A 140,269-nucleotide genomic window follows, 5' to 3' on the forward strand; every position below is an offset into this window, starting at 1 on the left:
TCACTAAATCCATCCTTGAATCCATTGTCCCACATTTCCCTGCAGTCTCAGAGGAAATAGTCTTTTTCCTGTAAAGTGAATCTATTCATCTGTACACTTGTTTATTCATGGAGAAAACATTTATGTGATCCTAAAATGTCTTGCCAGTGTTGAGGTACAAAGATTAAGCATGATAGAACTTTTTTCTTCATGGAATACACAATCTAGTGGAGTAGGTAGAAAGTAACTGCCTATTGAAAACAATATATTAAAGGTTATAAAAAGGGGTGGAAGGCCTCAAGGAAGAGTAGTTAGAAGTGCAGGGAAGACAAGACATTTCAGGTTGATGAACTAATGTGGCCCACTTAGGGAACTAAGAATAGTTCTGTATGTTTAGGAGACAGATGTAGAAGCAGAGAAGGCTAGAGAAGAAGGCCAGAGCCAGATCCTAATGGGCTAACAACATGTTTGTTCTCTAGCCGATAGACCGGTGGTTCTTAACAGCAGTGGTACTGCTTCTGGAGGGGCTTTTGGACATTTGCGGGGCATTTTTGATTGCTATAGTGATGGGAGGTGGAATTTATTGGTATTTTAGTAGTTGAGGGCCACAGATGCTGGACTCTGCAATGTGAAAAAAGGACCACATAATTAAGAATATATTGTTTTAAAATGGGTTATTGCCATGACCGGTGTAGCTCAGTTGGTTAGGTGTTGTTCCACAAAGCAAATGGCCCCTGGTTGGATCCTTGGTCATGGTACAGGCCTGAGTTGCGGGTTTGGTCCCCAGTTGGGACAGATAGGACAGAATGTTTCTCTCTCACATTGACGTGTCTCTCCCCCTCTTTCTCCCTCTCTTCCGCTCTCTCTAAAAATAAATAAATACAATCTTTAAAAGCAGTATTTACTTTTTTACTTATCCCACTAGGTCGTGTATTCCATGAGAGAAGAAATTTTATCTTGTTAATCTTTGTACTTCTGAACTGGCCATACATTTTGGATGTCAAATAAAAGTCCTGAATTCTATATGATTTAGAGATCCGAAGTTCTGCATAATTTTTGAATATTCCACCAAACTTTTTAAAAGTATATTTTATTGATTATGTTACAGTAGTCCCAATATTTTTCGCGTTGCTCCCCTCCACCCAGTCCCCCTCTTCCCTCCAGCAATCCCACCCCACTTAGTTCATGTCCATGGGTCGTGCATATAAGTTCTTTGGCTTCACCCTTTCCTATATTATTCTTGACTTCCCCCTGTCTATTTTGTACCAACTGATTATGCTTCTTAATCCCTGCACCATTTCCCCATTTCTCCCGCTCCCCCCTCCCAGCTGATAACCCTCCAAATCATTCCTATACCTATAATTCTGTTCCCACTCTGGTTTGCTTAGTTGAATTTTGTTTTTATTTTTTAGAGTCAGTTGTTGATAGTTGTGAGTTTGTTGTCATTTTAATGTTCATAGTTTTGACCTTCTTTTTCTTAAGTAAGTCCCTTTGACATTTCATATAATAATGGCTTGGTGATGATGAACTTTTTTTAGCTTTACCTTGTCTGGGAAGCACTTCATTTGCCCTTGCATTCTAAATGATAGCTTTGCTGGATAGAGTAATCTTGGTTGTAGGTCCTTGCTTTTCATCACATTGAATACTTCTTGCCAGTAAAGTTTCTTTTGAGAAATCAGCTGATAGTCTTATAGGCACCCCTTTGTAGGTAACTCTCTGCCTTTCTCTTGCTGCTTTTAAGATTCTCTCTTTATCTATCACCCTTGGCATTTTAATTATGATGTGTCTTGGTGTGGTCCTCCTTCGGCTTAGCTTGTTTGGGACTCTCTGTGCTTCCTGAACTTGTATGTCTATTCCTTTTGCCAAATTAGGGAAGTTTCCCTTCATTATTTTTTCAGATAAGTGTTCAATTTCTTGCTCTTCCCCTTCTCCTTCTGGCACCATTATAATTCTGATGTTGGTATGTTTAAAGTTTTCCCAGAGGTTCCTAAGCCTATCCTTGTTTTTTTCAATTCTTGTTTCCTCATTTTTTTCTTCCTTATGTTCCAAATCATTGATTTGAACCCCGGTTTCCTTCCCTTCACCATTGGTTTTGTGTGGATTTCCCTTTGTTTCACTTAGCATAGCCTTCACTTCTTCCCTTATGCGTTTGCCATACTTAAACATATTGTCAAGTCTGTGAGCAGCTTTATCACCAATGTTTTGAATTCTGCATCTGTTAGGTTTTCTGTCTCCTCATCTGTTAGGGTGGCTATCTTCTCGTCATGTAGTCCTCCCACTGAAACCTTGATCCATTTCACCTTTTGGGCCACACTTCTCTGTTTCCTCATTCTGACAGGCTCCTGTGTTTGTTTGCCTGTGTCTTAGGTACAGCTGTTGCACCTGTTATGTTGTAAGGCGTGGAGGCTTAGGTATTCATCAGTCCAGGGCGACCAGTTTCACCACGTTGTGGCGCTGTGTGTGGGGGAGGGGTCTGAGAGAGAACCATGCTGCTTGCTCAGCACTCGCCCCTTTTCCAGGCACTTCTCCCACTTCCGTATGGGACTGGCGCCTCTCTAGCTGTTGCCCTGGCCATCATTCTCAGAGTGGGTGGGTCTGCAGATGTTCTAGGACTGTGCGGGACCTTTAAACAAGTGGACTCTGCTGAGAGACCGGCAGTTTCTGCCTCCACTCCAACCCCCACTGGTTTGCACAGTCAGAAGCAATGAGGTTTTATTTATATAACTGGTTTTATTTTCACCAGCGCTGGGACCATGAGCTGTGCATTCTGATCTGGTGCTGGGAGCGCTCCCCAGGTATCCCTCCCTACTTTTTAAAATGTGTGACTGCATTTTCCACTGGCCTGCTGCTGCTGCCACTGCTCCCACCACCACACTGCATCCTCTCTGCCCCGGTTCCATCCCTTCTGCCTGTCTGGATGAATATTTCTTCTTTGTATCTTTGTTTGTTGGACTTCCATGCAGCTAGATTTTCTGGAACTTCTGGTTGTCTCTAGTTTTGAGGTAGTTGTAGTCCTTAGTTGTGGAGGGAGATTCAGCGTGTCTGTCTAAGCCTCCATCTTGTCCTGAAGTCCTGTTCCACCAAACTTTTGTGTAGGGTGTTATATATAAGTAAATCTGGTTTATTATTACTTCTCCTAACACTATTGTTTAATCTAGCAGGTTTTTTTTAAAAAAAATGTAATGGCTTCTGATGTTACTTTGTTTAAATTCTAGCTTACTCATTTCTTACAGTTAGGTACAAGCATCTGCATGCTTCTTTAACTCTCTTGTTCAACAATTTATGTATTGAAATACCTATGATTATTATGTTATTGTCTTTTATTCCTTTTTTATATTACATCTAGAGCACTTGTGGTGTTTTGCAATTATGTGTATAGATAGGTCATGTTATTTATGAATTTTTATTTTAGACCAGGGGAACCTGACATGCAACTCAGTCATGTTCCCTGAATGGGAATCAAACCAGCGACACTTGGATCGCAGGCCAGCGCTCAATCCACTGAGCCACAGCAGCCAGGGCTTGTATTTGAATTTTTTGATGGCTGAAAAACTTTCTAGTTGTACTTTTTAAAATTTAAATCAGGTTATTGAAGTATAATTCATATACAGTACAATTCAATTATTTTAGTGCACTCCAGTTACTTCTAAAAGAAAATATGTCACTAATATATTCTCCTTTGGCTATGCTGATTGGAGAGAATCCACCCCATTTCCAATGCCAAGTTTTACCCTTAGCAGAAGTATGTATGTGGTAGGAAAAGGCAGGAAGACCCCATTAGTTTAAGGTACCTTGATTAATCTTTAAGTTTCCATAGACCAATATCTTTATTTATATATCCCTTTGCTTGATGCCCTTGCAGTTTTTCTACCCTAGAAGAGCTCATCCTAAGATTTGGCATGGGCAGGGGCCCATGGGAGAAGGACTGTGTGAGCACAGACAGGCTCATTCCTGGGCAGATCAGTTTTAGGGAAGAGAACATATAGAAGATGAGGATGTGGAAATGAATTCCCTTGAAACTACCTGTGCATACACACCCCTTGGAAGGTCTTTCTGTGCTCCCCTGTTTGAAGGGTACCATCCAGAGATGCAGGGGCTCAGAGGGTGCGGAGGGCAGGGGCTTCGTTTCTGGGTCCACCACTGCTACTTCAGCTGCAGCAGCTGGGCTTCTTTTCGTTTCATGCTTAAAGTTTTGTTTGAAGGAAGGGTTTTGCTGCTAAAAATAACAATTTGAAAATCAGAGTTTTCACAGGGAACCATTTAAGGATTTTCAGCAGGGAAGTGACATAATTAGGTTTTTGTTTCAAAAGGTCACTTTGGCATCTGAACACATTGTGGAGGATGAATTGGAGGGAGGTGAGACCGGAGGCCCAGAGAGTTGTCACAGAGGCTGTTGAAAGAATCCAAAGGAAAAAAATGTGAGAAATGGCAACTCTGGGCTCCATCCCAGAGTGGCGGCATCCGCTTACGATGGAGCAGGGGCTTCATGGTTTGCAACTCTTCACCCAGCTAATTCTCACATTTACATTTTCTGCCTGGCCTTTGCCTCTGTGACCCCTGTCTTGGAGTAATCTTTCCTCTTTATCCAGCAGATCCAGACTGCCACCAAGTCCTGCTGTTTCTCTCCTTTGTTTCTCTCTCTCCATTACTAGTCCATCATCTTAGACCAGGCACCTAGCATTTCATGGTTAGATTTCTCTGGGAGCCTCTTAACTGGTCTTCCTGCTTTTGGTCTGTCTGCCACCGATAACTACCTCTTTTTGTTTGCACTAACATGTTGCAGCCATGCAAAGGAGTACAGTTTTTTCAAATCTTGCTTCAAATTTCTCCTCCTCTTCCAGTCTTTGGCTTCTCTAGAAAATCCAAAGCAGAGCAGAATGAAATAGTGATGAATACATTTCTGTTGTGATCATACTTCCTTTGCTTCTTTTTATGAGAGAGATTTGTATATTGAGCAGGACTTAAAAGGTGAGGGAACACCTGCCACTTTTTCTCAGTGAAAGATTTTGTAAAGTCAGTAGAACTTTAAGTGGAGAAGAGATGGAACTATAACAGAGAACATTATATTTGAGACTCTGTGCTATCAGACACTCCTCAGGAGTGGTAAGTAATTACTGGGGTTGGTAATAATGGTGAAGGGTGGTAAAAGGAATATAGGGAAGCAGTGTATGTATCTGGGGAAACAGGCCATTTGTGGAAGAGCTGTGGAAGCCACTGGGAACTTCCTGGACACTCACAGAGGTGCTGGCCAAGCTTGGATGGAATAGATGGGTAAAAAAATAGGTTTTCCTGGAGCTTGAATCATTTCAAAGATAAATTCTCCTGATAATTCTGAAATTCCCTTTTAGGAATCATTGAAGGATTTTCCATAGAAAAACTACTCTTCTGTACAGTCTTTTCACAATACTGATATTTCTGGCCCTTAGAGTGTGGTACAAGTTCAACTTTTAGAATACATATCTTGACAGGTAAGTTAGAAGCTGAGATCTGATTTGAAAATATTTTAAATTTAAAAACTTTTTAACTCATAAAAGAAAGCAATGTGTGAATTCAGATTAAAAACCCTTGACCCTTTAAACAATAACAGCAGCTCTTTAAGGATATTGAGTATTATGAGACCGTGAACTGGACCTAAGGTCCAGACTTAGACTGTGTACTGCTGTATGGAGAGAGGGAAGTGAGTTGGGGGAAGCGGGCCACATGAGCAATAATGGGGGTTTGACCTATTTTCAGGATTCTATCTGTTCATTGCTGTGGCAAAAAGAAATAATGCAGAATTTTAGTGAAGTCTTTCTTTGTCTTCAAAAATCTTACTGTTTTCCTTTTTGCACTGCTTCCTCCTCTCCCTTATCGAAATGCTGCATTTGAAATGTATTTTATCTGCGTCATTTTACCTTATTTTCCATGGCTGTTCTCTGCCTTCTGTTGACAGGTTCTCTTGGACCTGTCTGTCTTGTGTGCAGGAGACAGTCACATGTAATCAAAGCCTTGTTCTGCAAGTCGCGTTAGTCAAGCAGAGAGAAGACTGTAAGGTGTTTTGCTTCTTTGGAATGTTATAGACCCGGAGGCATGGTCTGGTGTGGAGCAAACCCAAGGTTCCAGAGTTAGCTGTGAAATCAGGTAAGTTATATAACTGCTCAGTGCTGAACAGGAAGTCAGTTTGTGGCGCCAAGGCTTGTCATGCAGATCAGTGGGAGCCTGAATCCCATGGTGGTTCTAGGTCTGAACAGGAGTCTTGAGGTTCCTTTGGCTTATGTGTGACTGAAGTCAGGATTTCTTGCCACTAGGGAATGGGGCAGGATGGAAACCACAGAAACTGCTAGCAACTAGCTGATCTGATGCTCGACAGTTTAGTTCTGGATCAGAAATGAGGTGCTTGGACTGGCTCTGTCCCAGAAGGAATTATAGATGGTGTCTGCGAAGGAGGCATTTTGAACCCTACAGAGAGAAAGTTGGATCCTAACTGGGTGCTGCGTAGGCCAGCGGGATCTTTAGATTTTCCAGGCTTTGCCTGAGTTGCAGTGGAGTCACCACATATAACCAAAATCTTACGGTCCACATCAATGAGAACAGTGATCGGGTAATTGGAACTTACAGGTAACTAATGTTCTCATTTACCTTACATGTTCAACCCCCTCTCCCCAAATGGAAAACACAACAAAAACCCTTCACTGCCTTTCACATATTAAGCGATGAACTTTTAAAAGAAAAAACGTATTTATTTATTCGTAGAGAGAGGGGAAAGGAGAAAGAGAGGGAGAGAAACATCACTGTGTGGTTGTCTCTCACTAGTGCCCCCAACTGGGGACTTGACGTGCAACCTAGTCACGTGCCCTGACTGGGAATCGAACCAGCAACACTTAGTTCACAGGCCAACGCTCAACCCACTGAGCCACAGCAGCCAGGGAGTGATAAACTTTTAATTCTCTGCCCTTTTCCACCTTCTAGTATTAGTGGCCAGCTGGAAGGATGAGGAAGGGGGAAAGATGCTTGAAATGGCATATCACACACTTGAACTTGTTTGGGAGTCTGGGCAACAGTGGTGGGTCTGCAGGTGTTCCAGAGAGACGTGTCTGGGTCTTTGGTGACCATTACCCTGTAAGCATAGCTTCATATGATGAATTCCATGAGTGAGCAGAAGAGCCACATCTTAAAAGACCAGCAAACTTGATTCTAGTTTCCGCTCTGCAATGAAAAGTCAAGTAAGGTTGTGGGAAGAAGTTATGTGACTTCCCCCTTCGGGACTCCATTTCAGTGATCTTTAAATGAAGGGATTGAGCAATATATTTGTAAGATTTCTCCTAGTCCCGAAAGTTTGTGATTCTGACAGAGACTGGGTCATTCTGGATTTGCTTCTCTCATTAAGCTTGTGTGTAGTTGATTGAAAGTATTATTTACTTGACTTGGTCTGAAGTTAGAGCCATGTCTTTTTTTAGGTTTCCCATCACCCTTTTGACTATTCTATCCTTCTTTTCCTTGCTCAGATAAAACGAAATTCCTTTTCACTACCAGTGTTGGAAGCTGGAACTGGAGTTACCATCCCTCCTTGTTAAAAAAGGAACTGTCTTACTTCCATTTCTACTGGTCTTGGGGCAATAGACAGTTGTTGGGGGGGCTTGCCTTTGGTCTCGGACCCTCAAGGATTCAATTATGTGCTCCTCAAAGGTAAGGGCTGTATCATTCAGCTTTTTTTTTTTTTAATTCACCCCTACCGCTTGTGCAAGGCAGCCAGTGTTCAATAAAGAAACATCGACCTAAGAATAAAGTAACTTTGTCCTTAAATTCCCCCCCAAAACCACTAGGTGTCGCCTTCATCTCAGAGAAACTACGCCCCCTCCTCCCTCTCTCTCTCTCTCTCTCTCTCTCTCTCTCTCTCACTCTCTCCGCACCCCTCCCCCCGCAGTCTCCACCCCACTCCACACACACTACTATCCAGGAGCTCTCTCAGCTTCTTGGCACTGTGATATCTGCAGCATGGCGTGAAGGGGGAGACAAACCGTGGCTCTTGACAGTGGGGAGAATGGGTTTATATGCATCTCCTTTATGACCGTCGAGAAAAACTCCCCAAGGTCCCATAGCAGTCCCTCCCAGCAACCATGATATCATCCCTGACAAGCTGTTCCTCGGAATCAGATCAGCACTCCAGATATGGGGTATCTGGGGTGAGCCTTTTAGTTTGGAAGCTTGGGAGTGGGCGGAACCCAAGGGGATACCATGGACTTCTGTTGCAGGGGGAATGTCCTGCTTAGTCAGTCCCTGAGCTTTATCAGGTGCTAGCCTGTGCTGTGGGAGACAAAGGAGACAGGAGGCTGTTCCGGGCTCCTGCCCTGGAGCAGATGGCGTGGTGGAAGCCAGTGGGCTGCGGGGGGTCTCCGAGGACCTAGGAGGGCACTCAGGGGGCATGGGGGCGGGAAGAGGGAGATGGGAGGGTTGCGTCCTAAGGAAGGAGGAGACTCATGGGCATTGTAAGGACCCAGGAAGAACCGATCGTGCGCGACCCTGGGTCCTGGAGGGGCCGGTCTTCCAGCAAGCAGGCACGTCTCGCCGGTGCGGGAGTGAGAGGTTCCTGGCAAGGAGCATGTGTTATGGTTTACTAGGTGGAGGACTAGTGAAGATTCCAAATATTTGGGGGTTTCTGACTGCTTCCTGGAGACTGGAGTATTTACAGGACTCAGCGGAATTAAGAGAGGGGACCCTAACAAGAGAGGGACACGTGAGGGGTGGGGAGAGAGGCTCTGGGCTGATCGGAGAGTGTGAGATGGAGAGAGAGCCCCGGGGCGTGGGGGAGACAGGGGTAGGCCCTTAAAGTGAAGGGGTGCCCGGAAACCTCGCCAGCCTGAGAGGCCCTGCACGGAGCCCCCGAGCTGTCACCGGGTGGGCTCGGGACCAGGGAGGTCCCCGGGCGCCCGGTTGGGGGGTTGGAGGCGGGGAGACAGCAGGCGCCGGAGGGTGGGGCCGGAGCGGGGGAGGAGGCAGGGCCGCGGGCGGGGGCGGGGCGGGCGCGGGCGGCCTGCCCGGGGAGCCACACTCGGCCGCCGCCGCCGCCGGCGCAGCGAGCGGAGACGGGCCGGGCCGCGGCGACCTGACCTGGACGAGTGGCGCGCCCGGGGGCCCAGGCGGGGGGCGGGAGGAAGCGCCCGGCAGCGCCAGCCGCCCGGGCCCAGGAGGAGCGGAGCGGAGAGGAGCTGGGACACGGGTGGGGCCGCCGCAGCTCCGGATGGGACCAGCGCCCTGGGCCCGTTAGTCCAAGCTGGAGCTTCAGGAGAAGCCTTCACAGGGAGATTTGTCCCTGCCTTCCCCTCCCCTCCGGCCCAGGCCTTGCTTCGCTCGCGCCTGCCCATGGTCCCAGTCCTTCCGCGGTGCGGGCCCCTTCCCACCTTACCCCCTTGGTCCTCCTGTTTGTCGCTCTCTGCCCTCCTAGCCCCTTCAGCTCAGAGGTCCCCCCAGGCCTTTTCTTTGTACCAGCCTCCCCCCCAACCCCCACCCCATCCCAGCCTCGGAGCCCCTCTTCCTTCTTAACTTTAGATTCATTAACCTACTTCACCTCTCACTGTGCCCGTCCCAGTCGAGCCCCCTGGGACCCTCCTTCCTCCTGCCACCCTGCTTAGTCCTCAGTCCTTGCCCTAGGCAGGCAGACCCACTCCTTACCCACCTCCTGGGCCTTCCTCCACCTCCTCCTCTCCCACCCTACCACTTTTGGTCCCTGCGTCTCTAACTTATCCTGATTTCTCTTCCTGGCCATCTTCCCCAGGTTCCAGGCTGGGTGGTGCGTGTGCCTCCAGGGTAGGCCAGAGTGGCCCCAGGTTCTGGGGGTGGTGGGGCTGCTGCTTTCTCCCCATGGCACTGCCATCACTCCTGCTGTTGGTGGCAGCCCTGGCAGGTGGGGTGCGTCCTCCTTTGGCGCGGAACCTGACGCTGGCGGTGGTGCTGCCAGAACACAACCTGAGCTATGCCTGGGCCTGGCCACGGGTGGGTCCTGCTGTGGCACTAGCTGTGGAGGCGCTGGGCAGGGCACTGCCTGTGGACTTGCGGTTTGTCAGCTCTGAACTAGATGGCGCCTGCTCTGAGTACCTGGCACCACTCCGGGCTGTGGACCTCAAGCTGTACCATGACCCTGACCTTCTGTTGGGCCCTGGTTGCGTGTACCCTGCTGCCTCTGTGGCCCGCTTTGCCTCACATTGGCGCCTTCCCTTGCTGACTGCGGGTGCTGTGGCCTCTGGTTTTGCGGCTAAGAATGAGCATTATCGTACCCTGGTACGCACTGGCCCCTCGGCTCCCAAGCTGGGTGAGTTTGTAGTGACATTACATGGGCACTTCAATTGGACTACTCGTGCTGCCTTGCTGTATCTGGATGCTCGCACAGATGACCGGCCTCACTACTTCACCATCGAGGGCGTCTTTGAGGCCCTGCAGGGCAGCAACCTCAGTGTGCAGCACCACGTGTATGCCCGTGAGCCAGGGGGCCCTGAGCAGGCCACCCACTTCATCCGGTCCAACGGGCGCAGTGAGTGTGGCCCAGGCTATTGTAGGGTCAGGGGAGGAGGGTCGCTGTATTCTTGGAGTTCAGCACTGGGAAATCATAGATGGAAACGGTAGAGGAGGGTCTGTGTGTGGTGGCTGGGATCAGGAGGCACATGTGGACAGGGCACCTGTGTGAGGGCTAAGGCATTATATTGGGAGAGCTTGCCGACGTCATAGGTAGATGTAAACAAGGAATAAGCTAGTATGAGGGGTGAAGTTTGTGAGGAATGAATGAGGTGGATGGCCACTTCCAAATTTATGACTGAGCAGAGACTTCTCAGTCTGGGGTACCAACACCCCTTCTAGAGTGGGTCTATGGTAAATCACTAAAATAGTAATGACTTTATAAACAGGTTTTGGGGTTCAGCAGATTGGGTTGGGAAAGAGAGATAAAGCTCACACTGAGAAATTCTGAGCAGCCATTGCCTTCGAGCCTAGGGAAAGGCCGGGCAGAGTTGGCGAGTGAGGATGGCTGGATGGGAGCAGCAGGCAGGGGTCTGGGAAGGGGTGGGGCTTCAGTCTGATAGCTCTCTTCCTCTGGGGGCTGGAGTCAGTCTCTGACCTCTGCCAGATGGTCCATACAGCCCCAGGGTACTTATGACCTAGACTCCAGGAGGAGGCATGGAGAGCATCTGTTGGGTGGTTAATAGGTTAGGGCACTCTCTTCCTTGCTAAAGATGGAAATGAAGATGGTTTCAGAGAGGGGGCTGTTTGGGAACCTGGATGCATTCTCAGGGTGCCCCTCTGTTCCATACCCGCTCCCAGTTGTATATATCTGCGGCCCTCTGGAGATGCTGCATGAGATCCTGCTTCAGGCCCAGAGGGAGAACCTGACCAATGGGGATTATGTCTTCTTTTACCTGGATGTCTTTGGAGAGAGTCTCCGTGCAAGCCCCACACGCTCTACAGGTCGGCCCTGGCAGGACAATCGCACCTGGGAACAGGCCCAGGCCCTCAGAGAGGCCTTTCAGGTATCATTTAAGCCAAACTTGAAGGAGGTAGGGGAAGTGGAGCTTCTTTGGAGATCCTCTGTCTCTTGCAAGACCCCACAGAAACTCCAGGAACAGGGCAGAATTGTGACGTGCAGGAGTGATGTGAACAGAGGCTTTTCTAGTGTAGTATCGTTCTCTCTTACTCCCCCACCACTGTGACTTTTTTAGTGTGTCTGCCAAGGCAGCCTCCCAAGATCCCAGAACACTGACTTTTCTAAGCACCAGTAGTAGACTGTAGTGTGGGGAAGAAATGTTCAGGAAAATGTCTGGTCCCAGTGGGTAGGAGGAATTCCACCCTTTCTGGAGAGGTGAGGAATGATGTAATACAATTTGATACAAATGCGAGAAAGGCTATGGTTATGTGTCCTGGAACAGACAGTAAGAACTTTAAAGGGGACTAAGGGGTAATGGAAAAAAGAATACAGTAAAGATTAAATAAATAAAAATTTTTTAAAAAGAAAGAACTTGAGTGGTTCAGAGGAGGGCGACTCAGTGTGGCTGAGGTTAGGGATGCCTTTTATAAAGGAAGTGAAGCTCTATTGTGAGTTTAAAGATAGATGTTATATTCCTAGGGTGTGAGTGAGGATCCAGGCAGCCTAAGCAAAGAAAAAGATTGGAATGGGCATTTTGGGGGAACTAAGAAGATACTGGCATGACAAGAAAGAAGGGTTCACTTGAAGTGGGTACAGGAAATTAAGTTGCTAAGGTATAATCAGATTAAGCAGAGCTCTGAATCTAAGATTAAGGCACTTGGATTTGAATGTGGGGTCCTTGAGATTTTTTGTGAAGAGAAATACAGTGACAGAATTCAGGCTGGACTGCAAGAAGAGGAGGTTAGAAGCAGTGAAACCACTCAGAATGGAGTGAGGTCGTATGACCTTGAACTAGGGTGATAAGAGCAGGAATGGAAAGAAATAGATTTGAGAAACAATTTGTAGGGAGAATTGACATGATTCTGTTCATTTCACTCCTCTTATGAAAACTTTCAGTGACTTATTTCCTACAGAATTAAGTTCCAACTCATTATTATTTCATTTAAGACCTTCTATAGTCTGTCCTCCACCTGCTTTTTCAGTCTTATCTCCTAATGCCCTTCATGCCAAGTACTCCAGCCCCTGACCCCTGGACATCCCCGCCTGCCCCCATCTTTGTGCTCTTTGATTCTTTTGTCTGGAATATTCTTCCTTCCCTTCACTCAATTCTTCGCCTCGTAAGATCATACCCATGAATTGTTCCCTGATTCTTCCACACATTTTTCACCAACTTATGTACATAAGCATTTCTTATTTATTTATCCATATTCCTCCTTTTCCCAAAAAGGATGTAAGATGGTATGTGGGATAACCTTAAGGTCCGTTCAGCCTGGAGATTCTTTGACTCTAAGGGCTAGACTTAAGTGGCCATCTTCTCCTATGAGTAAGATTTATGTATGTGATTGAGACTGACTAGTGTATGTCTGACTGTGAATGCCATTATCTGTTTGCCTGCCTGAGTATGAGTTGGTGACTGTCACACTTGAACATAGGCAGTAGCAGGACAGGTTTTGTTTATTTCATTACTCTTGTTCCTCTGAATAATGCTTGCATATTCTTCAAGACTCAGACCGATTCTCTTCTCTTTTAAGAAACAATTCCTGAATCCCCAGGTTAGACTGAGTTTCCTACTTTTGTGCTTAACTCTGTCTACTATAGAACTTATGCATTATACAGTTAGTGTTTGATTCATTTGAAGACTGACTTATGTTATTAGTGTTTATTGAATACCTACTGTGGCCTAGTCACTGTGCTAGGTACTGGTTTTCAGTGGAGAACATAACAGATGTAGTCCCTGCCTTTTTGGAGCTTACATTTAGTAGGATAGACAGACATTAAGCAAATAAATACAAATATAGAATAAATTGTGATGTGTTACTAAAAAAAAAAGGGAGAGAGGGAGAGAGAGAATAGATTGGTATAAGAAGAAAATAACAAGGGGATTATATTTTAGCTAGTGTGGTCAAGGAAGGCCCCTTTGACCCTCCTGGGTGGGAGGATTCCATAGCCTTAGTGATGCATGTTTTCTCTGGGAGGAATACCTCTGTTTCTTGTGTGAGAATTTCTACCAACCAAGGGGCCCCAGCACTTAAAGTAGGGGAGGAGGTATCTAGTCAGCTAACAATCAGTTATATAAATTAATTCTCAGTTCTTCTACTCATTGTAGGTATTATTCAGGCAGAAAAACAAAGAGGGAGAGTTTGCTACAACAGCAGAAGGGGAAGCAGGCAGTCAAGAATATGCCGAAGGGAAAAATCAAGGCTTTGGGGTGGAGCGGGGGTGAAGGGTGGTAAGGTGTCCTTTTCCAAAGCTGAAGCAGCGCAGGGGTGAGGGAAGTTGGATGGTCGGTGCCGGCCAAGGGTTAAAGAGCAGAGTGCCCTATCCCAGAGATACCTGGCCCACTGGCATCCAAAACTAGGCCGGTCTGAAAAACGTGGCAGTAAAAGTGAGGGTCCTTGATGTAGATGCTCAGAGCTCTTCCAGGAGGGTCGCAGGCTCAAGGAAAGGTCCCAGCTCAAAAAGGATAGGTTGCTTGAGGGCAGGGATCATGCTCATCTTTGTAGTCCATGTGCCGAGCACATATTTGTTGAATTAAGGTGTATGTTGGGGAGAGCACGGAGAGGGCTAAGGATTCGTCTAGGCAGGAGTAGAGCTGGCAGGTACTGTATGTGAAGATGGTCAACCAGAATAGGGAAGAATAAGCAGATCCAGTGGAACTAAATATGCAAATGACCAGACTCTAAGGATCCAGAGGCCTCGGCTGAGTATTTGAGGACTACAGGGTCAGAAACCCCAACCTAGGTGACCAGGATGATATTGGGTTACAGATGGGGGACCATCAGCACTAAACCAAGGGCTGTGTGTAAGGCTGAACCTCTTCAGGAGACTATCCTTTGTCTTTGTAGGCCACAGTTAATAGGGCCTCCTGTGGCTGCTGGAGCAGGTTGCAGTATGGTGGGACCCCGGGCAGAGGCAGGCGTCGCGTCTGCTGCCCTTGCATATTTCTTAGGTGCACTCTTGGCTTTCACCTACTACTAAAGCCAATTTGGCAGCCTTTGCTTGTTTTTTCCCTCTGAGGTCCACTGTGAAATGGGACACAATTACTTACCTTCACTTTTTTCTCTTTAACACCTGCACAAGCACAGAAACTTTGGAGGTTCCTTCCTTCCTTCCTTCCTTCCTTCCTTCCTTCCTTCCTTCCTTCCTTCTTTTCTTTGTTTCTTTCTTCTCTCTCTCTCTCTCTCTCTCTCTCTCTCTCTCTCTTTTGTAGCTCGTAGCCACAGCAAAACGGAGTCTAGCATAGCAGTTTTCAAAGTGTGGTCTTGGGATCCTAGGGGCCCCTGAAATCCTTTGAGGGAACCATGAAGTCAAAACTATTTTAAAAATCATACTAAGATGTTATTTGCCTCTGTCACTCTCATTATTCCATGACTGTACAGTGGAGTTTCCCAGAAGCTACATGACATGTGATGATGTCATCACTCTAGTAGCTATGGGAAGCGTGCATGTGTTTTAAAAATTTGTCAGTTTTAATTTCTAGTATTTTAAGTATGATAGATATAATACAAATACACAGAAGCTCTTTGGTGTCCACAGTAATTTTTAGTAGTGTAAAGGAATCATGAGACCAAAAAGTTTGAGAACTGCTAATCTAGCAAACAAACAAACATCTCTAAGTTTACTGTTTAAAAAGCATTAAAAACCTGTCATCAGCCTTTATGTTGAAACAAATTGTGTTCAACCTGATATTTTCCAGCTCTTTTACTGACTTTTTACATTGTCAATATCCTACCCTTCTATTTATCTTTTATTCTTAGAACAGGTGTTACTGAATGAACTCTTCCAACCCCATGCTCAGTCCCCCTCTCCTTTTTAATTTTGCCCGAGAATGGGAGAATATTAGAAGTGTGTGATCAAGCATCCAAATGATCCAGTAAGAATAATTACATCATAAAGCAAACTCCAGTGTAATAAAATGAATGTATATTAGAAATTGACTTCAGCCCTGGCTGATGCATCTCAGTGGATTGAGTGCTGACCTGCGAACTGAAAGGTCGTTGGTTCAATTCTCAGTCAGGGCACATGCCTGGGTTGTGGGCCAGGTTCCCAGTTGGAGGCATGCGAGAGACAATCGATCAATGTTTCTCTTCTTCTCTTTCTCTCTCTCTTCCTCTCTCTCTAAAAATAAATAAATAAAAAGTTTCTATAGTAATCCAGGGGAAGACAATGTAGTCCTGATGGACAACAGAAGCTGTAAAACAGAAGGAAAAAAAAAGGAAAAGAAATTGATGTCATTATTTCTTACCTGAAATCAATTGATATATAATAGATCATATGTGACATTTCTAGTATCTTTATGATCTATATGTGCTTTCTGTGGCACGAATTAACAAAACTGATACAGATGACTAGATTTAAACCTGTCATTTCACAAAGTCACGTTTCATAGTATATATTGGTCTGAAGTCTTTCCCTGAAGTTGTGGAGTCGGTTTTCTGTCCAAGGCAGAGGCTGGTCTCAGTGATTGTGCAAGTCTGGGGTGGAGGTGGAGGCCAGTATGTCCATCAGCTTAGAAAGGGGAAAGGTGAGAGGCCCGTGGGAGCCAGGCAGACACCCCAGTGAGAGACAGAGACACACTGACTTGTGGCCAGTGAGATGTGTGTGTGGCTGAGACCGAATGTGTCATTAGCTTATCTATGAAATGTGTGTAGGCGTGTGACTGTGTTTTCTCTGTGACACATGTCTATTACCTAGTGACGTGTGGGGCCATGTCAGTACACAGGACTGTGCTGCTATGGTAGGTGTTTCACACACGTTAAATGAATGGGCTAATGGCTTTTCACAGATGGAATCACTGTCTCAAAGTATTTCCCCCAGTTGTCATAGGACCTGAAATCTCTTTGATTCACTGGGTAGAGACGCTTTTCAGATGTCCCAAATGGAAATGTAAACATTTTCCTGATAACATGAGCAGTAATTAACGCCTCAGAGAGGAGCTGTTGGTCCGAGGCACCCTTGATAGTGAGCAGGTGCCCAGAAAGGATGGGGCAGATGTGAGTGCTGTGGCAGCTCTGCAGGGAGCAGCTGGGTTTGGGGGACAGAGTTGGCTTCATCTGTTTCCCAGGCTCCACTCTCCCAGAACAATCCTCTATACCTTTTTATTGAGGCATGCCACTCCCTCTCCCCAAATTTGTTAAAAACACACCACACATCACCCCCCCCCCCCACAAACAGGCACACAGCACAGAGTGTAGTATCCTCTTACCCTTCAGACTCATCCATGTATATCTTATGTCATGTGTATTTCACTAAGTTTCCCTATCCCGCTTCCTCTCTTCCCGTAATGCCCATCTTGAATGTCCTGTTCATTTTTCCCCATGTGTTGTGGGCACAGACGGTATTGGTCATCACATATCGAGAACCCCCAAATCCTGAGTATCAGGAATTCCAGAATCGTCTGCTGATAAGAGCCCGGGAAGATTTTGGTGTGGAGCTGGCCCCCTCCCTGGTAAGTTGATCTGTCTTTCCTGAGCATCAGGCCAGGCTTCAAGGGAAGGCTCTTCCCCCAAACTCAGCATTAGGGCATGACCTAATCCACTTCCATCCAGGACTTTCCTTCTGCCCAGTGTCCAGTGAGGTGGGGGTGGCACCTTAGGAATGAGAGGAAGGGAGAAAGCAAACCACAAGAGAGAAAAGGCGGAAGGAGATCCCTGCTGGGAAAGGGTTCTGGGGATGGGGGTCTGGCAAGGCATTTGGAGACCACTGCCACAATTACCGCCCCAGATGAACCTCATCGCTGGCTGCTTCTATGATGGGATCCTGCTATATGCTGAAGTCCTGAACGAGACAATACAGGAAGGAGGCACCCGGGAGGATGGACTTCGAATTGTGGAAAAAATGCAGGGACGGAGATACCACGGTAACAGAGCGGTCAGATGGAGGCCAGAGGGCTGCCGTCGGGCTTGGGAGTGGAGCGGGCAGAAGAAAATACAGATACTGGGGTGGGGAAGAGAATGAGTGGGATCAGAGAACATGGCAGAGGTGCACACATAATAAAAATGGGGTCAGGGACAGACCCTGAGGTAATGGAAGGACTGTGGAGATAGGAGAGGGGCCTAGAGTAGATCTCAAAGTAAAGGCTACGTTTTTCTATCTTAGGTGTCACTGGACTGGTTGTTATGGACAAGAACAATGACCGGGAGACTGACTTTGTCCTGTGGGCCATGGGAGACCTGAATTCTGGGGATTTTCAGGTGATGGGGGAGGAGGCAAGGAGGAGCATGTGGGCCCTGCAAGTCTGTCTAGCTTTCCAGGGTTCAGTGGGGGTGAAATCAAAGGCACTAGAGGCAGGGACTTATTTTCTCTGCTGGGGCTGCATCCTGGGTGGGTAGGAGGTTAGGGAGAAAAGCATTCAGATAACTGGGGTCCAAGGGAGGAGGCTGGTGGGAGCAGGCACGTGGGCCCAGCTCTCTCCTTCCTCACAGCCTGCAGCCCACTACTCAGGAGCCGAGAAGCAGATCTGGTGGACAGGACGGCCTATCCCGTGGGTGAAAGGGGTGCCCCCCTTGGACAATCCCCCCTGTGCCTTTGACTTGGACGACCCATCCTGTGATAAAAGTGGGTGTGTGCAGGGACTGGGAGCAATCCTTCCTCCCGTTACTTTCCATCCTTCTTCCTCCCCTCAGTTGATCCCCACCTTAGCTCTACTTTTACCTCTGCTTCTATACCCCCTCCTTCCTTCTTTCCCTCAAGAAATCTGTCTACTCCCACAGCCTGAGCATCACCCTTCCTGTTCTTACAACTCCACACAGTCTTTCTCAGGGTCCCCCTCTCCCCTTTAGCTCCACTTTCAACTCTGGCCATTGTGGCGCTGGGCACAGGAATCACCTTCATCATGTTTGGTGTTTCCAGCTTTCTCATTTTCCGGTGAGTTCTGGGCTTTCCACTGACTTCCTCCCTCCCTCCCTGTCGCCACACAGCCACACAGCCTTCTGGCTGTGGCCAGGTGGTCCCTATAATGTGGGGGTGGGGTAGGCCTCTTAATTTGGTGGTTGTCTCTTAGACCTAATGTCTTCCTCGCTAGCCTTTTACTTTAGTTGTCTTTTTTAGCTTCGGTGTTGTTTTCCCACTTTTGGTTTGAGACTGCATATACTAACTAGTGATTTTGAGTCGGGTCTTAGAAGGGCAAAGATGAATCTTCCATATGCTGCCAGTTTAAGAAAAAACTTTTGCCTTTGGCCTGTGTGTTTCTAAATGAGCACAGGACAGGCAACCTCCTCTCTCAGTCCTGTGTCTTGGGTGTACCAACTGCAGCCTCAGGAGCGGCAGGGAAGCCCCTACAACCCCACTGCTGGGTGACGGGGTGGTAGGATTGGGCTTGCCAGTCAACTGAGGTGTGCAGTCCTTACAGAAAACTGATGCTGGAGAAGGAGCTGGCCAGCATGCTGTGGCGCATCCGCTGGGAAGAGCTGCAGTTCGGCAGCTCAGAACGATATCACAAAGGCGCAGGCAGTCGCCTCACACTGTCACTGGTGAGCCCTGGTCTCAGCTGCCCCTCTGCTTTCCTTGGAGTTCCTGTCCTTTCTTGCCCTGGACCTTTCCCAGCACATTGGCCTGTAATGACAGCCCCTGCGCTACCACCGCCATCTAATGTTCCTTTCATCCTTCCGCCTCCATGTTGCCCTTGGCCCCAGCGGGGATCCAGTTACGGCTCGCTTATGACAGCCCATGGGAAATACCAGATCTTTGCCAACACCGGTCACTTCAAGGTGAACAGTCATCCGCTTGCTCTGGTCCCCACCATTTCATCCTGTCTCATCCCCATCTGTCACCTCTCCCCATAAACCTCTGCCCCACATAATCCTCCTCTCTATGTCCAGCTGAGCTCCTAGATGCTCCCACAGTTCTGCAGTGCTCCTATCACCCAGAAACAACTTCGGATATTAATTTTTTCTTTTCCCCTTTTCTCCCACTATCAGGGAAATGTTGTTGCCATCAAACATGTGAACAAGAAGCGTATTGAGCTGACCCGGCAGGTTCTGTTTGAACTCAAACATGTACGTAAAGGTGTATGGGTTGAGGGCAAGGTGTAAATAGGGCTGGAGGAGAGAAAGGGGAGGACTATGGAACAGCGAAATTGGCTACAAGAGAAATGGGTTCATTTATAAATGACTTCAAATTGTAGATACAATTAAGAGAAAGGTCCTCTCTTGTAGTGGCAGATTTCTCTAATTTATAGCTCTTTCAATTCTCTTTTACTTCTTTTTTTTTCCTAGATGAGAGATGTTCAGTTCAACCATCTCACTCGCTTTATTGGTGCTTGCATAGACCCTCCCAACATTTGCATCGTCACTGAATATTGTACTCGTGGGAGTTTACAGGTGAGGGACAGGTGGGGATTACAGGGGTGGGGAGATAGGCCCCAAGTTACATTGACTCTGTGCTACTGGGATTATGTTAGTCACATAATGTATTTCATGTCACTTGCCAGGATATTCTGGAAAATGACAGCATCAACTTGGACTGGATGTTTCGTTATTCACTGATTAATGACCTTGTTAAGGTGAGTCTTCTCTACGCCTCTTTAAGAGTTCATCCACCTTACAATGCCTCCATCTTTCTATCTTTGCTTATGATTTTTCCTTCTAGTCCTCTAAAAGTCCCATACTCTCCATATCCCCTATTCTTGTTGTTGGGAATAATGGATAAACAAAGGGGCTGGGGCTTTTAATTGAGGGGAATGAGTTTTATCTGCCACAAATAGTCCTGTACATGTAGAGAGATCTCAAATCTCTTTCCATGTTTTTTTTCTCCCTCTCCAAGAGCTCGTATTAAAATCCCTGAGCAGGGAAAAGATGAATGGGGCTTCCAGAAATACTTGTCTCTTTTTTTCATCATTTACTCTCTGACCAGTGGTTGGTATATCTCTTTTGTTCAGAAAAATTGAAATGTAAAATATATTTACTAATAAAACTAAGAGAAACTAAGGAAAATTATACTAAACCTTTGGTATCCTCTGATATACTAGGTTTCAGCTCTATTCCGGTGACCCAGAGGTCCATGGATTTGCAAGGGTATAAATTTGAATCTTGCATGGGTTGGGCAGGTATTTAGAAGCAAGTGCCATAGCCAGTAAGCTAGCCTAGTGGATCATTTATACCACAGTTGAAGCTGGCTTTGATTTTTCTGCTTAATTCTCATAAGGTTATTTAAAGTGTATGTGTGAGTGAGTGTGTGTGTGTGTGTGTGTGTGTGTGTGTATGAAAGCTTGCCATCAAATGAAAGTTAAAACATTGATATGGTGCCCAAATGGAGGTGTGATGATAAATATAAGAAAAACATGACTCTTGAGAGAACAATGATTTGGTGGAAAAGTGATCTAGAACAAAGTCAAAAGCCTAATCATGTCTGTATTCACAAATTTGGAGATTCCCAACAGTTTTGTTGATATCAAAAGGAATAAAAAGGAAGAGTTCCCAGAGACTAGAGTTATGAATTGTTTCGGTCCAGAGCTAAACATTTAGGCAGAGGTGTTTTGGTTAGCATACAAAACATTGTATTCTTTTTTCCGTGCCACCTGAACTGACATGGATGGGTCCCAGGGTTTCATTTGGGGATGCACCATTCTGCCTTCTTAGGACCTGCCTTGTAGTCCCTCACAGGCAAAGGGTCTCTCCTCTTGGCACCATGGGGCCGGAAGTTTCAGGCTTCTGCCCTGGCTTGGCAGCTGTCTCCTACTTTTATCCACTTTCCAGGTTTTTTTTTCTTCCAGATTTTTCTAATTTACTATTTTCTACACTTTCTCTCTGGCCCAGGATCCCCTCTGGTAGATCGCTTTCCTCCTTTATCCTGACTTGCCTGCCTACACATGGCTATACATTAAAGTGTATAACTAGTTACTTTTCCTTGATGCATCTATTTACTCTTGATACTTGGGTCTCAAGCCATGTCTTACTAAGTAGTAACTATTCATCTGAGGTCACCATGGGTATCATATCATTTTTGGAGTTCACCCTCATAGTTCTGTGCCCTTCGTTACTCAGAAGACTGACAGCCCTATCCAGGCTACAACTGATAGCTACCCTTGTCCCTCCGCTTAAGCACTTCTTCTATCCCTGGTATCTGGGTACCAGTAGATTGCATTTGGTACAAGGGATGCCTCTCCTATTTTGCCTGCTTCCTTGGGTGGGAACTGTGCACAGGAGGTCTTCCACAATTAACTTACTGTTTTTATGGTCCCAAGATCTTTAGACAGTTAGCTAATGCCCATCTCATGGAGAGGGGTTATCCTAAGCCAGAAACGATCCAATCCCATGACTTGATCTGTATCCTGCAGGGCATGGCCTTTCTCCATAACAGCATTATTGCATCCCATGGGAGTCTCAAGTCCTCCAACTGTGTGGTGGATAGTCGTTTTGTGCTCAAAATCACAGACTATGGCCTGGCCAGCTTCCGATCAACTGCTGAACCTGAAGACAGCCACGCCCTCTATGCCAGTGAGGCCTCCCCCAAGCCCACTTTTATTTTGCACCTCTAGCCCTGGTCATTTCCACCTAGGGAGGGTAGGAGAGGGAGATGGAGTGACAGTAATATGGGGAGCATTATGGGAATGAGCCCAGGTGGTCTTGGGAATACCCTTTTTGAGGACTTGGCCAGCCTGTTCCCTCTTTTCAGAGAAGCTGTGGACTGCCCCAGAACTGCTCAGTGGCAACCCCTTGCCAACCACAGGCATGCAGAAGGCTGATGTCTATAGCTTTGGGATCATCTTACAGGAGATAGCACTTCGCAGTGGTCCTTTCTACGTGGAGGGCCTGGACCTCAGCCCCAAAGGTGAGAGTCAATCTATTACCTACAGCATCCTCTACTTGAGGGGCCCTGTTCTTCATCCAAACCCTTTATCACCTTCAGAGATTGTTCAGAAGGTCAGGAATGGTCAGCGGCCCTATTTCCGGCCTAGTATTGACCGGACACAACTGAATGAAGAACTAGTTTTGCTGATGGAGCGATGTTGGGCCCAGGACCCAGCTGAGCGGCCAGACTTTGGACAGATTAAGGCCTTCATTCGCCGCTTTAACAAGTGAGAGGGCACTGGGTGGGGAGGCGTCCCCTAGGGATAGAAGCCTCATTAGGCTTAGTGGATGAGATGGGGCTGGTTGGGGCCAATAGGGTGGGTTGGTTTGAAAGTCCTGGGAGTCTTGAGGATCTTGGAGCAGTTACCATATTCTGGCCGCCTCCTGTCACCCCAGGGAGGGCGGCACCAGTATATTGGACAACCTCCTGTTGCGCATGGAGCAGTACGCCAATAACCTGGAGAAACTGGTGGAGGAACGCACACAGGCCTACCTGGAGGAAAAACGCAAGGCTGAGGCTCTGCTCTACCAAATTCTACCCCAGTGAGACTTTGGTCCCCCTTCCTGACTTTTCCTTTGATATTCTGCTCTGTTGGATTGTGCCTCATCATCAGTCTCCTGAGAACTCACCTCCCAAGTCTTAGAACTCTGATTTGTTACATCTGGCCACAGTTAGCCTTTCTGGCTAGAGACTGTTTTCATTCTGTCTCCAAATGAGCTGTGTGCTGCCTTCTTCTTAGGACATTGGTCTACCATGCCTTTGTTCCAGCTAGTGTATGTAGAATAATTCCAACTTGAGACATAGAGTCCCCAACCCCAGGAAGCCCATTCCAATCCCCCATCACCTCTACAGCTTACCTTGAGCTAGACTGTACTGCCTTCCTGGCCACCTTCCTTCTCCTCCACTAGGCTCAGTTTTCATGCTACAACTAACTCATTTCTTTTCTCCCTGTCTCATCTTCTTTCTAAATTTGGCTCAAACTGCACCATTATTTTCTAGCTCAGTGGCAGAGCAGTTGAAACGGGGAGAGACTGTACAGGCCGAGGCCTTTGACAGTGTTACCATCTACTTCAGTGACATCGTTGGTTTCACAGCTTTGTCAGCAGAGAGTACCCCGATGCAGGTGAGAGCCATGGCTGAGATTAGGGGGTGGGATAGGGACCTGAGGGAGCTTCACTGGGGCATAGGGATTCTTGATAATAGGAAAGATTAGCTTGTTCTGGAGTTCCCGTATCTTGTCATGGCCCTTGGGCTAAGAAATCTTAGAAAGTTGGACACAAGCCTCAGGGCCTCAACTTTCCCATCCATTAGGTGGTGACACTTCTTAATGACCTGTATACCTGCTTTGATGCCATAATTGACAACTTTGACGTCTACAAGGTGAGAACTGGGACTACCCTCCTACTGAGACCCCTTTAAAACCCAGTCTCCCTGCATCCCACATACCTTACCTGCCCCACGGTCAGTTTTCCCTCCTGAGCCTCCAGCAACCTAGTGCTGGAGGGCCCTTTGTAGACAAATGAGGCTCTGGCACTCTAACTACATTCCAGTCTAATTCCTTGTGAATCTTTAGGCTTCCCTAGGTGGAACCATCACAGGATTGAGCCCCTATCTGCTACATTTTCCTAGGGGCATAAAAACAGCCTATCCAGCCTTTCTGTTCTCTCAGTCCCCTCCAAACATGGAGGAATCATACAGGATGTGGGTACAGAATGATTTATTGGGGTGAGGGACAAAGTAGGTTGTAAAAGGTTTTTGTTGAATCCATTGAGTTAGCACAGGGTGGGCTTTATTGTGCTTGGGAGTAAAAATTATTTGGATTTGAATATTGGCTTTGTGACTAATTGTGTGGCCATGGGCAAGTAACAGGAGGAGCTCCCTGTGCCTCATGTTTTATTTGTAATATGTAGATTAACTGTGGAAAGTGCTTAACATTGTGTAGATAATAAATATTCATTCCTGTCTCTTCCTTTTGGATTTACTCTACCATCTGTTATAACTGTAACGAAGGCCTCCCATAAACCCTTTACTCAGAATCACCAATTTTTTATATTTTCCCCATTTGCTTCCTTTAAAAGAAATCTATCTACCTATTTTCTGAACCATCTGAGAGTAAGTTTTAGACGTAGTGCCCCTTTATTCTGAACAATTGAGGGTCTAGTTTCTAAAAACAGGGACATTCTCTTGCACAGCTTCAGTACAACCGACAAAGCCAAGCACCTGCTTCCTTGCCTTGGCTAGTTGAGGCTGTCTGAGGCCTCCTCTAGCCTCTGCGCTCTTCGGGTCAGTCCTGTTTTCTCGCTTCCCATTTGCTGACAGCAGAGCCTATTTGTCCATGTCCTGTTGCACATAGGGTGTTCATTCATTCAGCAAATGTTCTCTGGGTATTCACTAGTGCTGGGGTGGAGCAGGAAGATTGAAAGATTCCCTCGATTCCCCTTCCTATCATATTCTCAGGCCCATGACACTTATTTTTCTAGTCCATGCCTGGCCTCCCAGGCTGTCAGGATAACTCATAGTGGTTTCCTTCTACTCTTCCCCATTCCCACTGACACAGATAGAAGTGACATTTTAGTCCCCCTCTCTATCAGGTAGAGACGATTGGAGATGCCTACATGGTGGTATCTGGTCTCCCAGGCCGAAATGGTCAGCGCCATGCCCCGGAAATTGCCCGTATGGCCCTAGCGTTACTGGACGCAGTTTCTTCCTTCCGCATTCGCCACCGACCCCATGACCAGCTGAGGCTACGCATTGGGGTCCACACAGGTAAGGCTAACTCTCTCTCCAGCCCCAGTATCCACTTTCCCCAGGCTCTCCCAATCTGTTTCTTCTCATAGGACCCGTCTGTGCTGGGGTCGTTGGCCTGAAGATGCCCCGCTATTGCCTTTTTGGAGACACGGTGAACACTGCTTCCCGAATGGAGTCTAACGGTCAAGGTGAGACATTAGTCCTCAATCCCAGCTTCAGTCTCCATCTGTGTTGCTTTTTTCTTCTTTTCAGAGTTCCTCCAAATCTATCAATCTGAGACCACAGTTCCTGACTGCCCCATCCTTGGACGTTTTTAGGTTCTGGTGCATGGGCACTGGGAAGACTGAGAGCCTCCTGAGGGGTGGTGGTTGGGTAAAGCTCTTTCTGACACCACCCATTCTTCTGTTACCTTTTTTCTTCTTCTTTCCACCCCCCCGCCCACCAGCCCTGAAGATCCATGTCTCCTCTACCACCAAGGATGCCCTGGATGAGCTAGGATGCTTCCAACTAGAGCTTCGGGGGGATGTGGAGATGAAGGTGATGGCAGGCCTTGGGGAGGGGGTCGTGGAAAGGGAGGAGGAAAGTGATTAGGGGGTTCCTGGGGGAAGAGAGGGAGATAAAGGGAATAACACAGAAGAATCTGAATTATATCCACTCCTCCACTCCCAGGGAAAAGGAAAGATGCGAACGTACTGGCTTCTAGGAGAGAGGAAAGGACCTGCTGGACTTCTGTAAACCCCAGTTCTTTTCAAGTCAGATAATCTCCTGCTGCTGGTACCTGGGTGGGCAGTCGCTATCATCTCTCCATACACCAGAAACGGACATTGTCATATGAAATGGAAACCAACCTTATATGAAAGTTGTTGACCTTTGTAGCTCAGCCTTGTACATATACCTGCCCCTCTCTGGCCTGGTCCCCTTCTTCCCTACCTTCTGTAAATATCTGTATCTAAACCAGAATATTTTGGCCAATTATAAAACAACAACAACAAAACCCATGATGTCATAGTCTGGGTTAAGGGCAACTCCAATGAGAAGTTACAGGGGTATGAACACAGAAACTCAGGGAATCACTGAATTAGCAGACTCAGGATCGGAAAGAACGCTTTATGTAAAGCCCCTTACCAAGTACAAACAGAATTCACTTCCTCCCCAGCTCTCCAGTACAGATAGAAATAGATTCCATATTTCACATCTCACTTCCCTCCTCAACCCTTAGAAAGTTCTACCCCCTCTGCCACACTGCCCTCTTCCCTGACAGCCAAGGGAAGAGATTTCTCCCAACTGGTGAGGATAATTCTCAGGTTCATAGGGCAAAGGCTGCCCCATGGACAAAGGCACTGGTGTTGAGAAGCTGCAGTTCTTCCGGAATGGTGTGTCCAGTGTCTTGATGTTACTGACACCCTATAGGAATTTCAGAATGAGGACAGAGCCTAGTCTGCCAAGGCAGAACAGAACCTCTTCCCCTCCTTCCCCCACCCTCCCAGCACCTAGTAACACACCGATATCCGTGGTGCCCTCTGTAACCAGAAAGTTTCAGGCTGCTCCTTACGGTAGTCGTGAGGCTGTGAAGGAGAAATAACTGAATAACTCTTGGCCTGAAGCTCCCTCTCCCAACCTCTGAGTCTACTGCTTTCCCACAGCCCCCAAGCCCAGCTGTACATGCAAGGTGCGATGGGTTCTCACCTTTGTTGGGGCAGGAGGCCCTGCCTGCACCAGCTCCTTTTGGTAGTCATGGTGTGTCACAGACTCGGCCTCAAAGCGCTTCCTTGTGGGTTCCTGCTCTGCCTGCACCTCTTTACTATACAGTCACGGGGGTGTCAAGGCCATTCTTCCCTGGTTTTTGTCCTCCCCCTCCCCTTTCCCCTTAACCCAGCCTCTCACCAGATCTGGTGGCACAGGAGCATCTCCAGCATGGCTTCACGCTTCCCTGTGGGAGGGCAGGGAGTGGACAGAGTGGGGGAGTCTGGTTAAGAAGCAGACCCAGAAGAAACAAAGTTGAGAAAAGGAAGGAAAATCATGGGGTTTTGCCCTTATACCCATTGGACAACCCATGGTCCCACCACAAATTCCTTCCTCTTTTCTTTTCTCAGATTATTAGAGTCATTCTTGCCCATTCCCTCATGCTTCACACCTCTAATTGGCTGATAGCGGTTTCCTGGGGGCTGGTATGAGTCTTTCTGGGTGGTGCTGAGGGGCATGGGTGACTGCAGCTGCAGGGTGAGCAGTCCCTGGTGTCCATGTCGAAAATAGAAACTCTCGGAGCCATCTTGCATGCTTGGGACTTGATCCAGGTGGTTGGTGGCTCTCTGTGGGCCCCAAGTTGAGTGATCATGAATATCTTTTCTAGTCCCCACACTCATCATACACTACTGCCTCCCCCAGGAAACTAGGGGCGGCCTTTAAGAAAAGGGAGTAGGTCAAAACCTTAATACCTCTTCCTCCCAGTTGTAGAGAAGGCACTGGCCCCGTGGCAATGTTTTGCTGAGAACCTTACGCTTCCCTTCAACCTCAACCTCGGGGTGTTTCTGTAGCCCTCCGGCAGCAGGTTCTGAGACTCGCAAAGATTTCCAGGGCTGTCTCTTAGGTTCCCTGGGTCCGTAGTGATTCCAGGAGGCATAATTAGGGACCAGGTCTGCCCCAGGATTTCTGAAGCTTGTAAGAGTGTCAGGGCTGCGCTCAGGGCCATTGCCACAGCCTGGACTAGGCCTAGAGTCACAGGCAGGACCACAGCCAGAATCAGGACCAGTGCCTTGACCAGAGACACAGCCAGGACCAGAGCCATGTCCAGGGTGAGAGTCATGGCCAGGACCAGAGTCACAGTCAGTACCTGAACTGGAGGCAGGAACAGGGCCAGAGCTACAGCTAAGGTCATTTGTAGTGCAGGGATCCCAAGCAATACCGTAAACAGAGAGAGGCTTAAAGCCTATTCTCCCATGGTCTATCTTGTGGGTAAAGTTGGGTCCAGCACAGGACTTCCCAAGAAGACTGTCAGAGGAGGAATCCATGAGAAGGCTTCCATCAGAATACGGAGCTTGGGACTTTGCAGATAATACAGATGCTTTGGCGGTGGAGGCCGCTGCAGCGGCTGTAGCAGCGGCTGCAGCTGCTGCAGTTGCGGCCGCCAGGGCCGACCTAGGACCACCATCCAAAGAAGGAAACGATTCCGAAGAGGACCCCAGTCCATGAGAGCTGGAGTGTACGTGTAAAGATCTGAAAGAAAGCGAATGCGTCCAAAGTCGTCAAAAGCTCAGCGGAGAAAGTCCGCTGACTTTTCTTGTCGCCTAACGCCTGCAGCCAGAGCTGCTGCTCTCACCGCGACCGCGATCCTTCGGTAGAATCAGAGGTCTCCATCTTCAGACACCAGCTACCCGGTTGCCGTAGAGACGGCAAACAATTCCAGGAGACTGCGCAGAACTAGAGCTGGGCGGGCGTGGAGGATGGGGGTGGAGTCAGGTTCCATGCGGGGCGGAAATCTTAAACCTCATGCCATGTGGGAAGCCTGTTTTTCCGTCCGGGCTCCATTCAGTCTCATCCCAAGCTTTTAAGGTTCCGCTGGTCTAAGGCCTCCCCTTCATACCTAAGCATGATTCTTTGAGGCTTTCTAAAGGTGGTTGTGTTGGAGTTAGGTACAGGGCTGTGGAATCAGACAAAAGCCTACTTAGTGTGTTTACGTAGGGGGTAACAGTAACTTCCCTTTAGCTCATTCTCAAAAGCATGGGGAGTGTTTTCAAACATTTCAATGATGAAAATACATCAGACAACAGCTTAAAGGCAAAATGGTGAGACTCAGGGATTAGTCAAAGGGTGGCAGCTTTGGGGTGTGTGTGATTACTTTGTCTCCAATAAAAGGCCCTCACACTGACCACCCTCTTTTCAGATCCTCTTATAACTAGGAGTGGCAGCTGGATAAGGGCCAGGATTGAGCACATATCACTCCTGGGATTCAGTCTCTTCATACTCAGGCATATTCCTACTGCTATTCATCTGGAAGCTTGCTCAGGTGGCCCACTAAACCATTAGGACTTAAGAGATCTATAGGCAAGTGCTCCTTTAACTACAATATGGGCCTCATTAATGTCTCTCACTCAAACCATATCCAAAAGGGACCATACCCTTGAATCAGTTTTCTTTCCTACTTGTGGTATAAACCTATCTACATATTTAAGACAGGGATCCAAACTCGAGGGAGAGCAAGTTTATTAGCATCACAGAGTCCTTTTCCCCCCACCCCATCCAAGCATCCAGGTCTGGGGTCCTTGGTCAGTTGGTTGGTTCAACCTGGAGGCCACTGGAGCTGTCGGCCCCCAAGTACGTGAATGTGCAGGTGATACACAGATTGTGCTCCCAGCTTCCCATCATTGATCACTGAAATGGAGCTTGGGGTTAGTGAGTTAAGATCATGGGAAAGGTCAAAGAATGAAGATCATATTGAGAAATAGATATGAGAATTCATTGGTGAGGGGCTTAAGGGCCAAATCACTCACCAAGTCGGTATCCATCTCCCAGCCCCTCAGCCTTTGCTGTCTTCTTGGCCACAAGGAGAAGGTGTCCTAGAAGCTACAGGTAAAGGGGAGGGCGACAGGTGGATTTATTCACAAGGAGCAAAACCTCTAGGTGAATCCAAGATTCCCTCTAGCCAAATCCTAGACCTATTCTTCCCACCTGTTGGTCTTCTTCTTCAGCCTGGCTAATCCGAGGAATGGGCTTCTTGGGAATGACCAGGAAGTGCACAGGAGCCTGGGGGGCCACATCACGGAATACTAGACACTGGGAACAGTGACAGGCCAGAGACCACTGTTATTTTCACAGGCTGGATGGTATCTGAAATTCCTATGGGGATGGATCCTAAGGGCACCCCACCTGCTGGTCCTCATATAGAATGTCAGCTGGGAGGCTTCGATCCAGGATCCTGGAGAAGATGGTTGGTGCTGTTCCCCCAGGAGCTGCCTGCTGGGCCTTGGCCACTTCATTCCCATCATTCACACCTGCAGCTCCTCGGACCTGAAGGTGGGTCAGACACACCCAAGGAAGAGTTGGAAATATCTCTCCTATGTACTCAGTTGGGGCTGGCAGAGCCTGGGCTCTGATTGTCATTAACTTCACCCTATTAGTAGTTCCCACCCAAAGGAAAAGTTCTTAAATTTCAGAGCATCAGCAGCAGAGAGTAGGGCCAGAGTTCTGGGCCTGGTTAGATAACAGGCAGTACCGCGATGCAGGATTTAGGATTTCAGTTGATTTCTTCTTCTACAGTATCTAGGAAATCTAGCACTGTTGAGGGGAAAGAATCCAGAATGAGAACCTGGAGACTTAGTTCCCACTTCCTATTTACCAGTGATTTACTTTAGATAAATCCTTTCTCTTGGCTGCAAATGTAAAGGAAGCAGTTTGTATCATCTCTTAATACCATTTGGAGCTCTTTCTATACACTTTCACCTAGTTAATGTTTCCACTTATTTCCATTACTTGTTTTCTGATCTTTAAGCCATGTTACTTGTTTTATTCAGGTTTTAATACAATTGTCTTTTGACACAAGGGCGTTTGGGTGTCACATTTGACCTCTTCCTGTGAATTTTAACTCCAGTCCCTTGAATCAGTGGAAGAGTTCAGTTAAGTGAACTCAGCCCAAGGGGATTGAGGGTAGGAAAGTCCCAGTTTCTCAGAGACTCAGAAAGGCTGAAGTCAGTGCTGTCACACTGTGGGAGAAAAGGGCAAGATGAATTTAACCCCTCCAGACGCTCTGGCGAAGCGAGGAAGATGACAGGTTAACACTAGTACTCAGCAGAAGGCCAGGAGCCTGCAGGCGGAGCATAAGACTGGCTCCGATAGGAGGAAAATCACTCCCTGCAGGGGCTCCCCAGGGGGCTGCCTGGAGGAGGCGTTCGGTCAGCAGGGCTTCTGGCAAGTTTAGAAAGCAGCAGCTGCTGCATGGACCCTGTCCCGACCTCGGCGCCCAGGCCTGTGCAGGGCGTCAGTCGTTGCCAGTTTGCTTCTCCCGCGTCGAGGCTTTCGGAGAGAATGCCGCGACCACCAGTCCGACTTCACCGCGCAGCTCCGGAGCTTGCACCTCCGCGAGGCCGCAGGGCTGCGCACATTTGGGGGAGCCGAGGAGGAACGCGGCCCCCGGCCCTCGAGGACATCGGAGCCCGCTGGACCCCCTCCTCGCCCCCACGGCCACTTCTCACCTGCGCCCCCCGCGGCCCCGCGACCGCCACAACCCTGCGCGCCACGCGCAGCCCGGCGGCCAGCACCACGGCCGCCGCCATCTTCCCCTCGGCCGCGGGAACCGGTCACCCGGGCCAGTACTCAGGCTCCGCGGCTGGCCCGCGGTGGGCGTGCCTGGGAGCGAGTGAGCGAGTTGCGGCCATTGGGTCCGCCAGCCGCGGGGAGGGAGTTCTGCCATCCCATTGGGTTGCGTTCCTGGCCCTGCAAGCTGCTCTTTGGCCCAGAGGCGTGGCGGAGTCTTTTCATCCCATTGGCGGCTTCTGCCAACGCGACGATTTTTTTTCCTCCTCCGTTGGCTTGTCTTCTCTTTAGCGTGAAAGTCCCCTTTCCACCGGATCCCCTAACTAGTTTTGCTATGAGATAGTTCCCCTCAACACTGGAAGGAAAAAGAGACCAAAAGGTGGGATTTCCCCTCTAATTGGCTCCGATTCACTCAGTGGGCAGCGTTTGGTTGCACCGCTCGAGTGGGTGGGGCTTTTCCTATCAGGTCCGGCCCCTACTGCTGGCTGGCCTGGGAGGAAGAGGGCGGGCTCCTGTCATCTGCCCCAAAGCCTCTAAGATTGTAGGTCACCGATTTTCCACCTTTTTATCTCATGGCACATATAAAGTAATTACTAATTCTGCAGCACACCGAAAAATATATTTTTAGCGATCTGGTCAAAAATGGTATAATTTTGATTCATTCACACCAGACGGCTATTGTATTTGCTGTCATTTTTTGAATTTGACAATTGAAGGGAAGAGGTCAGTGTCCCTAACTATATAGTCAGGCATTGAATGTTTTAAAAAATTCTTGCGGCACACCAGTTGAAAATCGCTTGTTGTAGACCCTTCATTGCGTTGGCCTGGAGGAGGGCAAATTTCTGAAGGCACTTAGGGCTTATTGGCTCCAGGAACCATGCTAACCCCAGGAGCCCAAGGCCTTAGGTTTCTGAGAAAAAGAGGCGGATGGAGAACACCAGGTGGGTGGGGTTGAAGGTGAACTGGGATAGGGTCCATTTTTTTACTGGTGGGATAGATATATTCCCCACAAGGAGTTTCAGACCCTTGAACATTTCAAAGATTTTAATTTACTCGTCTTAGACAGCAAAGCTTGCCAACCTTTTTCATCTCATGGCACATATAATTACTAAAATTTTGTGGCACATCAAATAACATTTTATTTCTTGCAAACCTGACAAAAAGTAGGTATAATTTTGATTCATTTACATCAGGTGGCTATTGTTATGTTGGCTGATTTCATTTTTTTTTTAATTTGTCAAGCTAAAGGGAAAGAGGTCAGTGCCCCTGACTAAATAGTGAAGTATTGAATGTTTTAAAAATTCTTGTGGGACACTGGTTGAAAATTGCTGATGTAAGGGCAATTCCTCCTTAGTTTTTGTTCTTGTTAATATATTCACTCCAAGATTAAAGATTCTGTAGTTTTAAGGATGGTTTTTGCATTTTTCTTTTTAATGGTCAGGGCTGGAGGTATGTAATGGAGCTTGGCGTTAGTGAGTTAAGATCATTAGTCCTGTGGCCACAGGACTAATAAGCAAATGTTCTTCCCTAAGTAGAAAAGGTAGGTGATGGTTAGCTCTGTGCCTGGTATTTTCAGTGAATGGAGTTAGAAGGACAAGGGATCTGTGTAATGACTAGGTCTGAGGTATATTTCATTCTGCTGAAATACATATTTTTGATATAAGAAGCACGGGGGTCACAAGCCTGGCTGGGTCATCATCCTGATATGCCAAAGTTGAGGGTTCCGTCTCCAGTCAGAGCACATACAAGAAGCAATCAATGAAAGCATAAATAAGTGGAACAACAAATTGATGTTTCTCTTTCTCTCTCTCAAATCAATTTAAAAAAATATGGGGGTCACGAAATGCTAATATACTCATACCAGATAAGTTTTAGTCTGACATTTAACACATAGGACAAAAGTCACCACAGTATTTTTAGGCTTTCTTTTTTTTTTGCACATGGCCTGACACATAATTATTTGTAGAATAAATAATATTTGGTGTTTCCATTACTTTTATAGTATAATATATGTGTATTGTAGGTTTTATTCTTCCACTTACAATTAATTTTTCATATTATTACATAGTCTATGTAAATATATTTTATAAGGACTGCATAATACTTCCTTGAATGTGTTTATCATAGTCGTCGTCGTCGTCGGCAGCCGTCCGTCTCGAGAGACGATGGCGTAGCTTCTTGAGAGTCTATCTGCACCGCCGAGAATGGCTGTGCAGTCCGACTCGGGAGTGACAATCCCTGCCGCACTTGTTACAGGTGAAGGCAGATGGCCGTTGTTGCTGCTGTTGACGCTGCTTCCGCCTCGATCTTTTCTGGACCGCCTCCTCGTTGCGCGCAGCCTCTGCACGTGACGTACCTTGCCTGACCGCGAGCCTCCAGGCTAGGCGGTCGTCTGCTTGAACTTCCCATGTGTTGAGATTGATGGAGCATTGTGTCATGTCCTTGTTGACTCTTAACTGAATTAGTTTTAGTGAATAGTCACCATAGTGCTAATTGCTTATAACCAGTAATGAGGAACTCTTTACTTCTGGAGATAGTAATGATCTCTTTCATATAGCTATATTATTATTGTTAGGAAGTCCTTTCTTCTCCAAATGACAGATATTTGATCCTGTGATTTTCCCCCAAAGTTCTGGCAGTCCAGGTTGCAAATCTTCCCTTGGAAGGATAGACAGCCTCCCCAAATATGAGGAAATGTAGATGGGCCTTTTCTCAGTGCCTTAGAGGCTGCAGGTCTCAGTTGGTGCCTACTGACCCCCAAAAGGAATATACCTGCCGGAAGGACTCCTTATGGCTAATTGAGCTCAAATTCACGAGAGTCCAGCAGCTATTGCTGATAGGGGCTCCTAATGCATTCTGCATTTCAGGGGAAAGCCACCTACAAAACTTCCAGCTGAGTCTCATAAAGGAGTTCCTGGAATCAACTTTCAACCAATGGGCTGAGACCTATCCTGTCCAATTGGAACTGCACAGCTATATCCTTATTTTCAGCTTCACTGGCCAATCAGAGCAACTCTATAATGACCAATCAGAATGAACAATTCTGACCAATCAGGATAATGCAAATTTGGATTCCTCAGCTGCATAAAAATGGACCAATCAGGGATGGGGTAGGAACTTTATAAATGTGGGCCTCTTTGTCTTGGCAGAGCACACTTTCTGTTTCCGCTAGAGGCTGTGTCTTCCTGGTTTGCAAACTGTTTACCTGAATAAAGTTTCTCCTTTTGTTGCACCCCAGATTGGGAACTCCTGCTGGCATTGGTTTGGTGGCAGCAACCCTTTGTTAACATGCATCTGGGACACCAGAAGCCCCTAAAACTGCTCTGCAGAAGGGCAAGAGATAAGAGGAGCTGGGATCTGAGAAGACGAAGGAACTAGCCAGGAGGAGTAAGCGAGTACAAAGCACTTTGAAGCTGGTTATTTCTTTGGGTTCTCATAGAGAGCAGATAGCACAGAGATTATTCCTGTTTTACAGATCCAGAAACTGAGGCCCAGAAAGGGAAAGTGACTTGCCTAGGATCACAGAGCCCATTAATATCAGAATCCACTACACCCCATAAGAATCATCTATGGGCCCTGGCTGGTGTGACTCAGTGTATTGAGGGCCAGCCTGTGAGCCCAAAGGTTGCTGGTTAGATTCCTGTTCCGTGCACATGCCTGGGTTGTGGGCCAGGTCCCCAGTTGGGGGCATGCGAGAGGCAACTGATAGTTTCTTTTGCACATCCATGTCCTCTCCCTCTCTTTCTCCCTCACTTCTCTGTCTAAAAAGAAATAAAATCTTAAAAAAAAAATCATCTATGGGCTTTCTAGTCACACTCCCTGACATTCACTGATTCTGGCTGCTGGCTCACAGTCTTCTTTAATCCAAGCCTTTGTGATCATTCACAGCTGCTCTTATCTGAAAGCTGCAACACTGCAGGTTCTGATCACTGTTTCCTGTACTTCAGTCACCACCACTGTATCTGCTACTGGGCCTCATCAGAGACTTCTATTCCTTTGACTGTTTTTTTTTTTTTTCAATATGTCAATTGCTTCCTGGATTCACTTTCTTTCCCTGTTTGGTCAGCTCCCGCCACATCTTCAACCCTTCTTTTGCCTTATTTTCCTGATTATTATTATCCTCCCCAACACCTTCCCATCACAACCCATTAATCTAAATATTTTGCTTCTCTGCTTTTTTAACTAGGTCCCTGCTTCCAACTGTACCTTAATCCTCAACCACCCACCTATCAGGTTTTTCTCCAATTCCCCACATTAGCCTTCGGAAACCTTCACCTCTCTTTTCCGATCTCCTACTCTCCACTCTTATCCTCCCCCACACGCCCCCACCAGGGGAACTTCCACAAGATCCTGCTCCCTATCCTTTCTTTCTTTCTTCCTCTTGGTCTTAGGATGTGGTGTTTCTCCTCTCCAAAGTGAATCCCTTCATCTCTGCCTTGGCCTCACCCCTCCCTCCATCTCTGGGATCTCATCTCACCAGATGTCTCTCTTTCTCTTCTGCATCTTTCAAGGTCTTTTTTATCCACTGGCCTCTTCGACCCTTTTCCTTTAAAAACTGCTTCCTTAGCTCTACATCTCCCTCTGGGTATTGTCTGACTTCTCTCCTCTTTTCATTCAAGTTTCTTAAAGAAACTCCTTCTGCTTCCACTGCACCACTGAAACTACACTCTCTGAAGTCCCCAAAGATCTTCTAATTGCAAAATCCAATGGACACTTTTCAGTCTTTATCTTACTGGAGACCACAGCTGCATCTAACATCACTGCTCACTCACTCTATCCTTCTTGAAACCCCCTCCTTCCTTGGCTTCCTTGAAGCTACACTCTCCTCTGATGCCAGGGCTAGCAGGTTATGTGGTGAAGACAGGTGGCTGGATGCAGCCTCTCTCCTGTGTGTTGCTCTCTTTCACCCCCAGTAAGTGCTGACCCTAAGGTCTTAGACTATCTATCCCTGGGCTGCCCCATACAGAGCCAGGCCAGATTCCAGTGGCTTCCCCTTTATTGCTGATCTGGGCCAGGCTCACAGAGGCCTGTACCAGGTGTTGACAGTCCCTGGAGGAAGGAAAAACAGGTGAAAGGGTCAGGTACGGGGTTTAGATGTAGGGCCAGGTCGGAGGCTATGTGGGCCAGGGAAACCAGGGGGACTAGGGTGGGAGCCAGGATGGCCAGGGAGCCCCTGCTCCTATAGGGCTTCGAAGTCAGAGTTGCTGATGATGGTTTCTTGGAGGGTAGGAATCTCTGCAAAAGGCACATAGTCTGCTCCTAGGGGTGGATACCAATGCAGGTATGGGATGCAGGGGGTGAGGGGTGAGGGGGCGAGGTAGTCCTGGATGGGATGGTTGAGGATGGGAGTGGCTTTCTTTCTGGCTTTCTGACTACAGACCCTGGAATGGCTCCTTGTCCAGGTTGTCACCCTCACCGTGAAGCCTCCCTCCTCGTTGCCGGGTCTCCTCGGTCTCAAAGAAAGTCTGGTGTTCCTCCCAGCGCCGGTCGCAGGCCGCACAGAGGAAATTAGACTCAAAGCAGTTGCAGCAACAGCCTAGGGCAAGGGGACAACCAAGAAAAGTGTAGGGAATCGGGGCTTGCCCCTGGGCTGACTACATTTTCATCTCTTCCTCACCAACCACAAACCCAAGTCTCTTCTACCAGCTCCTGTATCCTTATCTCCAAACTATATGCATCCTATCCCCACCCAGGCCCACCTCTGTACTCCCCTTGTTTTAGAAGGTACCTTTGACCCTGCAGGGATGGGACCCAGTAGCTGCATGGTCTTCATGGCTGTGTTTGCAGCGACACTGGGCTCTCCAGGTCTTGGGGTCAAATGTGGCTCTTCTCCTGAGCCAGAACTGACTCACCTCCTCTGGCCGTGATGGGATGAAGCAGAACATGAGGCAGCGGCACTGGCTCACATTGCAGGGCACAAATATGTCTGGGAACGGGGATGGGTGGTAGGATTAGACCAGCACCGGATAGGGCCTGGCCTTCCCATGCCAAACCCCTCTCACGTATTAACATGCACACACTTTCTCTCATACATCCCAAATGCGTGACAGAGTATAGTTATCCCTCCTCACCTCCAGGGACTGGGAGGGGTAACTCAGTTCTCCCTACCTGATATGATCTGGTGCTCTCTCAACAAGTGTCCACAAAAGCACTTGGACTCATCCCCAATCCGGAAACAGTCCCATAGGTAACGGGGGCAACGCCAGCCGATGTGGAGAGCTGGGTGTGGTGGGATTGAGTAATAGGACAAGTGAGGAGGAAAAAATAGCCTAAGCTCCCCAAGGTGTTCTCACCTATCCCCTGGTGGGGGGGGGTGCCTCACTTTTCCCCCCAGGTGTATTTATCTCTACCCATGATTCCTCATCCCTACCCCTTTTGATTTTTTTTTCCTCAAGGTTTTCTCATCACTCCACAAGTGTTTCAGTTTCCTTCCCACTCTGGGATCCCCTCCATCTCTGCCACCCTGTCAGAGATGACTGAAGACAGTCTTCAGTTTCTCAGCAGGAAGATTATAAGTGAAATTTTGTTTGAAGATGAACATGAATCTCAGTGAGTTCTCTGTGACTGTGAGGACTCTCATCTCCTCCCCTCCCTATCTTAGAGCCCACCTTTGCTTGGTTTCTTTGAAATGTCTAAGGTGAGGGAAAGGGAGGTTGATTGGCCAGGTGTAGAGGAGGTGGTGAAGATTGGCTACAAAGGAGCATAGTTGTTCAAGGGATCTGAAGAGGAAGAACAGGTTGGGCAGGCCTGGAGCCACAAGGAGGGCTTCCCCCACTCCAGGTCAGCACCTTCATACTTTCCTTGTGTGTTCCTGGTATCACTGAACCAACGCTCTCTATGAACTTGAGAGGGGCTGCCTAGAGCTCTCCAAGGGTTAGGAGAGAGAGGTGGGCCAGAAGTCATGAGTGGTGAAGACCCAAAAATATAAGCTTGTGAGGCTAAGAAAGGCATGGAAAGGAAGACGAGGCTAAGAAGTGTCCCTGAGCTCAGGCACCAGCAAGAGGCCACCACCCTTTAGAACCTCGTTTTAGTAGTAGGATCTGAAAATAGCTGGCTTTACAGTCAGCCTCACCCGAAGGTGAGGGTGGTGGTGCTGAGTAAATGTGGGAGGAGAATCAGAGAGTACCTCCCACTCAGATTTTCTCAACCTCCATAAGACCTGAGAGTACCCCAACTTCTAGCCAAGAATCCTGTATGAGTCCCCCATGTGGTAGGGCTCTTATTCCAATGAAGTGTCACCTCCACCAAAAAGTGTCCCTGACGTCCTCTGTCTAGGGACTCCCCTCTTGCCTTCCATGGCTCCTTGTGCTACTCTTATCACAGTTAATGAACTGTTCACTTCTATTGCTGTTAGATTGAGTTCCTCCAAGGAAGGGTCTAGTTCCAGCACAGAGCCTGGCACAAAATAGGTACTCAGAGAACACAGATAGCTTGACTGAATAAGTGAATGAGCAAATTCCTTCAGAAGGAAGAGAATTCCTTCAGTAGTCCAGGCATAACCCTGAAGTTCTATTGAGGAGGATGAGAAGGAGTTACATCCTCTAGTCTTTGACCCTGGCCAGGGCCATACTCCACAATTCTGTGGCTAATTATCAGATTAGGTTTTCTCGTATTACCCATGGTCTCTCAGGGTCTAAAGTCTGTCCAGATGTGGCTTTGGGCTTTGCTGCTCCTGTCTTGATGCTCTGGCCCGTAGTGCCATTGCCTCATTACACCAGGGAGTCTTGGTTGAAAAGGCAGGGTATAGGTAGAGTCACAATGGGGGTGGGTGGGGGCAGCATTCTACTCAAGGAATTCTGAACTCCACCCAGGGTAGCAGGATACACCAGATGGGCAGGTGAGATGTGGAAGTGAGCAGGGGTCAGTGCCCAGAGATCAAGGCCTAACTTGAGATCCTGGGAGACTCAAGTCCAAGCACTGATGTAGGAGTCAGTGTCCAGCATTCAGATAAAGAAGGCTGAAGTTTGAACAGGGAGACTGGCAAACTACACCTCAGACGACTGACATCTGGCTGTGTATTCCAGAATGGTGCCCTCTATTCTCAGCCCTGATTCCAAATCCTCTTCCTGTTATTAGTAGACAAGAACTGGCAGGGAGGAGACATTATCTAGGATGCCATTTTGATTCTGTGCCACACAGTCAATTCCATGATCACATAATCACATTTGCATGTTAACATCTCTTTGTTCTTAGAACGTCTCCATATAAGATATATCTGTTTTCAGAGAAGGATGTCTCCAACCCAGACCTCTCTCCTGAGCTTCAGACCCATATAGCCAGCTGTCTACTAGACTTTCACCAGCATGTTCCACAAGCACTTTAAATGTGTTCTATCCAATTATTCCTTCCAAACCTGGTCCTCATCCTTTGTCCTCTGTTCATCCAACACATACTTAGCAAGCATCTACTCTGTTTTAGACAGCCAGTTAATGGCACCATTATGCAATCAGTTACTTAAGCCAATACCTAGATGCCATTCCAGGCATGTCCCTCCTTCTTATCCTACACATTCAATGATCCAAAGGTCAGTTTTACCTTCTTAGCATTTCTTGAGTTTGTCTACTTCTTTCCACCTGCACTCACACATTTCTTACCTGGATTATTACCACAGCCCCACAGTGTAATCTTCCTGTCTCCAGTTTTTGTCTTTCTCAAGTCTATCCTACTGCCAAAGTGACCTTACAAAAACACAAATATGTTCATGTTATTGTTGCATTTGAAATCTCTTAGTGACTCTCAGTTGCCCGTAGAATATAATTCCAGCTCTTGAGTATAGCTCAGAGATGCTTGTACAATTCGGCCCTTCCAGAGATGAGAGGGGCTGCTCTGCCCAACACCCTATGCAGCAGGCATACTGCATTGCTTCCACTTTCCTACCCATGCCTTGCCCTGCCATGGCTCACCATACCCCATCTTTTACCTGGCTGCCTCCTTACTCATCTTACAGATTTCAGCTGAGAAGTCGTCCCTTCCAAGGTTTATTCTCCCCACTCCCACAATTGGGTGCCTGCCCTTTTCTCTGGTCATGCAGCACTCAGGGCTGAACTCAATTATAGCAATTATTAGAATGAATTATTATTTTCATTTTACTTATTGGTGTCTCTCACTGAAGTGTAAATTATTTGAGGGTTTCTTTTTTCTTGGAAACCCCATCAGTATCACCACCTCCACAGCTAGCATTGAGCTGGTGCTCCATAAATGTTAAATGAATAAGAGAAAAGCTTTCACTTGATATTTTTCTACAGAGAACATATATCAACCCTCCAGGGACAGAAGATCCCCAGTATTAGGAGATAACCCCAAATATCTTCATTCAGGATTAAATGACACTTAAATTTTAGTATAAAAATGCCTGTTAAAACAGGAAAATGAAGAAGTCCAATCTCAAGAAGTACAGTGACCTTGAAGGGTAGTGAGTAGGCAAGATGTTCTAAGAAGGAGAATGAGGGTACTGAACAGACCCCTACATTTGCAAGAAGAACAAAAGTGACATAAGATGTTAAAATAAGCAAACAAAGCAATTTCAGTGGCTGAAGTAAGACTGAGAAACCAATGAGATCGCTGTGACTTTCTTGTCCAGAGGTGGAGGGGGGAGGTCCCTGAGTGGGACTGAGGAAAGTAAGTTCCATGGAGGAGGGATAAGGACATAGACTTAGCTGGTTGTCTTTACATCTTAGGCCCATCGAGTTTTGACATAACTCTACTCCAATTATAAGGAAGGAAAATCCAAAATAAATGCAGTGACAAATTTTGAATTCAGTCTAGAAACCCCAGAATCCTCATAGCAGGTCAAGATGACCTTCTTACTGAAGGTAACCCCTATAGATAGAAAGCTCAGCAACACAGTACACACATTCACACATAAGATGGCATATTTACACAGCACATCTGCACACCCTTTATATACAGTTGTAGATAAGCCACTAACAGGACTGTCAAGAGTACAAATTATGGGCTGAGACTTGGAACCAAGAGGGCTAGAAGATATGATTCTGCTCTTTGGTAGAGACTCACAGCTTCTGTGTACCCAAGCGATCATGTGTCTCATATTCAGGGGTGACTGCCTTTAGTGGAGTTCCACCAAGGGGACCAAGGCCTTTTGTCATGTAAGAGCAATATGTCACTTGGAGACTGTCCATGTCCTCTTCCTTAGGGTCTGTTTGGTGCAGGCAATCTGAGTATAGATCTGTGGCTGGCCTGTGTTTTTAACAACTTTATTTCAGTCACCTGTTCCTTGCTGGGCTTTATATGAATATCCCCACTTTTCATCTGCAGCTATGCCATCCACCTTGGCCAGCCTGCCTGCTTCCCTCCCAGTTTTCAGGCAGGTGGCATTGCCATTTCCAGAAGGGGCAGCTAGCCATTGAATGGACAGGTTCCCAGAAACTGATGGATTAGAGGATGGCTCTAGACCTGTCAGAAGCCTCTGAAAGGCTTCCTGGGCTTACCTGTCTGGATGGCATTCAGAGTTGCATTCTTCTCCCATTGGAACAGATTATTCACCTGAGCACAAAACTTCTCTCTCTGCGCTGGTTTAGCCACTTTCGCCAGCTCTCCCTGCTTAGCAGGGACTGCTGGTCTGATTGTGCAACCTGGGAAGAGGGGGGCTGAGTAACCAAGGAGAAGTGAAAAGGCCCTAAAACTAAAGAGAAGGAGTCAGGCCAAAGAGTAACTCAAACCCCTTTTCCTGGGGCAGGTGAAAGACAGTGATGAGAATGGGGGCAAGGGCGGGAGCAATTACAGCTAACTCCTTTCTTCTCCTTCTTCTTGCCCAGATGATGTCCAGGCTGAGTTGCGTGAGTGGTGCTGTGAGTGGCATCTGCCCCGTCCTTGCTCTCTCCTTCTTCTTCCCTTTCCTTTGCAGATGTGTCCAGGTGGACCTGGGCTGAAGGGCCCGAAAACGAGTGCTTTTGAAGGACCTCAGGTTCAGGGATCTGGATTGATCTCCTTGTCCAAGAGACCTCGCTGGAGGAAGACTCAGAGAAGAGGCCTTCCTTCAGAATATCAGAGGAAGACCCAGAGACATGGCTTAGTGATGAATTTTGAGAAGCAAGGTGTTTCTCTGGGACCTTAGAGGTGTGAACCTCCAATGGGCTCTCATGGATAGAGTGTTCTACAGAGGCCTTGGAGATGGAAGGCTCCAGAGAGGTTTCAGAGCTATGGGTCTCTAAAGGGGTGTGTGAAGTGGATGGCATCATGTGAGATTCAGGGGTGTAGTGCTCCAAAGGAGCCTCAGAGATGGAAGGCTCCCAAGGGGCTTCAGAGCTATAGGTCTCTACAGGGTTCTGGGAAGTGGAAGGCTCCAAAGGAGTTTCAGAGGTAAGGGGTTCTAAAGGGGTCTCGGAGATGGAAGGCTCCAAGGGGGTTTCAGGGACGAGGGGCTCCTGTGATTCCTCAGCAGAGGGGTCCTTTGAAGAAGGATGCTCCTCTGCATCCGTGGTGGTATGGGGCTCCTCTGTGACCTGGTCTGCTTCCATCTAGTGGTAGAATAGGGTACAGGCTTTAGGTTGGGATTGGAGGGTCTGCAAGTCAGGGTTCACAGGCAGGTGTGGAATTATGGTAAGGTTCTCAGTGCACGTGAGTGAGATGTAAGGGGGAAGTGAGATGGGCTCAGTGTTAGAGTATGATGCCAGGAGGTTCACGCATGTGCCTAGACCTCATGTGGCATCCTGCTGTGGGTTGTGAGGGAGTTGGAACTTAAAGAAAGAAAGGCTGAAGCAGTCAGAATCCCATCAGTAGATGGTAGCAGAGGACCATGCCCCAGAAGGGAGCCTAAACATAGCAACTTGGCCTGTCCAAGAGCAGCAACCTAGGCATACCTTAGAACCACGGGGGTCAAGCTGTGGAATTCGAGAGACTGGGAATACCAAGCCAAAGTGGGGGGTTTGCTCCCAAGAGTGCAGAAGGATGCCATGATGGCAGGACCCTGATCACAGTCTAGTCTTGTCTAGGGACCACACATACCTTCCCTTGATGATGTCATTCATGTTCAAAGCTTCAACTACTTTCAGCTGAATGCTGATGACCCCTAAACCCATAATTCCATCTCAGACCTCTTTAAACCCCCATACATTACACTCATATCCAACTGCCTGCTGAACGCACAGTATTTCCTATCTTCTAAATATCCCCGAAGTCCACTTGCATCTCTCCCTTCAATTTTGTTCAAATTCTCATCATTTTCTACCTGGATTATGTATAATAACTTTGTCCCTCTGTGCCTTCCCCAGCATATTAATCCACCCACCTATTCTTTCATTGATTTATGTAATTTATACTTTTATAAAGGGCCTAATCTTACCCTTTTACTCAGACACTGTGCTAAGCACTAGACTCAGTTGAAAGAATCTGGGAGGGAGACAGGTTAACCAAAATGACAATACAAATGAGCTGGGGTAAGTCCAGGATGCTGTGGAGAGCGGGGTATGCCTAATTCATCTTGGAAGTACATCCAAAAGAAGTGAGCCCTCCTTAATGGCCCAACTGTAATCTTTCTAAAATGCAAACCTAACAATGGCATTCCCTGACTCAGTCTAAGGATTAAGGCCAAATTTCTTGGCCCTGATAGTCAAGGCCTGTCATTTGCAACTTCCTAAGGATTCCAGCCTTAACTTTCCCTACACCCTTCTTGTCCCCGTGATGCTCCAGAGATACTAAATACATCGCTGAAACCCATCAGAGCCTTTCCAAAGGGGAAGTTTGGGACAGGAAGTAGGGGGAGAGGTAGGATAACGGGGACGAAGATCTTCAGCAAGAGGAAAAAGGGACGGGGTAGGGTGTGGAGAACTAGAGGGTGAGAGGAGAAGAGGGGAGAAAAGAACGGGAAGAGGGTAAGGATGAAAAGTAGAGAATGGGGGCTAGTGTTGGACTGAGGGAAGGGACAGAAGTTGTCAGGAGGGAAATGAGATGCAGCTTTGGAGGAGGGGCCATTGGAGACTACATACCTCTGGGCTTTGGCTTGTTTTTTACTAGTCCTTAGGTCAGGATCTTGTCTGAAGCTAAGACTGAGATGTGTTAGCCTGAGAGAGGGAAGGCTCTTGGTTGTGGATGAAACTCGGCTGCAGGTCCCTGTGTAGTGACAGGCCTTGCCGGCAAGCCTATGACTTGGGGAGATGACTGGGACAACTGCAGAAATTCGAAAAGGAGCTCTAATCTGGGGGAGAGTGAGAGGGGGAGGGACGAGGGGGCCCAGGGCGGATGGAAGGACTTAATTAAAGTCTCTGGAACCCTTGGCCGGAAGGGAAGGGATCCGTCACCGGGGCAACCTGAACGCCTAGTAGTCTCAGTGTCAACAGCAGTCTGGTCACCTCCCGGCTGGTTGGGGTCTCTTGAGGCGGCTGCACTGGACCTGGAGCGGACGAACCTAAAGGATTCACTTCTTTTAAAGGGGTTTGCGGGATCTCTTCGAGTCTCTGGGTAGGGTTTGCGGAGATCTGTGGGGGACGTCCGTGGGTGTCTGGGTTTGTGAGGGCCTCTGTTGGGTTCCCATGAGATGTTTGTGGACTGCCACTGGGGCCTGTGAGGACTTGAGGGGGACCTCAGGATTCACTGGTTGGGATGGAAAAGGCTGGGACTCAGGTAGCTGGGACTGGGCGGAGCCTGCCCTCGGAGCCCAGCAGGGACCAATCGGACTGACCGAGGGGCGGAGCGCCACGTGACGTAAGGCCCAGGCAGCCGCCGCCGCGGGGCCTGCTCACCGCCGGTGCAGCGCAGCCCGGAGTCCTCCAGGCCAGAACTCCTGTCCCGGTCCCTTACTCAGCCTCAGCGGGCCCGTCCCCGGCCCCGGGCCCGCGAGGACACCGGAGGCCTCCTCCCGGGGGTGGGGAGCGGAGCCGAGGGTCAGCTCTGCGGCGCCCCGCACTGGCCTGTCCGGCACCGCCCCCGCCCCTGGCCATGGCCCAGCCCTTGTCCCGGCCGCTTGTCCTACCATCCCGATCCCGGCCTTGGTCTCCGGCTCCTCCCTCCCCCTGCTTCCTAAACCCGTCCGAGTCCCGGCCTGAGTACCAGCGAATGCCCGGATCCAGGTCCCAACCCAGGCCCCCCATCCAGCCCCAGTCCCAGGCCCTGGACTGGCCCCCACCCCCGCCTCTGCCCTGGTTACACCCCCCGTCACAAATCCCAGCCCAGTTCCTGTCCCAGTCCCAACCCCAATGTTTGCTTAAACCCAGGGCCCAAACCTTGCCCTTGCCCCAGTCCCCATCACAGCCTCTCCTGGCACCCTATCCTCGGTCCTTGTCGAAGCCCCTGTGCCCAGCCCAGCCCAGCCCATTATCTCAGCCTTTGCCCTCCTCTCTGTGCTTACCCAAGTCTCTCCCACTACCCAGCTGTCTCTCTCACACCCTGCCCCTCTCCCAGCCGCCACTCAGGTCTGGGCTGCGGCTGCCGCCAGCCCTGTTGCTGCTGTTGCTGTTTTCTGTCCTTGGCCCAGGGGCTGGTGAGTGCAGAAGCAGCAAAGGCTGAGGCAGGGAGGGGTGGGCTGGGGGGATTGGGGAGAGATGGGACCTTGGTAACCAAGTCATTGGGGGAGAACTGGGGAGAAATAGGGAGGAAAGAGTTCTTACACATCCCAGAGGAATTGGGAGGGTCAGAAGAGAGGTAACTGTGGCCTTGAGGCTCAGCAGGTGGCTAATAGCATCTAGGACAGAGACTCCAAGGTTTTCTTTCCTGGTGTCCAATCTGACCCCACTTTGACTCTTGCTTTTTCAGGGAAGTCTTGCCCCTGTTCATAAAGTTTGATGGGAGAGACATAGTCCTACACCAGACACCCTCTAGTCTAGTGTGGGAAGAGCTAGCCTACACTTTTGAGATATTGGACATGCATTAAAATAGGTTTATGAAAGCAGTTTTGAAAATAACACATAGCAAACAGATGGACATGGGTTAGTCGCCATTATAACAAGTTTTCTTCTTGTAATGAGTTTTGTTCCAAATAAGCTTGATTTGCCTAGAAATAATTCCTGACACTTTAAGAGCAGGTTGAAACCCAGAGGCCATTTTACAGATGGGGAAACTGAGGCTCAGCAGGGGAGCAATTTGCTCAAGGTCATACAGCTTTTAAATGTTAGTACTGGAGCTAGAAAAAAAATTTCTTAATTTCTATCCCACCTTAGTGGTTTTTTTTTCCACTGCAATATATGCTGAATAAATAGGAAAACAAACCCAAGTGGGGAAAGGCTCACAGCACACCCTGTCCTCTCCCCTGTTTGCCCACAAGGGGGCTTCATCCACAAACTGTTCCTCATGTGCCAGTTGTCAGCCAAGGGCCACAGTCTAGCAAGGAAGTGATTTGGATAGGAGAGGGAGAGGTCCAACTTCTTAATGGGTGGAATGTGGGAGGAGGGCGGGGGGTGGGGGGGAAGTCCTTGCCACAGGACGTGTACCATAATGATGGCCCCATCCTTAGGAGATGACTATGGCCTTCATGGCCCCAACCCTCTGCCCCCCTCTGGTGGGTGGCACTGCAGATAGGATGGAAATGTGCCTGAGGGAGTCTTTGGCAACAGCAACTACAAAGTAGCTGGGGAGTGGGGGCTGGGTTTCATTGAGCTGTGGGGACCTGGTTCAGTACAAAAGCTTGAGGAGATCAATGCATGTCAAAGGTCACCACTCCTGTAGAGATGTCCAAGCTCACTGGTATCTGGACACTTAACGTGCCTGAGTGTATACCTGAGGGATCTGTGGGAATGCTGGGCATATTCATTGTGTGTACATGCTTGTGCGTTGGTGGGTGTAGGCACATGTATGTTGTGTGGGGTGCATGTGAGCCTTTGTGTCCTTTGAGTACCCTAGGTTATTGTGTAAAGGGAGGGTACATGTTGTGGCCCACACACGTTCTCTTCGGCTCTTCCTGCTCCTGTAGACAAAGCACTGAAGTGTTATGTTCCCAGTGGATAGTTCCTTGTTTGGAGGCAGTGTTGAATACTTCTTATAACATATAAGTAATCCATTTGCCCCCAGGCCTGACTCCTTGAAGGAAGGAGCCATAGAAGGACTGAGTGTTGATTACTGCTTCTGGGAAGCTGGACACCTAGCAGATATAGTAGCAGGTCAGTTTTTCAGTTTGGGTGAGGGGGAGTCCATACTGTTGGGCCCAATTCATAGCTTCCATTTTTGCCATCATGGTTTCTTTGCTCATGAGTCCACTGAGCAACCATGAGCTGGCTAGGGGAGGAGGGTAACTGACGGCCACAGAGCTGTAGAAAGCCAAAAGATGTGGATTAAAATATGACTGTCCAGAAGCAGGTTTAGGTGGTTTGGGGAGAATTGTAATAAAGTTAGAAAAGAGTGCTGAATAGGCCCTACTGCAGGCAGGGGGGTTACATTAGTGCTGTTAAGAGTCACTGCCTTGGTAACTGTGGCCTGGCCTGCAGGACTGCTCTGTGACCAGTAGGGGGTGAGAGATTTTTGACCAAGGAGAGGATCATAGCAGCACAGTTGGTCTCAATAAATGCTTAGTGTTGACTTCTTATTTCAGGAATGGAAGGTATCTTCTGGGTCTCCCGGCCCTACCTCACTCCTTGGATCTTTTCCTTGGCCTCAGCTGACTGCATTTGCATAACCCAGCCCTGCCTTGCCATTCTTGAAAATGACCTTATGTTCTACCTAGTGCTATTGTTAGCAGGGTCAGCCTTAGCCTCTGTGGGTGTGTGTATGTGTAGGTGTGTGTTTTTCAGGTGGAGAATCACCCGAGATTCATCTGGAAGGCAGTATGGGGACATCTAGGATAGATTTATCTGAGCTTGCCTAGGGCCTTACCCATGCTTCCTCTGGGACATAGCTCTCTATTGGCCCTGGTGAAACCCCAAAACAAAGCTTGGCGTGAATGGGGCTGTGGATGCTTTCTCAAGCATTTGCCCTCAGCACTTCTAGGTTCCTTCCACCACATGTTGCTGCTCACTCCCTTTTCCTACCAGCCTCTCCTGTGAGTTCTGTAGCCCCTGGCCACTTCTGGAGTGGCTCAACCAGTTTCCTGATTCTCCAGGGCATGCCTGTTCCTTCACAGGGCTCTATGTGCTTGTCTGCCCATTGTTTCCCAAAGATGGTTAGCTGCTTTTCATGGGCAGCTCCCTGAGAGTCTGCACTGGGGGCCTGGCCAAGATTTCTTCCTAACAGTAGCAATGGCTCATTCCCAAACCCACCCTGGTACCAGCCTTGGGGAGGAGAAGCACCCCGCACCCCAACCCCAGCTAAGGGTGCTCTCCAGAGCTCTGCTTTCTTGTGACAGTGGTATCCAGGCTGTTCAGCTCCTGGCTTTCTGCCTTCTAGTTGTCATATCCAGGGCTCCTAGGAAACCTGTCCTCCCCACCAGTTGGTTCATCTCCCTTCATTCCTCTTGGATACATTGCCATGGCTCTCTGAATGCTGCTCTGTGAGCCTCTGGTTCCTGGGCAGTGCTCAGCTTGCAAGGTGGCAGGTCTTCCTTGCTGACAATTGAGACTGATCATGTGGTCTGCACTGGACAGACTAGCCTTTGGGTGTAACCATGGCCTTTGAAGATGAGCATAGGCCAGTCTAGGGTCAGTGGCCTCCACCTCTTTGCAGGGTGACTCTTGAGGTTGCTGCAATTCAGTGGGGTCAACCTTGACCCGAGTTGCCTCCTTCAGCAGCCTCCCTTTCCCAGATGCCTCATTCTCTGTTATTTCAAATACCTCATTTTTGGAGTTGTATCTCCCATTTCCAGAGAGGCAGATTTAAGACAAGTTAAACCCCATGGGTATTTCCTACTTGGCTGAAAACTCTGCGTCACAGTCTCCCTCACCTGCACCCCTTTCCTCGAAGCTGATGATTTCCTAACCTCACCTGTCCTGAGGGCATTTTCTGGGTTCTCTGGGATTGGTCTTAAGTCTCCAGAGCAGTCAGATTCCCCAGAACTTTGCCTGCCATTTGGGACTCTTTTCTATCCAGCTGAGCTACTGGGTTATTTTTGCTATTACAGCAGTCCTAGCCCTCTTGGGTTTGCCGGGCTAGCTGCTGACACCAGACTTTCCTGTTCAGTTTGGCTCTGCTCCTAACAGCCACGATCAGGTATCTTGGCATTTCATTTAGAGATGAACCCCTTCCCCCTGCTCTGGGTATGAATATTCCCAAGTGGTCTGAGATTCTACTAAGTCCCCAGTTGAGTGCCTCCCTCCGGGAAGCCCCCCTCTAGCTGCTTATTCTGAATCCTAGAGGGCCTGGTGACTCCTTTTCTCCTTTCCGAGGGACTTCTGTGGTGGCCTGCCAGCTCCTGTCTTTGCCTCTGCCACCCAAGAAGGCCCCTTGCAAACTCACCACACTTTCCCCTCCCCCCTCCTGCCCTGAGCCAGTATACAGACAGCTTTTGTGCAGCTTCTGAGGTTTTTTACTTCTGACCACAGGGGAACAGAAAAGGGAAGAAAATAAACAAGGAAGTTACACAGTTTCATGCTGACCCCCAAGCCCCACAGGTGGAGTTTCAGCTTGCTCATTGGGCTGGGAGCCCATGCCAACACACATACTCGCATGCTCACCGTCCACACCTCTGTTTTGTTAGGCTTGGGAAGAGGAGAACGATGACTTCTAAGTGAGGGGTAGCTGTGGGATCATATAAAGGGTCCTGGTCTTGGATTTATACAGCTCTAGGTTTAAGCCTCAGTTTCCTTATCTATAAAAACGGGTCATTTTTTCAAGGTCATTGTGAGATTAAAGCAGATAATGACTAGGGCAGCATGAGACCCAGCTCCTGGCTCAGAGAAGAGCATTTGTTGAGTTGGTGCTATTGGTGAGGAAGACTGGTGTGCCTGCTGCTTAATGGACATGCCCTCTGTCCTTCCTGCTCCTTTCTTTCTCACCTGCTCCCCAGGAGGCCTCTTCCTGACTGATTACTCCACCTGCTCACCCCGCAAGCTGAGTCCTTTCCGCTCCTTTGCCAGCACCGAACTCTTCCACTTCCATGTTCCTGAGGACACATTCCTGGCTGTTTGGAACCTCATCATCTTTAAGGAGCAGGGGGGATCCTTTGGGGACCACTGCCCAGACCAAAGTGTGACTGTGTGAGTGTTTGAGTTACCCTTTGGACCCCCCACTACTGACCCCAGCCACTCTCCAAACTAAAGTGTGACTTTATGCGTATCTAAACTGACCTGCCCCTGCCCCTTGCCCCTTGTTGAGATTGAAGTATGACTGGGTGAGGGCCAAGACCTCTGATTCCTGATTACTTCCCTACTACTGTTTGTGTGAGTACGTGAGCTGACCTTTTACCCTTCTGTGCTGACCCCGGACCTGGTACCACTTTGTCGTATGTGTCAGTATAGGGAATCTACTTGTTTGCTGGTGGTGAGTGACAGTTCTTCCTTTTCCCCATTTCCCATCTCCCATCTCATTGCCTGCTTTCCTCCTCTCCTTATTCTGGTTCCCAGGTATTTCCGGTCTGGGGCACCCCCTGTCATCAATCCCCTGCACACACACTTCCCAGGGGACACAGCTGTGCCTGGGGTTTTCTCACTGACCCTCAGCTGGACACTGCCCAACCGCACCTCAGGCATCTTTAACGTCAGCAGCCCCTTACCTGGGGACTGGTTCTTGGCTGCCCACCTTCCCCAGGCCCACGGCCACATCTCCGTCAAGGTGGGTTGAGACTGTCTAGGGTACTAGCAGCCAGAGCTGCTTCTCCATCTCTGCTGAATTCCCCCCATGGGGTACCTGGAACACCAGCCTTGTACCAGGATGAGCAATAGCATGAGGGTGGCTGGGGTGGAGCCTAGCTAGAGGCCAGCAGGTCACTTGGTGGGCCAGAGCCCAAGATCTCTATGAGGCAGTTTGGGAGCCTTAGGAGGACATGGTGGGTCCACGTAAGCTGAAGGGAAAGTCCAAAGTCTGCAGTCTGCCAGAGGCCCTGGCATTGCAGAGTAGTCTCCCTTCCTGTTGGGACATGCAAGGATTAATCGAGGTGATCAGAAGCCAGCTAGGGACAAGTCAAATGCCACTGTACAAACACAGGATAGCCCTACAGACTCTCAGAGGCTACAGTCCAGTTGTTCATCTGGGAGAATGTGTTCCTACTCTGCCATAATTTCAGCTCCCTTCACCCCTTGGAAGGCCATACAAGAATGCTCTGGGGCAAGGTAGCCCTTTCCTGTTAAAAGGAAGCTTTGGGTAGCTGGTGTCCATCCTGATTGTTGCCTCCCTTTCCTCCAAATATCTGCACTGATTTCATAGAGCAGAGATTGTTAAAATCTGAAGTGTAGCTTCAAAGGTCAGAATGCTTTTTCATTCTGTTTGGGAAGGGAAGGAAATGCCACAAAGTTTTCCTGCCACTCCCGGGTGTTGGGCAGACTTCCTCTTTGTAGTGAGAGGATCTATAGTTTTCTTCTGTCTGTTGGTGGGAAGGGAGGGTGTGATAAACTGGCCATTATTAAGAGTGGGATGGCCAAGAGTGTAGGGGCCAGTGGTAAGGACCAAGCATGAGCAGAGCAAGGAGTTAAAGAACAGGATGCTAAAGGACATGAAAGCCCTCAGGGTTTGGCCATTGAGAATTGAGAGGGACAGAAATTGCCAATCAGGTGAAGATTTGATTTGGGGACATGGCTCCAGGCTGAGTTCCTTGAAGGCAGGGGCTCCTTGACTGTGTTAGACTCACCTCTCTTCCTCCTACTGTAGCTGAATGAGCTGAGAATCACACAGGGACCAGTGTACTGGCACTGCTGATTTCAGAATGGGACCTAGAGGTAGTGTCTGGAGGCCTCAGTGATAGGCCTGTTTTTCCTGAGAGGGATGTATAAGAGAACTTCCTCTCAAGGTCTGGGAGTCCTCTGGATGAGAGCATGTTGGGAGCTCACCTGGAAATGGCTCTGAGTTCTAGGTAGGTCTTGACTCCCATCAGAATTAAGGAAGGATTATTCTATTTGGAAGAATGTCTTAGGTCTTTAGCCAAATTCCAAAGACACTGTTCCTGATCCGAACTCTGATCCTGGGAACCCTTCTGAAGCCCTGCTCTAGTTATCCCAGAACCTTTCTGGGTGATCAGGAGGAACCAGGGGTCTAGGCCTGGGTTGGTGTTATGGGAGCTGAAGCCTGGTTAGGAGAGCTCAGAACCAGGTTTGGATGATATATCCATTTGCAGCTAGGTAGAGCAAGAGGGACCTGGGGGGCTTGGGACTGCAAGCTGGAGCCCTAGTCAGCAGAGCTCCCTGGGGTGCGGCGAGATTAGAGAGAATAGGGCACAGTTACACCTTGCCCATGAATATCAGCAGACCTGGACACTATGAGAGATATAGTTTTTCAGTTAGGCCTGTTCCAGAGGCTCAGAGGGTGGGAATGAGGTGGGGTGAGGGAAGGGAAGGGAGGATCATCTTTGTGGTCCTTCTGAGAAGTTGATTACCTTTAGGAATCTTAAATGGGCCTCTTAAGAATTCTTAAGTTCCCTGGTTAATTCCTTAGACTCAAGTCTGTGGGTGATTGTCTAAAACTTTCCTCCAGGGCTCCATCTTCTCCAGTGGCTTCCTCATTCCAGGTCTTGATTTCCTATGAGGCTTGGCCAACACAAGAAGTGTGCATTCAGGGATATCCTTGGGTGGGGACTGAAGAGTCCTAGCAATAAGAAGGCATTGCTGTGTCTAGAGCCCTCCTTAGCTTTGGGGGTAAGCTCTGACCTCCCTTTCGACCTTAGTCCTTGAGCACCTGCTTTGTCCCAGGCCTTGGGCTGGGAGCTTGACACACGCTGAATAAGATGTATGTTAGTGAGATACAGGAGATATTTTAAGAGGACGAAAGAGAGATGGTTAACTCAGCTTGGTAGTGTGGTGGAAGTGGTCTTAGGAAACTGTTCGAAAGTGAAGCCTGAAGTGGAGAAGGCAAGGAAAGGCATTCTAGGTGGTGGGATAGCATGCGCTAAAGCTTGAGGACTGGAGTGGTTGGTTCAGTGTGGAGTAGTTGCTGGGATGGGTAAGGGAGGTGGAGGAGTGAGCAGAGGCCGGATCATGAAGGGCCTAGAAGTTTGAACTTTATCCTGAGAGTGATAGGGAGCCTTAAGAGGTTGTAAAAGGGAAGTGATTTACCTGGTCCAGGCCACTGTCCTCAGCTCTGGTCCCACGCTTCTGCTGGCTGCTGTGTCTGTGTTACTCACCACCATATTCCCAGCAGCCAGCACGGAGCCTGGTACTTAGTGGGGGTCTGGAAAGCTTTTTTGCTCTTCTCAAACTCCTATGGCCCAAAACTGATCTCACTTCTCCTCCTTTCCTTTCCCCCTTCTTCCTATCAGTCTCTTCCATCTTGACCATGCCCTCCATCTCCTTGCTTTTCCTGTCTTGGTACGTGTTCATCCTGTGGTGCCCAGCTGCCAGTCTGCTCTGAGGGGCTGGCCTTTGGGCAGTGGGTAACATCTGGCACCCAAATGGCTCATCAGGGGAAAGTTCTGCAAGCATCTGGGGCACAGTTCTCCTTGAATGCTTCCTTTCCCCAGCCCAAGATTTGAAAGTAAATGAAAGCAGGTAAAATAATGAAAACAACTATAAGGAAACCAAAGAAGCAGATTGTACAGAAGAAAGGATTTTGTTGAATCCACCAACTAGGACGAAGCGTGGCTCAGTATCTCAACAGAAGAGGTTAAAATCTGCTAACAGTGCTCATTCTGCTCTTCCTCCTCCTCCTAAGTTATTTTATTTGTGTTTTAAATAGATAATATATGCATCTGGCACAACACTTGAAAGGTACAAAAGGCAGTGAAAAGTAAGTCTTCCTCTTCCCTTCATCTCCTTCCAGTCCCCACTTCCCCTCTCTAGAGTTAAGTAGCAGTAAGTTCCTTATATTACTTCCCTCCTCGAAAGGCTCTCCTCTTGGCCGATGGGACTTTGCAGAACTGTCCTGGTTTTCCTCCTGCCCACTGCCCACTCCTTCTCTGCCTCCTTTCCTGGTATCTCCTTTGCTTGATCAAACATGTTGTGGGGCCCCAGTGCTTGGTCCTGGGATAAGTCCTTACTTATTTCTCCATTCTTTTGCTAGGTGTCTCCAGCACAATAGTATTAAGTACCTCCAATAGTTAATGCCTTCCAAGTGTATTCAGTGAGTCCTAATTTCTTTGAATTTCAGACTTTATAATCAACTGCTTACTTGACATCACCGATTAGATGTCTAAGAAATGTCTCAAACTTAGCATGTACAAATGAAAACAAAGCCAAAAGTAAAAATCTCTTCAATTCCCATTTCACTTCTTTCAGTCCAAGTCTTTTCTTTCTTTATTCTTCTTCTCAGTAAATGGTACTGCTATTCACCAGTTGCTCAAGTTCCAAAGGTAGGTGTCATACTTGATTCTTCTTTCCGCCTTATTTCTCTATAACCAATTCATAAAGAAAAGTCTTGTTGATTCTACTTCTAAAGCATGCCCTAAATGCATCCCCTTCTCTCTATTTCCACTCTTAGCACATCTACCCGAGGCTTTCTCCTGGGCCACTACAGTAACCTTTTAAGTGGTCCCCCTGCTTCCACTCTTGTCCCCTGTAGTCTACCCAGCATTCATTTACTTCCATGTTGAGTGCCTCTGATTGATGGTGGGCCAGGGGCTCTACTGGGTATGGGGATATTCTGATGGAGAAGGCCAAGTGTTTTGGGCATCTTCAGTCTGTAAGCCCCACCCAGAGCCTGGGACTGGCTGCTCTGCTCAGGCCTTTCTAAAGGAACCCAGCCCACCCATACTAGGACAGTCTAGGAGTCAATCTAAGGCCTTCTGTTCCAGCTTCCTTCAGACTATTTCACACACCACTTCTCACTTCGGGCCCCTTGTGGTTTCTCAAGTTTCTTGGCTTTGACCCTGTTCCTTCCATGACTGCTGATGGTGACTCTGTTGCACTGTCACTTGGCTTCTGCCTTGGCAGTGCTTGAGGACTTGAGTTCTGGTGTCCTCTCTCTAGCCCCTTCACAGGGTGAAGGTTGCTGCATCTCTGCTCCTTCCCTGGTCTCCGCTGACTGAACGCGCCCCTCTGTAGTAAGGGAGGGGTATTGGATGTGCCTCTCATATAGTTTAAGGAAGGAGCATGTCTTAACCGTTGAGGTCATGTCCAAGTTATCTTTCAGTGAAGCCTGTAGCAAGCAAAATGTGGAGTGAAGTTTTTCTTCCCCTAGACTGTCTCACAAGGAAATGGGCCACCTCCTGAGCATGGGCCCCACCCTTGGGTATCATTCACCCCAAGATTATTGTGGGTGATTGCTGTCACCCACAGTAGTAGTTCTGATCCTTAGAGTTTGACACCAAAGATGAGGGACAGCTGCTTTGGATATCAGAGATTGAGGTCTCTGAGCAATGAGGTGGGTTCAGGAGCTCTCTGAAGGTATACTTTTTTCGATATCCATTCTTTAACTCAACAGATATTTTTTTAGCACCTAGTGTTTGCCAGATGGTGTGCTAGGCATTAGGAACGCAGTGATGCAAAAGTCACAGAAAAATTCCAGGCAGAGGGTAATGGAATTTTCTGATCTGGCATCCATCGTGGCCTCCTTCTAGCCTCGGGGAGCTTTGCTGGAAGTCTGTGCCTTGGCCGGCTTGTTCCATGGCGTGGAACTCAGTGGGATGTCAGAGCCTGGAACAAGATTCAGAGCTGTGTCTCAGTCAGAATAAACACATATGTGAAAAGTGGCCTCTAGCTTATTGGGCCAGCATGAGGTCCTTTGTCCAAAAGATCAGAAAAACCTAATCAGGGGCCCTTCCTCCCTGAACTGCTAGAGTCGCAGTGCTTTGATCACTGCAAATGCTGCCAAAGAGGAACCGGACGGACGGAGTAAGTGGGACTGCTCCCTGCAGAGTGCTGAGGCTGTGTGGGCCCGGGCTGTGCCAGCTGAGAAGGTCGAGGGGTCTGATCCAGAAGAGCAGCTCAGGGAGATGTGGCTGTTCTCTAGCCTGAGGCAGAAGGAGCAGATGAGTCTGTGGGTCCCTTGAGACAGAGCAGTGGGAGGGGACACAGAAGACAGGCTTTGGCTTCAAAAAGATAAGAACTTATCCCAGCTGGGTTGATTCATTTCTGTAAAAGATTTTATTTATTTTTTAAGAGAGGGGAAAGGTTGGAGAGAGAGAGGGAGAGAAACATTGATTGGGTGCCTCTTGCACATCCCCAACTGGGAACCTGACCCACAACCCAGGCATGAGCCCTGACCAGGAATTGAACCGGCGACCTTTCGTTTTGCCAAACGATTCCCAACCCACTGAGCCATATCGGTCAGGGTGATTCATTTCTTCATTCATTGATTCAGCAAACTTATCTGTGAGGTGTACACTTTACACTAGGCTCTGTGTCTGGGGAAACAAAAATGAAATAAGACCAGGTTCCTGTTCTCAAGTTGCTTACAGTCTGGAGGTAAAGAGTAGCCCTTCCTGGGGGGGTATTAAAGCAGAGGCTGGACAAGTACTTGGGAGGGGCAGGTGGGGGATAAAGGAAATTAAAGGTTCACATTGTGGGAGAGGGAGGAGGTTTGGACTGGAGGCCTTTGTGGAACTTTCCAATACCCAAAGAGAGCCAGTGTTTAAGTTCCTGTGGGCTCAGTGGGGGGTTGGGGTGGTTTGAAATTACCTGGAGGGGCTGTTCAGGAGTGCTCAGGAGGAGGGGTTAGATGGGACGAGGGGCAGACAAGGCCTGATTGTCTGAAGGGCCTGGGTTTGAATCCCAAATGCTGAGGATCACAGGTCTGCAGACTGAGGAGGGACAGAGGTAATCAGGCAGGAAGGACCCAGTACTTAGAGAGCCGTCAGACAGGGCCCTGGGAGCGGGAGGCCAGAGGAGGTTTGCCCCCTGCGTCAGCCGGCTCTGTCCACCTTGCTTTAGTCGCACCCTTGCTGTCTGTCCTCCCACCTCCCCTGCCTTCGTCTCAGGGCCTCCAGGATGAGTGTCAGTACCTCCTTCAGCCACAGCTGATTGTCCGCCGATTACTGGACGTTGCTGTGCTGGTGCCCGGCCGTCCCTCAGAGCAAACCCTCTCCCCCCACAACCGCTCGGCCCTGTACAAGTAAGTTGAACCCCCCCCCCCCGCGCCCCCTCCCCAAACTCCACCCCAAACCTGGCCTTTCCCGCTTCCTTCCCTGGCCTCAATCAAACAGGGAACAGGGTTTTCTTGGCCTCTTATCCTGCTTGCTTGTTCCTGCTCTCCCTGTGGCCAACCTGGACTGCTGGGCCACCCAGAGCCCCAGGGTGGATTGCGCCCCTGCCTCCCTCTCCCCTGGCACAGAGGGGAGGACTTGAAAAGGCCTCCTGTTCTTTTGTTCTCCTGTGACCCTTACCCCTCCCCACCCCCTTCTTCCTAGCATTTCCCTGATTCTGGTGTCCCTCTCACCTTTCCATACCCTGTGTTTTCTTACCCCCATCCTGCCCAGGGTCTTTGTGCCCAGCTTCACTTACAGGGTTACAGCACAGCTGGTGTGTGTGGGGGACCATGGGGCATCCTCCTGCCCCCTGACACTGCGCCTACGTCCCAAGGCCCCACCCCTGCACAACTCAAGCTCTGTGGTCTGTGGAGGTGCCTCAGTATGCCAGCTGGAGCTAGCACTGCCCCCTTGGGGACGCTGGGTCTATGTGCGCGTGGAGACACCATCCCGGGGCCCTGGCAGGACCATCCGCTTCCAGCTGTGTGTGCGGTTACAAGGTCAGAAGCCCCATATTTGCTCAGCCACCCAGCCTGTGTTGACATCTGTGACTGGGAAGAGGCAGGCATGGTGGCTGTGTCCATTGCCCCTGTGCCATGTCCCTACAATCTCCTTGACCCCATTCAGACTCCTTCACACTCCCTGAAGCCCTCCCACCCGGAGCTTCAAGTCATTGGAAGGCCTTCAGATCATTTTCCACCATTTGGGGCTTACTAAAGGACCTGATTACTTTCCTTAATTTAATCTCTCTTTCTGTTCCCTGGGACAGCTAGGACCTCTGGGACACTGGTCTTGCGAAAGCCCCTGCAAGTCAGTGAGAGGGTCAGTCATTGGTTTCAACAGTGTCCTTGGGGAAGGAGAGATGACCTTGACCTTGATTTCCTCCAACATGACAATCTATTAGCTGTGACCACTAGGAAACTCCCAGGCCCTATCCTGTGACCCTGGATGCCCCATACTCCCAGGGACATTTAATTCTAGTTCTCACCCCTCACCACCCTTTGCTGAATCCTGTCTGGCTCAGATCTGGTTTGTGGTGGGGCTGCAGGGCAGGGAAGGTGGCTGGCCTCAGCTCTGATTTTCTTTGCCTCACAGAGTGCCCGAAGCCCAGCCTGTCCCGTGCCCTGGTCCCTGGAGCTGCCATGAACATGCCCCAGTCACTGGGCAACCAACCACTGCCCCTAGAACCACCTTTGCTCGGGGCCACTGTGGAGGGGCCTGGGGCCCCATCTCCACCTGAACACTGCTGGCCAGTGCGCCCAACTCTGCGCAATGAGCTGGACACCTTCTCCGTCCACTTCTACATCTTCTTTGGCCCTAGTGTGGCCCTACCCCCTGAGCGCCCCGCAGTGTTTGGCCTGAGGCTGCTGCCAGTGCTGGACAGTGGAGGCGTCCTTAGCCTAGAGCTTCACCTCAATGTGGTACTTTGTGGGGAGCAGGGGGGTTACCCCTATGGGGAAACTTGAAAAAGAAGGTGACAGGGGTGTGGGGGTCCTTACCTCCTCCCGGAAGCCTATGCAGGTTGCTTTCACCCAACTTTATGATCAGAGACCATGTCTCAGCCCAATTCTGATAAAAAACATGCCCTGAGTATTGACTCTACTTATGAATAGGGGCTGGGTCAGCCAGAGCAATTCAAAGTAGTCCAGATTTCCCCAGTTCGTAGCCTAGCCTCCCACTTACTAAGGGCCACTCTCTATGGCAGGTGTTCCCTTTTCACGCATATCTCATGTGATGGGGAGTTCACCACCTCCTGAGGCCACGCAGTCCATACTCAGACAGCTCTGATTACTAAAGGCTGTCGTGACATTCCATGAAAACCTGCCTCTGTGGCTTTTTACCAACTCACTGATCTTTGCTTTGCCCCAGAAGCTGTATTTCAGTAAATCTATCCTAGTCCTTCAAAAACAAAGTTAATAAACTTGATTTATCAGAGCAGTTTTAGGCTTAGAGAAAAATTGAGTGGAAAGTACAGAGTTTCTATATTCCCCCTCTTTCCCTACGCAGTTTCCCCTATTATTCACATCTTGTATTAGCGTGGTACATTTGTTACATCCCTATCCTATTTTAGCAGCTCATCAGATGCCCCTCACCCTTCTCAAAGCTGATTAATATCAGCATCTTAGACCTCTCCCCATCTTCCACTATCTTCTCTGGTCAAACTTTTGGTCGTCGAGTCTCTGAAATATGTGGTCTGAGATGGTTTGACCAGGGTTTCAGGCAGTGTGTGTGCAGCCTGAGATTAAATTTTCTCTTTCTGCTGCTGCATTGCCCTGATCACCTGGGGCTTGGGGTGAATTAAAATCTCTGGGTCTTCGTCCTTTTCTTCCTTTTTATTTTCTTGAAAACAATTGTGTCCATTTATTTTTTAATTATAAAAATAATAGAATCACATCTAAAAGCTTTAGAAAGTAGAGGAAGACATTCTCATAACACAATGCTTAGCCCTTTGGTGTGCATTTCTGGGTCCTTTTCTACATTTACTGTTACAGTTATCTAATTATAACCAAAGGGCATACAGATTTTTGTGCCCCGAGGTTGGTTCATATGACCTGCTGCCAATTCCCATCTCATATTTTTGCAGTGAACTTTTAAACTCAAATGGAAGAATTTATGTTAATCTTTGAGGCATTTCCTAACTATACTGGTTTGGGTCATGGGCTTTCTCCACTTTGTGTAATTACACACTTGAAAAGCCAGGCTTCTGTACCTTAGTCATTTTCAGCATTGAGAAAGACTTGGGTGAGGCCAGAGCCCTGTGTCAGGCCATTAGCGACTGTCTTAGGTTGGCATTCATCCAGTAAGGATCCCTCAACCATGGGTCTTTTTAATTCTACTATCCCCTAGCTCTGGGGGCAGGGACCTTTTTCCTATGAGCCGACCTGTGACCCGGTCTGTGGCTTGATGTGGTCTTTTATGGGACATGGCTCAGAACTTTCAAGTGGTCCTGCTGGTCAGGACAGAGCTGATTCTTCAACCTGAAGATGTTCCTTATTTTCATACTCAAATTCTGTCTGACTCTGTTCTGACTAGTACTGTATGTATTTTGTCTTTGCTTATTGCCATGCCTTTGGGCAATGACAGTGAAGTCTTGATTTGACCTTGAAACCTTAGAGCCCACATCAGAGACCAGCTGTACTCATACTTATTCTTCCTCAGTATTCTGAGAGTATAGGCCCCGTCCTCTGCAGCTCCTAACCTTGTTTCTCTTTGCATTCTTGTCCATTTACTCTAATGGGCACCTGCTTACATTCCACCCATCTGCATGCTACACACCTCAGACAGCTGTTGTCTTTATTCTGATAGGTATATTGGACATCTACTCTTTTTATCTTTACCCAAGGACATGCTTATTAGTTTTAGAGAAAGAGAAGAAGAGGGAGAGGGAGAGAAATAGTGATGTGAGATAGAAACATAGATCAATTGCCTCATGTAGGTGCCCTGACCAGACTGAACCTGCAACCTAGGCATGCGCCCTGAATGGGAATCAAACCTGTAACCTTCTGGTTTACAAGACAATGCTTCACAATGGAGCCACACCGGCCAGGGTGCCACATCTACTCTTATCTTTCCAAGTATTTTGATATTTTTTCCTTGGATCAAGAATTGGTCATTTGAATCAGAGAGCTGTATACCTAGAGAACATTTTTTTCTTATCTTTGGCTCTCCCAAATACTTTGAGAGTAATACTTTGGCACATTGCCCTGGGCTTCCATTGAGGAAAGTTATGAGCAAAGTGTATGAAATCCACTCTTGTCACTGAGGATAGGGTGTACAACAGCACACAGTGTTTCTTTGACGAGGACTTACTTGAGAACCATACCTTTGGATGCTGTACTTCTGTGACTCTGATTAACCTTTATCTTATGGGCTCACAAATCTGGCCGCTCATCATGTTTCTTCTTTGTCTTGGTTGCTTGGAAGTCAGCATCAAATATATGGTCCACATTTAGCAGCAAACTTTATTTTCTTATCCTGATTTTTCAGTTTCCCTCTTGCATTTATTTTATCCTGTTATATGCATTTAATAAGCTGCTTCAAATCCTTTAATGAGCTAAGCTTATGGCAGCCTGTTACCTTTGTTCCTATAGACAAGCCAGTGCATTTAGTCCTGTGGATATCTGGTTTCTCTTCCTCTCAGCCAGGTTGCTACATTTAATCCCTCTGGCATTCTATTACCACTCTCCAGTACCTCATCATTTCACCCGAGGAAGAGTACATTTCTTTACACTCTGCCTGCCTTCAGACCCAGGTGAAGAAGTGAAGATGATTGAAAACCTTAGAGTTACCTTTGTTCACAACCGGTTTCTACATCCATCAACAGCACCCTCCCCTTCCCCTCAACAAGCTAGATAGGATTGAAAAAGAGGGTGTTCTCTTTAGCCTGAACAGTTTAAACATTCTGCCCAAAGAAAGGATTCAGAATTGGTCCTTGCCTTTTTATCAGACTTCGGAAGATCTCTGATGGGGAGATTCTGTGTTCTAAACATGGAGAGATGGGTGTTGAGAGAGCACCTGCAGGAATGGGATATCCAGTGAGGGCCTGGAGGAGTTCATAGGGAGGGGTTAGCAGGTGTAGGAGTCCCGGGTGATGGTGGTGGTGGTAGGATCTCCAGCGTGGGACAGCTTCATCTTCATACCTGCCCTCCCTAGAGCTCCCTGCACCAGGAAAATGTGACCGTGTTTGGATGTCTGACTCACGAGGTGCCCTTGAGTCTGGGGGATGCAGCAGTGACCTGTTCCAAAGGTAAGGATGAAGAATGGTGGAAGGAGAGCAGGCTGGTAGTCCGGAAAAGGGGCGGGGATGGCTGGGAAATTCTATGGAGGAAGGATGGGCTAGGGTCTCAGGGAGTGGGGGCAGGTGGATGAGAGTTCTTTAGGTCCTGGTCCCGCACTGACCTCTCCTTCCTCTCCCCTTACCTGCTCAGAGTCCCTGGCTGGCTTCCTCCTCTCAGTCAGTGCCACCTCCAGAGTGGCCAGGCTGCGAATCCCGTTCCCACAGACCGGGACCTGGTTCCTGACCCTCCGCTCCCTGTGCGGGGCGGGGCCTCGGTGAGTGGCTTGCGGCTGTGGGACAGGGCGGGAGGGAGCGCCCAAGCCCCACGTGACCGCCAGTGTGTGCACACAGGTTTGTGCGGTGCCGGAACGCCACTGCAGAGGTGCGGCTACGCACCTTCCTGTCCCCGTGTGTGGATGACTGCGGGCCCTACGGCCAGTGCAAGCTGCTGCGCACGCACAACTACCTGTACGCAGCCTGCGAGTGCAAGGCCGGTGAGCGTTCTGGGCTGGCAAGGGAGCTCCAGGGGCCCTCGGGAAGGGCTGCAAGGAGAGAATGGGAGGGGGGAACTAGGGTGAGACCACCCTCCCCTGGCAGTGGCACTGGCTTAGCTTGAAGCCTCCAGAGGCTTCCAGCAGAAGCGCTTGCTGAACCCCTGGCCGCCTTCTGTACCCTTCCACCCTGTGCCCTCCCCGCCCGCAGGGTGGCGGGGCTGGGGCTGCACCGACAGTGCGGATGCGCTCACCTACGGATTCCAGCTGCTGTCCACACTTCTGCTCTGCCTGAGCAACCTCATGTTTTTGCCACCCGTGGTCCTGGCCATTCGGAGCCGCTATGTTCTGGAAGCTGCCGTCTACACATTCACCATGTTCTTTTCCACGGTATGCGGCGGCGTCAGTGCCTTCACTGAGTCTTTATCCATGTAGTGTGGGTGAGGTTCTCCATTTCCCCCTTGTTCTCCACTGGCTTGGGGATGTCTGTATTTTTATAATAGGAGGATGTCTCCAATCCACTATGTTTTCTGTAGCAGTGCTTCCCCACCTTTTCATATCATGGCATGCATGCAGTATGGTCATTTTTGTAAGGCACATTGGGATCAATGAACAAGCCTGTCTGTAACTTAAAATAACCAACAGCCACTGCTGACAGTGTGGGGTCTCTAGTTGTCTCATACCCTACCTGTTCACGCTGAGGACCCAGGGGAACTTGACCTCAATTTGCTGCATGAGTAACTCTGTTCTACAGTATGGAATTGTGCCTTCACCATGAGAGATCTGTAGAGGGGGCAGGAGATATGCACCTTCACTTTATGTCTACATGGAGAGTTGTCAGTTTCATTACGTTCTTGCATGATGTGAGGGCTAGCTCTACTGTGCTCATGGTCTCCATCTCACTGGGGTTTTCTACAGCATAAGCATGTTCCTTCTTATGGCATGAAAAGTTATCTCCCTATTTAGTAGCCATGGCCTCCTTGAATTATCATGGGATCTTTTGAAAGGCACAGGGGATTCCGTATAATTGGGTAATTTATAGAACAGTCTGGCTCTTAGAATCATAAGAAACTTTACAGATTCAACTATGTTCTGAGGCATCATGGGAAGTAGCAATGTGATACAAAATCCCAGCCCAAAGGAGTACATTTTGATGAAGATTAATATAGTTTTGAACCCCTTCCTTACCATTACAGGATCTCTACAATCTCTTCTCTGTGTCTTCCCACTCTTCTATAATCATAAAAATTCATATTACAAGCATGTATCACAGATATTCTAAGGAAAGGTAGAAGAGTGATTCTGCTAATGTGACTTAACCTCCATATAGACTGCCCTCCCCCACTACCCCCTCCTGCCCTGGATTCTGCATCTAGGAATCTTTTCATCTCAACTCTGGGCTCTTGGCATCTTGTGACATACAGTGCTTGCTTATGAACACTGAAAAAATTTTAGGTGGATTCAGACTTTCCTCATGACTTAGCAACAAAGTTATCACAAAAACCCAATAGAGCCCTTCTTGTTCAACATTAATATATCATATATAACGTGGTTGCTGTGGCTCAGTGGATTGAGTGTCAGCCTGCGAGCCAAGTGTCGCTGGTTCAATTCCCAGTCAGGGCACATGACCAGGTTGCATGTCGGGTCCCCAGTGAGGGGCATGAGTGAGAGGCAACCATACAGTGATGTTTCTCTCCCTCTCTTTCTCCTTTCCCCTCTCTCTAAAAACAAACAAACAAATAAATTATTTAAAAAAATAGATCAGATATAGGTCCAAATTACAAAAATCCTACATATCACTTCGGAGAAAGGGGAGGGGAAATGTCCTAAAACTAAAGGTCATGTCATACTTAGGTTCCTCCTGGATGTTCATCCACAGATGAAGAGGAGTAGCCTTATCTGTGTCCTTGCCATGTAGAGAGACCTTGGCCCCTTAACCTGGAAGACAGGAACACATTCCAGTTTTGCTTTTCTGGCCCCCTTTTTAGAACTGCTCTGACAGTGCCTCATTCTATTTTTATATTAGACACTGTTTCTCCTCTTTATTGCCAGATGCCCTTATACTGTTGCTCACCAAATCCTCTAGCAACAGCTGTTCCACCAGCCCGCTCTTGGCTGCATGCAGATCTAATGTGATTCATAATTAGTAAGAGTACCTGGGGCATGTCGGGAGAGCGTATCTGTTCTACACTTCACACAAGCATCCCGGGCATTGGCTCCAGAGTGTTCAGTCCTGGATGACTCCTCATTTTCTGGATACAATGGAAAGTCAACCTGAAAATAAAATTCCTTCCACCTAGTAGGAACACTGGCGGAACCTAAAGTGCTTGGCACCACATGCAGAGCCTCTACTTTCTTAAATAAGACGGTAAACAAAAGATTAAGGAAAAGGCACTGGCTTGTGGGTGTTGCCTCAAGTCCTGATCTAACTCCTGTTCTTTTCCACATGGGTCAAAATGTAGAGCTACTGGTCTTCCAGTTTTCCCTGTTGTCCCTCATTTCCCATTCTTTACAGACTTACTCTGTTTCTAAGCAGTCTTTAAGGACCCATTGGCTACATTGCAGGTCACAGTACCAGGATAGTAGATGACAGTCTTCTCTCCCTTCGATACCTGGGAGTAGTGCATCAGTTCTTATCTAGGACATAGGAGCAGACATTAGGTTTGTTCTTCAGGAGTTTAAAATGTAAAATGTAAATATGTAAAATATGTTACATAAGATATAATATGTTAAAAAAATAAAATAAACAAAACAAGTCACAAACCCAGAACTTGATTTTGTATATAGCTAGATAGTTCATATACTAACAGCGCAAAACATTTACTGAATATGTGCTGTGTGTCAGACACTGCTAATTGAATTCTCACAGTAGTACTATAATAGTAGCTAGGTACTTTGCTATTGTCATGTCTTTTTGCAGATCAGAGAAGTTTCAATATTTTGCCTGAGGTATAAGATGAGTGGCAGAATCAACATTTTCACTTAGCCTGATTCCATGTCCCTCACATGTAATCACTGAGATCTGTTGCTCCCCTTGCACCAGGGCAGTGAGTATTTACTGATACATTTCTAACCTGACTGCAGTTTCTCAGAAGTCCTGGCATACACAGAGACACTCATGACCTCAGGTTAGTAGTTTTCAATTTCTTAAAAGATAGGGAGAGTCAATCAAAAAGATCAGAAAATATAACCAAACCAACTATAAGAAATCATGAGGGAAAATAAATCAAACATTTCAGTCATGCAACTCTAACCCATACAGTTCAAGCCTGTTCTTCCCAGTGCTACTCAGCCCTCACAATCAGATCATGAAAGACCCAGACAGAACTGATATCTCGAAGGCCTTACAGCCTTTCTTGCCTATTGCTGACATCCTGGCTGCAAGTCTGCCTTCTCATTACCTCTCTGTTCCTCAAACAATCACAAGTAATTCTCAGTAGCTCTTGGCAAAATCCCATGACTGTGTCTAAGAGAAAATGGAAGCAGAAAATAAGAACAGCAGTAAGTTCCATTATATCCTGAGTGCAATTATCAGAATCTTTGCATGGATTAAATACATTCGCGTTTCCATTCTGTAGTGCTTAGATACTCCATTTTGGAGCATTAGATGAACTATATACTTATGTTATAAAAATGTAAATCTTTACAGAAAAATAATCTAAGATAATTTTCCAAAATTACCTCATGAGTAATGTCCAAAGTTAAGGAAAGTATTAAATTAGATTAGAATTATATTAATAGAAACCAGTTTGTACTCTAAGTTTCTTTTTAATTCTTCATTTTTTCTGTGTCATCTTTACCACTTCTTTTATTGCCATTGACCAAAGGAATACCAATCTAAAAATTAGCCCACATTTTTTGGTGGAACAATAACTTTCTCGCAATGCAATTTTAATTTAACTATCCCTATGGATTTTCTACAACCTCAATCTCTTTGACTTTTTAGTGTACTTGGAGAATAATCAGTCATTATTATTCTGTGATTAGAATATTAGTGAGATAATTTCTAAAATCTCTCCCCTGCAAAGACAAACTCTATTATTTGCTATTCTTTTTTCAATACAGAGAAATTGGAGAAGATCAGCCTCCAGTTAATTATTCCCTTAGAGGTGTCTTCAATATTAGGCAATCCAGCTTTGCTTTTCTTCTGCTGATATATATCCTCTCTTATCTAAAATTGAAAAATTTATTACAAGGCCCTCTTCCAGAAATGTTTGGGCGGCATTTCCTTTGTGCTTGGAAGTCAGGCATATGGAGCAAGTACTTGGTTAAGCCTGAAATGTAAAACTAATGCTTTAAAATAAAATCCAAATTCTAAAACAGCATGGGGCAATTTAATGGCCTGTAGTACTTATATCTGGTCTTGGAGATAGAGAATAATTAATGTCCTATAGCTAAAATAGAAAAAAAGACCAAAAGATTTGTTTAGGAACCAAATTAACTCAATTAATCAGCACATATAAGAAAAAGAATTGAAAAATAAGCAAATCTTTTAGGCATATTCAAACATTAATTCTAATGCTGATGTGGGGCCATAGGAAAAGACTCAAAGTTTCCCATTAAGAACTCATTTTCTCAATTTAATGATTTATTAAAAGGTAACCATGTCCCCAAACTTATAAGCTCTTTCAAAAATCTGAGAAAACTCACTTAAAACATAATCATTGCAAGGCAGTGTCTTCCTAAAGGGACAATATTCTCTACCGCCAATGTAAAGAAAAAGAGATAAGATAGGTACACAAATTTAAGTCTCACAGCATAAGAGTTGAAGGAATCAAACCCAGGGTTTCCCAGTGCCAACTGATATCCCTAAGTTTTCTTTTTAAAAACTCCTAGATTCTTCTTGCCCTTATATTATTTACCTTTTCTTTCCCCTTTGTCTGTTGAAGTTATGATTTTATAATTTGAATGACTGAGTGAACTCTTCAACCAGTTCAAAAGAAACATTAACAATTTATTTCTCATCCTTTGCCTCTAGAGACTAAACTTTCAAATCCACTTTGCCCTTTTATTGGTGGCCACTCTGCATCGGGGCTGGATTCTGTCAGTTTTCACACCCGACCTGCTTCATTTCCCACCCGCTTTTTCCGAAGGGCATGCTATATGGTTAAGGCTGGGATGTCATGGTTTGTAATAAGAGTTCTGGATTTAACATATTTTCTCCCTGAATTCTTCTTCCTGACGTCTTCCCCACCTTCTGGTTTTCAACTCTAACTCATTCAAACAGGAGACTAGGTTCTCCCATTTCCAGTCTTCCCAGTAGTTACAGAGACCCTATTGCTGCCCGTGAGTGAAGCACTTATGATACTGCTCAGCTTTCTTTCCTCGGCTGTGGACTGGGTATCTCTGCCCTCTTCCCACACCCAGGCCTTGCCTCTGGAGTGCCTGGAGACCTGTCTCACCATGGTCTGTAAGGCTGTCACTCTTTGGGGCTCAATTGTGACTTTGGGTTGCCTTTTAATAGAACGATGAAGAAACTGACCCAGGCTGAAAGTAGTGCCTAAGGTGTCAATGATCAAGACACTTCAAAAGTCTCCTCTGGATGCCATAGCACTTAGCCTTCCTGCTCCAGCTTCAGTTCTTCCTGATGTATTTCAGTCCAACCCTGGAGACTACACCAACTTGTTTCTCCTATCAAGAGATGCTCCCAGTAGCCATGGCTTCCAAAGGACCTGGGTGGGGTAACATGCAGGGGACAGACTGATTCACAGAAATCGTATACTTTTCGATCCCCTAAAATCTGCTGACATGCCTCAAGCTCGGCTCTGATGAGTAGATTTTGATGAAGTTTATATAGGTCAAAACCTTTTTTGCTACCATTGTAGCTTCTTGGTTTTCTTCTTAACCCTGCTTCCGACACCGTAACAGCCTATTCTTCCTGATACGGAGCAGGGATGATGTCAGGAGATGGGAGGACTGAGCATGCTGCTGTGGTGTTTGTTTTCCTCAGAGGTGCATCCTGTATGCTTCCTCTGGGTGGGCTCATAAGGCAAATGACACGGATCCACAGAGAAGAGTGACGCCAAGTGTTCTAAGGCAAAGAGAACTCCTGGGTAACCTTTTCACAAATAAGGGAACATAGGATATCAGAGGCCATGCATTGTCCAGAGAGGCTCAGGAATTAGGACCACAGACCAAGGGGGCCTGATGGCAGACCTTGATTCTTTAATCAAGGTGCCAGAATGCCTTGATACAATTCCACTTGTGCCCCCTGCACCCCTCTTTAAGTCTCCTCAATACCCTACCCTTTACTGTGTTTCCCTGAAGGAGAGGTGAACCCTGTCTCATCCCTGTATTTTCTCCTGTGGTGTGAAGGGCTGTGCTCTTCTCCATGGCCAGAGGGACTGCTGTTTCTTACTGTATCTACATTGGGTGAGAAGTGATGAAGAGGACCAGTTAGTGCAGGGCCTGAGGGTGAAGCCCAACTGAGAGTCTGAGCTATCAGGGGAGACTGGGATATGCTGGGGAGACTCGTGGTCTGGGTTGGCCAAGAGGCCTGAGTCTAGCCCCAGAGCTTGGGTCAAGGACGAGGATTATAGATGGGAGGACCCACAGCAAGCACGAGGTGATGGGGAAGGACTGGCCTCAGCTGGAGAGGCCTGGACCTCCCTGACCGGGTGTTCTCCATAGCCCATTCCAGCAGCAGGAAGATTAGGAAGGTGAGGATGAGGGTCAGGGCTGCCAGATACATCCCTATACAGCTGGTGAAGCAGACCAGGCCTCCCAGCGTATGTTTCTCAGGAGTGGGAAGTGGGCCATTTCCCAAATCTGCAGCCCCTGACCTCTGACCTCTGCTGCTTTGGCAGTAGCACACCACCTCCTTGTGGCCTCGTTCTTCAGTTTTGTAGACCTGCACCTCTGTCCCCAGGTCTCTCAATGCCTGTCGTTGTCGTTTCTTTCTTTCTCCAGTTCTATCATGCCTGCGACCAGCCAGGCATTGTGGTTTTCTGCATCATGGACTACGACGTGCTACAATTTTGTGATTTCCTGGGCTCCTTAATGTCCGTGTGGGTCACTGTCATTGCCATGGCTCGTTTACAGCCTGTGATCAAGCAGGTCAGTCCAGAATGGACCCTGGGGGACAACTGTAGCTAAAGTCTACTTGAAATCCACTCCCAGCCTCTCCCTGGGGGCATTACCAGGTGCCTCTCCATCCCGGCCCAGCCTCCAGAGTCCTCTTTCTCTAGGTGCTGTACTTGCTGGGGGCTATGCTGCTGTCCATGGCTCTGCAGCTTGACCGCCATGGACTCTGGAACCTGCTTGGACCCAGTCTCTTCGCCCTGGGAATCTTGGCCACAGCCTGGGTAAGGGTGGGGAAAATTGCGGGTGGGGCATCCCAGCAGGATTTGGGTGAAGGGCCCTGGGTATCTGGTCCCCAATTTAAGGTGGGCTCAGACCCTGTCATCATTATGGTTTTGCTCATGGTGCCCATTCTAGTCTTAGCAGGTTCCTTCAGGTCACAGCCTCAGCTCAGGGGGAGCCTGAGAGTGACCGGCTCTGGCTTGGGCTCCAGGGCCTCGCATTCCTGAGTCCCACTTCTCTGCCTCCCCCAGACAGTACGCAGCGTCCGCCGCCGGCACTGCTACCCACCCACGTGGCGCCGCTGGCTTTTCTACCTGTGCCCTGGCAGCCTTATTGCAGGCAGTGCCATCCTACTCTATGCTTTTGTGGAGACCCGAGACAACTACTTCTACATTCACAGCATTTGGCATATGCTCATCGCTGGCAGTGTGGGCTTCTTGCTGCCCCCTCGTGCCAAGACTGACCACCGGGTCCCATCTGGAGCTCGGGCCCGGGGCTGCGGATACCAGTTGTGCATCAATGAGCAGGAGGAGCTGGGCCTTGTGGGCCCAGGAGGGGCGCCTGTCAGCAGTATCTGTACCAGCTGAGAGCGGCTTTGGGCCTGGCCCTTGGGGAACATGAACCCTCCCTAGGGGCAGAGAGCCCTTCCTGGGATTTTTCCAGGCCGTGTGGAGCCTTCCCAGGCATGAGAGACAAGTTATATTTCTTGAGGACTTGGAGTCTTTCTTGACGTGGAACTGTTCCAGGGACCTGGCATACTTCCGGAGGGCCTGGAGTCATCCTGCATCCATGGATTCCTTCAGGACTGTAGCCTGTGCAGGGCTACAGAGCCCCCTCTGGACCAGGCAGTCCACCCCAGGGGCGTGGAGACCCTCCAAGGGATGTGGAGCCCTCCTGAGGACATGGATTCCTTCCTGGGGAGACAAAGCCCTCACAGGACATGGCATCATTCCTGAGGAAGTGGAGCCCCCCTTGGGGAAACAGCTCAGCCGCTCTGGCCTCAGGCCTCATCCCCAGAGGCCACACCTGGGCTGGGCTGGGCTAGGGGGGGCGATTGCAGAACACTGGGGCTGGGACTGGGGCTGGAATCTTCAGCTGATGCAGGGAGAGTCTGGTGTGTCTCCAATGAAGTATTTGCTGGTTCTGTGCTGCCTCTTTTTCTGCTGCCAAGGGTGTGGGGAGGGGAGGGAAAGAGGGACTTTGAAGTCAGCAGGGATGATGGGAGCCCAGCTGGAGCAAACTGCTGGAGCTACTGTCTGAGGCTTTAGTCCCATCATGTCAGGCTATAGCAGCTGGGAATAGGGAGGAGAGAGAGAGAGAGACACAGAGAGACACACAGAGAGGGAGAGATGCTGACATGATTTAAGTCATCGAGATCTCCCTTACGGTACCACACTCAACAGGGAAGGAAGCTGAGGCCCCAGGAAATTGGACTAGCAGGTACAGATCTCAGATGCACAAGAAATATCACAAGAACATCACTTCTATTTTCAGCCCCATTTTGCCTGGCTGCCAGAATCATAATCCATTGTCAATTTGGAATTTCTAGTCACAGCTAAGTTCTGAGGGTCTTATATAATGCAAAGATGTTGGGAGAGTGCCTTTTCTGGTCACCACGGTCCATAGACATCCACCCCCTGAGATTGCTGTCATTCCTCCTGGCCCCTGGTTGGCGGTGCAGGTAGGCCATGCCAGAGTGGATTCTTGGTCCTGGCTGTGTAACCACTTTTAGTCCCAAGACTCAGTACCCCTTCTGTGCCATGTGCAAAGACCTGTGGCACCTTGGCTACCCAGACATACCTTGGAGCCATTTCTACTCTGGGGTCCTGCTCTGGATTTTACTGGACCACCAAGGCATGAATTGCTCCCACTTTTAGATCCTGCAAATCTGATTGGGGGCTTGGCCGGGGGAGTGGGGCTCGGGGCCCCTCTCATTTTGGACCCCTCTGTGCCAATGCTCTCCCTGTGTCCTTTCCTCATTTCTTTTCCTACTCCTAGTTTAGGGACTATTTTGTTGATCTGGAAGTTGGGAAGCCTTACTTTTACTTATGTTTTCTCCCAAATCTTTCATCTATGCCTTAATGTTCCCTCTCAGGCCTAGGTTTTTGAAGGTCAAAAGCCAAGAAAATATCTCTTTGTCTTCTGGTTTCTGCCATCACAGCTCCTCGGGGCACTGAGCCTAATGAATGGTGAGAAGGAGCGAGAGGTGTGAGCTAAGTATCTGCTCCTGTATCAGAAATGTTATCCTGTCACATTAAGATGTATGGAATCAGGTCACCAGGACCCATGAACCCAAATAGGTAGGATTCAGGACACAGTCAACAGAATACAGATGGCACTGGAGAGGGAGACAGCTGGGGCAGACCCCACCCAGATGGGGGAGGGGTCAGAAGGGGCTTTCTGGAAGGGAAGTGTGTGTTGAATGAGGACTAATGAGTTTTCATAATGCCAAGATGTGGGGAGGGTGTTCACCCTGGTCACCAGTGTCTGTATTGCACCCTGAGATTTCCATCATTCCATTTGGTCTACAGCCAGGGAAGCACTAGGACACAGTACGGGGCCTACCCTGGTACGTGGTGTGTCCAGTGTGTTAGCTAAAGGCCAAGGAGTGTTTGGGCATTTGGGGAAACAGAGAGGAAGGAAAGACCGATAGTTATTGGGGGACTGGGAATGCTTCAGTGTGTCTGGGCTGGGGCAGAGTGTGTGGGTGGGGTAGGGGTGGCAACAAGCAGCCAGTAATGAGGTTGGGTGGGTAGGTGGGGTCTGGCTGTATCCTGTGGGAAATGAGCCACTGGCGAGATTTAAGCAGGAGAGTAGCGTGAAAAGATGGTGTTTTGTTTTTATAGACTGATGTTCTGATGGCTGGTGCAAAGATGGGTTTTGGAGAGTTTGGAGGACAAAAGTGCAGTGACACCACTGTTGCAGTATTTGAGATGGACGGGGAAGGCTGAAGGCAGTATCTGTGGAAAGGAGTGGATGGATTTTTTTAAAAAGATTTTACTTATTTACTTTTACAGAAAGGGTAAGGGAGGGAAAAATACAGGGCCAGAAACATCAATGTGTGAGTTACACTGATAGCTTGCCTCTCACACGCCCCCAACTGGGAACCTAGCCTGCAACCCAGGCATGTGCCCTGACTGGGAATCAAACCAATGACCTTTTGGTTTGCAGACTGGTGCACAATCCACTGAGCCACACCAGCCAGGGCAGGAGTGCACTGATTTAAGAGCTGTTATGAGGTGGATTCTGTAGGACTTTGTGACCAATTGGGTGTATGGAGTGGTGAGGGATGAGAGCAAGTGTATGACTGCCATGTTCTTGGTGTGGTGACTTGTGAGTGATGGTGTTATTCTCCGAGCTGGTGACACAGCTTTGGGGGGCAGGACAGTGAGTTCAGTTTTGGATAGTTTGAGTTTGAGGTGCCTGTGGGGAAAGGGCCAGCAAGAAGACCGTGCTGGGCAGAGCTGCTGAACCGGGTCTGGAACCCTCGTCTCCTGGTCCCCAAATAGGGTCCTTGGTTGTCTCCTGACTTGTCTCAGTAGATGGGGAGCCCAAGATGCCAACAACCCCAGCCTTCTGGGAATTTGGGGCTTTGGGCAACAGATATTGTGTCTCCTTGCTTGTGTCTGTCTACACAGTGCTCAGAGCACAGGGCTCAATCCCCAGAGGACGACATTGTGAGGGCTTCTGAGTGACAATTCAGTTCAGTAAACCTATAGGGAAAGCTTTGTGGGAGCTGCAGAGACGAACCAGACCTGGCTGAATCCTGCCCTCAAAAGAGCTCACATTTTGATGAAATATCACGATACAAAGCAGAATAGGACAGATACCAAGTGAAAGTTTCCAACACAGTGCTGTTGGATGAAAAGGAAAGGGAACACTTTCAAAGTGCATCAGGAAAGGATGCACGTGGGAGACAGTCCTGGTCTTACCAGAGAACAGCGAGCGGGAGGTGGCGGTGTGAGCGGTACAGACAACGCAGCGAGGGGTGGCCATGTGAAGGGCTCAGTGAAATATCAGGATGAAGATGTGGTTGGGGCGGGGGTTGTCTGGATTCTGGAGGGCCTGAGGACTCAACTGGAGAATTTGGACTCACTGCTGGGGTAATGGGGAGCCATCAGAAGTTCTTGCTGAGAAGAATGATGAATCGGGGTTTGACTGAAGCTGCAGACCACTGAGTGTTACAGGGATTTGTTACGGAGAAGGGGCCTGTGCAGTTACAGGAAGCAGTTAGAGAAGTTTACGCAGAGTGCTTACCTCTGCATCTAGCATTGGACCTGAAGTCGCTGGGTCCCTGGGTTGGTGGGGATGAAGTGGGGGAGGGGGAGGACAAACTAGAATCCATGTCTGGCTCTCAGTGCCTTCAATCTCAATGACACTGGTGACCTGCATGAGAAGTTGGCACTCTGCCACGGAGCTGCACTCAGCACAAGACTCCGAACAGTTGAAAGCGGTGATCCGGTGGGACGCAGAGGGGCTGCACTAACAACAAGGTGAGCCCGCAGATCAGCGGCAGCACATGAGTGCTCCTGCGGGTCTGCTGCTGCTTCAGCTTTGCCTTCCAAATCTCATGCCAATTCTCCTTGTGACCCACCCTAACCCAGAACCATATAGGGAAGGACATTCTGAGAGGCACAGCTCTGCCTAGTTAGCTTGACCCAGGGCAAGGCCACCACAGGTGAGCTAATGAGCTTTCCCTGGATGATTAACCTGGCATCAGCCAGTGACGGACGGATGGTGAGTGAACTGGAAGGCAACTTTCTGTAGGATGGTGTGGCAACCACTAGGCTGTATTCACAAGGTTCTCAGTCCTCCTTCTCCTTCCACGCACATGGTAGGTGTGCCTTCCCTCCTGATGCTCGCTGTGGCCTTGTGCCTTGTATTGGCCGATAGAATGTGAGTGGAAGTAACATGCCACTCCTGAGCGGAAGCTTGAAGAGTCAATGCAGGCCTTGCCATTTTCTCTCTTCCTTTTGTCATGGTGACCAGCATTGTTCCAGTCGTTGCTCTGTTATCCCGAGTCCCAGATGGATGAGGACGATGACACGGAGCAGACCCCCCAGCCAACTTCTAAAGGACCTGCAGCATGAGTGAGAAGTAAACCTTTGTGTTGTTAAGCCACGGAAATTTTGAAGTAGTTAGCACAATATAATCTGGCCTATCCTGCCAGATACAGCTGAAGAGCAACAGGGAAAGCAGGACAATTTCCTGGAGAGCAGGTCCCCCCACCCCGCAGAGCTATGGCAGCAGCTTTTCCCTCTGCATTTCTCAGACTGTAGGTGATGGGGCTCAGTGAGGGGATCATGACCCCATAGAACAATGCAATAATCTTATCCAAGTCAGAGTCCTCAGCCTTGGGCTTGAAGTACACGAAGGAGATAGTCCCATAGAAAACCACTACTCCTGTGAGGTGGGCAGAGCAGGTGGACAATGCTCTGCGCCAGCCTGCAGCAGAGGGTACCTTAAGGATGGCAGCAAGGATGAAGATGTAGGACAGATGAGCAAGAGCAGGGCCAGTGACAGGATAGCTGTGGCCACCATTAAAAGCAGCGCATTAGAGAGAGATGTCCCCACAGGCCAGTTTCAGCACTGCTAAGATCTTACAGAGGAAGTGGTTAATGACATTGTGGCCACAGAAGGGGAGGTTCTGGGTGACAATGGACTGCAGCAGTGAGTTGGCAAAGCCTGTCCCTCAGCTCAGTACTGCCATCCACATGCACATCTGCCCACTCATGAGCTCTGGGTACCTAAGCAGCTGGCAGATAGCTACATAACAGTCATATGCCATCACTGCCAAGAGCAGGCAGCCCGTGGAGCCCAGTGCCAGGGTCAGGTACATCTGCAGGGCACGGCCAGGGAAGGAGATGATCTTCTGAGCTTTCAGGAAGTTGACCAGCATGAAAGGCACAAAGGAGGATGGGCCATGGATGTCCAGGAGAGAGAGGTTGCTGAGAAAGAAGTACCTGGGGCTGCGCAGGTGGGGGTCCAGCATGTTCAGTCCTATGAGGAGGGTGTTCTCCAGCACATTCACAGAGTAGATGCCCAGGCAGAGCAGGACAATCTCTAGTTTATGGTAGCCGTGTAGCCCCAGCAGGACATATTCTGTTGCAGCTGTTTGATTGGCCCCACCCCTCTCTTTCTCCCTCCTTTTGCATCTGGACCATACAGGTGTCGGGCAAAGCTCTGGTTGGCCTGGGTGCCAAGCAACCTGAATGTGTGTCCTGGGGCAGGTCAGCCTCACCTCTGGGATTTAGTGTCACTGTGTGTATTATGAGAGACTGAGACTTAAGATCTGCAAGCTGGCCCTCTTGGTTCTGCAGTTCTGACATAATTTAGGGCAGATGAGACACATTTTAGTTCTGTAGGTTCTTTGCTGTTCCCTCCAGGGTGGGACCAGGAGACAATAATATAGGATTCATGTTTGACACACTCCTTTGGAATTTAGAGTTCTTGATTGTTGGAAGGAAGCATCTTTTCTAGGTTATGACTCCATATGGCTGAATTATGTTCATATCAGATTCACTCATTCATTGCTGAATATTTTTTGAATGCTTATTCTGTGCTAGCTATTGATTAGGTATTTGGGGCTACAGCAGAAAGACAAATAAGTGGACAGAAAGATGCCACACCTATCACAAGGGCTTTCCCTCATCCCTGCAGTAGGTGAGATGAGCTTTGTATTCAGGTGGGTGGTGGGTGGTGCTCACCTAGTATTCCTTTGGGCCATAGAGATTGAACGTTTCCACTCCACAGGATGTGTAAGCCTGATTTCTGGTCACCACTCCTTAAGGAATCATAAATCATCTGTTGATTTTTAAAAGAACATACGTATCCCAGCAGAGCCTCTGGTTACAGGATTTACTCCTAGTCATGAACATCAGGTGACTCCTTCCTGACCTTCATATTGATTTTTGGAATAAATGATATTGGTACTGATGTCACACAAGGAGGGAAGACCAGGTTCTAATCTGGCAGAGGTGTTGTTAGTCATTGACTAGCTTTATATATAGGGAGGGGTGGGAAGAGGCTGTGGTTTTCTCCCAGGTGGCTGTTCTGAGCTGGTGTCACTGCCTCCTTGGAAAATGCCAGGGTCAGGTATTCACAGGAGGAAGCTGAAATGTCCCTAAGGCACAGTAGTCTTGTTACACAGGAAAGCTGTCTTATGGCCCAGGTGACCTCTGGTCTAAAGGAGAAATAGGAGTTGAGGGTGACTTTTATCATTCGGAAGATATAATCACCCCTCCCGCAGCCCCTGCAGTCTTGGGTTGACTGTGAGGCCAATGTCCTGTGACACAGCAGTGGAGCCCTGTCTGTCCTTCAGGGATAGACTTCCCTCCTTATTCTGCCTCCTTAACTATTACATTTGCAGGGATGGAAGGGCTCACCCCCTCCTGAAAAACCTTGTCTTTTCCCAGTGCTATATCTTTGCCTAAGAATTTCCCTTTTGTAGGCCTGTCCTCCCTCCCTTCTTCCCTGGGGCGGGGGGCATTCCTGCTCATTCCTCAGAGCCCAGCCCAATCTCTTCTTCTCCCTCCAGCCCTCTGCAGTTATCCTCTCCCTTCTGATACTTCCTTAGCCCTTGGCCATCTCTCTGTCTTCTTGTATGGTGCACTCTGTACCTGTCTCCTCTCCTACCCTTGAGATCAGGGCTCTGTTCCCTTCCTTTCAGAACCTCCTACAGATAATCAATGCACAATTCAAAAAACCTAGCTTTGCATCTAGGTTCAGCACTAACTAGCTGTGTGATATCAACCAAGTGACTCAATCTCTCTGAGATTCAGTTTCCTTTTGAAAAATGGGGATGCCGTGTAGCTCAGATGAAACATACATGTGAAGGTGCTCCCTGGCACTAACATGTTGTTACTGAGGCTCCAGATCAAAGGCTTTGCTTTCAGCCACAAGGGACCTGCTGGGCTGTGCTTGACACCTCTTGGACAAGAGCTCCAGTGTGTGTCATGACCCCCTCTCTCCCAAGAGTGTGTGCTGGCATCTTCTCCTCCAGGCTGAATCAGGGTGATTGTTGAGGAAGTTTCTGGAACATCGGGGCAGGTGATTAATCTGGGTCAGCAACTGACCTTAAATCTTATCCATGTAAACATTGAAAGGTAAGGTTTCTCTTGCTAAGATTTGGTGAAAAGATAAAGAATTGCCTGAGTGTGGTGGTTCATTTGTTCACTTATTCAACAGATATTTGTTGAGCACCTACTATGTGCTAGGCCCTGTGTGAGGCTCTGGGGATAAAGGAAAGACAGACTTCTGCATCAACAGAGTTCACACTGGCTCTCTCTCTCTCAATAACCTTGGACACATACCCTCCTCTCTCTGGGCTTTAGAAATCTCTGAGATTCTTTTTGAGTCTGGAATATAAAGACAAACTAAAACTTGAATTCTGGAAAGAAGTAAAGGAAAGCATCTTTTTTTTCACTCGAGATTATAACTTTATGTGGCTAGATTGTGCCCACAGTATTTCAGATTCAAACATAAGGACTTGGTTTTTGGGGGTGTGTTGCTACAAAAAGACTTACATTAACCTTGAAGTATGACACTGAACACGATGCGGGGGTGTTTCCCACAGGTGAAATGTGACTCTGCATCTCTCTTCCTCACCTTTGTCTGTAACACAAAGACTGAGTGGTAACAGCAGAGGTGTTTGAGAGCTTTTGTGATCCGGCTCTGACCTGGCCACCTGCCTCACCTCCCTCTACTACGTCCCTTCTTGCAATACCTGCTCCAGCCTCAGCAGACACTCCTCATTAATGGACAAACCCCACACAGTCCTGTCTCATCCTTCTTCTCATACTCTTTCTTCAGCCTAGAGGGGCCTTTCTCTCCCACTTATCCTTCGAGGCTCAGCTCACACACACCTCCTCTCTGCAGCCTTCTCATATGCTTCTATAGAGGTCACCATCCCGACAACATGATGTCCACAGCAGGAGGCCACTAACAGGGGTTCGTCACTGCCACTCACGAGGTGTTGGTGATGGCTATTTGAGATCTGCTATTCTGCCGAAAATCCTGATCCCAGATGTCTTACCTTGAGGCCCCCTCCCACTCCCGATACACACTCACCAGCAGAATGATAAGCCCTGTGACTGCTGGCAGAACAACTCTAGGGGTGCTGGTCTCCTACCTGTAGCAACGACTGCTTTTTCTGAAGAGCAGAATCAGGAGAACAGTGGGTTTCCTCACAATTTGTCTGACTGTAACACATTCATGGAAATCAGAACTAGCTCATGAGGCCACAGGCTAATGGTCCCAAAGATGTAAGTCTGTGTGCAGAAAAAATCATGCTGCCAGGTTACTGACAGCTTACAGTCTGCAACATGGGTACAGAATGAGACATCAGGACACAGCTGCTGTTTCCTCTGTGATTCAGTTAAGGTGAGCTAGGCTTTGCTGCGGTAACACACAAACTTGTAATTTTAGTGGCTTACTACGACAAAGGTTTCTTTCCTTCTCATGCTACATCTCCACTGTAGGTTTTTTTTTGGCTCCATTCCATGTGGCCCTCCTCAGAGACCCTGGCTCCACCACCTGGGACATCACCAGTTGTTATGCCTAGAGCACCTACACCGGCAGTTTAATGCTCTGAGCCAGAAGTGCCACGTGCCACATCTGCCCACATAACCTGCTGGCCCTGTCATCCTACCACATGCCAAGAAGGTGAACTGGAAGTACTGCTGAGTGTTTGGGTATGATGGCTTTCATGATACACTCAGAAACCACTGCATCAATCTGCCAACGTCTCACACTCTGCCATGTCTTGGAAAATAAGGTTCACAGAGAGAGATAGGAGAGTGCCTGAGAATAATGGTCTAATTCTACTCCCCAGTTTTACACCTTCTGAGAGGCAGGGCGAGGCCATGAACTGGGACTGGGAGTCAGGGAACTGGGTTTGATTCTTGCTTTTCTTCTGATTCTGTTGTATAACCTTGGCCAAATTTCTCCTTTTTGTGAAATGGGACCAGTCAGTTTGGTGGTCTCTGGTACTGTATAACCTCCGAAACATTTTCTCATGTCCTTCTAGCCACTTCCAACCCTGAAGTCTAACAGACCCAGGATTACTTTTCAAGGTATCTATCATATCAATTTCATTGGCTTGATAAATCTAGAATGAACCATTTAATACTTACTTAAGTCTTCACAAATTATTTTAAAAGAAAGGTGAGTGACCCAACAAAGAGAAAAGCTTCTGTTCCAATGTCCCTGACATGCCTGGGTCTGGGATTCCTGCGTTGCTACCTCCTTGCAGTCTAGCAGAGAAGGTGAATGTGGGCTTTGCAGTCAGACCGACCAGAGCCCAAGTCCCAGACCTGCGCTCGCTAACAGTTTCCTCAGCCTCACCTTCCTTACCTGTTATGTGGAGATAAGAATAATATTTCCTTGTGGGCTTATTTTGAGGATCCAATGAGATGAAGCATGCAAAACTCATAACACAGAGCCTGGCCCATGGGAAGGAATCAGTAAGTGGTAGCTGATATTAGTAGTATTATGTCCTCTTTCCCAAGCAGATGTTCTGGTTTCTATATGTTTAAAAAAAGGTTTAATGAGAATAGTAAACATGCTGTGGGTCCTCCTTCCCTCCTACCTATTGGCCCAGTGGCATTAGTGTGTTCAGGGAGCTGGAGCGGGCTGCCAGGTGAGCTGACCCAAGAGCAGAGCTGGGAAGTGCTGAACTCACTACTAGCAGACACTCTGGGCTGGGATGGGCCAGGGCAGTGCCCAAGAGGACCAGCCTCCTGGTACCCTGCTACATGGACAACTTGCCGGCTCCCTGCCTTCAGGGACTTCACAGTCCCCGCCCAATTTAAAGTTCAAACTCTGCAACTATACCAGTTTGCAGGTTTGGCAGCTGTGGGGCTTCAGAGACCCCAGGTTCCTTGTGCTGTCCCAGGAGGGCCTGGCTGGGATAAGGTGGGCACAAGAGAGACATGGACAGAGAATCTGAAAGCTGGGTCTTACTGAAGTCCTGCCTCTTAGATCTGAGGCTTGGGGACCACGACTCCCCTAGATCTGGGTGCACAGGTCTGTGAAATGGACAGTCTCCTTCCAGGATTGTTGTAAGGACCTGGATTCATGGATGTTTAAGAAAAGCAAGTTGCTGTATAGGATATGAGACCCCAAGTGCTTGGGAGGGAGCATAAGTCTGGAATTTAGTCAGGTGTGTGAGTTTCTGCAGGTTTCTTTCCCCTTTCCCTTCTCTTCCTTTTCTATTTCCTCCCCATGGTAAAAAATAACTTGACACATTTTAGGGACTGAAACCCAGTCATGAACAAAGCAGCAGCTGCTGCAAAATTTTCCACTGTACTATGATTTGGCTTTTGGAATTTTTTTCAAGAACGCAGGTCAAGATTGTGTCTGCTTTTTTGTTCTTTCTTTTTTCAGTTTATTTTTTAACATTTTATTGAATTTATAAGGGTGGCATTGGTTAATAAAATCATATAGGTTTCAGGTGTACAATTCTATAATATATTATTTTTATATTGTATTGTGTGTTCACCACCCAAAGTCAAGTCTCCTTCCCTCGCCATTTACCCCCCCTTCACCCTCTATACCTCCCCCACCCCATGTTCCCTCTGATAATCACCATACTGTTGTCTGTGTCTAGTCCTTTTGTTTTTTGTTTTTTTGTTTCTTAATCCCTTCACCTTTTTCATCTAGCCTCACAACCCCTTCCCTTCTGACAGCTGTCAGTCTGTTTTATATATCAGTGAGTCTGTTTATATTTTGCTCATTTGTTTACTTTGTTCATTAGATTGCACCTTGTTGGTAGGAATGCAGATTGGTGCTGCCACTGTGGGAAAAACAGTATAGAATTTCCTCAAAAAATTAAAAATGGAACTGCCTTATGACCCAGTGATTACACTTCTGGGAATATATCCAAAGAAACCTGAAACATTAATTTGAAAGAATATATGCATCACTGTGTTCATAGCAGCATTATTTATAATAGCCAGGGTTTGGAAATAACTAAGTGCCCATCAGTAGATGAGTGGATAAAAAAGCCGTGGTACATTTACATAATGGAATACTACTCATCCATGAAAAAGGAGAAAATCTTACTTTTTGCGACAGCATGGATGGATCTGGAGAGTATTGTGCTAATTGAAATAAACCAGGCAGAGAAAGACAAATACCATATGTCCACTTATGTTCTAACTGCTCATAGAACAGCACCCTCTTGCAATTCACATTGTGAACTTTTTCTATCATCAAATATCCTTCAAAAAATAATATTTTTAATAGCTTCATTACAGTCTATCATTGGACTCCACCAGGATTTATTTAAACATTCTTCTATGGTTGGACATTGAGATTCTTACAATTTTTTTGTTGTTATAAATAATGCCATGATTAATATCCTTGCACACAAATCTTTGTGCCTCTAATTATCTTCTTTGACTTATTTGAAGTAAAGGTGTTGGGTCAAAGGTTCTGGAAGTTTTTAAGTTTTTTGATTCATATTCCAGTTGACTTTGCAGGAAGTTCATATTAATTTATTCCTATTCCCATCAGCAGTATATGACATTTCCTACTTCAAAGCACCTTCATTAACAATAGACATTTAAAAAATTCTTTGCCAATTTTATGAGTGAAGGATGGTATCCAATCAGTGGTCTTTCTAAAAGTAAAAGTGATTCAATTTACTTGAATCACAGGATGAAGTCCAAACTCCTGTGGTGGCATCAAAGGCCAGCAGAACATCTTGGCTGACAGCCTTCACTTGGACTTGGTTGAGAGGGTTGAGGTGTGGGGAGTGGGGTGCTTCTCTTCTCTGTGCCTCTTTTCTGACCAACAGAAGCAGAAAGAGGGATGGAGGGGCACTGATGACTCAAGCGAGGGCTGTGCTTACCTACTTGGAGGCCAAGACCAACCCTCCCACCATACAGATGGTGCTGCTAAGGCCCAGCAGGGGCAGGGAGTGGAGATGCTGTGAACTTCTGTGCTCTTCTTGGTTCTTCTCAAAAAGCAGCCCCCACCCAGCACATAACCTGCAGAGCCCTCCCTCACTTGGAGGTGCTTCTCCTGCCCCACACCTTCCTGGCGGCCTCCTTCACCTCCTTGTTCCTCAGGCTGTAGATGACAGGGTTCAGCATGGGTGTGACCACAGCATAGAGGACCGTGAAGACCTCGTCAGAGACGCGGGCCTCCTTGCTCTTGGGCTTCATGTACATGAAGATGACAGTGCCGTAGAAAAGCAGCACCACAGCCAGGTGCGCCGAGCAGGTGGAGAAGGCTTTGCGGCGCCCGGCAGCTGAGGGCACCCTCAGGATGGTGGCCAGGATGAGCGTGTAAGACAGGCAGATGAATGTCAGGGGCACAGGCAACAGCAGAATGGCGCCCACCAGCAGGAAGTCCTCGCTGATTGATGTGTCACCGCATGCCAGCTTCAGCACTGCCAGGATCTCACAGGTGAAGTGACTGACCACATGGTGGCCACAGAAGGGCAGCCTCATGGCGATGACTGTCTCAGTCACTGACTTGAAGAGACAGAGGACCCAGGCAGCTCCTGCCAGCCACAAGCAGAGCCGGTGGTTCATGAGCACCGGGTACCTGAGTGGCTGACAAATGGCCAGGTAGCGGTCGTAGGCCATGATGGCGAGCAGCAGACACTCTGTGGAGCCTGTGGCCAGGCTCAGACACATCTGGATTGCGCAGCCAATAAAAGAGATGGTTTTCCAGGTCGAAAGGAGGTGGACCAGCATCAGGGGCACAAAGGTGGACGTGTAGCAGATGTCCAGGAGGGAGAGGTTGCCCAAGAAGAAGTACATCGGAGTGTGCAGGCGGGCATCCAGCACACTCACCGCTACGATGGCTGCGTTCCCCAGCAGAGTCACCAGGTACATGGCCAAGCACAGAGGGAAGAGCAGGTGCTCTAGGTCTGGGTAGCCAGAAAATCCTTTCAGAAAGAACTCAGAGGCCTCTGTCCTATTGACCAACTCCATATTTCAGGGTTCTGAAGAGACACACAGCTGTGATGGGGGAAGAGAGGGTGTGGGATGGTGAGAAGCCCACAGAACCTCTTTTTGGAAGAGGCATACTGCTAGGGTCTTTCCCAGCCCAGACACACTGTCCCTCTGTGACTTTGGGCAAACCCTGTACCTCTAGGCTGCAATTTATCATTGTGAAAAATGATTTAAAGCAGCATTTCCCTAAGAGAGTGTTAGTAGGCAAACTGAAAAATCAAATTGAGACAGCACTGGGTTAGCCAAAAGTAAACAAAGTTCTTTACTGCAGGACTTCTCAGGGCCTTTATTACGCCAGTATGATTTGTGACTTTCCCACAGCAGTGGAGAACACGTAATTCCTAAACTTATTTGACCCTGTATCTTCCATTTACAGAGCACCTACTATAGATAAATATTCAATGGGCTGGATCCGAGATCCTCACATGCACCAGAATGACTTGGAAAGTTTGTTAAAACACATTGCTGGACTCTTTCCCCAGAGTTTCTGACTCAGTATGTCTGGGTGATGATGCTGCTGCCACTGGACAAGGTACTGCACTTTGAGAACCAATGGGCTAGCTGTTCTCTGAGGATCCTCCTGATTTAAGGAAGCCTCTGAGCAATTGCTTTACACTGTTCCCACTACAGGAATGCCCTTCTTCTTAATCCCTCAGCCTGCAGAAATCTGACTTGTCTCTTCACGTTAGCTCTGGTCTCCATGCATGAAGCATACCTCATGCCTTCCATAAGAGGGGCTGCTGGCCTCTGAGCCTATCAGTGAGCTTGTCCACCCTGTCCCCCCCACAGGACCTGCTTCATCAGCTACTGTGTGTGAATTGACCTTCAGAATCTGCTTTCATCATGGCCTTTGGGGCTAAAATTCGATGGCCCTTTTAGCCCAGCCCCAAACTTATTTTCTCTGGGCCTGAGCCTGAGCTGCTTTGACCTCATAAATTTCTAGGGCATCAGCATGAAAGGCACCCTGAGAGGTCAACTCATTGGATCTGCCATTGTGCAGGTGGGGAAACTGAGGTCACAAAGTGGGTCCCTGGCAAGGTGAATCTAGCATCCAGTCGCCTCCACACTAACACCTACCCCATGCACAGAGCACATGTTTGGTTCTGTGAACCCCCAAGTGTTGATGGTTCCTTTATTGCACTAGATGGATGTCTTTCTCTGATGTCCTCCCTACACTCTTCTCACTAGCTAAGGAGCATGTTTCAATCTTTCCTTAGTGTTTCAGGTACTTGGCATGGTGTCAGTAAACCACAGGACACATGCCCAAGCCTGGGGCTGGGTAGAGCACCAATTCCTCTTAATGATTCCTTCACATGAGACAATTTATTTCTTTTAGTCCTCCCATGTTGATTTTTACTAGAATCAAAAAGTGATTGAGCCCTGGCTGGTGTGGCTCAGTGGATTGAGTGCCAGCTTGTTAACCAAAGGGTCACTGGTTCGATTCCCAGTCAGGGCACATGCCTGGGTTGCAGGCCAGGTCCCCAGTTGGGGACATGCAAGAGGCAACCACACATTAATGTTTCTCTCCTTCTCTTTCTCCTTCCCTTCTCCTCTCTCTAAAAATAAATAAATAAAATCTTTAAAAAGATTTTTTAGAAGTTATTTTCTCAAAAAAAAAAAAAAAAAGAGAGAGAGAAGTGATTGAGCCTGAGTTCCTACCACATGCCAGACATCGCTGAATCCAAACCATTCCCAGACAGAAATCCTCTCCAATGTCCATGCCTCGCCTCATCCTGCTTCTGTTTGCCTGTCTCTAGTAACAGGAAGCCCATTACTCCCATAGTCCCATAGGCATGCTTTTACTCAGGGTCCAGAGCTCTGGGCCCTACTTTAGGGTATGAAGGGCCACTTCTGCAGTAAGAAGAGTTCTGACCTAGCTCTGGGACTTCAGACAGAATGTCTTGCCTCCGCGTGACTGTGTATAGAGACATCGTGGGGTCAGGGGAGTAGGAGTTTTGAGCTCCCTCTGAGACTCACCTGGGAAACTCTGAGGCTGGGCGCCTGGAGAAGCATCCCCATTTAGCAGAGTGTCAATAGCAGCAGGTACTGTGGTAGGGCTGGGGGGTGGGTACAGAGATACTATTGTGCTTTCCTGCAGCCCCTGTGACTAGGTCAGGCCACAGCCTTCTCTTTATATGGTTCCACATACTGTAATTTACCCCCTAAGGTTACTAGCAAGCATCTGCAGCCATTGGCTACCTGATGGAAAACATACACTCACACAAGGTCATCACACATACCCCCACCTACATGTGTATATGCACATACCTGTTTGACACCCAAGTACACACATGTGCCTAGGAGTACCCATGTACACATAGGTACATGCGTGTACATGAACAGTAATTCACATGAGTGTATGTGCATAGGTTGGAGACAATCTCATTCTTGCTGTCTCTCATAGGCACCACACATGCACAAACATACACCTACACACACATACACACATCCAAACCCCATCATGCAGACCCTTGGACCTGTGGCCAGGTGTCAGAGGACTGGCAGGATACTTCTCCCTGGGCAGAGGTTCATGGAGACAAGGCAGGGGCTGTGGACATGTCACTAGAGCAGCCCTGAGGGTGGGGAGAAAACTCTGCCTGGGATGAACCATGAGGACAGAGGAACCACATGTGGATCAGGGATGAGGTTACCAAACCAGCTGAGTGAGTCTTGTCTGCTTCCCATTGTCAGGGCTGAGGATCTGAGCCTCCTAGCTCTACCATCCCTTCTTACACTGGAGGGTGGGGCCTGTGGGAAGAGGGGAGCAGAAGGGATGTGGCTGTGGAGTTCTGGGTCCAAAAGCAGGGCGGCAAGCTTTGTCTGCAAGGCCCACAGTGCCCATTTTGCCCACTTCTCTCTTGGCCAGTGAAAAACCAGTTCAAGCGCCACCGCCCCCGGGAGCCCTGTCTTTATCCTCTCTCAGGCCACTGTGAGTGCTGTTTCCGTTGAGCCCCATGCCCCTGTGTTTGCACCTCTAGGATGCAGCTCACCTTTCCCCCTTACTTCCTGTCTGTTCCATCCTGCCAACCCATGCGGAGGCCACTGCCCTCTTCTCCTTACCCAGGTTCTGAAGGCCAAGTTGAAGCTCCCAGCACGGCCACAGCCAGCTTTTTCCTGTCTTGTTGTGACTTCCTGGAGCTGAGACAGATTGGGAGTGAGCAGATTGCCATATATGAACTGTTCCTAGCCTAGATGACTCCACAGAGCGGGGAGGGGTCTTACAGATCAGCAAGACCATCCCCATGTTATCCGTGGGGAAACAGAGGCCCAGAGAGGGGAAGGGGCTTGCGCAGTGGGACACAGTGAATTAGAGGGGGAAGCCAAGGCTCCAGTAATTCCCTGGGTTCCTGACTCCCAGCCTAGGCCCCTTCCTCTTTCCCCAAGTCCCCATTTTTTCACTTACCTTCAGGCCCTTCCAGATGCATATTCCTGGCTCCCTGAGAGATGTTTCAGAGGGTGTGAGTCCTGGGACCTTCTGTGGCTGGAGCTGGGGAACACAAGTCAAAAAACAGGCCCACACCCTGTTGGGAAGACATGGGGTTTCATACTGACCCAGCTTTCTAAAGTGAGAAAACGTGCCTAGACTTTCATAGAGTTCAGTTAAATGTTTGCAAGTTGATAAAATTAAGTGGAACTTTTAGGATTTGGTAAGATTAGACGAAGTGCATAGACTTCAGTGGGGTTCTCTGAAGTGTGTCAGGTTTGGTACAATCAGGAAATTCTGTTGGGCTCAAAGCTGAATGGGGTCCCCAATAGTTTATTGTGGGCAGCCAGAGACACCCTGACCTGGGCAGCTCCCAGCTCCATCCTGGATAACAGCCTCCCACGGAGCAGGCAAAATGACAGAGGCACCTTTCAAAGCTTCTTGTGTGTCTGGGGACTGCGCAATCCCTAAGGCGATTTAGAGGGAAAGGGGAAATGTGCCCAACTTAGAAACTTTGGGGTGCTTCAGGGATGATGTCCCAAAGACCCAATTACACAGAGTCTGTTAAGAAATCTTAATTGGTGTGAAAAAGTTGGAGGAAGTGGCTCAGGGCCAGGGATCCACCCTCACAGGTCAGTCTCCAGATAGTGTTGGCCCTGGAACTTTTATGAATGAATAAATGAATGGCTAGGTGAACAATTAAATGAATACATAAGCAATCCTCAGTGAATACATTTAAAAATAAATGAGAGAGTGAGCGAACAAATGATAGGCAGCGTTGCTTTCCAGGTGAGTTAGAGGTCTTGGTTCAGCTGTCATAGAGATCTTCAGAAAATAAAAAGTCTGGAAAAAATGTAATAGAGGAGTGACCTGGCAGAAGAGTGACAACATTTTGAAAGTCCTATAGACCATCTTGATCAATCCTCATTGTACAGACCAGAAAACTGCCCTAGAGAGGTGAAGGAGTTGGCTTCGCATCACTTAGTGTGGTGGGTCATGGCCCGGGGTTCACTCTGGGACACGGATTTGTCCACCCTTGAATCATCCATCCCTCAGTCAGTGCAAAGCGAGCCTGCTCAGGGCAGTAGATGACTGGGTGCCTCTCACCTCCAGATGGGTCCTCCTCGCTGCTCCCAAAACAGCATGGTTCCTCCTGAGGTTCCTTCAGGTTCTCAGAGTCTACGCATCTGTGGGCTTAAGGGCCTTTTATCAAATAGGGTCATTTTATTTTGGAGTTTGTTACTGCTGTTGGCTTTTTATTTAACTAGTTATTCAACTTGCCTCTCTTAGTGCCCTACAAGCAGGGTGAGCGAGATCGGGGCCCAAGTTTTCTCTGAATGCTATGCCTGGGATAGAGCCTCTACTTATGAGAGGGGACTGGAAGGAGGAAGGGAGCCCCCAATCTCTCAGCTGCACTGACCATAAATTTAGCCTCTGCAACTCAGAGTTAGAGGGGCTGAGAAATACTGGTGGGCTTTCCTGATGCATGATAAATGTACTCTGCATTCGAAAAAGATTGTGTATCCTGTTATTATTAGGTAGATTGTTCTATAAATGTCAATTGTGCCAAGATGGTTGGGAGTATAGTACAGATTTTCTTTATTCTTACTATTTACTGTCCACTTGTTTTTCAATTATTGAGGGAGGGGTGATGAAATCTTTGGTTACAGTTATAGATTTGTATATTTCTCTTTTCTGTCCTGTCAGTTTTTGCTTCAAGTGTTTTAACTCTCTGTTATTAGATACATAAGCTTTCGGGATTGTTAAGTATTCTTGAGGAATTGACCCTTTTCTCATTTTCAAATGATTCTCTTTAAACCTGTTTATATGTTTTCTCTAAGATCTATTTATTTAATTTTAAGTATATTTTATTGATTGTGCTGTTACAGTTGTCCCAATTTTTTTCCCTTTGCTTCACTCCACCTGGTAACCCCCTTCCCTCCAGCAAATCCCCCCCACCTTAGTTCATGTCCATAGATCATGCATGTAAGCTCTTTGATTACACCCTTTCCTATACTATTCTTAACATTCCCCTGTCTATTTTATTCCTGTCAATTATGCTTCTTGATCCCCGCACCAGTTCCCAATTTCTCCCCTTCCCCTCCCAGCTGATAACCCTTTAAATGATCCCCATATCTATGATTCTGTTCCTGTCTGGTTTGTTTAGTTTGCTTTTGTTTTAATTTTTTAGATTCACTTGTTGATAGTTGTGAGTTTGTTGTCATTTTACTGTTCATAATTTTGATCTTCTTTTTCTTAAGTCCCTTTAACATTTCATGTAATAAGGGCTTGGTGATGATGAATTACTTTAGCTTTGCTTTATCTAGGAAGCACTTTATTTGCCCTTCCATTCTAAATTATAGCTTTGCTGGATAGAGTAATCTTGGTTGTAGGTCCTTGCTTTTTCATCACTTTGAATACATCTTGCCAGTCCCTTCTTGTCTGCAAAGTTCCTTTTGAGAAATCAGCTGATAGTCTTATGGGCACCCCTTTGTAGGTAACTCTGCTTTTCTCTTGCTGCTTTTAAGATTCTCTCTTTAGCTTGAACTTTTGGCATTTTAATTATGATGTGTCTTGGTGTGGTCCTGTTTGGGTCTAGCTTGTTTGGGACTCTCTGTGCTTCCTGGACTTGTATGTCTATCTCCTTCCCCAAATTTGGGAAGTTTTCCTTCATTATTTTCTCACATAAGTGTTCAATTTCTTGCTCTTCCTCTTCTCCTTCTGGCACCACTATAATTTGGGTGTTAGTATGTTTAAAGTTGTCCCAGAGGTTCCTAATCCTCTCCTTGTTTCTTCTATTTTGCTTTTTAGATTTTGTTTATTTCTTTTTAGAGAGAAGACAATGAAATGAGAAAGAGAGGGAAAGAAACATCAATATGTGATTGCCTCTCACACACCCCCAACCAGAGACCCGGCCCACAACCCACACATGTGCCTTGACCAGGAATCAAACTAGCGACCATTTGGTTTGCAGGTTGGCACTCAATTCACTGAGCCACATCAGCCAGGGCTCCTAAATTTTTTCAATTCTTGTTTCCTCTTTCTGTTCCAGGTGAATGTTTATTTCTTCCTTTTGTTTCAAATCATTTATGTGATTCCTGGCTTCCTTGCCATCACTGTTGGTTCCCTGTATGTTTTTCTTTATTTCACTTTGTGTCAACTTCAGTTCTTCCTTTATTTTGTGACTATAGTTAATGAGTTCTCTGAGCATCCTGATCACCAGTGTTTTGAGCTCTGCATCTGATAGGTTGGCTATCTCCGTTCTGTTTAGTTTTTTTTTCTGGGGTTTTGTTCTGTTCTTTCATTTGGGCCATATTTCTTTGCCTCCTCAATTTGGCAGCCTCCCTGTGTTTGTTTCTGTGTATTGAGTAGAGATGCTTTGACTCCATGTCTTGGTAATGTAGCCTAATGTAGTAGGTGCCCTGTAGGTTCCAGTGGCACAGCCTCCCCTATCACCCAAGATGGGTACTTGAGGTGCGTCCTTTGTATGGGCTGAGTACGCCCTCCTCTTACAGTTAAGCCTTGGATGCTGTTGGCAGATCAATGAGAGGGATTTACCCAGGCCAGTCAGCTGTAAGAACTGGCTATGACCACTGACCACCAACCTCTGCCCTCCGTGGATGATCAGCTGTGTGGGGTCATGGTGGTGGTGCTCTGATGTGATTTGTAACTGTCCATTGGGTGCGCTGGCCCTGGGGTTTCTTGGGTGGTGTAGGCCAAGGTCAGCTCCAACCTGTGTTTTGCCTGGGGAGCCCTGCCTGAGCTACAAAGCAATCTGAGATGGCTGCTACTTGTGCTGGGCTTGGAGATTCCCCAGTGAAGCCAAGCTGTGAATCTAGGCTGGCTGCTGCTAGTGCCAGCTTGGAGCTCACTGAGGCCAGCTGTTGCTTGTTTGATAGGATTTAAGAAGTTGTGAAACATGAGCAAAGACCAGCCATCCATGTGGAAAAGCAGCTTGGGTGAGCCCATAAATTGGGTGGGGTGGAGTCTCTGGGGATCTCCAAGGCAGGTCAAACAGTGTTAGCCACGTTGATGGAGTCTCAGACATGGCACCAGCTTGCTGGCTCTGTGGGGGAAACATTTAGAAAAGAGACAATGGTCTCTGCTCATCTTGACGCCAGACACTTCAGTTTCTCCCTGTGTACCACTGGTGCCTTTCAAGCTGCTACCCCAGTGCTGGGGCTCAGAGGGAGTGAGTCTGAATAGGTGAGTCCATGTGTGGGTTCTTTAAGAGGAACTGCTTGGGACTCCAGAAGCTTCTTCCACCAACTCAATCCCCACTGGTTTTTGCAGCCAGAAGCTGTGGGGACTTATCTTCCTAGCGTTAGAACCATGAACTGAGGGGCCTGGTGTGGGGCTGGGACTCCTCGCTCCTGAGATATTCCTCCTGAGTTTTTATCCATCATATGTGGGTAAGAGACCAGCTGGTTCCGCGTCTGCGCCCCTCCTATCTGTCTCAATAGATGTGGTTTCCTTGATTCCGTAGCTGTAAGACTTCCATTCAACTCAATTTCTGGTGGTTCTGGCTGATGGTTGTTCTATATTTTAGTTGTAATTTTGATGTGGTTGTGCGAAGATGTGAGTCATGTCTGCTTATGCTGCCATCTTGACCAGATCACTCTTTTAACATCTATTTCATATACTATTAATAGAGAGTTCGGTCTTTAAAATGAAATCTGACAATCTGCCTTTTAATCAGGATGTTTAGATCATTTACATTTAAAATGATTATGATTGGGCTTAAATATTCTATCTTGTTTTCTATTATCCTTTTACATTTTGTTCTATACATTTTTTGGATTGAGTATTCTTTATTTTATTCCCTTTATAGGAATACTAGTTACATTTTATTTTTATTCTTTTAAATGATTTTATTTATTTATTTTTAGAGAGGGGTAAGGAAGGGAGAAAGAGAGGGAGAGAAACATCAATGTGTGGTTGCCTCTTGTGTCCCCCAACCGGGGACCTGGCTGGCAATCTAGGCATGTGCCCCGACTGGGAATCAAATTGGTGACCATTTGGTTCACAGGCTGGCACTCAATCCACTGAATCACACCAGCCAGGGCAGCCTTTTACTTTTAGTGGTTGCTTTAATTATAACTTATTTTGCCTTTCAGTAATATTATACCACTTTACCCATAATGTGTAAACCTTTTAACAGTGTGCCTACATTTCCCCTCTTCTGGGCTTTGGGCTATTGTCATGTATTTTCACTTCACATATGTTACACAGAATGGGGCCAAAGTAGGTTGTGAGCATACAAAACACAGAATTTATTCTTGTACAGTATTATTATTTATTAATTATTGTATTAATTTCCATATAAACAACTGTAAACCTACTTTGGTTCCACCCTGTATATTCTATAATACATTTTTACTTTTGCTTCAAATAGTTAGCTATTTAAAAAAGAAGTTTAAAAATTAAAAGAGAAAGTCTTTTATACTTATTCACATATTTAACATTTTCAGGGCTCTTACTTGTTTTGTATAGAGCTAGATTTCCTTCTGTTATCATTGTTCTTCTACCCAAAGTAATTATTTTAACATTTTTAGATCTGGTTTATTGGTGGTAAAGTCTCTCAACTACCACATTTCTAAAATATTTTTATTTTGCCTTCATTTTTGAGAGGCATTTCTGCCTGATACAGAATTCTGACAGTTTTTTCCTTCTTAGTATTTTAAAGATGTTGCCCTACTGTCTTCTGGCTTGCATTATTTCTGAGAAGAAGTGTGCTGACATCCTTAAGTTTGTTCCCATGTGTGGAATGTATCTTTTTCTCTGGCTGCTTTTAACATGTGTTTTTATCATTGGTTTTAAGCAATTTGATTATGATGTACTTTGGTTTAGTTCTTTTCATGTTTCTGCTGCTTAGGGCTTGTTGAGAGTCTTGTATCTGTGGATTTATAGTTTTCATCAAATTTGGAAAGTTTTGAATAATTATTTTTAACATATTTTTTTTCTACTCTTTTCCTGGGATTCTGGTTGTATATACATATATGAGGCTACCTGAAGTTGTCCCAAAGCTCATTAATGTTCTGTTCATTTTTTTCCCAGTTTTTTTGCTATGTTTTATTTTGCATAGTTTCTATAGTCATCAAGTTTACTAATATAGGGTGGAGCAAAAGCAGTTTTACAGTTGTTCATATGGAAAATAATACAATAATTAATAAATAATAATACAAGAATAAACTGTCTTTCACATACTCATAACTGCAAATCTGCTTTTGCCCATGTTGTATTTTCTTCTGAAGGTTCCTGTGTTTTATTAGTCCTATCCAATATATTTTAAAATCTTTTTTTGAAATAATTTTAGATTGGCAGGAGATTTCTAAGATAGTACATAGATTTCCTATATACCCTTCCCCTAATGTGAACACGTATAAACATAATACATTTATTAAAATTAAGAAATTAACATTTTACAATGCTATTAATTCGACTACATGCTTTATTCAAATTTCACCAGTTTTTTCACAAATATCCTTTCTCTGTTTCTGGAGTCAATTCAAGATACCATGTTGCATTTAGACACCCAATGTATTTTCTACCTCAGAAATTGTATTTTTCATCTTTCAAAGCTCTATTTGGGTCTTTAAAAAATCCTCAGTATCGTTCCTTAATATGTGAGGTTTGATTTTAACAAATTATAATATGTTTTATAGACATTTTCCATATAATTATTTTTCTCTTAGGGTGGTATGTAATATTCTATTACATGAATAAACTATTTGACCATTTCTTGCTGTTAGACATTAGGTTATTGCCAGCCAGTGTTTTTCTTCTGCTATGCAAACAATGCTGTGAAGAATATAATTTTATACAACTTTTTGGCACACATACAGATATTTTCATAGGAGATATATTTTAATAGGGAATTATGGATCAAAAATATGATTATTTACATTTTTGAAGATGGAACTAATTTGCCCCCAGAAACAGCTATCTTAATTAAAATCTCCACTAAATATACAACAATACCCATTTTTTCATACCCTGACTGATGCTGGATGTTATCAGCCTTCTGAATTTTGCATTATGATTGATTAAAAAAAGGACATCTCATTGTTTTACTTTGCATTTCTCTGATAAGTAGGAATGTTAAGCAAAATTTCATATACCAATTTTTGTTATTTAAAATTTCCTTTTAAAATTGTCTCTACATGTTTTGTGCCCATTTCTATATTTATGAAAAATATTGATTTCTAAGAGTTCTTTATATATTGTCTATTATATAGTGGGCACATATTATATAGTGGCAAACATTTTGTCACTTGTCTTTTTTGTTTGTTTATGGCGTCTTTTGTTGCATAGAAGTTTAATTATTTTGAGTATTCAAATTTCTTTCTTTGTTTCTCCTTCCTTCTTACCTTCTTTTCTTTTCTTTTCCTTTCTTTCTTTCTCTCTCTCTCTTTCTTTCTTTCTTTCTTTCTTTCATGTCCAAGGTTTTAAATACATTTTCTTTTCTATATTTTCTCCTAATACTTTGAGTTTTGTTTTAAAATTTTACTCTTGTTTTATCTGAACTTATTTATTTGGTGAGTGAGGTATGGTAAGTTTATTTACTCTCCTCAACAGAAGTTATTGTAAAGGAATTCTTTTCTCACTAATTTGAAAATGCTATCTCTATCATATACCAATTTCACATATATTTATGAGTCCCTTTCTAGACCCACTGTTATGTTCTAAAGAAATTTCATTATCTCTTATTGTCCTTGTACCACACTTGTTAAAAAAATATGCTTTATTGATTATGCTGTTACAGTTGTCCCAATTTCTTTTCCCTTTGTTTCCCTCCACCCAGTGAACCCCTCCCTTTAGTTGCCCCCCCACTTAGTCCATACCCATTGGTTGTGCATATAGTACTTCTCGACATCTTCCTATCTACTGCACTCCCTACTATGTTTCTTAATGCCCGTACCATCTCCCTCCCTCTTCCCCCTTCCCCCTCCCTGCTGACCTCCCCCCAATATGTTCCCCATACCTATAATTCCATTTCCACCCTCATTGCCTACTTAGTTTGCCTTTGTTTCAATTCCCTAGCTTCTGCTGTTGGTTGTTGTGATACAGCTTTCATTTTAATGTTCATAGTTTTGATCCTCCTTCTCCTAAACAAGTCCCGTTAATATTTCATGTAACAGTGGTTTGGATCTGATGAACTCCTTCAGTTTTACTTTGTCCTGGAAGCACTTTTTCTGCCCTTCTATTCTGAATGACAGCTTCGCTGGATAGAGTAATTGTGGTTGCAGATTTTTGCTTTTCATTACTTTGAATATTCTTGTGAGTCTCTTCTTACCTGCAGAGTTTCTTCTGAGAAATCAGATGATAGTCTTATTGGGACCCCTGTGTACATAATTCTCTTCTCTCTTGCTGCTTTTAAGATTCTCTCTTTATCCTTAATTTTTGACATTTTGATTATAATGTGTCTTGGTGTGGTTCTCCCTGGGTCTAGTTTTTTTGGAGCTCTCTGTGCTTCCTGGACCTGTATTTCTTTCTCCAAGTTAGGAAAGTTCTGCTTCATTATTTTTTCACATAACTTTTCAATTTCTAGTTCTTCTTCACCTTCTGGTAACCCTATGATTTGGATGTTGGCCTGCTTATAGCCATCCCATAGATTTCTGAGCCTCTCCTCATTTTCCTCACTTTTCGTTTCCTCTTTCTGCACTAGTTGACTGTTTGTTCCTTCCCTATGTCCCAATTGGTTGATTTGATCCCGGTTTTCTTTCCCACACCACTTGTTTCATATGTGTTTTTGTTCATTTCAGCAGGACTAGCCTTCATTTCTTCCCCATCTTGTTTAAGATCTGCTGTCAGGTCTGTAAGCATTCTTATAACCAAAGCTCTGAATTGTGCCTCAGAAATATTTCCTATCTGCTGATCCATTAGATCAGTTATTTACTGGCTGGTCAGCTGCATCACTGGGATCTCTATCATGATCTCTGCCATCCTGACAGTTTTGTATTTACCTTTGCTTCCTGGGCGGGGCTGTCACACCTCCTGTGCTATGGGGGGAAGAGCCCCATGCACTCGTCACTACCAGGTGACCCTTCTCACCACACTGTGGTGTTTTGTGTGGGGGTAGGGGTCCAAGATGGATTCCTACCATTCACTCTCTGCTCAAAGACCGGGAGCCTCCTCCTCCATCCCTGCGCCCTCCGGCCTTCACAGTCCGAGGCAATGGGGGTCTGCCTTCCCTGGTGTTGGAATTTTGAGCTGACGGGTCAGGTCTGCAGCCGAGGGTGCTCCCCAGATGCTTCTTGCCTCTCCTTAAATACAGGTGTCTGTGCTTATCGCCATCCCGCTGCCATCGCCGCAGCTGCTGCCGCCAGCACAGCTTGACCTCTCTACCCTGGCTTCACCCCTTCTACCTGTCCAAATGAGTGCTACTTCTTTATAATGTCATACGTTGGACTTCCATGTAGCTTTATTTTCTGGAACTTCTGGTTATTTATGGTTTTACGGTAAATGTATTCCTTCTTAGTTGTGGAGGGAGATGGAGCGTGTCAGTCTAGGCCTCCCTCTTGGCCAGAAGTTCCACACTTTTTAAATTACTATAGATTTATAGTGTTTTGTTATCTGCTAGGACAAATTCCCTCCTATTAGCATTTTCCAATAATTTTTTTTGGCTATCCTTGTATATTTTCTTTTATAGATAAATTTTGCAATCAGCTTTTCAGATCTCATAAAAATTCTTCTGGAATTTTGCCTTTAACTTATTGACAGATTTGAGGGCATAAGTGACATCTGTATAAAATCAAGTTTTCTTATCCAGAAGCATTATACATCTCTCCATTAATCCAGGGCTTTTACTATATCCTGATCATAGAGCTCTTTTCTTTCTAATATGTTAATGAAGTGATTTTCATCAATATATACTTTTTCCTAATGTTGAACTTTCCTTGCATTTCTGGGGTAAACTCTTCTTCCTCATTATGTTTTATTCTTGTCATAATGTGCAAGACTGATCTGGGGGCGAGCTGATGGACTCTAGCTCCTGGGCTCCACCTGGTGGGCATTGGGCCATTCTTTCAGGACAATTGGGTATGGGGGCAGAGGGTTGGAACAGATGTGAAGCCCTGAATTCTAGGGCTCAGGTCCAGACAGATCACTATGGCAGCAGGATGACAGACCTAAAAATCTGGTAGACACAAAATCTGTGTACCTCAGTTACGCGGCTGTCTATCCTGCCACCTTGGACTTAACTAGTTTCTCACTGCTAGGGGACTTTGAGAAAAGAAACCACATCTGTGTTAAAAGAATTTATTCTCTCAGAATCCAACAGTCTATTCACTGATATGTTCTTTTCTCTAAGCTTTGTAATTATCTTTATGTCATTATCAGTGAGAGTAAACCCTCACATATACTTCACTTTAATGAACATGGATAGATTTTCATGTCAATAAACTTAAAATCAGAAAACCATGTCCCAACTTTGGTCCAGAAAATAAGGTTTTGAGTCCTTGGTGCCAGCCCAGTTTGGGGGCTCAATAGTTGTCTGGAGATCTTCCTGAAAATTTGTAGAAGATAGAACATGTATTGTGCAAGTTTAAATAAAAATATATTCTTAACAACACTGACAACGAGAGAAAGTGCCACCCTGAAAGAGGTATGCCTGAAAAATGGTTAAGCAAAGGAGATTGGGTTGTTGGAGGAAACTGGAACCAAACAAAGCAAGAAAGGAGTTACTTCACTGAGGGGAACAGTATTGAGGGTGCTCTCAGTTCAGAGGCAACTATGAGGACTATGAGGAAGGTTAAGAAGGCAGCCATCAGACAGCTGGTTAGGGGACTCTAATTTGCAGCAAGTTGGCAGGTTCAGGTAGTAAGCATCAGAGACATTTGCCCTCAGACTTAGTCAGTCATTGTCAATGCTTGAACCAGAGACTCAGAGAAGTCCTTGGAGGAATGAGGAGCTGCCAAGTCCCAATGACATCATCCCAGTAACACTCCTAGTCCCTCCATTATAATTCTTGGAGATAGGAAATGGAAGCTGACAGGCCAATTGGGAATCTTAAATCAGAAGGCACGACTACCAGTATGGACAAGCAACACCAGAGAAGAGAGAAACCAAACCCAACGAAGAGGATTACATTGAAGGAAACAGTAAAGTAAGCAGAAGACTTTGAGAGAAGTGTAATATTTAATACCATCAGAGGGACAAGAGTAGGTTTTTCATCCATGGAAAAATGACAAGCTAATATGAAAATAAAAACTAATTAGAGATTCTGTACCAAGCCAGAGAGTCGAGTTAAGGAATACTTCCAGTGGCACTGCCAAAAGGTAATGATGTGGAAAGAATCCTGACCTATGTGGTTCAATTGGTTGGGTATCATCCTGCAAAGCAAAAGGTTACCAGTTCAATTCCTGGTCAAGGCACATGCCTAAATTGTGGGTTTGATCCCTGGTCAGGACATGTGGGAGAGGGAATTGATCAATGTTTCTCTCACACATCAGTGTTTCTTTTCCTCTCTTTCTCCCTCCCTTCCCCTCTCTCTAAAAATAAATGAATAAAATCTTTTTAAAAACATAAATATGTGAAAAGAAATATCAAGTGATAGTTTTATCATTTCCATCCCAAGTAATAGGAATTTGAGGTCGATCTAATGGAAAGAATGGGGCTAGGGAAGGAAATTATTTATTATTTATTTATCATCATCTAGCTATATTGGCAGAAGAGAATTTATAAGTAACATGTTACTCTACAGATTGAAAGAGCCCATCAAACAGATTAAAGGACTACAGACATATACAAAAACAGGTGTGTTATTCTTCTTTTACTTCTGGGTTTCTCAACAGGTCCACTTCTGGTGTTTTGGACATGTTTCTTCATGTGGGATCGTCCTGCTCACTGTGGGATGTTTATCATCCCTGGTTTCTGCATGAGCAATGCTGACCCCACCTCCCCAGTCATCCTGACAACCTCAGATACCCCCATATATTGTCTATTGTTCTCTAGGAAGGTCTAATCCAAAAGTCCAATGCAAAGGCACCAAGTGGACACTCACAGCAAGAAAGCCACTGAGATTCCCACGATGCAGAAATCCTCTGATCTTTTCAGCTCTGTCTTGGCTTGTCCCCAGGACCTTGACCTTCAGTTCTCTGAGGCTGTGACTGTGTCTGATTCATCTCTGCCTCCCAGCACAGGACTTGGTCCAGGGCAAGTGTGATAGATAGAGCAAAGAAACAGGACCAGTGGTGCCTTTGGGGGTCGAATGACCCTTGCACAGGGGTTGCCTAAGACCATCGGAAAACACATATATAATTACATATTGTTTTTGTGATTAATCACTATGCTTTAATTATGTTCAATTTGTAACAATGAAAATACATCCTGCATATCAGATATTTACATTATGATGCATAACAGTAGCAAAATTACAGTTATGAAGTAGCAACGAAAATAATTTTATGGTTGGAGGTCACCACAACATGAGGAACTGTAATAAAGGGTCGCGGCTTTAGGAAGGTTGAGAACCACTGGTCTAGAGGGTGCTATCCAGTAGAGATACAATGCAAGTCAAGAATGTAATTTAAAATTTCCTGGTAGTCACATTAAAAAAATTAAAGGAAACAGGTGAAATTAATCTCAATAATATATTTTGTTTAACCAAATGTATCAAAAATTATCATTTTAACATCTAAATAAGATAAATCTTATTAATGAGTCACTTTACATTCTTTTGTATACTAAGGTTTTAAAATCTAGAGTCTCTACCACGCACCCAGAACCTCTCAACTCAGACTAGCCACACTCCTCGTGCTCAGTAGCCATGTGGCTAGTGGCTACCATATGGACTTAAAAACTCTATTCCCCTTCTCCCCCCCAACTTTTGCCTATTTCCCACCCCCCAACATTTTTGTCTGTGTGTGAGAATTTTCAAACACATAGAAAGATTGAAAAAAATGGTAGCATGAATAGTCATATATGTAAACCTAGTTTCTACAATTGTTGAAGATTTGCATGATCACATATCAATTTATCTATCCAACCATCTTTTAAAAAATTATTATTGCCTACTTTTAAAAAGACTTTCTTTTTTTGGGAGAAGGTAGTTTGGAAAACCAGTCAGGAAAACTATTATCTCTTTGAACATTGTTCTCCAAAAGCCTAATCAGGAAGTTTTCAAATTTTTAGGGCAAAAGTCCTTGAAAGACTCTTCCCTTTTTTTCTCCATTATCCTTTTATAGCCTCCTTTCGTCACGTGTGGATTCTGAGAAACTGGGCTTCTCTCTCCCATGACTTGTTCAGTCCATATTTCCAGTCTAGCTCAGTGTCACCATGGGTTACAGTTAGGCTTTGGGGTCAGGCAACCCTGGACTTGGTTCTGGCTCTGCCACTTCTACCTATGTGACCCACAGCAAGTGCTTTAACTCTCTAAGCTTCATATGTAATGTAAATATAAGAGAGTTGTTGTGAGGTTTAAATGAGATAATTTTGTAAAGTGTATTGTAGCAAGCATTAAAAGAGTAAGTTGGAGAAGAAAGGGAAAGGAGTTTATTGTTTATGAATGACCCCTTCCTTTGCAATTTCCTGGGACCTTATGAACACAGGTCCCCCATATTTACCTGATACATTATAACCATTTATATTTCTGGCTCTTGTTTTAGGTAGAAAATACCCGGAGGGCAAGGACTGTGTCTTTTTTCCCCCTAACTTCAGCACTAAATGCAGGGTCTGGTTAAATGGGTGTTAGTTAAATAAATGAATATCACTCTAAGTGTCACAATTACCTTCAGATGGTGGTTCCAGAAAGTTACAGAGACTTGGAAAGTCAGAGAGGAAAGAACCTTAGACCGTAGAGCTTCCATCTTTCTCCAACATTTCCCTCATTGTGCACAAGGGGAAACTGAGGCTCAAGCAAGTTTATTATGTTTACTTGCATGTGCATGTCTAAAAGCCCATGGGCGCGCCATCCAGGAGAGGTATGGAAAAGCAGTTCCCTGGGATTAATCAGCTCCTGCACATCCCTGAGGACAGCCAACATGTACATTTCTGCCACTTTTTGGCATCTTTAGGCTGACACCCATCGCATTTCCAGCTCTGGAGTCTGGCGGCTCTCAACCTTGGTGAATGAGATGGATTACTTGGCTAGAATTTGGACTATTCTATCTGTGTGGAAATGGTTTCTGAATATTTTTCTAAGCTGCTATAACTTTTATTGCTTCCACTATTATTATACAAGTAACATGACATTTTTAAAAATATGAATTGTCAAAATAAAAATCCGTCACCTATAACCCCTCAGAGAGAAGCACAGTTAACATTACATCATGCAGCTCTCCAGACTATTGTCTGAGCATAAGCTCACAGCTGGAACGCAAACATTCCCAGCACTAACTGCCCTCTGTGCACAGCCGAGGTCACATTTTCATGAATACCCAGATTTTGTAGACCCACTTCGCATCCAAATAACATCAGTGTCTCAGTTACTTGTCTCTTCCCCCATCCTCCAGCTGACTTTCTGTTTATTTTTGGAGTTCCCTGGGGGCTGCTGCACATACTTCACACTTCATTCCTCTTTCTTCTCCTTCTAGTCATCCCTTCGGCTTCCCCTGGCCCTGGATAGTATGGCCTCTGTCAACCTTAGAGTTTCAAACCTCATGTGAGGAAAGGGGTAGATTTCTACATTATGGCAGAACACCATGGGCATGTCCTGAGCTTCATTCTTGATTTAGTCTTGAAAGGGGGAGAAGCTCTGGCTGAGGAGCTCAGTTGGTTAGAGCATCATCCCAATGTGGGTTCCATCTCTGGTCAGGGCACATACAAGAATCGACCAATGGATGCATAAATAAGAAAAACAGCAAATTGATGTTTTTCTCTCTCTCTCTCTAAAATAAATTCTTAAAAATTTAGAAAACTTCCTCAGGAAAATAACTTGATGTGCAAGGAAAGGTCTATTTTGAATGTCAAAGGTTGCATATTAACTTTGTCTCTCTTCGTTTGTATTTTTTCTGTAATATTCAAATTTTTCTTCCAATGATGTCCTGGACCAGCTAGGAAGAAGCTCATGTATTTGGAAAGGCAAAATAAAGAAACATGTTAATATTTTCAAAATATTACCCTTATCACATGTAACAACTCATAATCAACACTCATTGAGATTTAGTGTGGACTTATAATACAAGCTCCTCTCATTCAGGCACCAGATGTCATTTCAGTCATTCAGGTCTTCTTTCGTGGCCCTCAGAAAAATGCTATCTCTTTTTTTCTGTTAGGAATCTTGTTAAATTATTTCTAGAAATTTCACAGTTTTGTTGTCTAGTGTTTTTGTGCTATGGCTGCAGGTTTGGTATCAGGGTTATGCTAGTTTTATAAAGTAAATTGTACAAATTTTAAAACAAAGGATTCTCTATTCTTTGAAATAGCTTAAACACTCCTGTTATTAGTAAGATTATTTTCTTTATCTTTTTTCCTTTTTTAATTCTTAAAACTTTTATTGATTGATTTGAGAGAGAGAGAGAGAGAGAGAGAGAGAGAGACAGAAACACCAATTTGCTGTTCCACTTATTTATGCATTCATTGGTTGATTTTTTAAAAAAATAATTTTATTTATTTATTTTTAGAGAGAGGGGAAAGGAGAAAGAGAGGGAGAGAAACATCACTATGTGGTTGCCTCTCACGTGCCCCCAACTGTGGACCCGATGTGCAACCTAGTCATATGTCCTGACTGGGAATCGAACCAGTGACACTTGGCTCGCAGGCCAATGCTCAATCCACTGAGCCACAGCAGCCAGGGCTCTTTCCTTTTTTTTTTTTTTTAGACCCTATTTTTAGAGCAGTTGCAGATTCACAGATTGGTGTCTTTCACTTAGTAATATGAATTAAAATTTCTTTGTGTCTTTTCTTGGCTTGGTAGTTCATTTCTTTTCAGTGCTCAGTAATATTCCCTTATCTGAATGTACCTTATTTTTTAATTTATTCATTCAACTACCAAAGGACATTTTGGTTGCTTCCAAGTTTTCACAATTATGAATTAAAGTGTATAAAGGAAAGCACTTACCTTTATATATTTTTATATAACATTTTTAATGTTAAAATTTCACCTTGATATACCTAGATAATCTGGCTTGGCCTCTTCAAATAGTTTGCCTAGTACTCAGGGCACCTTTGATCTAAAGACTTAATTCTTCAGGTCAGGAAGTTTTCTGTATTTCTTTAATGATTGTTTCTCCACGGGCTCTGTTCTCTACTTCTGGACTGTCTATTATACAAGTATATTTGTTTTCCTAGGTGTTTCCTCTTCTTTCTCAATCTATTATTTTTTCAGAATTGTGGGAGGGTTCTCAAAGCAATCTTCCCTGATTTAGTTTTCAATCTAAAGTAAATTTCCTGTTTTGCATATTTCCCCAAATTCGTGTATAAATAAAAATTCACATATGAATGTTATTTAGAATATAAAATTGGGAATTTACTATTTCTCAGTCTTTTAGATTCTAGTAACCTTGTTAATGAGGATGTAATACCTTATATCTTTTTCATATGTCTAGAAATTTTTCTCTATTTGCTTACTTTACAGAGGTACCTAGATTTATGTTTGTTTGGGTTTGGAATTCAAATGTATCTATAAAAGATTGTGCAGGTAACTTTCAAGCATGTTGGCACCAGGTAATGGAGAAAGAGAAAACACCAACTCCATTGTTTGTGGTTCAGTGTTCTAGATTGGGAGGTCCAGTTGGCCATGTTTAGGGAAGGGACAGCTATACATCTATCAATCTGGTTTCACTTGCACTAGATATTGTATAAATTCCTTAAGTTATGGACCAGAATTTGGACCAGAGAGGTTTTAACTGCGTGGGTTCAAATTATGATCTATAAACAAAAATGAGGGTATGTACTATGTCTTTTGGCAGGTCAGACTATAAAACGGATTTATTTACAGTGTGACCACTAGGTGGTGCCACCAATTAGTCAAAACAATGGTTGTTAACACGGGACAACCACGAACCACTTGCAGCTAGTATAAGTTTGTGAGATTGTATGAAGCTTGTATGCACTTGTGATACAGTTTGTGCACATATTTCATGATGCATGAGTTTACCTACAGAGCTGGGGGCCCTTAGATAAGTCCCCTCCCTTTTCTGGCCTCAGTTTCCCCAACTGTCCAGGCTCTGTAGCTTCAGCTTCACTGGAGAGGACACTCCAGCGTCATCGCAAGATGTCGATTCAACACGGGAGGAGACAGATACCGTGTCACTCCCGAGTCGGACTGCACAGCCATTCTCGGCGGTGCAGATAGACTCTTAAGAAGCTACACCATCGTCTCTCGAGACGGACGGCTGCCGACATTGAGGGTGGGGTCTAGGTGATTCTGTGAGATCCTTTGTGCTCACCAAAGTCCTGCAAGTGGCTGGTGTGGTGTGGAAGTCCTCTTGGAGAAACTCAGAAGAAGGAGAAATTCCTCCCCCTCCTTCTAGCAGACTCCCTCCTTAACAGGCCCCTAGGGAAGGGAGTTAGGCTCTTAGGGCCCCAAGAGGGGCAGGAGGAAGTTCTTACTCCAGTATCATTAAAAGTTCAAGTGGCTTCCCCTGGGGAGCCGAAAGACCCAGGATTCATTAGACCTGCTGTCCCTTGAGCCCAATTTGGTTGAAGGAATGTTTGGCATTTTCATCCAGAGAAAGTTTTCACTAAGGGTTTGAGGCCTCCCTTCGAGAGCTCATCTCCCATCGAGGTCAGAGAGGAAAGGTCCCTGGAGGTCACCTCTTTCTTTGACACTTTTCCAGAGGAAACAGGCTGGGACAGGGAAGGGACTTGCCCAAGGCCACATGGAGCCAGCCTTGCCAGCTGCTGGAACATTCTTCCAGGTGGCAGGAGATGAGCACACACACAGGAAGGAGCAGAGAGGAAAGGGCAGGGACTCAGCAAGGAGGGCCGCTGGGCACCAATGGTCTCAGGGATGCAGGCACACAAGGGCGGCTTTGGGGAGGCCCTGTGTGAGGAAGAGCTTTGAGAACAGCCCGACAAGCCCACCACAGCAAGGACTGCCAAGTGAGACAGTGGGCGCCCATCCCTGAAGCGTGTGAGTCAACAAATGAACGGTGGAGATTTGGGGCCAGCAGCGGGAGAAGAGTCTGCACTGGCTCAGGTCCTGCCTGCTCTGTCGTTCTCCACCAGCAGGCATAGCATGTCCAGGCTGCTGGGCAGGGAGAGTGAGATGGGGAGCAAGGGGCCTGCTGTGTACAGCAAGTCGAGACTGATGAACTGGAAGCCAGGAGACTGGGACTGGGGCCTGGCCTGTCTGAGCTCAGCAGCATCTTTCCTGCCTCCTGCAGTCATGGGCTGATGCCCCAGTGCTCTTGGTTCCCAGGCCCGGCAGGACCAAGGACCTAGAGACAGTTGTTCAGCCTCCCTGAATGAAGATAACCTGCCCATGCTGCCTCACAGAGCTCCTGAAGTGTGGGACAATTTGTTTAATATAACCTGATGTAGAAAGCATTGGTCCAGTCAAGATAGGATAAAGTATATAAAACAAAGAGGAGTCACTCATGTCAACTAAGATGGCTGCCAGTCAGCCATGACACTTTGTTTCAAGAGGGAAACTACCTAAGTCACGCTAGACACATTTGGCAAGGAGACACACCTAAGATATCTACACACATGACCAGAACAGCCATGTCTGCAGAGCAGGACCACCCATGTATAGGCTCCTGGGGAAATTGCCCACTTGCTATCAGGGGTGCCAAGACACTTATCAAGAGACCCAGAAAGATGGATATACCACTTTCAAGGGTACAACTGAGGCAGTCTACAGACCACTGCTGAGACAGCTGAGCTTCACACATCAGAGCACTGTTCCATGCCATGCTAATGTCCCTTGGCATCAGCTGCCGGAGGCCCTGCCCTGCTGGACTGAGGACTTCGCCTGTCCTCCTGCCCACCTGGCTCTGAAGATTCTCCCTTGCAAGATGCTGATGGCTCCCCTGCCCACTGTGCTCTCTCCGAGACCTGCAGACTGAGACTCTCGGACTCGTGTTTGTTAACTGCCAATTCTCTCATGTGATGTTATTACTGATTGTTTCTGAGTCATTAGTGTTGTTATTAGGTTAGTATAGATTTGGATTAGATCTGTATCAATAAAGCTGAGTGAACCTGCTTTAATAAAGTCAGAGTGAATAGCACAGTCAGCTTTGTTGACTCCATGTTATTTCTCCGTGCTGGTGTCACCTGGAGGACTGGTGGTCGGTTGTACAGGTGGCTGGGCACTTTTGGTTCTTAAGGCCCGGATCAGACGATCCGAGCATGGACCAAAGGCTGGCTTATAGGAAAGACTATATCATGAACATATGCTTGCGATGCTTGACTCGGTCCTGGAGGGTTGTGGCCTGGAGGACAGGAAACCACAGATTCTCAGATGACAAGTTCTCCCAGTCATCTAGTTCAAACTCCACCACCATAATATTGATGGCAAACATGTGTCAGGAACTGGTTTAATTGCTTTCCAAATCTTACCTCCTTGAATCCTTAGACAACCCTATGAGGGAAGATAGTCTCAGTAGCCATTTTACAGACGAGAAACCTGAGGCACAGAGAGGTTAGGTAACCTTGTGCACACTCACAGAGCTAGTGAGTCATATGGTTCCAGAACCCATGTTCTTAATCACTGTGTTTCACTGTCTTCAAAAGAGGAGAGAGCCCTGGCTGGTGTGGCTCAGTAGATTGAGCGCCAGCCTGTGAACCAAAGGGTCGCTGGTTTGATTCCCAGTCAGGGCACGTGCCTGGGCTGCAGGCCATGTCCCTGGTTGGGGGCATGAGAGGCAACCACATGTTGATGTTTTTCTCCTTCTCTTTCTCCCTCCCTTCCCCTTTCTCTAAAAATAAATCAACAAAATAAAATCTTTAAAAAAATAAAAAATAAATAAAGTAAAAGAGGAGGGAGCTGAGGCCCAGAGATATGGAGGGGCTGGCCTGGTCACTTGGCCAGGCAGCAGTCATGGGAGCCTAGACCTCTTATCTCCAGACACAGGGCTCTTCCCTCCACAGCTCCCTGCCTGACAGTCCTCTGTCCCCACCCAGCCTACCCTGGCCTCCCTAGAGTTAACAGTTGCCTGGCCTCACCCTTGGCCTGCAGCTCCAGCCCGGAGAGGCTGTGTCCACATTCCCTGGCAGCTTTCCAGTCTGCAGGAGCTGAGACAATAAAGTCCAGTTACTGCGAGGGCTGAGCAGAGGCCGCCGGAGGGGAGGAAGCAGCAGGAGCCACTGAGCAGAGGGGACGATCCAGCTCTCAGATGCTAGGCCTCCTGGGGAGCACGACTCTCGTGGGCTTGTTCACAGGCGCTGCTGTGGCCGTTCTGCTGCTGCTGCTGCTGCTGGCCACCTGCCTGTACAGCGGACAGCAGGACCATGACGTGGAGGGGAACCGTCCGGCTGTGAGGAGAAACCGAATTCGGCGGACCCGGCCTTGGTTCTTCCCGGGCCGGGGCCGCCTGGGGCACTTTCGCCATCCCCATCATCCTGGCCATGTGTCTCACATGCACCATGCGGGCCTCCACCACCACCACCTCCACAAGGCCCACGTCCATGCCCACCGAGGCCACCGCTGATGCCTGTGGATGGCAGCCACAGCCTGCCCTACCATCTCCAGGAGGAGTGGACCACCCTGTTCCCGTGCAGAAGGGCGCCCCTCTGTGGTGAACGCTGGGAACTGCGCCTGGATCTTCTTGGGCTGCACCTGCATATGGTGCCCCAGTGAACCACAGAGGCAGAGGACAGAGGAACACCTGGGGTGGCCCTGCGCACACTGGAGGGTGAGGAGTGCGAGAGTAGGGGTGATTTTGGGGGGGGATGGACATCGCCTTGTGACTATAACTTTCAGCAGGCACCAAAAGCGCACCGCTGCACTCCGCTGCGTGAAAGACCTACCTTGCTGCATCTGAAGTGCTCCTCCTCGGACAGCAACATCCTCAGGCTTGAGGTGCGGAGCTGGCTGCGAGGGGCCCTGGCAATGGCCTTTCATTCGGAGAAGGCAGTAGGAGGCTGTACAGTTAATGCACTGGTGCCTTAATACACTACAATACAATAAAATAAAATGAAAAACCACCAAGAAGCTTTGTGAAGAGGCTCTTGATTGCGACTCCAGTGGGAGGGAGGGTGCGGCCAGGCTCCGGTCTGCATTACCCTGGGACCTCCCTCTCTGGTGGGAAGTGAGCGCCTGGAGTGGTGGCTCCTGCCTGGGGCTTGAAGGCTGGCTGTGCACTGGGGGAGACCGGGTGGGTTCTGCAGTGCCTCGTGGACAGTAGGTGAGAAGGGTATGGGGCCCGAGTTCTGAGGGAGGACTTAGGGCTTGTGTGCAGCTCTGTCCAGAGGGGGCTCTCTGTGCACCAGTGGGGCTCTGTGGGGTAGCCCGGGGCTCAGAGAGCAGAGGGTTGAGGCCACCCATCCTGGCCCCCAGTTCTCTACTTCTGGTCTCTTTCCAGCTCATTTCCAGGGCAGACTGAGCTGTGGGACCTGCAGAAGGTCCGCTCTGTGGGCTGTATTTAATTCTATGTTTCTTTGGTAACTGGGTCAGTGTTTCTTATCCAGACCTTGAGTCTCCAGCCACCCTGCCCTCCTGATGCCTGTGTGTGGCAATGGGGTTGGGAGGGAGGGGTGGGTTCTTTAAACTGGGGAACGTGGTGCTGGGTGGCCCTGGAGAGTGCTTGCCTCCTCCAGGTCTCGGTCTCCTCTTCCCTAAAATGGAGCAGGCAACAGAGACTTCATCTTGCCAAAGCTGGAGGCATGTTCCCAAATACCCCAGGAATAACTGGCGGGATTCCACAGGGAGGAAGGAAATCTTGTTCCCAGGCCTGTGGCCTGTGCCTGTGAGCTGGGGTGGGAAGAGGAGGGAGGCGAGGCTTGGGGGCCTGCTGAGGTGGTGGGGAGGGGCCTGAGAATGAGCCAGAAAGTCAAGGGCCTGCTGACTAATTGGAACAGAACGTCCTGTTTCTTTTCTGTTTCCTGGTGGATTCTCTGTGAGTACTTGGGTTGCGGGGTGAGGGGGAAAGAGAGGCAAGTTCACACCGGCAGCCACACTAGAGTTCTGGATTGGTAAAGTGGACCATGAGTTGCCATGTGTTGTTGATTTTATCTCTGCAGTGTCCTTCAAATCTCCTTTCCCTCCTCCGTCCCCACTGTCACCCTAAGCTCATCCCCCACCGGATCCCTGTCCCAGCCCCTCTTGAGTCCACCCACCTCCTGCCCTGTCCCTTTCTGAAGCATCTCCACACTGCAGCCTGAGAGATCTGCTGAAATGCCTCGTTGCCCTTGGGATCAAGTCTGCCTCTTGGTCGGCCTCTAAGGCCCCTGGCCTGGTTCTTGCCTAGCCCCTGCTCTTTTGTTCCATCCACACAGCCCCAGAAAACGCCTTGCACCTGACACTCTCTGTGTCTTTGTCCAAGAAGAAACCCTCCTGTGGATTTCCAACTTATTCTTCTTACTATTTCTTTTGGAGCTCTGACTGCACTTGATCTCTTTCCCCAGGGATTTATAGCAGGATTCAAGGGCCCTGTCTTGAGAGAGCTGGGACCTCTTTGAGGGCTCCCTGTCCCCCAGCACAGAACCAGCCCACACAACAGATCTCAGGAAGGATTCTCAGAGACTCATGCTCTCTGGAAAAGTAAATATGCTTGAAATAACCACTGCCAGAACTTCGGGGCCTGAGGACACCAGTAGAGCATAGGGCCCTGTGGGATTAGGTCTTTGGGCTCCCAGAGCCTCTCCCTAGTGTTGGAGGTTGGGAGAGGTTTGAAAGGCAGGGAATAGTTACCAGGTGGAGGTTGTAGCCCTCTGAATTGTGGGCAGATGTTAATGGCTGTCTTGCTCTTCTTAACTCTCCAGATAATGCTGATAAGTGGAAAGAGACCCTTGAAGATGGTTGGGGGTGAGGGTACTGAGCTGTGGGGAGAGGGAGGCCGTCCAGGCTGGCGCCCAGGGCTCTACCTCATTCCAGTCCATCTCCAGGGCGGATTAAGCTCTGGGACCTGCAGGAGGTATCTGACCTCTGTCCTCTTTTATCCATGGTTATTATTATTATTATTTTTTTTTTTTAATTTTTTGCCCTGGGCTTGAGATGCTACATTGGGCATTCCCCTTTGCAGACTGCCCGTGTGAGGTCCATGAAGACTCCTAAGAGCCTTCAAAGCAGACTGTGCCTGTCTTCACTATTATAACCTGGTCCCTCTCATTATGCCTCATGGCCTCCATTCAAATACTGAATTCTTATTATGAGGATGGACCAGAAGGCCTATTTTACAGGTGAATCAAAGAGGGGTCCCCAAATCTCAGAAACAGAAAAGGAAAGTGACAGAAAGCAGAAGGTGACGGGGCAGTACCCTTGTCCTTTATTCTAGCTTTAAAATGTTGAACAATGCACACCGACTGCAGCTGGCCGCAACTCCATTCACCCACAAAGAACAGGCAACTGAGAAGTCAAGGGGACAATAACCCCGCTTGAAACCAGGTCTGCCTGATAACCCTCTGTCTCCTGAATTGACTGGTTCATCTTGGTAATTTGATCTGAAACCACCAGCCCCACAGATTGGCTCCTCACGTGTCCTCCTCTCTGCTTCTGGTTGTCCCAGTTAATACAAATAACCCCAGGTGTCCAACTTCCTGTCATGGCCCCAGATTACTCCATGCCCCTCCGCTGCCCTTGCAGAGGGGGAGCCCCATGTCCAGGTTTGTTCAATCGTCATAGAAAAGGGAAGAGGGAGAACTGGACCGAGCACAAACTCCCATTAGTCGCTCTCCCATTCTGGGCGTAGGGCGTTTCCTAAAGCTGGTACTAAGGAAAGTTCACTGGGGCCTTGGAGAAATTAAAAAGGACCCTGGCTTTGTGACCTTGGGCTAGCCCTTGGCTCTCTCTGAGCACTGAATTAGGAGGGAAGGCCAGGAAGCCTTTCTTTAGCCATTTGGTCTCTTGTTATCACTGCAGATTAGCAAAAGGCCACAGGCAGGTCATGTAACCTCTGATTACCAGCATCTGAATCTGTACAACAGAGGCATTACCACTTCACAGGGTTGCTGGACTGATTATATGAGATAAGGCCTGGCTGCATCCTATACCTGGAATTATTATTTCTCACTACTCCACGTCTCAGAGTTTGGGTAAAGCGGGCTAACAACTTGGTCTCTTTTTAGATGTGGTGGTGGTCTCAGAAGGTGTTGGCAGACTCAGTGGCCTGGGCCTCCCCCGCTCCATTACTCCCCCTCCCTGAATCTGGGTGTGGGAACAGGGCTGGATGGCATGGGTGTGCTTGGGGGGAGGGTAAGTACAGTCACCAAGGGTGACAGGCAGATGTGAAGGTCCTGGGCCCTCACAATTGGAGGAAGGAATTCAGGAAGTGATCACAGCCACTCAGACATCTTGAAGCCCAGTCCCAGGCAGGACCAAGGCTGTAGCACCCAGGGTTGGGCATGTTGTAACCTGGCTTCTGGGGTGGGCACCAGGTCAAAAGGCCATGGTACCACATACAGCCAGAGCTATTGTGCCAGGAAAGCCCAGGGTAAGTTTTCTCAACACCTGAGGGTGAACAGCAGGCGTGAGCAGGCAGCATGGAGGGCTGGGGGAGGCTGGCACAGAAGAGGGCTTCCCGGGAAGTGCAGGGCAAAGGTACTCAGATGTCCTGGCCTTAACTAAACAGTACTCGCTCAACCCCATGCAGAAAAGGAGGCCGGCAGAGACAGGCCTGCCCCCACAGCCCATGCCACAGCCCCAAAAGGCCTCCGTCCTGAGCACTGGCAGTGAGCGCACATACTCCCCCCACCTTACCCAGGGCTGGCGTTGTCTCCCTCCCCACCTGTGTCCCTGCCCTCAGCACAGGGCCAGGGTCTCAGGAGGCAGCAGATAAGCTGATTCAAGGACTGGCCCAAGGTCCACCAGGGGAGGAGCCCAGGGCCATCCTGTATCCGCAGGAGGGCGAGTATTTTGTCTTTTGTCTGAATGTACAAACTCTCCTGAAATCCGTAGGCGTCACCAGCAGGCCGGGTTGGCAACGCTCCCTGTGAGCGAAGTCTTCTGCCCCCTCCTTCCAGCTCCCCCGAGTTCAGGAAGTCTCGCACGCAGGGCTTTCAGGACAGCGTTTCTTCCAGAGGCCGCCAGTGGAGTTGACCCCAGCTCTTGGAAGCCTGGCCAGACTTAGGAAACAGTGACAGAGGTCGGAGTAGGGCCATGAGGGGCATCTAACAGCCTAGAGGGGGCACAACCCAGAACCTCAGATCAGTATCTTCTTAGAAGACAGCAGGGAAAGCAGCTGGAAGAGCCAAGTACCGGTCACCGCCAAGAGCCCAGTTTCGGATGGGGAGCTAAGGCTCCCAGAAGCACCCCAGGTCGTTCAGCGTGTCAGCTGCCACACGGGGCCATGGAAACGGCAGTGATTGGTATGGTGGCAGTGCTGTTTGTGGTCACTGTGGCCATCACCTGCGTCCTCTGCTGCTTCAGCTGTGACTCGAGGGCCCAGGACCCTCAAGGGGGCCCTGGCCGCAGCTTCACGGTGGCCACGTTTCACCAGGAGGCTTCTCTCTTCACGGGGCCCAGTCGCCATGCTCAGGTAGTGGGTGCCCGGGACTTCTGGACCTTCATGTGAGGCCTAGCAGCCTCCAGGATTTGCTCTGCTGGTGGGTCAGACTCACTCCCGCCCCCAGCAAGCCTTGCTTGACGTCCCACTCTTCCAAGTGGGCCATTCCTGTTCCTCCTAGCCTGTATCCAGCAAACTCCCTGTTGCATCCCAGCCTGGGTTGCTGCGCCCTCCCACCTGGGAGATCCATGGTGGTGGGACCAGGTGGGAATCAGCCCTGACCCCTAAGAGCTCAACGGGACCCTACCCACAGGATAGGGCTCAGGAGAGGTCCAAAGAGTGAGAGACCGTACAGTGGCGGACTGCACAGTGGGTGAGCTCTGCTGATCTACAGCGGAGCTGGGAGTTACTGTGAACAGGGTTTGGTTAACTCAGGAGAACGCCAGGACACCTACAAAACTGGTTCCATTGCTACCAGAGGAAGCAGCGCTGCCGAGGGGACGTTCTTCCAAACCACTTCTCATCTGCTCCCCTAATGGAGTCTTCCTGCTCCTTGTATGTGCACACCCACCGAGCCCAACCCTGAGGCCCGCCTCTGCCAGTTGCCGGAATCAGCCCTGAAATTCTGAAACCAAAAGCCTGCTTCCTGTGGACAAATGGTTTATTTCACAATTGAAAATGTATATCCTTTTATGGATCTCCCAAGACTCAGGGTTGGAAAACCACCAAAGGAAACAGAAGAGAAAATCAGTTACAGAAAGTATGGGATACTTTATTAACAGAAAAGCCATAGAGAAGATTTTGAAATATTTTGAATGACACTTTATTACTCTATGTTTATTGGTCACTTTTATTCTTAGAGAATGTGAGTGCCTTGAGTAACTCAGGGTTGACAGAAAATCAGGAACTCAAAGACAATTCCAAATAAGTTAAAAGGTTATGTTACATTCGAAGCTCTTGTTTCCATCACAAATAAAGAAAGGCTCAGATTTTTTTCATAGAAAATCTGTTTTCTCTGTACCCACAAAATAAATGCTGTGCCATATTTAGAATATAGTTTGAAGAGTACAAGATTTTGAGTCTCCTGGCTAGTATGTCTCCATGGAGCCCTGAATAAACAGCTCTCCCAGCACCTGCCTGCTGAGGAGCGCAGGGCTGACCCAAGGGGGGCTCTGGCCCCTGAGTGTGCCCAGACAGGCCTCGTCAGCCATGTGGTTGCCACAGAAAGGACTCTTGGGGAGAGACAGATTTGGGGCTGCAGAGGGGCAGGAGGTAAGGGGCCAGAGATAGAGTCAGGTGGATGGAGAGGAACAGAGTGAGTGAGCATGGGAGGGGAGAAGCACAGCCCAGGCTCCTGGGGACCATGTCTTGATCACCTTGGACCCATGCCCGTGGAAGGGAACTGGCTGCAGGGAGGACTCGGGGACCAGTTGCAGGTCGTGTTCTCTGAAAGCGATACTGAGACAAGTTTGGGATATAAGATGTTTATAGGGATCAATGTCTGTGAGGGAAAGGAGGAGGGAGCAGGATTGGATAGGAGTCAAATTGTGATGTAGGCCCTTCATGCACCCCCACGTTTGCTAGTCTCTGAGTGCTGCCCCCCTGAGTTTGCCTACAGGCAAGGTAGATCTGCAGCTGAGGTGGGCCCTGAGGTCCTTCCTTGAAGGGGCCTTGGGTGGTGCATCTCCACTGGAACTCGGCAGGGACCTGTTCACAGGGGCACTCAGACCAGTCAGAGGTGGGTGAGTGTGCCCAGGCACAGAGAAATACTTGGGAACAAGAGCTCCAGGTGGGCAGAGATGGAGGTGCAAGATCTGGGAGGGATGAAAAGAGTGGGCCTCGGGTGCTCTCTGCCCTCTAACAGAATCAGCTCTGCTCCAGGTCAGGCACCCTTCAGCGGGACCCAGTATTAGGACCCAGGCCCAGGGCTCTGCCCCTATACTGTGTGGTCACAACTGCAGGCTGGAACCACACATGTCACTGAAAACCAAGCCTTGGGGAGGGGGGGAGGGTATGGCCTCATTCTGCAGTTGATGGGCAGCCTGTCAAGCCCTGTCCCAGGAGAGGAGGGAGTTTGAGAAGGGAAGGCAGTCAAGGCCAGCGCCCTGGAGCAGGCTGACAAAAGGAGGAGCAACTAGAGAAGGGAGAGCAGGGTGGGGTGTTGGTGGGGCAGAAAAGCAGGCACTAGGGTTGCCAGATTCAGAAAATAAAAATATAGGACATCCAGTCAATATTAATCTCAGATAGGCCGCAAATAATTTTCAGTATAAATATGTCCTGTGCACTATTTGGGACCTACTTATATTAAAACATTTGTTGTCCATCTGAGGTTCTACTTCAACTGGGTGTCCTACATTTTACCTGGCAAGCCTGCAAAGGAGAGAGTAGTTGTTGGAGAGGGTGGGTCAACTAGCTGAAAGCATCGATGGTGCAGAGAAGAGAACTTGGGGGTTGCAACATGGCAGTTGACAGTGAGCTTGGTGAGAACAGTGTGAGGGGAGTGAAGGGAGCACCCCACAGTGGTGTGCTTGTGAACAGGGTGTTGGCACGTGTGTGTGTGGGGTGTGTGTGCAGGGACAGTGGGAGCTGAGGAAGGAAAGGTCGCAGGTGCAGGTAATTTGAAGGGAAGGAGAGTGAGGTGTTGTGGCCAGAGGCATTGTGCTCAGGGAGAGTTCATTATTTTTAAGAAGGGAGGGAAGTTGAGTCTGTGTAAGGCCCAAAGGAGGACTGGAGAGAGAGACACTGAGCACGCCAGCAGGGAAGAGACCATGGAAGATGTCCCTGGGGTGGCCTGGGAGCAGGAACGGGGCAGAGAGGTGGGCCTGGGTGGGGGTGGGGGCAGGACAATGCTGCAGGAGGGATGTTGGGGGGTACAAATAATGCTGCATTGTGTGTGTCCGGGGGCGGGGGAGGGTGTCACGCCAGATTGCCTGTTTTCTCAGTGAAGCAGGAGCATCTGTTCAGGTGGGTATGGGGTGGGGCTGGGGTTAAGGAGAGGCTGGGATGATGACCCAGAGAAGGGGCGAACAGCTCTGACAGTCCTGCTTCTCTTAGGTATGTGGGGTGTGCCGGTGCGAGGATGTGTGTGGGGAATGTGGTATGAGTGTGGAGTATGTGTGTGATGCGCGTGATGTGTTCGGTGTGTGAATGTTGTGTGGTATATGTATGTGTGTGTGTTGTGTTGCACGGTGTGTGTACATGTGTGGTATGTATGTGTTGCGTTGCATGTATGTGAGGGTGTGTGGTGTGTGTACACATGAGGTGTGTGAGCATGTATGTTGCGTGTTGTGTATGTGTTGTGGTGTGTGTTGTGATGTGTGTTGGCCAAAGTGCTCCTGCATTCTGCCCAGGGCAGCCCACTGTGTGAGAAGAGGGAAGGGCCCCCGAACAGGCCAGCCAGAGCTCCTGTATCCCCAGGAGAGGGAGGTGGCAGTGCTGGGACACAGACTTAGGCTGGCACCAGAATGCTAGCAAAGCCGGGAGTGTTTATCTGGTGGCAGCAAGGGAAGGGGCTGCTCCAGGTCACCCTGGAAATCTGGGGTGGATCCACAGTGACCCCAAGCCTCCTAGTTCCTTAATGCAGCCTTCCTTCTGTTCCCTTCAGTACTCTTGCTAGTCCCCATTTCTTGGCCTCCTCCTGTGCGCCAGGCACAACTTTCTGTATGTCCCCTCCTAGGTGCTCCCAGCCCCCCATCACCCCAGCCACCCACTGTGAGGTGCTGTGGGCCAAGACCACCAGGGGCTGCTGCCCCAGAGACCCAGGGGAGCAAAGCTAAACTCCCTTTTCTCCATAAGTGTGGTCTGCCTCAAGCAAACCCTCAGGGGTACATTTTATATCTTCAGGGTGAAGGGAAGGTCAGAGCACCAGGGATTTGATTTGCTCTGGGCTTCCCTGAACATAAGCCGGCTCACACCTGTCCTCTCCTGGGCCTCTGACTCTGAGGAGGAAAGGGATCTCCTCCACGTATAGTTCTACGGGCATCCCACGAGCCTTGCCCCAGGTAACATCTGCCGAGGGCTGGACTTGGGGCCTAACAGACCTCAGCCCTCAGTCAGCCTGCAAGGCCCCCCAAAGTGACTCTCCACACACAGGCCTGCTTCCCCCTCAGCCTCCTAGGGCTCCTGTCCCAGCCCCGCCCCTGCTCTGTTCCACCCAGCCCCGTGCCAGCCCCACCCCTCACTAACTTGCTGGGCCCCAGTTTCCCTGGATGAACAGGAGATGAGAACCCTGTCCTGTCTTATCCAGAGAATGTCTGAGAGGGAAGATCCCCAAAACCCAGCTGTTTGGAGGGGCTCTACCCCACCCTGTTCTCTCTACACTTCTGCCTGTAATGAGGGTGGAGTTTCTCTCTGGGACAGGCTGGATTCTGGAATCAGGAGGCCCTGAAATAACATGTTTTCTGGAAAAATACCTTCCTTAAAGGAAACCACTTGTTCCAAGGTGTAGAAAAGGATCATTGTGTCTTGCCAGGTCCCCGCTCCCCTCAGGAAATGTCACTTGAAAAGACAGGTACAGTTACACACACACACACACACACACACACACACACACACACACACACACACACACACCCCACTCATCCAGTACATTGATAATAGTGAAAACTCAGGAGCAGCCGAAACACCAGTCAGGAGGGGCTGGCCCAGCGAAGCCTTGCACAGCCGCAACATCGAGCACAGGCTTCAAACAATGAGGTAAATTTAAACTCACATGGAAGGGCAGTCATCATATATCAGTAAGTAAAAGTAGAGCAAATCAGAGAACTATAAATGCCATGCAGTAAAATAGCATTTTTGTAAAAATACACTTACACGCACGGAAGATGTACAGAAGAAAGCTACGTGTCCAGGTCTTAACTAGTGACCCTCTCTGGGTCTGTAGTTCTAATGTTTTCCCTTTTTGTTTATCTGTATTTCCTGTAGTGAATGGTGTGCTTTTGAATAAGAAAAAGCAAGAAACTAACAAAGGAAATGAAACAAGTTATTTTTATTAAATTATAAAATAAAGCAACTCCTATCTGAGAAAGACAAAAACACAGTCAAACACAGACAGAAATAGTGACAGATAAATTCTTGAGGCAAAGGAGCACGGACAGGGATGGATACATGTACACACACCTCTTTGGCCGTCTCCTCCTGGTTGAGGGAGGCTATGGAGTCGGGGGACGGCTGCTAAGTTTCCAGAAAATGCAGGCATCTGGAAGTGAAGGTGACTTTCAGGCCTGCATGATGTGTTTGGACGGGTGGGGAGAGTAGAGGGAGCATCCTGGGGCTCAGCCTAGCCTGGGGTTGGGCCTGGCTGTCCCACACCCACCGGTGCTTCTTGAGACAGCACTTGGATCCCGATCGCAGGTCTGGAGTTCAGGCCGGGCTATAGAACCTGCCAAGTCAACTCCTCTGCTCAGTTGTAGAGGAGACAGCAGGGCTCACAGCTGGAAGGGGCTTCCTCACCACCATTTAAGACTTCTAGGCCAAGGCCTTTCCAACCTCCCACAGGCCCCACTTGGGAAGCCAGGGCTGTGGTGCATCCTACAGAGAGGCCCTCTGTCCTCGTCCTCGGGAACTTCTGAGATGCAGGCTCAGCGGCCGCCCCTCAGCCTAACCCTCCCTGCACCCTCACCCCATCCCCACTGTCCGTACACAGACCTGGGACTGGTCTCCCTGGCCTTATCTCACCCCTGCCCCCTGGCCCTCAGAGGGACTGTTCTCAGAGATCTCAACTCCTTAGAAGGCCACTGTGTGGGCTCTGTTCACCACTTCAGATTTGGTGTCTGTGGTTGGCATAATAATGGTCTCCCAAAGGTGTCCGCATCCTAATCCCCAGAACCTGTGAATACAACATATTATATGGCAAGGGGGAATTACAGTTGCTAAACAATTGATCTCAGAAATGGATTATCCTGGATAATCCAGGTGGGCCCAATGGAATCAAAGGGTAATCAAAGGGGTCCTTAAATGTGGATGAGGGAGGCAGGAGAGGCAGGTGAGAAGGATGCAGTAGGAGAAAGACTTGAGACAGAAGGTGCCACCTGTAGAATTCGGGCAGCCTCTAGAAGCTGGAAAGGAAAAGCAAAGAAACAGATTATTCCCCAGAGCCTCCAGATGGGAACCTGGCCCTGCAGTTACCTTCACTCAAGCCCATCAAAGGCCTGTTTTGCACTCTGACCTCCAGAACTGTAAGATAATACATTTATCAACCTAACAAATTTGTTATAATACATGTGTTGTTTTAAACCTCTAAGTTGTGGTAATTCATTATAGCAGCAAAGTACCTTTAACTAAACCTTTAGTATTCACCAAGATTTAGGCTTGGATTTGCTCTGCTTGTTAATCCTATGCCTGGGGGCCAAGGACCAGAGTAAAGGGGCATCTGAGGGGCTGCAGGTATCAGGGCTGAAGAGGGCGGTTGGGCTCAGGGGGTAGGTGGGCTGGGCTACCTCACAGGTAAGGCTGGGGTGACAGGAATCGCACTTCTCAGGTGCTGGCGCGGAGGGTCAAAGTAACAACGCGGGGCTGTCAGGCCCTGTGCCAGGTGTGCAGGTGCGTCTCCAGCGACCCCAGTCTTACCCCATGGCAACACCCACACAAGTGTGCAAACATACACGTCCAAAGACGTTCTTGTAGTATTATTCTTCATTGTAAAACATAAAGATTCAAGTATCTAGCCACAGGGAAGTAAACAAATCGCGGTACATTTACAAACTGAATTAATAGCCATTACAAAAACGAATGGACTTAGGAACTGCCCATTATAAATAGAGAAAAAAAAAAAAAAAAACCCAGCCAATTACAGAATGGTCTCATAAAGAAAAAAGAGAGAAAAAGAGCAAATAAATAGCCCTTTTCCCTAAGAAAACAAAAATAAGAACACTCCTACATTACACATGTACATGTGTTTGTATAAATGTTGAGAAAAGTCTGGGAGGATATGATTACCACTGGAGACAGGCTTGGATGAAGGAGGAAACTTTGTATACTTCTGTATTTGAGTTTATTTTAACAAGCATGTGCTGGTTTTTATTACATGTGATAATATTTTTTAAAAAGATGGTACAAAGGTTAAGAAAAGCAAACTTTATTTTTGTATTTGCAAAATGGGCTTGAACAATACCAGAATTCCACTTAGCCAGACCACTCCGGACCACAGATGAATGAAATCAATGCCTTTTTCTATGTGCACTCGGCGTGGGAATGAGGCAGCTTGCATTCTCCAAGCGGAAAATTGGAGTCATTCGAACCCCCCTGGCCTTTTGCAGCTGTGAGGTCTGAGTTGGGAGCGGGGAATTGATGGATTCCTCTACATTTTATGGCACTGCTAGACTGAAATACAACTTTCTGGCCCTCATTTCAGTGAACTTTGAACTTCCTCATAATTCATACTCCCCTTTTTACAACCCATAACTTTCACATGAGATAAAATGTTCTGACTTTTACTGCCTGATCCCAGCTAGTTACTGAATGACTCTAATTTAAACCCAAGATATTGTTGACATTGAAGGCCCAGCCCTTAACAGGGACAGGCACTGGCAGAGAGAGAGTCCCAGAAAAGTGGCCAGGCTGGGGCATGGAGTCTGGGGTTCCAGACCTTGCTCTCTCCATCAGGCTTATGTTACAGGGGTCGTAGCAGGTGTGTGGAAGTCCTCTGTCTGTCAGGCACTGAACACTACCAGGTGTCCCAGATTTGCAAAGCTTTTCAGCAACATCATCTCCCATGATGAGCAGTTTATGGAAGAGAAAACCAAGACTCAGAGACACCAAAGTGACAGGCCCCAAGTCACTCAGCAACTTGGTTGCAAAGTTTGGGACTTTTTTCTTTGTCTCCTTCAGCTAGAGCTTCATTTTGATGTGACCTCTTTTATATCTTGTTTTCAAGGCAGATTTTGTTTGCTAAAAAGAAGCCTGCTGTTTTAAACAGCTTGAAAGTCAATGATCCAAACTAATGTTTCCAAATTTCCAATTGGTCTAATAGTCAGCATTCAGTAATGATAAATTGGGATCTAGAATTCTTGGGAGTTCCTGAAATCACAAATTATTTTGCATTTTTCATAACTTCATTTATGTGACTTTTAAATAATGAGTGACCACCCTGGCTGGTGTGGCTCAATGGACTGAGCACCGGCACGTGAACCAAAGGGTCGCCGGTTCGATTCCCAGTCAGGGCATATGCCTGGGTTGTGGGCCAGGTCCCCAGTTGGGGGTGCAGGAGAGGCAACCACACATTGATGTTTCTCTCCCTCTCTTTCTCCCTCCCTACCCCTCTTTCTAAAAATAAATAAATAGAATCTTTAAAAAAAAAAAGTGACCATAAGAAACAGTGAATAATTTTCAATGATAGTATGATGCTAAATTTCAGACATTTTCAGTAAAAAAATATATGTTTTATAAAAGTTTACTATTATTAACCAATACATTGTGACAAGATTATTTCAATACCATATAAAAATGATCTGTACCTGATATAGAAAACATTAAAAAGAAGAGAACATTAACACAAAATAAATGCCAAATAAAAATTACTTAAAAATTGAAAGAAAATACCACAAATATTTAAAATTTGTTATTTAAAAAATAAGCTTTAAAAATACAAAGCATTAATTGCTCCATCTGATAGTTTTGGTCCTGTTTTGTGACAAATATTCCAGACCTATAAAACTTTCTTTTATTTTGCATTAATGTTGGTTGAATTAAGAGTGTGTCCCAAACATCAAGTTGGGTGTTAAGGCACATGTTGCTTCATAACAGCTCATTACCTTAAAAAAAAAAATTCCCATATGAGGATATATTTATTAATTTTAGAGAGAAAGGAAGGGAGAGGGAGAAAGAGAGAGAAATATCGATCCATTGCCTCCTGTACACACCCTGACCAGAGATCAAACCTGCAACCTAAGAATGTGCCCTAACTGGGGGTTGAACCTGACAGTGTTTTGGTGTATGGGACAATGCTCCAAACAATTGAGTTATTCAGCCAAGGGGCTCATTTCCTTTTTTAATGATAAAAATGTTTGTCTGTGGGCCCTATTCTTGATTTTGCTGCTAAATTCAATATTGCTCTTGTTGATCCAGACTTAAGAGCAGTTTCTGATTTCATGTTGGAGTGTTCTGCAACAATCACATCTTCTTTTTGCAGCTCTTCTGTTAAGTATTTACAAATAACTATAGCCTGTAATGAATACTCAAACACTTGGAAATGCCAGTGATCATTATTGGGAATTTTTCAAATAACATTAACATTCAGATTTACTAGAGATAGTAATAGCACTCACAGAATTACTTGCTGAAATCACCAACCTAAGGGCTCATTCTGCTTCCAAAATTTGTTATTTTCCATAACACTACTCATAGGACTTGTATAAATATCCTTTGTGTATAAATTTACTAATGTTTATTTTATTTGTAAAAATGACTTACCGTTAGAAGCAGACCAGGCCACAAACGCACTTAAAACCAGAGTGTGTACTGGGAAATTGATTCTGTGGGGAAAAAAACCCTAGTAGATAGCATCTGACAATTTCTGAGGGGCGGTCACTATGGTCAACTTCAAGTTACCTGTGTGACGTAACTGAGAATGGAAGAGGTACGCACAACTGGCTCTCTCGAGCCTGTGTGAATTAGGTCCAGCACACCATTGCCTATGAGGTGGCATCAGCTACAGGAAAGATTAGTTACATGAGGACCATCTAGTCTTAGCAACTCCATATAAGCCTCCATTTAAAAAACATTTATACATCTGTGAAATCTGGAAATCTGGTAACCACCGGCAAGATGGATGAGATGATAACCATCTATCTCTCTGACTTGATATTTCAAGGAGCTGTAGTGTATGGAAATGGCCGCTAGATGCCACTCTTGTGTATTACAGCAGCTAGATAATTTCACTGTACAAATTACAGAAACCAGAAATGGGATCCACTTACTTTACAATAAATGAACTTTATTGACACAGTATTCTTTTTTCACATACAGATAATTTTTAATGAATACTAATTTTTATTAACTTTTTAAAACAAGATTAATTTTCAAAGTTCTATTCTTAAAATGAGCATGATTACTTTCCTAAATATTATCTTTAAACAGGCTCTAATATTCTTGGAAATTGACTGTACTTACAATAAACTTTGTCTTGGTCAAGAGCCTTACATGAGAATCTCAACTGGCTATTGTCTTTATTTGTGTGAGCAAGGACTATGTCCTGTCCATTTTTACAGAGCACAAAACATCTAGCATGATGCCACACTAATATAATGATAATAAATAATCTCCATTTATCTAGTATTTTACACTTTTAAAAGCCCTGATAGTTTACGCCCTCTCAATGGTAGTTCAAGTTTGTCCTTCTTTCTAGTAAACCAAAGTCTAATGCAATTCTTTTTTTAAGTATATTGTATTGATTGTCCCAATTTTTTCCCCTTTGTCCCCCTCTGCCTGGTACCCCTCTTCCCTCCAGCAACTCCCTCCTTAATTCATGTTCATGAGTCATGCATATAAGTTCTTTGGCTTCCCCATTTCATATGCTATTCTGATCATTCCCCTGTCTATTTTGTACCTACCAATTATGCTTCTTCTTTTAAAAAAATTTATTGTTTTTTTCTATTACAGTTGTCCCATTTTTCCCCCATTGTTCTCCCCCCACCCTGCCCAATTATGCTTCTTAATACTTGCACCTTTCCCTCCATTCTCCCACTTCCCTCTCCCAGTTGATAACCCTCCAAATGATCCCCATACCTATGATTCTGTTCCTATTCTGGTTGTCTGCTTAGTTTTTGTTTTTGTTTTTGTGTTTTTTTTAGATCCAGTTGTTGATAGTTGTGAATTTGTTGCCTTTTTAATGTTCATAGTTTTGATCTTTTTTTTTTATTAAATAAGTCCTTTTAACATTTCATGTAATAATGGCTTGGTGATGATGAACTCCTTTAGCCTTACCTTGTCTGGGAAGCACTTTATCTGCTCTTCCATTCTAAATTATAGCTTTGCTGGATAGAGTAATCTTGGTTGTAGGTCCTTGCTTTTCATCACTTTGAATACTTCTTGCCAGTCCCTTCGTGCCTGCAAAGTTACTTTTGAGAAATCAGCTGATAGTCTTATAGGCACCCCTTTGTAGGTAACTCTCTGCTTTACTCTTGTTGCTTTTAAGATTCTCTCTTTATCTTGAACCTTTGGCATTTTAATTATGATGTGTTTTGGTGTGGTCCTCTTTGGGTCTAGCTTGTTTGGGACTCTCTGTGCTTCCTGGACCTGTATGTCTAGTCCCTTCACCAAATTAAGGAAGTTTTAATTATTTTTTCACATAAATTTTCAATTTCTTGCTCTTCCTCTTCTCCTTCTGGCACCCCTATGATTTAGATGTTGGCACGTTTAAAGTTGTCCCAAATGTTTCTAAGACCCTCCTCATTTTTTTTCAATCCTTGTTTTCCTCATTCTGTACTGATTGACTGTATATTTCTTCTTTATGTTTCAAATCATTGATTTGACCCCCATTAGGGGTCACCATTGGTTTTGTGTGGATTTTCCTTTGTTTCACTTAGCATAGCCTTCACTTCTTCCCTTCTGTGTTTGCTGTACTTAAGCATATCTGTCAAGTCTGTGAGCATCTTTATCACCAGTGTTTTGAACTCTGTGTCTGTTAGTTGGCTCTCTCCTCATCGCTTAGTTCTCCCACTGGAACCTTGATATGTTCCCTCTTTTGGGCCATACTTCTATGTCTCCTCATCTTGACTTGCTCCTGTGTTTGCATGCAGCTTGATTTGCTGGAACTTCTGGTTATCTCCAGTTTTGAGGTAGTTATATTTCTTCTTAGTTGTGGAGGGAAATGCAGCATGTCTACCTATGCCTCCATCTTGGCTCAGAGTCTTGTTGTAATTCTTTTTGTGGTTGCACGAAGAGGCAAAGAGTGTCTACTTATGCCTCCGTCTTGACAGAAAGTAATGTACATTCTTTATAGTGAAAGATTTCTACCTCATTCATTCATTCAATAATGAATGGTTATTGAACTCTACTATGTGTTAAGCACTGTGGTATGCCCTGTGCTGGGTACTATATGTTAGCACCAAACACAACAGATGAAGATATTCCTCTATGGAATGAACATTCTAGTGGGGAGATAGTCAACAAGCAAACCAATGAAGAGATTATCTTTCAGGTAGTGATGAGAAGTGTGGAAAAGAATGAAGCAGTAGGGAGATGGAAAGTACTGGGAGGGTGTCCATCTTAAGTGGGTGTGCAGGTGCCCTTCAGGTCGAGACCTGAGTGATGTGAAGGGGAGTACAGTGTGACAACCTGGATGAAGCACATTCTAAGTCTTGTGACATAAAGGAACTTGGAAGGACATCATTGTGGCTGGAGGGGTAGAAAGGAATGACAAGTGGTGGGAGAGGTGGTTGAAGAGTTGGACAGGACACATATTGTATGGGAATTGGGGTTTTATTCCCAAGTGTGGCAAGATGTATTTAAAAGATAAGGGCTTATTAAAAAAGTAACCACAGCACCATCATCACACCCCAAAATGTTTTAGCAGTGAGTCCTTAGTATCATCAAATATTAAGTCAGTGTCCAAGTTTCTATATAATTTTTAAGGATTGATTTGATTGTATTTTCTTGTATTTGTCACTGGCCATTTAAGCCTCTAAAGATCTGGGTGGTGGTGGTGGGAGGTGTGGTGATGGCTCTAACCAAAGATTCGAACTAATCGGGTTCCAGTAAATTACATGTAGGGAAAGAATCTTTTCCTCACCTGTCTGTTCCAGGCTGTTTGCTTGCCTCTAAAGGTGCCAACAGTGGTGAAACAATTGTTCCTCTGCAATTCAGCATCCCCAACCCTGAATATTTAGCCTTTTAATTAGTTGTGTTCTCTTTTCTGGATTTGGCCTCTTATGCCCTTCCCTAGGGAAAGTTAGCAGCTCCTAGTTTTGAGATGGGTATCAGGATGGACTCCTGAATGTACCTGGAGCTGTTCACTGCGACTTGAAATTGAAAAGGCTTGTGAATGAAAAAGAAAATAAACGAGGGATATTTGAAGATATTTTAAGACAGACCCCAAAATAACGGCAAAATAAAGAGACTACCTGAAGAGTTCTTGGGACAAAGATGGGCAATAACCATTCTCTGGGGGAAGGGACAACAAAAAGAGGAGACTCAGGATTTCAAGCAACAACCTGAGATAAAACTTTCCTCTCTTATTATTATCTTATATTAAATTAGGTCAGTGAGATAAAACACAGTTGCCCAGTAAAATTTCAATTTCAGATAAACAATGAATTAAAAAGTGTAAGTATTTCCCCGAAGTATGTAGACATATTTATACCAAAAACTATTCATTGTTTATCTAAAATTCAAATTGAATTGGATAGTCTGGGTTTGTTTTTTAATTTGTTTGATTGATTGATTTTTTTCTAAATCTGGCAACCCAACAGCAAATGCATAGGGACTCCACTTGTGAAACAGGATTTTTGACTTTTAGGCCGCTTAGTTTTCTCTCTTGGAAGATGGTTGAATTTTCTTTTCTTTATCCAGTCTCCCTATCCTGCATGTCTACCTAATATCATAGTGTTATATTGAAAAAAAGATGGACCTGGATTACATTAGCACCAACAGAATATCAGAGTATTAATTTCTCTCATCAACATCAGATATTATACTATGTCTTTTACTTTTTGCTAATCATCAGGACAAAAGGTTTGAAATTTGCTGGTTTAGAGCACTTTTAAAATGAGACAAATTTTCTTTTGTGATACCTAGCATCAAAGTTTTATTTAAAAAGAATTTAAAATTTTATTCTACAGTGTAGAAACTTGTTTGGTGAAATGCAATAATTTAAAATACGTTACTGTTTTTAAATTCCCACATTGGATTTCCCAGCTACTTCCAACAAAAGTGATCTTTTCTGTGCGTACTCAAGCCAAAACTCAATTTCAAATTAGCTTTAGCAAAAGCCAATATTTACTTTTAAAAAGAAAACATTTGAACTCAGAACCCATTAAGATAAAAAAGTTAATAAACTGAAGATGCCTTGTTAGTTGATGCCCCTCATGGCAACATCTAGTTCAGACAACTTATATTGACTTAAAACTACTAGCTTTGTGTAATCATCTTTTTAATTATTGCAACGAGGATTTTTTAAAATTCTAATCTCTTTAATCTACATTTCCAAGAAAAGCTGTTGAAAGAACAAATTTCTGTTCAGTTGTTTTTCATTTTCTTTAAAAAAAGGTGCCAGGAATCCCATCCCACCCTGCTGCTGGGTAACAGTCAATCATTTATTATTCCTGGATTAAACACAGGCATTCATGCCTAGGAAAACATTTTGCAATGAATGGGATCTTGGTCTCTACTAAAAACAAAAAATGGCTAAAAAGAGACTTCAATTTATTTTCAAATTCTATGACTAAATTCCTATAATTCCTAAGTGGTGAAAAAATTGGCAAGCTACTAGATTTTACTTAGGATCGGATTTGCTTCTTTCGTGTCTTTCCGAGAGGTGCTATTAAGAGCTATTTGTGGCTAGCTTTTTAAGAGACCAGGTGGACCTCAAATGGAATGAATATTGACACTGACATACAATGCACAAGGGAAGGCAGGAGATAGAATAAAATACTTAAAAAAAATAAATATAACAAATTTTTACTTCAAACTTTTAATATTTGTCAAAGCAAATATGTTACTTCTCAAAATAACCAAACTTTTATAGCTGAACCCATTATTTGTATTTTGATATTAAAGCAGGAATTATATATCTTATCAAAGTTCTTATCAACTAATTCAATCAACCTCACCAAATACATTCACATCAATCCAGACATACTCAATGGTTTTCCTTTCCTGAAGCCTAATCAGCCCTAAATTTAATTGATCCTTTAGAAACCAATATATCCCCTAAAGTAATCACCTTCCAAACATTCCCAATCATCCAGTCAACCATTAGCCATGATCTAGCAATCATTCATGAAATAAATGTCATTGTGGCAGTGACCAATAATTTCTCAATATCCATTTTTCATTCCCTCCTTTCACTAATACAAATCCCTAAATGTTAACTGAGCACATGACTAAATGCTGTATTTACCACCATCTGCTTCTGAGTGTTGCCATGTAACTAAACTCTAGCCAATGGAATTTAGTGGAAATGATGTTTTCAACTTCCAGGTCAAGTCCTTCAAAAAAACGTGTCTATTCCTTCCCTGTCCTGCTTTCTTTGGGATGAAGTGTTTAAAATACATTGGTGAGCTAGCTTTGATTATTTGAATGAGAACAACAGAATAGGGGAGAGTGGAGCAAAAGGAAAGACATGGGTCCTGGGTCACCTTATAGAGCAGCGCAGCCCACCCGCCTTGAACCGCCTATACTAGTCTCAGGTTCCAGGTGACAAGACGACCCAATTAAAATGTTTTCTCTCATTTTAAAGATTTTAGCAAAAATGCAAAGTCTTTTTAAAACATCAAGCTTCCTTCTAGAGGTTGGAAACTCAATGTAAAAACTAACCAACAAACCAAAACAACTAGGAGACCTAATAACCTCTTCGGCCTCAGCTTCCAATGTAATTAACCCACAAAATTTAAAGTTTTCCTTTAAATTTTCTGAAAAATTTGGCCAGAAAATAACGTGGATTTCTCACAATGTGTTAAAATCATGGCAGTCAATTGTTTTTTTAAAATAAACAATCTGAAGCATGAACTCTTTTCAGTTAAACTGAAAAGGTCCCTTAAAACTATAAATAAATAAATAAATAAATAAATAAATAAAACCATTGCTTTAAGCAACTTAAACTAGGATAATTGTGGCTACTAAAAACATAAATCCCATTTGATTGAGAATGATTAAAAACCCTCAAGCAAGGTGTGACAACAGCTTTGATGTTTTTAAAAAACAGCAAGGATAGCAATGCTGATGAAGTCTCCTGGCCATCCAGTCCAGATGCGCGGAGGACAAAGGCTGTGGCCTCAAACCCACGGCTGTCCTGCAGTGTCTGTATCTCTCTGCAGGTTCGATCCCAAGGTGCAGCCAACCGGAGAGGGGTTTTGGAGGGCTCAGCACCTTCCAAGTCCTTGTTGCTCAGATGCTGAAGCCTGTGATTAGCCTGCAGAAACAGCAGTTGGCTCCCAAACATACCTGTTACAGTGCAGGAAGGTAAAGTCACCTGAGACTTTTGGTGAGAACGTTATGTTCCCATAGAGACAAGCATTTGAAAGAGACCACTGAGGTACTTTAGAGTTACAGAACACTAAAACTAAATCTGGATTGTAAATCTGGGTAGAGTAAAGCCTATGGGCCATAACTATAGACATAAAAATTTTATTTTAAATTTCAATTACAGTTGACATACAATATTATATTACTTTCAGGTGTACAATATAGTGATTGACATTTATATAAATTATAAGTGATCATTCCAAGAAGTCTAGTACCCATTTAATACCCTACATTATAACTATAGACATTTAACACCTGTGGGGTAAATCAAAATGTTATCAATCCTCAGTATTTTCAGATGGATGGTGAACCAGCTTTGAACACCTCTTGGTGGTGTCTGTAGCCCCCTTGCATGTTCTCGAGTTTGGTAAAATTGGATTAATTAAAGCATCAGGCCCAGTTGCTTCTTGAGACTTGGAATTTTCTGCCAGAAGATTCAGCTATGCACTTTGAGGACAATTCGCAAGAGCTGGTGAAGTGGAGGAATGTTTCATTATTGGGGAAGCCATTTCTGCTCCAAAGTGATTTTTATGCTATTACACTAGTGTGACAACTTCTAGAAACCTTTCTTCCAGGACAACTGGCATATGCCCTTTGTATTAGTCAGGATTTTCTAGAGACAGAGAACCAACGGTGTATGTAGCTGTGTGTGTGTGAATTAATATAAGAAACTGGCTCCCACAATTGTAAAGGCTGGGAAATGCCACAATCCAGGAGACTCAGCCTGAGTCCAAAGGCCTGAGCACCAGGGGAAGAAATAGTATAAACCCCTTTATGAGTCAGCAGAAGATAAGATGAGATATCCCAGTGAATTCCTCCTTCCTCCACCTTTTGTTCTATTCAGGCCCTCAACAGGTTGGATGCTAGTTCACACTGGGAAGGGCAATCTGTTTTATTAAATTCACAGATTCAAATGCTAATCTCATTTGGAAACACCCTCAAAGACACACCTACATATGATGTTTATTTAACCTGGGCATCCTGTAGCCAATCAAGTTGACATGTGAAATTAACCATCACACCCCCCTTCCTTTTTGTCACTCTTTCCCCCCAAGTGCTTGTACATGGTGTGAGAGCTGGAGCTCTAGCTGCAGTCTTGGACTGTAAGGATAAGGACCACACCATTTGGATGGTAAAGCAATAAACTAGAACAAGTTTGAGTTCCTGGAGATGTAGAGGAATTGAGTGATCCTACAACATCCCTGTATTACCTACTTTTGCAGACCTACACAAGGCAGAGAAATAAACTGCTGTCTTGCATAAGCAGTATTACTGTGAGGCTCTGCTATATTTAGTTAAATTTAATCCTCACTCTTACTTACCCATTTCTTTATGTTTATTTGAGTCATCATGGGCCTTAGTCAATGGGTTTCTAGTCATTGCCTCTTAGTGGTAAGAGGCCAAACTTTGGTCCTTAGGATCACAAACTCCACATGTTGAGAATGTTGTCTTTGGTCTACAGCAAGGAATAGGGACAGGTGCAATGAATCCCAAGGACTTAAATTTTCCAGCTGCTTCAGCTGGTTTCCAAGATAGTAGCCATGAGCTCTATGAGGCAATGTAACTTCATTTTTACTCTGCAGAGAACAATGATAATCCAAAAAACAAAACAAAACAAACAACAAAAAAACACCTATCCTTAAAGATGTCAGCTGTCAACCTGAATGGTGTGGCTCAGTTGGTTGGGCAATGTCACACAAAGCAAAAGGTCACTGGTTCGATTCCTGGTCGGGGCACATGCTTGGGTTGCAGGTTTGGTTCCTGGTTGGGGTGTGTACAAGAAGTAACCAATTGATGTTTCTCTCTTGCATCCATATTTCTCTCCCTCTTTTTCTCCCTCCCTTCTACTCTCTAAAAATAAACAAATAAAATCCTAAAAAGAAAAAAAGATGTCAATTCTTTCCTGAAAATGTTATTGCTAAGGGGAGAAAGTCATTAGATGAAAAAAATTTTTCTATTGATTTTAATGGAAAAAATTATGATGCATTTCATTCGACCCAATAAACCCTAATAGTACTCACAGATACAAAATAATAATAATTAAACAATTAAAACAAGTGTAACAAAATAGCGATTAGAAAATAGGGTTTGTATGTAAAATGTAATATAATAAAGTTCATAGTACTTGCCAAAGTGGGTGAGCTGATGGGAAACAGATTCTTTGGGAGGAGCAGTCTTCTTTTTGCACTATTTTCTTCTACGATATTTCAACATTTTGGGGATTCATGTTAATCTTGGATTCAAACTCCACCATAAATAAAATTATGTCACAGAAAATACTTTTAGAACAACAGAATAAAAATACACGAATGCTTCAAAACATATAAAAAATAGCATGTGTGCACAGTCCACTAAAGAGTCACAGAAGAAGCTGCCTGCCTTTTCCATCCTTTCACTTGGCAAGATGTTTTGGGTTCCTCTCTATCTGACAAGTAATTCCTATTTGCTCCATATAATATTTCCCAACTTGAAACTGCTGTGCTGAGTAATAAGCTAGTGAGTGTATCTTTACCTAAAACCATTAAGTTAAAATATTGCTTCTTGTGGCATGTGTTGTTGGGTGAAAACATGGTTATATAGGGGAAAACTCATGATCTGAAAAGTTGTATAACCTTTCAAAGCCAGAAGGGCAGCAAGTCATTACTGAACTGTCTTTATGTGTAGCTGGGGGGGGGGGGGGGTTGTTCAGGAAGAGGCAGCAAACCAAAAATCTGTATAGGGGTGCACACTTAGTAACTGAGCTGAATCCTTATGAAGCCTGGTGAGAGCCAAGACTGGAGACAAGCCTTTGCCACACCCTAGCCTTTTTGCCAGGGCCCTGGGCCTAAATTCTCCCCATGTTTTCTTTCTGAGAGACTTGAAGGACACAGGATGTGTGTGGGCTGAAAGTTTTAGTGCTTCCACGAAGCTGCTACATGGTATTCTGAAGTGGCATTTACCTGGTGACTTCCGGAGAAGTAGGACTGAGGCCCGCCTGTCTGCCAGGCAGCCTAAGTCTCTGTTTTGTTAAAGGAGGAACTGAATCGTGTTGGGCAGTGAAAGGCCCTCTGGGAGAAAGAACAGAATGGCGCTTAACTTCCCTTTTAATTTTTTTTCTTTCTGAAATCTCTTGAATGCCGCCTGGGTCTCTCCTCGTCCTTATCCTGGAAGCCTAGCTAAGTACTGCTAGGGCCCCAAGGGCGTGGGCTTCAGAGTTGAGCAGATTGGATTCAAATGCTGGCATTTCCTTTTCTGAACACTTTCAAGTCCTTCTTCCTCACGCCCCACCCCGCTTTCCTTTGATTTTGCATTCTCTTCCAATTGCATCACATCATGTTTTTTCTTCCAAACCCCATAATGCACAAGTGTCCAATCTGCCTTCCACCAGAAAGACTTTTTTGTGCTTGACTTGAACCACCTGGAGTGTTCTTGTTCGTCCAGCGGTTCAGTTCCATCCCTGGGTTCTGTTTGCTCTGCTCTCTGGCTCCTGGTGCCCCGACGTCGGTACTCTGCCCTGTAATCTGCCCCAGTGGACTGGGGTGGCAGCCGTCAGCAGAATCCTTCAACAGGCCCTGAGCTGCAAAGGCTAGTAAAACCTGCGGCATCCTGCGCTCTGGGCAGAGAGACCTTTCCTCCGCACCCCGGCTCTTCCAGCGACCCTAGATACCACAGTGTTCCTCCTCTTTTCTGCCCCACACACGACTCTGATGCTTGTCTCCAGGATCTCTTTGCACAGAGGAGAAAAATTCCTGCGCCAGTTCCATCTTTTAGGCCTTAACTGAGCCACAGCCCCGCCCACACCCTTTGAGCCCGGGCAGCTGCTTGTTTTTAGGAGAACAGAGCTAGTCGGATGGGAATTGGGTCGTAGATTCTACAGAAAAAATAACTGCCATTTTTCAGAATCATCCCCACCCTTCTCTCTCATCCAGAACCTTTTTTTTTTTATTGTTTGTATTTTAATCTTCAATTCCTCCGGAATTTATCTTGGTGTTTGGGAAGGGGCCTTATGGAACTGAAACCCGGGACGTTGCCCCTGGTTCTGAGAACGTGGAAGGATGCAGGACACTGACCCCGCGGACGTGGGACACACTGCTGCTGCTCCTGGGCCTCACTCGAGGGCATTGCGGGGAAACATGGGCAGGAACCGGAAGGAACGGGAAGGAACAAGTCCCTCCCCCAGCCCCAGCGTTCCACTCTCCCTCTAGCACCCCCTGCTGGCAGCGCCCTTCCGGAGCCAGCTGGCAAAAGAGAAATAGCGTTTGGAGTTCGAGCATCGTAAAGCTGAGTTTAGTGGTCCTTTCCCTTATCTGTGGTTTCAGCTACCCTCAGTCAACTACAGTCTAAAAATATTAAGTGAAAATTTTCAAAAATAATTCATAAGTTTTAAATTGTGTTCCCTTCTGAGTAGTGTGATGAAATCTTGTTCCTCTCACCTCATCTCACCCTGGGATGTGAGTCATCCCGTTGTCCGGCGTACTCACGTGGTCCCTGTCTGTTAGACGCTTAGTTGCTAACTCAGGTATCAGAGGGACTGTCTCAGTTTGCAGTGCTTGTGTTCGAATAACCCTTATTTTACTTAGTAATGGCCCCCAAAGCACAAAGGTAATGATGCTGGCAGTTTGGATACGCCTAAGAGAGACCATGAAGTTTTCCTTTAAGTGAAAAGGTGGAAGTTTTTTGCTTAAGGAAAGAAACAATAGCATGCTGAAGTTGCTAAGATTAATGGTAAAAACACATCTCTGATGGATGAAATCATAAAGAAGGACAACAACAGTTATTGCTATTTTGCTGTTGAACCTCAAACTGCAAAAATGACAGCCAGAGTGAGCAATGTGTTTAGTTAAAATGGGAAAGGCATTGCATTTATGGGTGGAAGAAAACAAGTTCCAATTCACAATGATGTGTTGTGCCAGAGACCACTGAGCCTATACAGAGACTTCAGCAAGGAATCCCCTTACGTCTTCACTGCAAGTAAGGGATAGTTCCACAGATTTAGGAATAGGTTTGGACTGAACAATATAAAAATTACTGGAGAGGCTGCATCTGCTAATGAAGTTGCTGCCACATTTCCTGTACAGTTGAAGTTGACTAAGGAGACAGGATAGCATCCAAAGCAAGTCTATAATTGTTACAAAACCAGGCTCTTCTGGAAGAAGATTCTCAACAGAACCTACAGTCATTAAAGTACAAAGGAGGCACCAGGGCATAAATCATGGAAGGGCAGATTAACTCTGGTACTATGTGGCGACGCTGCAGGGCACATGCTAAAGCCAGGTGTAGTGTACAAGGTAAAGAACCCACACACTCTCAAAAATTTCAAAAACAGATGATTGATCCCCCTTCTGAAGTTTGGTCAGAAAGGCCATAGTAACCTAGCACTACGCCACAGTGCCTGCATTGTTCCTCTTACTTCATCTCATCACATAGGCGTTGTATCATCTCACAAAATCACAGTAAGAAGGGTGAGTATAGTAGGATATTTGTTTGTTTATTTATTTATATGTTTTTAGAGAGAGGGGAAAGGAGAAAGAGAGGGAGAGAAACATCACTGTGTGGTTGCCTCTCACTTGCGCCCCCAACTGGGGACCTGACGTGCAACCTAGTCATGTGCCCTGACTGGGAATTGAACCAGTGACACTTGGCTTGCAGGCCGACACTCAATCCACTGAGCCACAGCAGCCAGAGCATTATAGTAGAATATTTTGAGAGAACAGGGAGCTACATTGACATCACTATTTATTTGTTTATTTATTTATTTTAATCCTTACCTTAGGGTATATTTATTGATCTAGAGAGGGAGAGGAAGAGAGAGAGAGAGAGAGAGAAACATTAATGTGAGAAACACTGATCAGTGTACAGAATGATGCTTTAACCAGCTGAGCCACCTAGCCAGGGCTGACACCAATTCAAAAAACAAACAAATAGAAATTTCATGAAACTAAGAAATTGATTTTTAAATTTTTCAAATAACTTTGGGGAATCTGTTGGAATTATTACCTTTTTCCTCCCTTGCCCTGTAAATTGATGAATTATCCTAGCAGATATCCTTAAATTGTTCCACCTTTACATATTTGAAATAAATATCTGGATACAGTATACAGGGTGGGGCAAAGTAGGTTTACAGTCGTTCATTTTGAAAATAATACAATAATTAATAATACAAGAATAAACTCTGTGTTTTGCATACTCACAAGTGTAAACCTACTTTTGCTCCACCCTGTACTGTTCTTTTAACATGTTGCTGAACTCTATTATATATGTATGCACACACACACACACACATTCATACAAAAGTGATATGGGTCTCTGGTTTTCTCCATTGTACCTTCTTTGTCATGTTTTTCACGATTCGGCATCAGTGTTATGCTGGCTTGGTTAAAGGAATTTGGAAGCTATCATTATCGCTGTATGCTCTGTAATTATTTGAACAGTATTAAAACCTTCTGTTCCCAGAATATTTAATGACATTCATCTGTGAAACACTCTGGGCCTGGCATGACAATTTCTCAATTTCTTTCTGGGTGGTTGGTGTCTTTAGGTTGTCTATCTTTTTAATGATTAACTGTGTAATATATTTTTTTCTTAGAATATGTTTTCCCCAAGATTCTAAAATTTATTTCTAAGTATGGAACAAAAATATTCTTATTAAAATTTTCTGATTTTCTGGCAACAATGGTATGGATCCCACTCTAGTTAGGTGGTGACTCTGGATTGGTGAACTCTTGGAGGGTGGAGATGAAGGGCAGTCTGAGCTGGTACAACCCTACCCATCCACCACCTGCCACGTCCATTCTGCCCCCACCCCCACTCCCTGCTTCCACCAAAGAAGATCCACTTTATATTTGGAGTTTCAGCTTAAAGGTTTCATAGGGGTTTTAGTCATTGAATAAAAGCCTGAAAAATAACTGACCCAGAACATGTGAAGTTGAAATAATACATTAGAATAAGTGGAATAACACAATAGTATTCCTGTCCCGCAAAAGAGTTCATTCATTCTGGTCATTTTCATTTGGGGGGTTTAGGAATGGATTCCTATATTTTATGGTCCTATAACAATACTTTTTAAAGAAAGACTGATGACCTAGGTCAATGAGAAATGTCCTCAGTCTTGCTGTCCTTGTTCCTGTTACTGCATCTTGATCTTTTTGAGATCAAGGTCCCTGACTTTGAAAGGCAAGGAATGGGAACTTGGAGGGTGGGAGTGGGGATAGCCATTGTTCCTAGAGAAAATGATTAATGTGATTTCTAACTTAACAATTCAGGATCATGTAATTTGTGATTAAAAGGATATGGCTGCCATTACTGAGAGGGAAAAAGTGGATGGGCACATTCAAAAGTGTTTTTCTGTACCAGTCTGGTCTCAGGTACCTTGGGAGAGACATAGTTAGCTTAGCAGTGCCATTATTATTCCCCCAGTATTTTTAGAAATACGTTCTTCCCGTTGCTGGAGTAAACTAGATGATGCTCTAGACACATTCAGTACCTGCCAGTTGGGTAATGTTGGGTGATTTTAGCACAGGAGGAAGGAATGGGGCTCTTTAGGCTGGAGGGGAATGGATTCAGGGGACCAGAAGAACTAACTTCATATACCATAAGGAAATAAATTAGATGCATTTCATGTAGAGGCACAAAGCTAAATTATAACTGAATGGCAGAAGGTAGTAGAGTATATATATTAACATAATTCAAAGTAGAATGTGCTAGTGTGGCTAAATAAAACAGCTAGAATCTGGAAATATTGAATTCTTTGTCACTGTAGGTGTCCAAGCAGGTACTGAATGAATGGGGTCAGGGATGTTGGAAGGGAATCCCATGTATCACATAAATGGGGTTGAGCAAGAAATCTGAAGCCTCTCATAACAATGGTATTACAGGGCTCCACAAGTGCCTGAAGTTTGTTTGAATGGCCGCTAGGTGTCGCTCCCATATATATGCACTAGCAAGATTGTTTCTTTCCTGGTGCAAAGTAGAAATTAGGAACATGACTAAGATAAAGTGAAATTTTATTAACAAAATGTGCATCCTTATTTCATGAAGTTCATCTTTAATAAATATAAGAAAACCTAATGTCACTTGAAGCAAAAATTTCCAAGATCTGTTCTCAAAATTGGATTCACTTTCTTAATTCTCTTTCTAAATGTTTTCTGATAGTCTCAGGATTTAATATAACTCGCCATAAAACTGCTTTTGTTCATCCACTGCCATCTCTGAATCATTCTATCTTTCATGTCTATTGTTCTAGACAGGAACTGTGTCTTGCTCTTTTTTACATGGCACAAAGCACTGTCTAGCATTCTTATACTACTAATAATACCTTACATTTCTGTTGTGCTTATCATTTACAAAGCATTTATTTAGAGTATCTTATTTCTTTCATGTAAAATCAGGTGGCTAAGTTTTTATTTATTTATTTGTTTATTTTTAAAATATGTTTTATTGATTTTGCTGTTACAGTTGTCCCAATTTCCCTTCCCTCTGCTCCCCTCCACCCAGTGGCCCCCCTTCCTCCAGTTGTCCGCCACTTTTAGTCCATGCCCATTGGCTGTGCATATAGTTCTTCTCAACCTCTTCCTGTCTATTCCATTCCCTCCTACTATGCTTCTTAATTCCTGTACCATCTCCCGCCCTCTCCCTCTTCCCCTTCCCGGCTGACCTCCCCCCAGTATGTTCCCCATACCTATAGATCTTTTCCCACTCTCGTTGGCTTTTTAGTTTGCCTTTGTTTCAATTCCCTAGCTTCTGTTGTTGGTTCTTGTGATGCAATTTTCATTTTAATGTTCATAATTTTGATCCTCCTTCTTCTAAACCAGTCCCTTTAACATCTCATATAATAGTAGTTTGGATCTAATGAACTCCTTCAGTTTTATTTTATCCTGGAAGCATTTTCTCTGCCCTTCTATTCTGAATGACAGTTTCGCTGGATAGAGTATTCGTGGCTGTAGGTTTTTGATTTTCATTACTTTGAATATTTCTTGCCAGTCCCTTCTTGCCTGCAGGATCTCCCTTAAGAAATCAGCTGATAATCTAATTGGGACCCCTTTGTACATGATTCTTTTCTTCTCTCTTGCTGCTTTTAAGATTCTCTCTTTATCTTTAATTTTTGACAATTAGATTAATGTGTCTTGGAGTGGTTCTGCCTGGGTCCAGTTTGTCTGGAACTCTCTGTGCTTCCTGGACCTATAAGTCTATTTCCTTCCCCAAGTGAGAGAAGTTCTGCTTCATTATTTTTTCACATAATTTTTCAATTTCTAGTTCTTCTTCGCCCTCTGGCAATCCTATAATCCGAATATTCGGTCTCTTATAGCTGTCCTGGAGGCTTCTGATCCTCTCTTCACTTTCCTTACTTTTTGTTTCCTCTTTCTGCTCTGGTTGACTGTTTGTTCCTTCCTTATTTTCCGCTTTGTTGATTTGATCTCTGGATTTTATTTCCTCACCACTTGTCTCGTATGTGTTTTTGTTTGTTTCAGTATGAGTGGCTTTCATTCCTTCCCTGTCTTGTTCAATATCTTTTGTTAATTCTGTAAGCCACCTTATGACTATAGCTCTGAACTGAGCCTCTGAAAGGTTTCCTATTTGTTCATCTGTCAGGTTCCTCATCTGCTGCCTGGTGAGCTGCGTCACTGAGATTTCAATCGTTGTCTGCTTCATTTTGTCAGATTTGTGTTTTGCTTTGCTTCCTGGGCAGGCTGTAGGGGGTGGAGCCCCATGTACTCATCACTACCCGGTGACCGGCGGCAGTCCGCAACGTTTTTCACTGCTCTGTGGCACTTTGTGTGGGGGGTGGCAGTCCAAGATAAATTCCTGCCGTTATTCTCCGCTGGGAGACTGGGATTTGTCATCCCGCCCTCTGGGCCTCTCCCTCCGAGGCAATGGGAGGGGGGCTGCCTTTCCCAGTGTTGGGGTAGCGAGCTGCCGGGACTCGACTGCAGCCGGGATAGCTCCCCCTGCCACTATCCCCGGAGCTACCACAAACAGCACGCCCGACCTTTCCGTTCCAGTTCTGATTTTGCCCCTCCTACCCATCCGGATGAGCACCGCTGGTTTATAACTTCATACATTGGGCTTCCATGTAGTTTTATTTTCTGGAATTTCTGGTTATCTTTTGTTTTGAGGTCGTTGTATTCCTTTCTAGTTGTAGAGGGAGACCAAGCATGTCTGTCTAAGCCTCCACCTTGGCTGGAAGTCCTGAGGGGAAACCAGGTGGCTAAGTTTTAAAATGTGAATAAATAGGAGGAAGAAGGCTAAGCACCGGCCCCAAGGTCATAATTTAAAAATAGGTAAGAAAATGCTCCCCATTTTTATTGTGCTGAACTATGGAGATTGAGGAAATGCTACAGACTTTATATATACTGGACATTCACGGTGTACTTTAGCATGCTAAAGGCTCTGAGAACTCCTGGAGCAAAGAGACCTGTCAAACTTTAGCTCCCAAAGTCTTCAAACAGATTTAGTCACTATGTATCTTTCTCTTTCTCTTTTCTTTTTTTCTTTCCTTTTCTTTTTCTTTACTTCCTTCCTCTTTCTCTCTTTCCTTCCTTCCCTTAGTCCTTCCCTCTCTCCTCCCTTCCTAGCACCTATTTTTTTTTTCAGAATGCAAATTATTAGCTAACAGAATACTAGCTTTTCTGTTGGGAATTGCTACAAGTGATAATATCAATTTCACACTATACACCTTGATTTTAATTACTTTACTAGCAGTGTTTCATAATGCACAATGCATCAAGAAAAAAATAGCATCAATTTTTTACATCATTGAAAAGAAATTCAGTTTATCAAGAGATTATTCCCACCAAAAACCTGTATATGGAGACTTTGTCTCTTTTTAACACTTCAGGCAAACTGACTTAAATAAACAAAAGCCCAAAGTAAGAGTTTTCACTTTCTTTGCATTCCTCTGACTCTCTTGGTGAATCTAGTTGGGGTGGCAACATTGCCGTGAGAGCCAGCTCACTTTCCTGCACTCACTCTACAGCATAGACGCAGTGAGGGCCATTCAACTTGCTGGAATGGTTCCTGTCTCCCTGGTTTCACCATGTATCCAGAATGCCTTCATACATTCAGTTAGAGTATTATTGTCTGGCATCTTCTCAAGCTGTCAGACAAATGACCAAAATTCAGGATATACACTTGCAAAAGTTAAGCATTCCCTGAAAATGAGCTTAGGAGTGAGAAACCATTCCAGTTAACTTGATTTGGCTTGAAATGGCAGCTATAATG

General features: G+C 46.4%; 8 protein-coding genes and 1 pseudogene across 14 annotated transcripts; 4 read left to right on the top strand and 5 right to left on the bottom strand.

Moving 5' to 3' along the window:
- Window positions 1–9,036: 9,036 nt before the first annotated feature.
- NPR2 (natriuretic peptide receptor 2) lies at window positions 9,037–26,117 on the top strand. Of its 5 annotated transcripts, none has more exons than XM_090274403.1 (22): window positions 9,038–10,483; window positions 11,266–11,471; window positions 16,920–17,033; window positions 17,309–17,444; window positions 17,684–17,778; window positions 18,010–18,142; window positions 18,367–18,451; window positions 18,927–19,056; window positions 19,219–19,293; window positions 19,504–19,581; window positions 19,801–19,905; window positions 20,016–20,087; window positions 21,861–22,020; window positions 22,199–22,354; window positions 22,433–22,601; window positions 22,771–22,917; window positions 23,375–23,498; window positions 23,687–23,755; window positions 24,967–25,141; window positions 25,213–25,311; window positions 25,569–25,660; window positions 25,793–26,117. In XM_090274403.1, exons 1-22 carry the CDS (start codon window positions 9,817–9,819, stop codon window positions 25,856–25,858), a joined length of 3,153 nt encoding a protein of 1,050 aa, XP_090130529.1. In that variant the 5' UTR covers window positions 9,038–9,816; the 3' UTR covers window positions 25,859–26,117. The 5 variants fall into 5 exon arrangements, with proteins under 5 accessions (XP_090130531.1, XP_090130529.1, XP_090130532.1 ...); XM_090274404.1 differs by having other exon boundaries at window positions 9,039–10,483; window positions 18,936–19,056; XM_090274405.1 differs by lacking the exon at window positions 23,687–23,755 and having other exon boundaries at window positions 9,037–10,483.
- Window positions 26,118–26,218: 101 nt separating this feature from the next.
- SPAG8 (sperm associated antigen 8) lies at window positions 26,219–28,189 on the bottom strand. Its single transcript, XM_090274408.1, has 6 exons — window positions 27,559–28,189; window positions 27,258–27,432; window positions 27,008–27,053; window positions 26,810–26,924; window positions 26,626–26,688; window positions 26,219–26,527 (listed from the first exon to the last, which is right to left on the bottom strand). The coding sequence occupies exons 1-6, from the start codon at window positions 28,129–28,131 to the stop codon at window positions 26,339–26,341; spliced, it is 1,161 nt and encodes a 386-aa protein (XP_090130534.1). The 5' UTR covers window positions 28,132–28,189; the 3' UTR covers window positions 26,219–26,338.
- Window positions 28,190–29,306: 1,117 nt separating this feature from the next.
- Window positions 29,307–31,455, bottom strand: HINT2 (histidine triad nucleotide binding protein 2). Its single transcript, XM_090274409.1, has 5 exons — window positions 31,309–31,455; window positions 29,987–30,127; window positions 29,789–29,893; window positions 29,611–29,683; window positions 29,307–29,491 (listed from the first exon to the last, which is right to left on the bottom strand). Exons 1-5 carry the CDS (start codon window positions 31,387–31,389, stop codon window positions 29,400–29,402), a joined length of 492 nt encoding a protein of 163 aa, XP_090130535.1. The 5' UTR covers window positions 31,390–31,455; the 3' UTR covers window positions 29,307–29,399.
- A 5,004-nt stretch (window positions 31,456–36,459) lies between these two features.
- Window positions 36,460–42,846, bottom strand: FAM221B (family with sequence similarity 221 member B). The gene is given in 7 exon segments (XM_090275242.1): window positions 36,460–36,485; window positions 36,488–36,628; window positions 36,786–36,905; window positions 37,098–37,295; window positions 37,478–37,588; window positions 41,818–41,961; window positions 42,111–42,846. Coding segments are annotated over 7 exon segments (1,476 nt in total).
- A 2,205-nt stretch (window positions 42,847–45,051) lies between these two features.
- Window positions 45,052–70,669, top strand: TMEM8B (transmembrane protein 8B). The gene is made up of 13 exons (XM_090274410.1): window positions 45,052–45,803; window positions 50,190–50,379; window positions 50,746–50,953; window positions 57,180–57,313; window positions 57,678–57,946; window positions 58,542–58,867; window positions 62,100–62,193; window positions 62,375–62,498; window positions 62,575–62,717; window positions 62,926–63,104; window positions 69,624–69,770; window positions 69,902–70,018; window positions 70,268–70,669. Exons 1-13 carry the CDS (start codon window positions 45,263–45,265, stop codon window positions 70,601–70,603), a joined length of 2,808 nt encoding a protein of 935 aa, XP_090130536.1. The 5' UTR covers window positions 45,052–45,262; the 3' UTR covers window positions 70,604–70,669.
- A 4,485-nt stretch (window positions 70,670–75,154) lies between these two features.
- LOC150013377 (olfactory receptor 13C7-like) lies at window positions 75,155–78,924 on the bottom strand (annotated as a pseudogene).
- A 4,099-nt stretch (window positions 78,925–83,023) lies between these two features.
- Window positions 83,024–83,962, bottom strand: LOC150013378 (olfactory receptor 13J1-like). Its single transcript, XM_090275907.1, has one exon. It carries the CDS (start codon window positions 83,960–83,962, stop codon window positions 83,024–83,026), a length of 939 nt encoding a protein of 312 aa, XP_090132033.1.
- A 23,523-nt stretch (window positions 83,963–107,485) lies between these two features.
- On the top strand, window positions 107,486–108,447 carry HRCT1 (histidine rich carboxyl terminus 1). The gene has a single exon (XM_090275908.1). It carries the CDS (start codon window positions 107,630–107,632, stop codon window positions 107,942–107,944), a length of 315 nt encoding a protein of 104 aa, XP_090132034.1. The 5' UTR covers window positions 107,486–107,629; the 3' UTR covers window positions 107,945–108,447.
- A 97-nt stretch (window positions 108,448–108,544) lies between these two features.
- SPAAR (small regulatory polypeptide of amino acid response) lies at window positions 108,545–113,945 on the top strand. Of its 3 annotated transcripts, none has more exons than XM_090274413.1 (2): window positions 108,545–108,640; window positions 112,348–113,945. In XM_090274413.1, exon 2 carries the CDS (start codon window positions 112,739–112,741, stop codon window positions 112,961–112,963), a length of 225 nt encoding a protein of 74 aa, XP_090130539.1. In that variant the 5' UTR covers window positions 108,545–108,640; window positions 112,348–112,738; the 3' UTR covers window positions 112,964–113,945. The 3 variants fall into 3 exon arrangements, with proteins under 3 accessions (XP_090130539.1, XP_090130538.1, XP_090130540.1); XM_090274412.1 differs by lacking the exon at window positions 108,545–108,640 and adding an exon at window positions 109,279–109,351; XM_090274414.1 differs by lacking the exon at window positions 108,545–108,640 and adding an exon at window positions 109,284–109,351 and having other exon boundaries at window positions 112,470–113,945.
- Window positions 113,946–140,269: the final 26,324 nt, after the last annotated feature.

This window comes from Furipterus horrens, unplaced genomic scaffold (assembly GCF_987537825.1).
Source record: "Furipterus horrens unplaced genomic scaffold, mFurHor1.1.pri manual_scaffold_4, whole genome shotgun sequence".
Taxonomy (NCBI): domain Eukaryota; kingdom Metazoa; phylum Chordata; class Mammalia; order Chiroptera; family Furipteridae; genus Furipterus; species Furipterus horrens.

Bases quoted from the DNA above. Each gene is read 5' to 3' on its own strand.
- TMEM8B (XM_090274410.1), top strand. From the start codon at position 45,263: ATGGCCCAGCCCTTGTCCCGGCCGCTTGTCCTACCATCCCGATCCCGG. The intron at 50,380-50,745 runs GTGAGTGTTTGA...TCTGGTTCCCAG, and splicing joins CCAGACCAAAGTGTGACTGT to GTATTTCCGGTCTGGGGCAC. The intron at 70,019-70,267 runs GTAAGGGTGGGG...TGCCTCCCCCAG, and splicing joins GAATCTTGGCCACAGCCTGG to ACAGTACGCAGCGTCCGCCG.
- HRCT1 (XM_090275908.1), top strand. From the start codon at position 107,630: ATGCTAGGCCTCCTGGGGAGCACGACTCTCGTGGGCTTGTTCACAGGC.
- SPAAR (XM_090274413.1), top strand. From the start codon at position 112,739: ATGGAAACGGCAGTGATTGGTATGGTGGCAGTGCTGTTTGTGGTCACT.
- SPAG8 (XM_090274408.1), bottom strand. From the start codon at position 28,131: ATGGATTCCTCCTCTGACAGTCTTCTTGGGAAGTCCTGTGCTGGACCC. The intron at 27,433-27,558 runs GTATTAAGGTTT...TGGGGCCCACAG, and splicing joins TCTACAACTGGGAGGAAGAG to AGAGCCACCAACCACCTGGA. The intron at 26,925-27,007 runs GTGAGAGGCTGG...GTGACTGTATAG, and splicing joins CTCCTGTGCCACCAGATCTG to TAAAGAGGTGCAGGCAGAGC.
- HINT2 (XM_090274409.1), bottom strand. From the start codon at position 31,389: ATGGCGGCGGCCGTGGTGCTGGCCGCCGGGCTGCGCGTGGCGCGCAGG. The intron at 30,128-31,308 runs GTGAGAAGTGGC...ACCCACCTTCAG, and splicing joins CGGGGCCGCGGGGGGCGCAG to GTCCGAGGAGCTGCAGGTGT. The intron at 29,894-29,986 runs GTGGGGTGCCCT...CACTGTTCCCAG, and splicing joins TTCTATATGAGGACCAGCAG to TGTCTAGTATTCCGTGATGT.
- LOC150013378 (XM_090275907.1), bottom strand. From the start codon at position 83,962: ATGGAGTTGGTCAATAGGACAGAGGCCTCTGAGTTCTTTCTGAAAGGA.
- NPR2 (XM_090274403.1), top strand. From the start codon at position 9,817: ATGGCACTGCCATCACTCCTGCTGTTGGTGGCAGCCCTGGCAGGTGGG. The intron at 19,906-20,015 runs GTGAGGGACAGG...GTCACTTGCCAG, and splicing joins GTACTCGTGGGAGTTTACAG to GATATTCTGGAAAATGACAG. The intron at 23,499-23,686 runs GTGAGAGCCATG...CCCATCCATTAG, and splicing joins CAGAGAGTACCCCGATGCAG to GTGGTGACACTTCTTAATGA.